Source organism: Triticum urartu, chromosome 6A, assembly GCF_056163025.1.
Source record: "Triticum urartu cultivar PI428250 chromosome 6A, HENAU_Tu73, whole genome shotgun sequence".
Taxonomy (NCBI): domain Eukaryota; kingdom Viridiplantae; phylum Streptophyta; class Magnoliopsida; order Poales; family Poaceae; genus Triticum; species Triticum urartu.
In genome coordinates this window covers 563,244,429-563,387,845 of record NC_141878.1, presented here as the reverse complement: position 1 = coordinate 563,387,845, position 143,417 = coordinate 563,244,429, and the positions used below count along the sequence as shown (strand labels likewise).

Genomic DNA, 143,417 nt, shown 5'->3' with positions numbered 1-143,417 from the left:
TACGAGTTATTATTGGCGAATCTACAGGCAGAACAGGTGGATCTGTGTCCGCCGGAGACATGCGTGCGTGCAGACATCGGCGTGCCGCGACCGGCGCCGTTGGAAAATCTGAGCCGGTGAGCTTTGCCCACGTGTTACGTGTAGCTAGTGAGATCACGGGCATGCGCAGTCCCTCCAATTATGAGCGCGCCGGCCGACGCCGTTCGGTGGCCGCACGCATGTGAGTACTGGCCAAGGTACAACACTCGATCAATTAGTTAGATTAGTAGTACTTCTTTTTGCAATTATATCCTCTCTCAGTAGAGGTGACTGAGGCATGTTACTGGTAACCAAGTGCATGCCATGCATAATTCGCTTTTCATTTGCCGGTAGGAGTACTAAACGAGAAAAAGGTTGGAGGTTGCCGAAAAGGAGAAAGGTACTATGTAGCGAGAGGGCTAGCGATCACTTTTTGATCGAGTAGTAGTACGAGTGCACGGCCGACGCCGATGCAAGATCTCGGAAACTTCCGCTTGGTTGGTGCGCATGTGGTGTGTTTTTTGGTTTGTCCGGGCGGACGGACGTACAGTGCCGGTCTGCCGGAAATGAAAACCTTAATGCATCTAAAGCCACGCGCCTCCAACCGCCTCCGAGCGGTCATCGATGAGTCAAAATAACCGGCCAATCCGGGCTTTTCAAACCGGCCTTGGCGCATTTGTCATTTCAGTCCGGCCCATCATCAATCCTATCTCGCCCCCACGAAAACCCCAGTTCAGGACCTTAGCTCACTTCATTTTCCGCTCTTGCTCCATCCCCTCTTCTCCTTTCCTTCGATTTCTTCGATTTGTATCAAATCTGATGACTCCGGCAAGCATGTCAAGCTGCGGCAGCCGCTCCGACTCCGATCTCGATGTCGACGAGGAGTTGGCCCTCCGCATTGCACTGGAGCGGTCCAAGGTGGCTATGGGGCCAATTTCGGATCTGCCATGTCGCTGTCTCCACTGGCGCATCGCGGATGCCGGAGCTGGCCCCTCTCGGCCAACGCACAGCTTCGCAAGGGCTGCTCAGTCCGTGCCGACTTTCCGTCGTCACCTTTCCGCACCGGTCGCTACTCCGCAGGGGCAACCGTGGGTGCAAGTGCCTGCACACCGCCAGCCCCGTGGGCGCGCGTGCCGTAATCGGAGGCATGCGCCACCTGCCATGAGAGGCAGTAGGCAAGGGAGAAGGACGCGGCAGAGCAATCCGTTCGCTGCCTCCGCAGGTTGCTGATGGAGTCTGACGAGGACGAGTGGCTCCTCACTTGGGTCTACCGTCATTCGCTTACGGCGGCGGAGACGAACCTTCGCTGGCTTCGGAGAAAGAACGCCAAGACGCTCCAGCTAGCCATTGACTAGTCGGAGTGTGAGGTGGCGAAGGCGGCGAGGGTGGCTAAGCTCAAGCAGCAGTAGGATCAGGACGTTTGGCAGATGAAGGGCCTCATCGTCGTCTTTGATTCCTCTTCGGATGACAATGATGACCACGGCTCCGATTCCAATGACTCAGACGATCCACCACCTGACGTGGACGCCTACCGCTACACCGGCGGCAGGAAGGGCAAAGGCCCGGTGAGGAAATGGTGAATCTCTGTTGTCTCCGTCGTTAATTTGTTGTTAGTACTATAGAACCTGTCTGTTGTTAGCCTTTGGGGATCTTTTGGTGATCGGAATATGCATATCTATGTCAGTTTAATAGTCTGTGTGATGATCTACGCACTTTTTATTCCCCTTCATGCTTAGTATGAATATAGAGGGATATGAAATACACGGATGTGAAGGACAGAAATTGAGGAGTGCCCTGTCAGTGTATGCGGACACGCGTTTGAGGAGCCGCGCCTGCGGATGCTCTTAGGGGCCAGAAGGGCATCTCCAACACTAACCCCAAAACCTAGCGACGCACACTGATGCAGAAGCCAACCATCTAACCATAATCGCATACATTTCAACATTTCAACTAACTCAATAAATTACATGTAAACCAGATGATTTTCATATAAACCAGAGCACATCCATTATATTTTACACATTTTTAATGGTATTTGCCGAATCGGACATACCAAATGTTCACCACATCGATTTTAGAATAATTCAAGATGTGTAGTTGACATCCGAAGAGTAAGAAATTGCACGAGACAATACACTGAGGCTTGTTAACAAGGTTTATCAATATGGTTATATCCCTCCTTGGGCTCCTCCTCGTTGATACCGCTACAATACCACACACTGGTCACCCAGACGTTGCACACACCGTGAAATTTTGTGTGCTTGTGCTATTTTTTTGACATAGATTATATTGTGTGTCTATCCTCATACCCCATCTGTTTCATGATGTAGTGAATATAGATTCTTTGAAAAGTCGAAGACCACAAACCTTGACCAAGATTGTGGAGAAAAACATTTACATCTAAAATGCCAAACATACACCATTAGAATCATCACACTAGTAGAAAACAGGGCTATGGTCCAGGCCGGCTCAGCCCATTAGTCCCGGTTCAGTCTAGAACCGGGACCAATGCCCACATTGGTCCCGGTTCGTGAGCCCAGGGGGCCGGTCGGGCCACGTGGGCCATTGGTCCCGGTTCGTTTGGACCTTTTGGTCCCGGTTGGTGGGACGAACCAGGACCAATGGGCCTCGCTCCTGGCCCACCACCATTGGTCCCGATTGGTGGCTTGAACCGGGACCAAAGGCTTCCCTTTAGTCCCGGTTCATGTCATCAACTGGGACCAATGAGGTGCCTATATATACCCCCTCGCGCAAGAATATAATTTTTGTGACCTAAAATTAAACTATAAGTATTTAATTGTAAGTATAAATAAAAAATAAATAGCAAAGAAGAAAAAAAATACTATTTTTATAGTAAAGTTATTCATAAACTAGTGATTCACACAAATTTTATAAAATTCAAATTTAAACTATTCAAAATTTTAAAACTAATGGCACTAACAGAAAGTTTATAATTTTTGTGACCTAAAATCAAAAAGAAATCACTAAAAAACTATAAGTATTTAGTTGTAAGTATAAATAAAAAATAAATAGAAAAAAATTCTATTTTTATAGTAAAGTTATTCATAAACTAGTGATTCACACAAATTTTTAAAAATTCAAATTTAAACTATTCAAAATTTAAAACTAATGGCACTAACAGAAAGTTTATAATTTTTGTGACCTAAAAGCAAAAAGAAATCACTAAAAAACTGTAAGTATTTAGTTTTAAGTAGAAATAAAAAAAATAAAAAACCAAAAATGTAGAAATAAAAAAGAAAAAACCAAAAAAAAATGCCACCTACTGGGCCTCCACGGCCTGAATACGACTAGAAACCCTACATGGGCCAGGATTCAGGCCCGCAGAGGCCCAATAGGCCCACAGGCAGTAACAAGTTTAGACCCGAAAGCCTGCATTAGAGAGGAGCTCGAATGGGGAGGTACAGCAGCGCTTATAAACAAGTGCCGGCGCCCTTCAGCTAGCGATGTGGGACTAAACTTCAGCTAGCGCTGCAGCACAAGGCCATTGGTCCCGATTGGTGGCACCAACCGGGACTAAAGGGGGGCAATGGTCACGGTTCAACCGTGACCATTGCCCCCCTTTAGTCCCGGTTGGTGCCACCAACCGGGACCAATGGCCTTCGCTTCCCGCCCTTTCGGCTGCCGAAAATTGGCCTTTGGTCCCGGTTCGTCGCACCAACCGGGACTAAAGGGAGCATTAGTCCCGGGTCGTAGCATGAACTGGGACCATTGCTCTAGCTATATAAGCCACCACTTGTGAAATTTTGGCCAACCGCTCCCATTCGCCCCGATGCCCCCAGGCCGTTCATCGTCGTCGTCGCCGCCCCGAGCCCGTCGTCGCCCCGCGCCGTTGCCCCGCGCCCGCCGCCGTCGCCCCACCCCGCTGTCGCCCTGCCCCGCCCCGTCGCCGCCCCGAGCCCGTACGTCGTCGCCCCGCGCCGTCGCCCCGAGCCCATCGTCGCCCCGCGCCCGCCGCCGTCGCCCCGCCCCGTCGCCGCCCCGAGCCCGCCGCCGTCGCCCCGCCCCGTCGCCGCCCCGCGCCGGCGCCCTTTAGGTTGATGATATGATGATGTTGATGATATGATGATGTTTTTTTTTCTGTCGATGATATGATGATGTTTTTTTCTGTTGATGATATGATGTTTTTTTTCTGTTGATGATATGATGATGTTTTTTTTTCGTATATGCATTTTTTCATATATGTATTAATTTTTTAAGTTGTTAGTAGATATTGATTTTAGGTTAGTGCATTTTATCACTGATTTTAGGTTAGTTGAGCCTCTTTAGTGCATTTTATGTTTGTTGCATTTTAGGTTAGTGCATTTTATGTTAGTGGAGAGGAAAAAGTAAAATAAGGAAAAGGAAAATAAGTAGAGAAAGAAGGAGAAGAAGAAGGAGAAGACGAGGAGAGGAAGAAAAGGAAGAGGAGAAGAAGAAAGGAATAGAGGAGAAGAAGAAGAAATAGAATTTTTTTTCTATTTTTTCTTCTTCTCCTCTATTCCTTTCTTCTTCTCCTCTTTTTTTTCTTCTTTTTTTTCTTCGATCTTCTCCCCCTCCCGATAGGAAAGTTTTATATAGAAAGTTACAATTTTAGAAAAGTTTTATATATGCAAAAATTACAATTTTAGAAAAAGAAGGATAGGAAAGAAGAAAATAAGAAGAGGAAAGAAAGAAGAAGAGGAGAGAAAAAGAAGAGGAGAAATACATATATTCTATTTTCTCTTCTTCTCCACTATTCCTTTCTTCCTTCTCCTTTTCTTTTTCTTCTTTTTTCCTCTTCTTATTTATTTCTCCTCTTCGAGGGGTCGAGGGTCGGGAACTAGGGTAGAGGGTCGAGGGTCGTTAGGGGGTCAAGGGTCGAGGGTTTCAGGGTCAAGGGTTCGAGGGTTCTATAGGTTCGAGGGTCAAGGGTTCCAGCAGGGTCGTCTAGGGGTCGAGGGTTCCAGGGTCGTCGAGGGTTCGAGGGGTCGAGGATCGCCGAGGGGTCGAGAGAGGTTTCCTAGTGTCAAAGTATTGAAGAAATCCATGCCTTCATCATTAGCCGGAAGTAACCAGGGCATGTTGGTATGAAGTTCTGCAAAGTTGTTCTGGAATGGAGTTCCGGATAGAATAATCCGCCTTTTGGTACGAATTCAGCAAAGGCCTTCCAAATAGCGATATTCGGAAGGCTCTTTCTGAACTTTGTACCCAAAAAGCGAATTATCCTATCTGGGACTCCGTTCCAGAACAACTTTGAAGAGCTTCGTACCATCATGCACATGTTACTTTCGCCTAATGATGAAGACATGGTTTTGTTGAATCCTTTGACACTAGGCAACCTCCCGACCCCTCGGAGATCCTCTCGAACATGAGAGGAAGAAGAGGGTCGTCTAGGGGTCGAGGGTTTCAGGGTCGTCGATGGTTCGAGGGTTCTTCTCCTCTATTCATTCTTCTCTTTTTTTTTCTTCTTCCTCTTTTTTTTATCGGGAACGAGGGTCGTCGATATCACTTCTCTCTGTATGCATATATGTTCATGACAATCTTTTGTTTCCTTCGTTTGCTTACTAGCTAGCCAGCGTGTTTAGTCCTCTCTATACGTATGTATAGTACGTAGCGTCGACCAAGCACGGACATAAGAGAGGACACTTCTCTCTATTAATTATAGCTAGCTAACACAATATATGAAATACCTAAATTAACCCCCCAAAACCCCCAACCCCCCCCCCTCCTTTCAAAAAAAAAACCCCAGCCACAGAAATGCTGACGCGTGGATGCCTATTGGTCCCGGTTGGTGCCACCAACCGAGACCAAAGGGTCTCCTGACTGGGCTCTGCGCACTGCCCACGTGGAGGCCCATCAGTCCCGGTTCAATCCAGAACCGGGACTATAGGCCCTTTTTCTACCGGTGTCATAAGATGTAGCTTCATATTTTTATATTGGTACTGCAGATATAAATAAGTATTTTCTATAAACTACTAGGTCAAAGTTAGGCGCCGATGAACCAGCAATGGCCTGTGCAACCGATAATCTAATAACTCTGTGTTATCTACTACAGTAATATTATTGTGACCTCCTGAACCCGAGTATCTAATCTATTCGTCGGCGATATGTGATTGTTTCTGATGTTATGAGCACACGAACAACTAGTAGAAATACATAGGTATAGATACATGGTTGGTAGTAGTAGATAGCATAGCATTGGTGAACTGCACACAAGAGCAATGATCTCAGCTTCTCACACCACAAGAGACCCATCAGCATCAGCATCAGCATCCGCCACCCTGCCCTTGCCCACCAACCAAGGGTGGCGAGCGTTGCAGGCCTCCATGCGGCTCTCGAACCACGCCTTGCACTTGGCGTAGCGCGCATCCGGGCCTTCGTCCGAGTCGTCCGCCATGCACGCCTTGTAGAACTCGTCCTCCGAGTCATCCTCGCCATTAAATTGTATCATCACGTCAACTGCCGGCGGTGCCTCCTCGTGGTCCTCCTCCGCCTTCCTCTTGGGGCCGCACTCCTTCCCCGCCTTGGCCTTGAGGGACGCCTGCTCCTGGTCCGCCTCCGCCTCCTCCTTGGCCTTGAGGATCGCCGCTTCCTTCTCCGGCTCCGCCCTGGTGGCCCTGACGAACGCCTCCGCCTGCTCCTCCTCCGCCTGGAACGGGGTGAAGAGAAAACCCTCGTAGCCCATCGCTGGATCTCTCTCGCCGATCTCTCCTCGTGGGTTAGGGTTTGGAGTCGGACTCGGGTCCCCTCCCGTCTCCGGACCGGCCTCTTCCATCATCATACTCGTTCACTGGGCTGCTCTAGGCTTGGCTGGGCCCCCATCTCAGTACTCTCGAAAGAAAAAAAAATCTACAACATAGCGTTTTGCCAGCGGCTTTCACGGCTGTATTTTGTTATTTTCAAATGATTCTATTAAAATACATTGCAAAACAGATAAGTTTAGCGGGTTTCAATCTTTTTATGAAATTGGGGAAATAAATCCCTGATTTTTAAAAAATTTAAAGCTACAATTTCTTATTTAAAAAAGTTTGTGACTTAAAAATATTTAAGATTTAGTTTTTCATGAATTTCAACACAGTTTATGAAATTTTAAAAAGTAATCATAAATTTTTTGAAGCGTTAACGAATTTAAGAAAGTCACAAATTTATAATATGTTCATGGGTTCCAAAAATCTAGGAGATGAAAAATGTTTGCGAATTCAAAATAATGTTCCGAATTTTACTAAATATGCTCGAGTTAAAAGCATGATTTAAAAAATAATAGTTCTGAATAGTATTCGTGAATCCAAAAAGGTGTTCACATATTAAAACATTGTTCATGGAATTTAATAAATATTAATGATTTTTAAAATAGAAAATAAAGGAAAATAAAGGGCAATTTAAAAAAATCAGGAGAAAGCTTGTAAAATTAGTAAAGAAAAAATAAAAAAGAAATTTTTGTAAGAGGGAAGGTTCTGGAATCAAACCTTCCCAAAACCGATTGGAAAAAGAACAATGAGCCGGCCTACGAAAGCCTAGGAGGGTACGCGTGTGGTCGCTATCCGGCTACCCATGCTTACAATAGGAAATCCCACTAGTGAGTGTACATGAACAACAGCTTCTCCGAGTGGAGCCAAGGATGGGCTTAGTATTACCGACTGCCACAATGATCAAGATGTGGTGATATTTATTATTAAGTTGCAATGAGGTTGTAGTTCAGCGTCAAACACTTGTGTTCATTCTTTCTAACACTTTATTTTTATTTGGTTTGTTTTTCATTTTTCTTTTCGCAGTTGAAATTTCTTTCAAAATCCCAAAATACAATAAGTTTTCCTTTGCTCTTTTCTTTTGCTCTTGGATTTTGTTTGCATGCTTGTTTATATTTTCTGAGGAGTTGATCTACGCCGGACAACGAGGAATGCAACCTAAAGGAAGAGAAGCATGGAATTAATGATCGTGAAGGTATGTTCGACTCCTGTCTTTTGCACCTGAATTACTTAGAATATTATGGTCTCTCCGAAACGCTTTAATCTGATTTTTCTTCGAAACACTTATGGTCTCTCTAAAACGCTTTCGGTTCTCCTTCGTAATTATTGCCATCATCTCCAAGACTTTTCGGTGATCTTCATTGAAGATTCGTGTCATCTAATACTCAACAGATCAATGACTCTTAGGCGTGTAAGCCTACAAGTTCGGTGAAATATAGACATGACCGAAACATCTTTCGTCCAATAGTCAACCACGGAACCGTGGAAATCCATATTAACCCCTACACCCACACGGACGATATTCGAGTAACCTTTAGCTACTGTATGTTATTCCTTTTGCTCCGCGATACTTTACAAAACCCCAGGTAAGATATATCGACATCCCCGTGAATGAAACACATTGTCACTATGACAGTCTTCTAGTTACCGGTTTTATTTTCTTTTCTTGTTCTCGGGTTCTAGCATCCCCGTGATCAAGTCACGTAGACATGATGGATACCATCGAGAGCCCTAAGTGAAGGAAATATTTCCTAGAGGCAATAATAAAGTAATTATTTATTTCCTTATATCATGATAAATATTTATTATTCATGCTAGAATTGTATTAACCGGAAACATAATACATGTGTGAATACATAGACAAACAGAGTGTCACTAGTATGCCTCTACTTGACTAGCTCGTTGATCAAAGATGGTTATGTTTCCTAACCATAGACATGAGTTGTCATTTGATTAACGGGATCACATCATTAGGAGAATGGTGTGATTGACTTGACCCATTCCGTTAGCTTAGCACACGATCATTTAGTTTGTTGCTATTGCTTTCTTCATGACTTATACATGTTCCTATGACTATGAGATTATGCAACTCCCGTTTACCGGAGGAACACTTTGTGTGCCACCAAACGTCACAACGTAACTGGGTGATTATAAAGGTGCTCTACAGGTGTCTCCGAAGGTACTTGTTGGGTTGACATATTTCGAGATTAGGATTTGTCACTCCGATTGTCGGAGAGGTATCTTTGGGGCCCACTCGGTAATGCACATCACTATAAGCCTTGCAAGCATTGCAACTAATGAGTTAGTTGCGGGATGATGTATTACGGAACGAGTAAAAAGACTTGCCGGTAACGAGATTGAACTAGGTATTGAGATACCGACGACCGAATCTCGGGCAAGTAACATACCGATGACAAAGGGAGCAATGTATGTTGTTATGCGGTTTGACCGATAAAGATCTTCGTAGAATATGTAGGAGCCAATATGAGCATCCATGTTCCGCTATTTGTTATTGGCCGGAGACGTGTCTTGGTCATGTCTACATAGTTCTCGAACCCGCAGGGTCCGCACGCTTAAAGTTCGGTGACGATCGTAATTAGGGTTTTTGTGTTTTGATGTACCGAAGGTTGTTCGGAGTCCCGGATGTGATCACGGACATGATGAGGAGTCTCGAAATGGTCGAGACATAAAGATTGATATATTGGAAGCCTATATTTGGATATCGGAAACGTTCCGGGTGAAATCGGGATTTTACCGGAGTACCGAGGGGTTACCGGAACCCCCCCGGGGGGTTATTGGGCCTACATGGGCCATAAGGGAGAAGAGGAGGGCCGGCCAGGGCAGGCCGCGCCCCCCCTCCCCCCTAGTCCGAATAGGACAAGGAAGGGGGGGGCGCCCCCCTTTCCTCTTTCTCCCTTCCTCCTTCCTTTTCCAACAAGGCAAGAAGTGAGAGTCGTACTCCCGGTAGGAGTAGGACTCCTCCAGGCGCACCTCTAGGGCCGGCCGCACCTCCCCCTCTCCCTCCTTTATACACGGAGGCAAGGGGGCACCCCATGACACACAAGTTGATCTTCGTGATCGTTCCTTAGCCGTGTGCGGTGCCCCTTCCACCATATTCCACCTCGGTCATATCGTAGCGGTGCTTAGGCGAAGCCCTGCGTCGGTAGAACATCATCACCGTCATCACGCCGTCATGCTGACAAAACTCTCCCTCAATGTTTTGCTGGATCGGAGCTCGAGGGACGTCACCGATTTGAACGTGTGCAGAACTCGGAGCTGTTGGAAATATGCCCTAGAGGCAATAATAAAAGCATTATTATTATATTTCCTTGTTCGTGATAATTGTCTTTATTCATGCTATAATTGTGTTATCTGGAAATCGTAATAGATGTGTGAATAATAGACACCAACATGTCCCTAGTAATCCTCTAGTTGACTAGCTCGTTGATCAACAGATAGTCATGGTTTCCTGACTATGGACATTGGATGTCATTGATAACGGGATCACATCATTAGGAGAATGATGTGATGGACAAGACCCAATCCTAAACATAGCATAAGATCGTATAGTTCGTTTGCTAGAGTTTTCCAATGTCAAGTATCTTTTCCTTAGACCATGAGATCGTGTAACTCCCGGATACCGTAGGAGTGCTTTGGGTGTACCAAACGTCACAGCGTAACTGGGTGACTATAAAGGTATACTACGGGTATCTCCGAAAGTGTCTGTTGGGTTGACACGGATCAAGACTAGGATTTGTCACTCCGTATGACGGAGAGGTATCATTGGGCCCACTCGGTAATGCATCATCATAATGAGCTCAAAGTGACCAAGTGTCTGGTCACGGGATCATGCATTACGGTACGAGTAAAGTGACTTGCCGGTAACGAGATTGAACGAGGTATTGGGATACCGACGATCGAATCTCGGGCAAGTAACATATCGATTGACGAAGGGAATTGTATACGGGGTTGCTTGAATCCTCGACATCGTGGTTCATTCGATGAGATCATAGAGGAGCATGTGGGAGCCAACATGGGTATCCAGATCCCGCTGTTGGTTATTGACCGGAGAGCGATCTCGGTCATGTCTACATGTCTCCCGAACCCGTAGGGTCTACACACTTAAGGTTCGGTGACGCTAGGGTTGTAGGGATATGTATATGCAGTAACCCGAATGTTGTTCGGAGTCCCGGATGAGATCCCGGACGTCACGAGGAGTTCCGGAATGGTCCGGAGGTAAAGAATTATATATAGGAAGTACTATTTCGGGCATCAGGACAAGTTTCGGGGTCACCGGTATTGTACCGGGACCACCGGAAGGGTCCCGGGGGTCCACCGGGTGGGGCCACCTGCCCCGGGGGGCACATGGGCTGTAGGGGGTGCGCCTTGGCCTATATGGGCCAAGGGCACCAGCCCCAAGAGGCCCATGCGCCTAGGGTTCAAGAAGGGAAGAGTCCTAAAGGGGGAAGGCACCTCCTAGGTGCCTTGGGGAGGAGGGATTCCTCCCCTTGGCCGCACCCCCCTAGGAGATTGGATCTCCTAGGGCCGGCGCCCCCCCTTGGCCCTCCAATATATAGTGGGGAGATGGAGGACTTCTTACCCCACGCCTTTGGTGCCTCCCTCTCCCTCTCCAACACCTCCTCCTCCATAGAGCTTGGCGAAGCCCTGCCGGAGTACTGCAGCTCCATCACCACCACACCGTCATGCTGCTGCTGGAGCCATCTCCCTCAACCTCTCCTTCCCCCTTGCTGGATCAAGAAGGAGGAGACGTTACGCAAACCGTACGTGTGTTGAACGCGGAGGTGCCGTCCGTTCGGCGCTAGGATCTCCGGTGATTTGGATCACGTCGAGTACGCCTTCCTCATCCCCGTTCTTTGAACGCTTCCGCGCGTGATCTACAAAGGTATGTAGATGCAATCCAATCACTCGTTGCTAGATGAACTCCTAGATGGATCTTGGTGAAATCGTAGGAAAATTTTTGTTTTCTGCAACGTTCCCCAACAGTGGCATCATGAGCTAGGTCTATGCGTAGTTCTCTTGCACGAGTAGAACACAATTTGTTGTGGGCGTTGATGTTGTCAACTTTCTTGCCGCTACTAGTCTTATCTTGCTTCAACGGTATTGTGGGATGAAGCGGCCCGGACCAACCTTACACGTACGCTTACGTGAGACCGGTTCCACCGACTAACATGCACTAGTTGCATAAGGTGGCTGGCGGGTGTCTGTCTCTCCCACTTTAGTTGGAGCGCATTCGATGAAAAGGGTCCTTATGAAGGGTAAATAGAAGTTGACAAATCACGTTGTGGCTTTCACATAGGTAAGAAAACGTTCTTGCTAGAACCCTACTTCAGCCACGTAAAACTTGCAACAACAGTTAGAGGAAGTCTAACTTGTTTTTGCAGCAAGTGCTTTGTGATATGATATGGCCAAAGTTGTGATGAATGATGAATGATATATATGTGATGTATGAGATGTTCATGCTATTGTAATAGGAATCACGACTTGCATGTCGATGAGTATGACAACCGGCAGGAGCCATAGGAGTTGTCTTTATTTTTTGTATGAGCTGCGTGTCATTGAGAAACGCCATGTAAATTACTTTACTTTATTGCTAAACGCGTTAGCCATAGTAGTAGAAGTAATAGTTGGCGAGCAACTTCATGGAGACACGATGATGGAGATCATGGTGTCATGCCGGTGACAAGATGATCATGGAGCCCCAAGATGGAGATCAAAGGAGCTATGTGATATTGGTCATATCATGTCACTTTTATTATTTGATTGCATGTGATGTTTATCATATTTATGCATCTTGTTTACTTAGAACGACGGTAGTAAATAAGATGATCCCTCATAATAATTTCAAGAAAGTGTTCCCCCTAACTGTGCACCGTTGCGACAGTTTGTTGTTTCGAAGCACCACGTGATGATCGGGTGTTAGATTCTAACGTTCACATACAACGGGTGTAAGCCAGATTTACACATGCAAACACTTAGGTTGACTTGACGAGCCTAGCATGTACAAACATGGCCTCGGAACACAGAAGACCGAAAGGTCGAGCATGAGTCGTATAGAAGATACGATCAACATGAAGATGTTCACCGATGTTGACTAGTCCGTCTCACGTGATGATCGGACACGGCCTAGTTAACTCGGATCATGTTATACTTAGATTACAGGAGGGATGTTTATCTAAGTGGGAGTTCATTGAATAATTTGATTAGATGAACTTAATTATCATGAACTTAGTCTGAAATTTTACAAATATGTCTTGTAGATCAAATGGCCAACGTAGTCCTCAACTTCAACGCGTTCCTAGAGAAAACCAAGCTGAAAGACGATGGCAGCAACTACACGGACTGGGTCCGGAACCTGAGGATCATCCTCATAGCTGCCAAGAAAGATTATGTCCTACAAGCACCGCTAGGTGACGCACCTATTCTCCCTGCAGAACAAGACGTTATGAACGCTTGGCAGGCACGTACCGATGACTACTCCCTCGTTCAGTGTGGCATGCTTTACAGCTTAGAGCCGGGGCTCCAAAAGCGTTTTGAGAGACACGAAGCATATGAGATGTTCAAAGAGCTGAAAATGGTTTTCCAAGCTCATCCCCGGGTCGAGAGATATCAAGTCTCCGACAAGTTCTTCAACTGTAAGATGGAGGAAAACAGTTCTGTCAGTGAGCACATACTCACTATGTCTGGGTTGCATAACCGCTTGACTCAGCTGGGAGTTAATCTCCCGGATGACGCGGTCATTGACAGAATCCTTCAGTCGCTTCCACCGAGCTACAAGAGCTTTGTGATGAACTTCAATATGCAGGGGATGGAAAAGACCATTCCTGAAGTATTTGCAATGCTGAAATCAGCAGAGGTAGAAGTCAAAAAGGAACATCAAGTGTTGATGGTGAATAAAACCACTAAGTTCAAGAAGGGCAAGGGAAAGAAAGCTTTCAAGAAGGACGGCAAGGGAGTTGCCGCGCCCGGCAAGCAAGCTGCCGGGAAGAAGCCAAAGAATGGACCCAAGCCCGAGACTGAGTGCTTTTATTGCAAGGAGAGTGGTCACTGGAAACGGAACTGCCCCAAATACTTAGCGGACAAGAAGGCCGGCAAAACAAAAGGTATATGTGATATACATGTAATTGATGTGTACCTTACCAGTACTCGTAGTAGCTCCTGGGTATTTGATACCGGTGCAGTTGCTCACATTTGTAACTCAAAACAGGAGCTGCGGAATAAGCGGAGACTGGCAAAGGACGAGGTGACGATGCGCGTCGGGAATGGTTCCAAGGTCAATGTGATCGCCGTCGGCACGCTACCTCTACATTTACCTTCGGGATTAGTTTTAAACCTTAATAATTGTTATTTAGTGCCAGCTTTGAGCATGAACATTGTATCAGGATCTCGTTTAATTCGAGATGGCTACTCATTTAAATCCGAGAATAATGGTTGTTCTATTTATATGAGAGATATGTTTTATGGTCATGCTCTGATGGTGAATGGTTTATTCTTGATGAATCTCGAGCGTAATGCTACACATGTTCATAGTGTGAGTACCAAAAGATGTAAGATTGATAATGATAGTCCCACATACTTGTGGCACTGCCGCCTTGGTCACATAGGTGTCAAACGCATGAAGAAGCTCCATGCTGATGGACTTTTAGAGTCTCTTGATTACGAATCATTTGACACATGCGAACCATGCCTCATGGGTAAAATGACCAAGACTCCGTTCTCAGGAACAATGGAGCGAGCAACCAACTTATTGGAAATCATACATACTGATGTGTGCGGTCCAATGAGTGTTGAGGCTCGCGGTGGCTATCGTTATGTTCTCACCCTCAATGATGACTTGAGTAGATATGGGTATGTCTACTTAATGAAACACAAGTCTGAGACCTTTGAAAAGTTCAAGGAATTTCATAGTGAGGTTGAGAATCAACGTGACAGGAAAATCAAGTTCCTGCGATCAGATCGTGGAGGAGAATACTTGAGTCACAAGTTTGGCACACACGTAAGAAAATGTGGAATAGTTTCACAACTCACGCCGCCTGGAACACCTCAGCATAATGGTGTGTCCGAACGTCGTAATCGCACTCTATTAGATAGGGTGCGATCTATGATGTCTCTTACCGATTTACCGCTATCTTTTTGGGGCTATGCTTTAGAGACTGCCGCATTCACTTTAAATAGGGCTCCGTCGAAATCCGTTGAGACGACACCATATGAATTATGGTTTGGGAAGAAACCTAAGCTGTCGTTTCTAAAAGTTTGGGGATGCGATGCTTATGTCAAGAAACTTCAACCTGAAAAGCTCGAACCCAAGTCGGAAAAATGTGTCTTCATAGGATACCCTAAAGAAACTATTGGGTATACCTTCTACCTCAGATCCGAAGGCAAGATCTTTGTTGACAAGAATGGATCCTTTCTAGAGAAAGAGTTTCTCTCGAAAGAAGTAAGTGGGAGGAAAGTAGAACTTGATGAAGTATTACCTCTTGAACCAGAAAATGGTGCAACTCAAGAAAATGTTCCTGAGGTGCCTGCACCGACTAGACAGGAAGTTAATGATGATGATCAAGATACTTCTAATCAAGCTCCTACTGAAATTCGAAGGTCCACAAGGACATGTTCCGCACCAGAGTGGTACGGCAACCCTGTCTTGGAAATCATGTTGTTAGACAACGGTGAACCTTCGAACTATGAAGAAGCGATGGCGGGCCCGGATTCCGACAAATGGCTAGAAGCCATGAAATCTGAGATAGGATCCATGTATGAAAACGAAGTATGGACTTTGACTGACTTGCCCATGGAGCGGCGAGCCATAGAAAATAAATGGATCTTTAAGAAGAAGAGAGACGCGGATGGTAATGTGACCATCTATAAAGCTCGGCTTGTCGCTAAGGGTTATCGACAAGTTCAAGGGGTTGACTACGATAGACTTTCTCACCGGTAGCGAAGCTGAAGTCCGTCCGAATCATGTTAGCAATTGCCGCATTCTATGATTATGAAATATGGCAAATGGATGTCAAAACGGCATTCCTTAATGGTTTCCTTAAGGAATAATTGTATATGATGCAGCCGGAAGGTTTTGTCGATCCTAAGAATGCTAACAAGGTGTGCAAGCTCCAACGCTCAATTTATGGGCTGGTGTAAGCATCTTGGAGTTGGACATTCGCTTTGATGAGATGATCAAAGCGTTTGGGTTTACGTAGACTTATGGAGAAGCCTGCGTTTACAAGAAAGTGAGTGGGAGTTCTGTAGCATTTCTCATATTATATGTAGATGACATACTTTTGATGGGAAATGATATAGAACTCTTGGACAGCATTAAGGCCTACTTGAATAAGAGTTTTTCAATGAAGGACCTTGGAGAAGCTGCTTATATATTAGGCATCAAGATCTATAGAGACAGATCAAGACGCCTCATAGGTCTTTCACAGAGCACATACCTTGATAAGATATTGAAGAAGTTCAATATGGATCAGTCTAAGAAGGGGTTCTTGCCTGTGTTGCAAGGTGTGAAATTGAGCTCAGCTCAATGTCCGACCACAGCAGAAGATATAGAAGAGATGAGTGTCATCCCCTATGCCTCAGCCATAGGTTCTATTATGTATGCCATGCTGTGTACCAGACCAGATGTAAACCTTGCCGTAAGTTTGGTAGGTAGGTACCAAAGTAATCCCGGCAAGGAACACTGGACAGCGGTCAAGAATATCCTGAAGTACCTGAAAAGGACTAAGGAAATGTTTCTCGTTTATGGAGGTGACGAAGAGCTCGTCGTAAAAGGTTACGTCGACGCTAGCTTCGACACAGATCTGGATGACTCTAAGTCACAAACCGGATACGTGTATATGTTGAATGGTGGGGCAGTAAGCTGGTGCAGTTGCAAGCAGAGCGTCGTGGCGGGATCTACATGTGAAGCGGAGTACATGGCAGCCTCGGAGGCAGCACATGAAGCAATTTTGGTGAAGGAGTTCATCACCGACCTAGTTGTCATACCCAATGCGTCGGGGCCAATCAAACTCTTCTGTGACAACACTGGAGCTATTGCACTTGCCAAGGAGCCCAGGTTTCACAAGAAGACGAGGCACATCAAGCGTCGCTTCAACTCCATTCGTGAAAATGTTCAAGATGGAGACATAGATATTTGTAAAGTACATACGGACCTAAATGTAGCAGATCCGTTGACTAAACCTCTCCCTAGAGCAAAACATGATGAACACCAGAATTCCATGGGTGTTCAATTCATCACAATGTAATTAGATTATTGACTCTAGTGCAAGTGGGAGACTGTTGGAAATATTCCCTAGAGGCAATAATAAAAGCATTATTATTATATTTCCTTGTTCATGATAATTGTCTTTATTCATGCTATAATTGTGTTATCCGGAAATCGTAATACATGTGTGAATAATAGACACCAACATGTCCCTAGTAATCCTCTAGTTGACTAGCTCGTTGATCAACAGATAGTCATGGTTTCCTGACTATGGACATTGGATGTCATTGATAACGGGATCACATCATTAGGAGAATGATGTGATGGACAAGACCCAATCCTAAACATAGCATAAGATCGTATAGTTCGTTTGCTAGAGTTTTCCAATGTCAAGTATCTTTTCCTTAGACCATGAGATCGTGTAACTCCCGGATACCGTAGGAGTGCTTTGGGTGTACCAAACGTCACAACGTAACTGGGTGACTATAAAGGTATACTACGGGTATCTCCGAAAGTGTCTGTTGGGTTGACACGGATCAAGACTGGGATTTGTCACTCCGTATGACGGAGAGGTATCACTGGGCCCACTCGGTAATGCATCATCATAATGAGCTCAAAGTGACCAAGTGTCTGGTCACGGGATCATGCATTACGGTACGAGTAAAGTGACTTGCCGGTAACGAGATTGAACGAGGTATTGGGATACCGACGATCGAATCTCGGGCAAGTAACATATCGATTGACGAAGGGAATTGTATACGGGGTTGCTTGAATCCTCGACATCATGGTTCATTCGATGAGATCATCGAGGAGCATGTGGGAGCCAACATGGGTATCCAGATCCCGCTGTTGGTTATTGACCGGAGAGCGATCTCGGTCATGTCTACATGTCTCCCGAACCCGTAGGGTCTACACACTTAAGGTTCGATGACGCTAGGGTTGTAGGGATATGTATATGCAGTAACCCGAATGTTGTTCGAAGTCCCGGATGAGATCCCGGACGTCACGAGGAGTTCCGGAATGGTCCGGAGGTAAAGAATTATATATAGGAAGTACTATTTCGGGCATCGGGACAAGTTTCGGGGTCACCGGTATTGTACCGGGACCACCGGAAGGGTCCCGGGGGTCCACCGGGTGGGGTCACCTGCCCCAGGGGGGCACATGGGCTGTAGGGGGTGCGCCTTGGCCTATATGGGCCAAGGGCACCAGCCCCAAGAGGCCCATGCGCCTAGGGTTCAAGAAGGGAAGAGTCCCAAAGGGGGAAGGCACCTCCTAGGTGCCTTGGGGAGGAGGGATTCCTCCCCTTGGCCGCACCCCCCTAGGAGATTGGATCTCCTAGGGCCGGCGCCCCCCCCCTTAGCCCTCCTATATATAGTGGGGAGATGGAGGACTTCTTACCCCACGCCTTTGGTGCCTCCCTCTCCCTCTCCAACACCTCCTCCTCCTCCATAGAGCTTGGCGAAGCCCTGCTGGAGTACTGCAGCTCCATCACCACCACGCCATCGTGCTGCTGCTGGAGCCATCACCCTCAACCTCTCCTTCCCCCTTGCTGGATCAAGAAGGAGGAGACGTTACGCAAACCGTACGTGTGTTGAACGCGAAGGTGCCGTCCGTTCGGCGCTAGGATCTCCGGTGATTTGGATCACGTCGAGTACGCCTTCCTCATCCCCGTTCTTTGAACGCTTCCGCGCGTGATCTACAAAGGTATGTAGATGCAATCCAATCACTCGTTGCTAGATGAACTCCTAGATGGATCTTGGTGAAATCGTAGGAAAATTTTTGTTTTCTGCAACGTTCCCCAACAGTGGCATCATGAGCTAGGTCTATGCGTAGTTCTCTTGCACGAGTAGAACACAATTTGTTGTGGGCATTGATGTTGTCAACTTTCTTGCCGCTACTAGTCTTATCTTGCTTCAACGGTATTGCGGGATGAAGCGGCCCGGACCAACCTTACACGTACGCTTACGTGAGACCGGTTCCACCGATTAACATGCACTAGTTGCATAAGGTGGCTCGCGGGTGTCTGTCTCTCCCACTTTAGTTGGAGCGGATTCGATGAAAAGGGTCCTTATGAAGGGTAAATAGAAGTTGACAAATCACGTTGTGGCTTTCACGTAGGTAAGAAAACGTTCTTGCTAGAACCCTACTTCAACCACGTAAAACTTGCAACAACAGTTAGAGGACGTCTAACTTGTTTTTGCAGCAAGTGCTTTGTGATATGTGTTGGAAATATGCCCTAGAGGCAATAATAAAAGTATTATTATTATATTTCTTTGTTCATGATAATTGTCTTTATTCATGCTATAACTGTATTATCCGGAAATCGTAATACACGTGTGAATACATAGACCATAATATGTCCCTAGTAAGCCTCTAGTTGACTAGCTCGTTGATCAACAGATAGTCATGATTTCCTGGCTATGGACATTGGATGTCATTGATAACGGGGTCACATCATTAGGAGAATGATGTGATGGACAAGACCCAATCCTAAGCATAGTACAAAGATCGTGTAGTTCGTTTGCTAGAGCTTTTCCAATGTCAAGTATCTTTTCCTTTGACCATGAGATCGTGTAACTCCCGGATACCGTAGGAGTGCTTTGGGTGTATCAAACGTCACAACGTAACTGGGTGACTATAAAGGTGCATTACAGGTATCTCCGAAAGTGTCTGTTGGGTTGACACGGATCAAGACTGGGATTTGTCACTCTAGATAACGGAGAGGTATCACTGGGCCCACTCGGTAATGCATCATCATTATGAGCTCAAGGTGACCAAGTGGTTGATCACGGGATCATGCATTACGGTACGAGTAAAGTGACTTGCCGGTAACGAGATTGAACAAGGTATTGGGATACCAACGATCGAGTCTCGGGCAAGTAACATACCGATTGACAAAGGGAATTGTATACGGGGTTGATTAATCCTCGACATCGTGGTTCATCCGATGAGATCATCGTGGAGCATGTGGGAGCCATCATGGGTATCCAGATCCCGCTGTTGGTTATTGACCGGAGAGTCGTCTCGGTCATGTCTGCTTGTCTCCCGAACCCGTAGGGTCTACACACTTAAGGTTCGGTGACGCTAGGGTTATGAAGATATGTGTATGCAGTAACCCGAATGTTGTTCGGAGTCCCGGATGAGATCACGGACGTCACGAGGAGTTCCGGAATGGTCCGGAGGTAAAGAATTATATATAGGAAGTGCTGTTTCGGCCATCGGGACAAGTTTCGGGGTTATCGGTATTGTACCGGGACCACCGGAGGGGTCCCGGGGGTCCACCGGGTGGGGCCACCTATCCCGGAGGGCCCCATGGGCTGAAATAGGAGGGAACCCAGCCCATAGTGGGCTGGGGCGCCACCCCCTATAGGCCCATGCGCCTAGGGTTTCACCAAGGAAGAGTCCAAGTGGTGGAAGGCACCCCTAGGTGCCTTGGGGGGGAGGGAAACCTCCCCTTGGCAGCCGCACCTAGGAGATTGGATCTCCTAGGCTGCGCACCACCCCCCCTTGGCCCTCCTATATATAGTTGAGGAGAGGGAGGATTTCATACCTCAGCCTTTGGTGCTTCCCTCTCTCCCCGTTACGTCTCTCTCTCGTAGTATAGGCAAAGCCCTGCTACTGTGACGCCCTGCATCCACCACCACGCCGTCGTGCTGCTGGATCTTCATCAACCTCTCCTTCCCCCTTGCTGGATCAAGAAAAAGGAGGAGACGTCATCCGTTCCGTACGTGTGTTAAACACGGAGGCACCGTCCGTTCGGTGCTAAGATCATCGGTGATTTGAATCACGTCGTGTTCGACTACATCATCCCCGTTCTTTGAACGCTTCCGCTCGCGATCTACAAGGTACGTAGATGCATCTAATCACTCGTTGCTAGATGAACTCCTAGATGGATCCTGGTGAAACCGTAGGAAAATTTTGTTTTCTGCAACGTTCCCCAACAGTGGCATCATGAGCTAGGTCTATGCGTAGTTCTCTTGCACGAGTAGAACACAAAGTAGTTGTGGGCGTTGATTTTGTTCAATATGCTTGCCGTTACTAGTCTTATCTTGATTCGGCGGCATCGTGGGATGAAGCAGCCCGGACCGACCTTACACGTACTCTTACGTGAGACAGGTTCCACCGACTGACATGCACTAGTTGCATAAGGTGGCCAGCGGGTGCCTGTCTCTCCTACTTTAGTCGGATCGGATTCGATGAAAAGGGTCCTTATGAAGGGTAAATAGCAATTGGCATATCACGTTGTGGTCTTTGCGTAGGTAAGAAACGTTCTTGCTAGAAACCCATAGCAGCCACGTAAAACATGCAAACAACAATTAGAGGACGTCTAACTTGTTTTTGCAGGGTATGCTATGTGATGTGATATGGCCAAAAGGATGTGATGAATGATATATGTGATGTATGAGAATGATCATGTTCTTGTAATAGGAATCACGACTTACATGTCGATGAGTATGACGATCTACAAGGATGATCATGGAGCCCCAAGATGGAGATCAAAGGAGCTATGTGATATTGGCCATATCATGTCACTATTATTATTTGATTGCATGTGATGTTTATCATGTTTTGCATCTTGTTTACTTAGTACGACGGTAGTAAATAAGATGATCCCTTACAACAATTTCAAGAAGTGTTCCCCCCTAACTGTGCACCGTTGCTACAGTTCGTCGCTTCGAAGCATCACGTGTTAATCGGGTGTGATAGATCCTTTCGTTCACATACAACGGGTGTAAGCAAGATTTACACATGCGAAAACACTTAGGGTTAACTTGACGAGCCTAGCATGTGAAGACATGGCCTCGGAACACAGAGACCGAAAGGTCGAACATGAGTCGTATGGAAGATACGATCAACATGGAGATGTTCACCGACGATGACTAGTCCGTCTCACGTGTTAATCGGACACGGCTTAGTCGACTTGGATCGTGTAACACTTAGATGACTAGAGGGATGTCTAATCTGAGTGGGAGTTCATTAATAATTTGATTAGATGAACTTAATTATCATGAACTTAGTCTAAAATCTTTACAATATGTCCTGTAGATCAAATGGCCAATGTTGTATTCAATTTCAACGCGTTCCTAGAGAAAACCAAGCTGAAAGACGATGGCAGCAACTATACGGACTGGGTCCGGAACCTGAGGATCATCCACATAGCTGCCAAGAAAGATTATGTCCTACAAGCACCGCTAGGTGATCCACCCGTCCCACAGAACCAAGACGCTATGAACGCTTGGCAGACACGTACTGATGACTACTCCCTCGTTGAGTGCGGCATGCTTTACAGCTTAGAACCGGGGCTCCAAAAGCGTTTTGAGAGACATGGAGCATATGAGATGTTCGAAGAGCTAAAAATGGTTTTTCAAGCTCATGCCCGGATCGAGAGATATGAAGTCTCCGATAAGTTCTTCAGCTGTAAGATGGAGGAAAATAGTTCTGTCAGTGAGCACATACTCACTATGTCTGGGTTACATAACCGCTTGACTCAGCTGGGAGTTAATCTCCCGGATGACGCGGTCATTGACAGAATCCTCCAGTCACTTCCACCAAGCTACAAGAGCTTTGTGATGAACTTCAATATGCAGGGGATGGTAAAGACCATTCCTGAAATATTTGCTATGCTGAAATCAGCAAAGGTAGAAGTCAAGAAGGAACATCAAGTGTTGATGATGAATAAAACCACTAAGTTCAAGAAGGGCAAGGGTAAAAAGAACTTCAAGAAGGACGGCAAGGAAGTTGCTGCGCCCGGCAAGCAAGCTGTCGGGAAGAAGTCAAAGAATGGACCCAAGCCTGAGACAGAGTGCTTTTATTGCAAAGGGAAGGGTCACTGGAAGCGGAACTGCCCCAAATACTTAGCGGACAAGAAGGCCGGCAACACCAAAGGTATATTTGATATACATGTAATTGATGTGTACCTTACCAGTACTCGTAGTAACTCCTGGGTATTTGATACCGGTGCCGTTGCTCATATTTGTAACTCACCACAGGAGCTACGGAATAAACGAAAACTGGAAAAGGACGAGGTGACGATGCGCGTCGGGAATGGTTCCAAGGTCGATGTGATCGCCGTCGGCACGCTACCTCTACATTTACCTACGGGATTAGTGATAAACCTCAATAATTGTTATTTAGTGCCATGTTTGAGCATGAACATTGTATCAGGATCTCGTTTAATACGAGATGGCTACTCATTTAAATCCGAGAATAATGGTTGTTCTATTTATATGAGAGATATGTTTTATGGTCATGCTCCGATAGTCAATGGTTTATTCTTAATGAATCTCGAGCGTATTACTACACATATTCATAGTGTGAATACCAAAAGATGTAAAGTTGATAATGATAGTCCCACATACTTGTGGCACTGCCGCCTTGGTCACATAGGTGTCAAACGCATGAAGAAGCTCCATGCAGATGGACTTTTAGAGTCTCTTGATTATGAATCATTTGACACGTGCGAACCATGCCTCATGGGTAAAATGACCAAGACTCCGTTCTCAGGAACAATGGAGCGAGCAACCAACTTGTTGGAAATCATACATACTGATGTGTGCGGTCCAATGAGTGTTGAGGCTCGCGGTGGCTATCGTTATGTTCTCACCCTCACTGATGACTTAAGTAGATATGGGTATGTCTACTTAATGAAACACAAGTCTGAAACCTTTGAAAAGTTCAAGGAATTTCAGAGTGAAGTTGAGAATCAACGTGACAGGAAAATCAAGTTTCTACGATCAGATCGTGGAGGAGAATACTTGAGTCACGAATTTGGCACACACTTAAGAAAATGTGGAATAGTTTCACAACTCACGCCGCCTGGAACACCTCAGCGTAATGGTGTGTCCGAACGTCGTAATCGCACTTTATTAGATATGGTGCGATCTATGATGTCTCTTGCCGATTTACCGCTATCTTTTTGGGGCTATGCTTTAGAGACTGCCGCATTCACTTTAAATAGGGCACCGTCGAAATCCGTTGAGACGACACCGTATGAATTATGGTTTGGGAAGAAACCTAAGCTGTCGTTTCTAAAAGTTTGGGGATGTGATGCTTATGTCAAGAAACTTCAACCTGAAAAGCTCGAACCCAAGTCGGAAAAATGCGTCTTCATAGGATACCCTAAAGAAACTTATGGGTATACCTTCTACCTCAGATCCGAAGGCAAGATCTTTGTTGCCAGGAATGGATCCTTTCTAGAGAAAGAGTTTCTCTCGAAAGAAGTAAGTGGGAGGAAAGTAGAACTTGATGAAGTATTGCCTCTTGAACCGGTAAATGGCGCAACTCAAGAAAATGTTCCTGAGGTGCCTGCACCGACTAGAGAGGAAGTTATTCATGATGATCAAGATACTTCTGATCAAGCTCCTACTGAAATTTGAAGGTCCACAAGGACACGTTCCGCACCAGAGTGGTACGACAACCCTGTCTTGGAAATCATGTTGTTAGACAACAGTGAACCTACGAACTATGAAGAAGCGATGGCGGGTCCGGATTCCAACAAATGGCTAGAAGCCATGAAATCCGAGATAGGATCCATGTATGAAAACGAAGTATGGACTTTGACTGACTTGGCCGTTGAACGGCGAGCCATAGAAAATAAATGGATCTTTAAGAAGAAGACAGACGCGGATGGTAATGTGACCATCTATAAAGCTCGACTTGTCGCTAAGGGTTATCGACAAGTTCAAGGAGTTGACTACGATGAGACTTTCTCACCGGTAGCAAAGCTAAAGTCCGTCCGAATCATGTTAGCAATTGCCGCATTTTATGATTATGAAATTTGGCAAATGGACGTCAAAACGGCATTCCTTAATGGTTTCCTTAAGGAATAATTGTATATGATGCAGCCGGAAGGTTTTGTCGATCCTAAGAATGCTGACAAGGTGTGCAAGCTCCAACGCTCGATTTATGGGCTGGTGCAAGCATCTCGGAGTTCGAACATTCGCTTTGATGAGATGATCAAAGCGTTTGGGTTTACGCAGACTTATGGAGAAGCCTGCGTTTACAAGAAAGTGAGTGGGAGCTCTGTAGCATTTCTCATACTATATGTAGATGACATACTTTTGATGGGAAATGATATAGAACTCTTGGACAGCATCAAGGCCTACTTGAATAAAAGTTTTTCAATGAAGGACCTTGGAGAAGCTGCTTATATATTAGGCATCAAGATCTACAGAGATAGATCAAGATGCCTCATAGGTCTTTCAAAAAGCACATACCTTGATAAGATTTTGAAGAAGTTCAAAATGGATCAGTCCAAGAAAGGGTTCTTGCCTATTTTGCAAGGTATGAAATTGAGCTCAGCTCAATGTCCGACCACGGCAGAAGAGATAGAAGAGATGAGTGTCATCCCCTATGCCTCAGCCATAGGTTCTATTATGTATGCCATGCTGTGTACCAGACCTGATGTAAACCTTGCCGTAAGTTTGGTAGGAAGGTACCAAAGTAATCCCGGCAAGGAACACTGGACAGCGGTCAAGAATATCCTGAAGTACCTGAAAAGGACTAAGGAAATGTTTCTCGTTTATGGAGGTGACGAAGAGCTCGTCGTAAAGGGTTACGTCGACGCTAGCTTCGACACAGATCTGGATGACTCTAAGTCACAAACCGGATACGTGTATATGTTGAATGGTGGAGCAGTGAGCTGGTGCAGCTGCAAACAGAGCGTCGTGCCGGGATCTACATGTGAAGCGGAATACATGGCAGCCTCGGAGGCAGCACATGAAGCAATATGGGTGAAGGAGTTCATCACCGACCTAGGAGTCATACCCAATGCGTCGGGGCCAATCAAACTCTTTTGTGACAACACTGGAGCTATTGCACTTGCCAAGGAGCCCAGGTTTCACAAGAAGACTAGGCACATCAAGCGTCGCTTCAACTCCATTCGTGAAAATGTTCAAGATGGAGACATAGAGATTTGTAAAGTACATACGGACCTGAATATAGCAGATCCGTTGACTAAACCTCTCCCTAGGGCAAAACATGATCAACACCAGAATTCCATGGGTGTTCGATTCATCACAATGTAACTAGATTATTGACTCTAGTGCAAGTGGGAGACTGTTGGAAATATGCCCTAGAGGCAATAATAAAAGTATTATTATTATATTTCTTTGTTCATGATAATTGTCTTTATTCATGCTATAACTGTATTATCCGGAAATCGTAATACACGTGTGAATACATAGACCATAATATGTCCCTAGTAAGCCTCTAGTTGACTAGCTCGTTGATCAACAGATAGTCATGATTTCCTGGCTATGGACATTGGATGTCATTGATAACGGGGTCACATCATTAGGAGAATGATGTGATGGACAAGACCCAATCCTAAGCATAGTACAAAGATCGTGTAGTTCGTTTGCTAGAGCTTTTCCAATGTCAAGTATCTTTTCCTTTGACCATGAGATCGTGTAACTCCCGGATACCGTAGGAGTGCTTTGGGTGTATCAAACGTCACAACGTAACTGGGTGACTATAAAGGTGCATTACAGGTATCTCCGAAAGTGTCTGTTGGGTTGACACGGATCGAGACTGGGATTTGTCACTCTGGATAACGGAGAGGTATCACTGGGCCCACTCGGTAATGCATCATCATTATGAGCTCAAGGTGACCAAGTGGTTGATCACGGGATCATGCATTACGGTACGAGTAAAGTGACTTGCCGGTAACGAGATTGAACAAGGTATTGGGATACCAACGATCGAGTCTCGGGCAAGTAACATACCGATTGACAAAGGGAATTGTATACGGGGTTGATTAATCCTCGACATCGTGGTTCATGCGATGAGATCATCGTGGAGCATGTGGGAGCCATCATGGGTATCCAGATCCCGCTGTTGGTTATTGACCGGAGAGTCGTCTCGGTCATGTCTGCTTGTCTCCCGAACCTGTAGGGTCTACACACTTAAGGTTCGGTGACGCTAGGGTTATGAAGATATGTGTATGCAGTAACCCGAATGTTGTTCGGAGTCCCGGATGAGATCCCGGACGTCGCGAGGAGTTCCGGAATGGTCCGGAGGTAAAGAATTATATATAGGAAGTGCTGTTTCGGCCATCGGGACAAGTTTCGGGGTTATCGGTATTGTACCGGGACCACCGGAGGGGTCCCGGGGGTCCACCGGGTGGGGCCACCTATCCCGGAGGGCCCCATGGGCTGAAATAGGAGGGAACCCAGCCCATAGTGGGCTGGGGCGCCACCCCCTATAGGCCCATGCGCCTAGGGTTTCACCAAGGAAGAGTCCAAGTGGTGGAAGGCACCCCTAGGTGCCTTGGGGGGGGAGGGAAACCTCCCCTTGGCAGCCGCACCTAGGAGATTGGATCTCCTAGGCTGCGCACCACCCCCCTTGGCCCTCCTATATATAGTTGAGGAGAGGGAGGATTTCATACCTCAGCCTTTGGTGCTTCCCTCTCTCCCCGTTACGTCTCTCTCTCGTAGTATAGGCGAAGCCCTGCTACTGTGACGCCCTGCATCCACCACCACGCCGTCGTGCTGCTGGATCTTCATCAACCTCTCCTTCCCCCTTGCTGGATCAAGAAAGGAGGAGACATCATCCGTTCCGTACGTGTGTTGAACACGGAGGCACCGTCCGTTCGGTGCTAAGATCATCGGTGATTTGAATCACGTCGTGTTCGACTACATCATCCCCGTTCTTTGAACGCTTCCGCTCGCGATCTACAAGGTACGTAGATGCATCTAATCACTCGTTGCTAGATGAACTCCTAGATGGATCCTGGTGAAACCGTAGGAAAATTTTGTTTTCTGCAACGTTCCCCAACAATATGATATGGCCAAAGTTGTGATGAATGATGAATGATATATATGTGATGTATGAGATGTTCATGCTATTGTAATAGGAATCACGACTTGCATGTCGATGAGTATGACAACCGGCAGGAGCCATAGGAGTTGTCTTTATTTTTTGTATGACCTGCATGTCATTGAGAAACGCCATGTAAATTACTTTACTTTATTGCTAAACGCGTTAGCCATAGTAGTAGAAGTAATAGTTGGCGAGCAACTTCATGGAGACACGATGATGGAGATGTGATGATGGAGATCATGGTGTCATGCCGGTGACAAGATGATCATGGAGCCCCAAGATGGAGATCAAAGGAGCTATGTGATATTGGCCATATCATGTCACTTTTATTATTTGATTGCATGTGATGTTTATCATATTTATGCATCTTGTTTACTTAGAACGACGGTAGTAAATAAGATGATCCCTCATAATAATTTCAAGAAAGTGTTCCCCCTAACTGTGCACCGTTGCGACAGTTCGTTGTTTCGAAGCACCACGTGATGATCGGGTGTTAGATTCTAACGTTCACATACAACGGGTGTAAGCCAGATTTGCACATGCAAACACTTAGGTTCACTTGACGAGCCTAGCATGTACAGACATGGCCTCGGAACATAGAAGACCGAAAGGTCGAGCATGAGTCGTATAGAAGATACGATCAACATGAAGATGTTCACCGATGTTGACTAGTCCGTCTCACGTGATGATCGGACACGGCCTAGTTAACTCGGATCATGTTATACTTAGATTACAGGAGGGATGTCTAATCTGAGTGGGAGTTCATTAATAATTTGATTAGATGAACTTAATTATCATGAACTTAGTCTGAAATTTTACAAATATGTCTTGTAGATCAAATGGCCAACGTAGTCCTCAACTTCAACGCGTTCCTAGAGAAAACCAAGCTGAAAGACGATGGCAGCAACTACACGGACTGGGTACGGAACCTGAGGATCATCCTCATAGCTGCCAAGAAAGATTATGTCCTACAAGCACCGCTAGGTGACGCACCTATTCTCCCTGCAGAACAAGACGTTATGAACGCTTGGCAGGCACGTACCGATGACTACTCCCTCGTTCAGTGCGGCATGCTTTACAGCTTAGAGCCGGGGCTCCAAAAGCGTTTTGAGAGACACGAAGCATATGAGATGTTCAAAGAGCTGAAAATGGTTTTCCAAGCTCATCCCCGGGTCGAGAGATATCAAGTCTCCGACAAGTTCTTCAGCTGTAAGATGGAGGAAAACAGTTCTGTCAGTGAGCACATACTCACTATGTCTGGGTTGCATAACCGCTTGACTCAGCTGGGAGTTAATCTCCCGGATGACGCGGTCATTGACAGAATCCTTCAGTCGCTTCCACCGAGCTACAAGAGCTTTGTGATGAACTTCAATATGCAGGGGATGGAAAAGACCATTCCTGAAGTATTTGCAATGCTGAAATCAGCAGAGGTAGAAGTCAAAAAGGAACATCAAGTGTTGATGGTGAATAAAACCACTAAGTTCAAGAAGGGCAAGGGAAAGAAAGCTTTCAAGAAGGACGGCAAGGGAGTTGCCGCGCCCGGCAAGCAAGCTGCCGGGAAGAAGCCAAAGAATGGACCCAAGCCCGAGACTGAGTGCTTTTATTGCAAGGAGAGTGGTCACTGGAAACGGAACTGCCCCAAATACTTAGCGGACAAGAAGGCCGGCAAAACAAAAGGTATATGTGATATACATGTAATTGATGTGTACCTTACCAGTACTCGTAGTAGCTCCTGGGTATTTGATACCGGTGCAGTTGCTCACATTTGTAACTCAAAACAGGAGCTGCGGAATAAGCGGAGACTGGCAAAGGACGAGGTGACGATGCGCGTCGGGAATGGTTCCAAGGTCAATGTGATCGCCGTCGGCACGCTACCTCTACATTTACCTTCGGGATTAGTTTTAAACCTTAATAATTGTTATTTAGTGCCAGCTTTAAACATGAACATTGTATCAGGATCTCGTTTAATTCGAGATGGCTACTCATTTAAATCCGAGAATAATGGTTGTTCTATTTATATGAGAGATATGTTTTATGGTCATGCTCCGATGGTGAATGGTTTATTCTTGATGAATCTCGAGCGTAATGCTACACATGTTCATAGTGTGAGTACCAAAAGATGTAAGATTGATAATGATAGTCCCACATACTTGTGGCACTGCCGCCTTGGTCACATAGGTGTCAAACGCATGAAGAAGCTCCATGCTGATGGACTTTTAGAGTCTCTTGATTACGAATCATTTGACACGTGCGAACCATGCCTCATGGGTAAAATGACCAAGACTCCGTTCTCAGGAACAATGGAGCGAGCAACCAACTTATTGGAAATCATACATACTGATGTGTGCGGTCCAATGAGTGTTGAGGCTCGCGGTGGCTATCGTTATGTTCTCACCCTCAATGATGACTTGAGTAGATATGGGTATGTCTACTTAATGAAACACAAGTCTGAGACCTTTGAAAAGTTCAAGGAATTTCATAGTGAGGTTGAGAATCAACGTGACAGGAAAATCAAGTTCCTGCGATCAGATCGTGGAGGAGAATACTTGAGTCACGAGTTTGGCACACACGTAAGAAAATGTGGAATAGTTTCACAACTCACGCCGCCTGGAACACCTCAGCATAATGGTGTGTCCGAACGTCGTAATCGCACTCTATTAGATAGGGTGCGATCTATGATGTCTCTTACCGATTTACCGCTATCTTTTTGGGGCTATGCTTTAGAGACTGCCGCATTCACTTTAAATAGGGCTCCGTCGAAATCCGTTGAGACGACACCATATGAATTATGGTTTGGGAAGAAACCTAAGCTGTCGTTTCTAAAAGTTTGGGGATGCGATGCTTATGTCAAGAAACTTCAACCTGAAAAGCTCGAACCCAAGTCGGAAAAATGTGTCTTCATAGGATACCCTAAAGAAACTATTGGGTATACCTTCTACCTCAGATCCGAAGGCAAGATCTTTGTTGACAAGAATGGATCCTTTCTAGAGAAAGAGTTTCTCTCGAAAGAAGTAAGTGGGAGGAAAGTAGAACTTGATGAAGTATTACCTCTTGAACCAGAAAATGGTGCAACTCAAGAAAATGTTCCTGAGGTGCCTGCACCGACTAGACAGGAAGTTAATGATGATGATCAAGATACTTCTGATCAAGCTCCTACTGAAATTCGAAGGTCCACAAGGACATGTTCCGCACCAGAGTGGTACGGCAACCCTGTCTTGGAAATCATGTTGTTAGACAACGGTGAACCTTCGAACTATGAAGAAGCGATGGCAGGCCCGGATTCCGACAAATGGCTAGAAGCCATGAAATCTGAGATAGGATCCATGTATGAAAACGAAGTATGGACTTTGACTGACTTGCCCATGGAGCGGCGAGCCATAGAAAATAAATGGATCTTTAAGAAGAAGACAGACGCGGATGGTAATGTGACCATCTATAAAGCTCGGCTTGTCGCTAAGGGTTATCGACAAGTTCAAGGGGTTGACTACGATAGACTTTCTCACCGGTAGCGAAGCTGAAGTCCGTCCGAATCATGTTAGCAATTGCCGCATTCTATGATTATGAAATATGGCAAATGGATGTCAAAACGGAATTCCTTAATTGTTTCCTTAAGGAATAATTGTATATGATGCAGCCGGAAGGTTTTGTCGATCCTAAGAATGCTAACAAGGTGTGCAAGCTCCAACGCTCGATTTATGGGCTGGTGCAAGCATCTCGGAGTTGGAACATTCGCTTTGATGAGATGATCAAAGCGTTTGGGTTTACGCAGACTTATGGAGAAGCCTGCGTTTACAAGAAAGTGAGTGGGAGCTCTGTAGCATTTCTCATATTATATGTAGATGACATACTTTTGATGGGAAATGATATAGAACTCTTGGACAACATTAAGGCCTACTTGAATAAGAGTTTTTCAATGAAGGACCTTGGAGAAGCTGCTTATATATTAGGCATCAAGATCTATAGAGACAGATCAAGACGCCTCATAGGTCTTTCACAGAGCACATACCTTGATAAGATATTGAAGAAGTTCAATATGGATCAGTCTAAGAAGGGGTTCTTGCCTGTGTTGCAAGGTGTGAAATTGAGCTCAGCTCAATGTCCGACCACAGCAGAAGATATAGAAGAGATGAGTGTCATCCCCTATGCCTCAGCCATAGGTTCTATTATGTATGCCATGCTGTGTACCAGACCAGATGTAAACCTTGCCGTAAGTTTGGTAGGTAGGTACCAAAGTAATCCCGGCAAGGAACACTGGACAGCGGTCAATAATATCCTGAAGTACCTGAAAAGGACTAAGGAAATGTTTCTCGTTTATGGAGGTGACGAAGAGCTCGTCGTAAAAGGTTACGTCGACGCTAGCTTCGACACAGATCTGGATGACTCTAAGTCACAAACCGGATACGTGTATATTTTGAATGGTGGGGCAGTAAGCTGGTGCAGTTGCAAGCAGAGCGTCGTGGCGGGATCTACATGTGAAGCGGAGTACACGGCAGCCTCGGAGGCAGCACATGAAGCAATTTTGGTGAAGGAGTTCATCACCGACCTAGGAGTCATACCCAATGCGTCGGGGCCAATCAAACTCTTCTGTGACAACACTGGAGCTATTGCACTTGCCAAGGAGCCCAGGTTTCACAAGAAGATGAGGAACATCTAGCGTCGCTTCAACTCCATTCGTGAAAATGTTCAAGATGGAGACATAGATATTTGTAAAGTACATACGGACCTAAATGTAGCAGGTCCGTTGACTAAACCTCTCCCTAGAGCAAAACATGATCAACACCAGAATTCTATGGGTGTTCGATTCATCACAATGTAACTAGATTATTGACTCTAGTGCAGGTGGGAGACTGTTGGAAATATGACCTAGAGGCAATAATAAAAGCATTATTACTATATTTCCTTGTTCATGATAATTGTCTTTATTCATGCTATAATTGTGTTATCCGGAAATCGTAATACATGTGTGAATAATAGACACCAACATGTCCCTAGTAATCCTCTAGTTGACTAGCTCGTTGATCAATAGATAGTCATGGTTTCCTGACTATGGACATTGGATGTCATTGATAACGGGATCACATCATTAGGAGAATGATGTGATGGACAAGACCCAATCCTAAACATATCATAAGATCGTATAGTTCGTTTGCTAGAGTTTTCCAATGTCAAGTATCTTTTCCTTAGACCATGAGATCGTGTAACTCCCGGATACACTAGGAGTGCTTTGGGTGTACCAAACGTCACAACGTAACTGGGTGACTATAAAGGTATACTACGGGTATCTCCGAAAGTGTCTGTTGGGTTGACACGGATCAAGACTGGGATTTGTCACTCCGCATGACGGAGAGGTATCACTGGGCCCACTCGGTAATGCATCATCATAATGAGCTCAAAGTGACCAAGTGTCTGGTCACGGGATCATGCATTACGGTACGAGTAAAGTGACTGGCCAGTAACGAGATTGAATGAGGTATTGGGATACCGACGATCGAATCTCGGGCAAGTAACATATCGATTGACGAAGGGAATTGTATACGGGGTTGCTTGAATCCTCGACATCGTGGTTCATTCGATGAGATCATCGAGGAGCATGTGGGAGCCAACATGGGTATCCAGATCCCGCTGTTGGTTATTGACCGGAGAGCGATCTCGGTCATGTCTACATGTCTCCCGAACCCGTAGGGTCTACACACTTAAGGTTCGGTGACGCTAGGGTTGTAGGGATATGTATATGCAGTAACCCGAATGTTGTTCGGAGTCCCGGATGAGATCCCGGACGTCACGAGGAGTTCCGGAATGGTCCGGAGGTAAAGAATTATATATAGGAAGTACTATTTCGGGCATCGGGACAAGTTTCGGGGTCACCGGTATTGTACCGGGACCACCGGAAGGGTCCCGGGGGTCCACCGGGTGGGGCCACCTGCCCCGGGGGGGCACATGGGCTGTAGGGGGTGCGCCTTGGCCTATATGGGCCAAGGGCACCAGCCCCAAGAGGCCCATGCGCCTAGGGTTCAAGAAGGGAAGAGTCCCAAAGGGGGAAGGCACCTCCTAGGTGCCTTGGGGAGGAGGGATTCCTCCCCTTGGCCGCACCCCCCTAGGAGATTGGATCTCCTAGGGCCGGCGCCCCCCCTTGGCCCTCCTATATATAGTGGGGAGATGGAGGACTTCTTACCCCACGCCTTTGGTGCCTCCCTCTCCCTCTCCAACACCTCCTCCTCCTCCATAGAGCTTGGCGAAGCCCTGCCGGAGTACTGCAGCTCCATCACCACCACGCCGTCGTGCTGCTGCTGGAGCCATCTCCCTCAACCTCTCCTTCCCCCTTGCTGGATCAAGAAGGAGGAGACGTTACGCTAACCGTACGTGTGTTGAACGCGGAGGTGCCGTCCATTCGGCGCTAGGATCTCCGGTGATTTGGATCACGTCGAGTACGCCTTCCTCATCCCCGTTCTTTGAACGCTGGCGCGCGTGATCTACAAAGGTATGTAGATGCAATCCAATCACTCGTTGCTAGATGAACTCCTAGATGGATCTTGGTGAAATCGTAGGAAAATTTTTGTTTTCTGCAACGTTCCCCAACAGGAGGTGCCGTACGTTCGGTACTTGGATCGGTCGGATCGGGAAGACGTACGACTACTTCCTATACGTTGTGTCAACGCTTCCGTTACCGGTCTACGAGGGTACGTAGACAACACTCTCCCCTCTCGTTGCTATGCATCAACATGATCTTGCGTGTGCGTAGGAATTTTTTTGAAATTACTACGTTCCCCAACACTAAGAATATCTCTCCGTAGCTGGAGGAGCAAATCCCACTCTCGAACTATCTACTCCCTCATTACGTTTCTGAAGAACCTGTAAGTTGTTGTTGTGATCACCCTATTACGATTGACGATAGATCAAACCCGAAAGTGCATCTTCCAGTATTGAGTGATTCCATACTCTCACTGATTAACAACCCATTGAAGATGTCGAACTACATGATATTCTATACTTTAGAAACCAAAGTAGAAGCCAAATCATTATACCTCGATCGCGGTCACAACATCAATCAAGCAAAAAAACAAGAGGCGTGTGGTGTTTATATGTTAATTGTAAAGTAAAAGAGTATCTCGTAAAATAAGCCATAACAAACTGAGCAATTGCCAGGGCCAACTTTACACAACACATGAAGAAGAGGTTGTGACATCAAGTGAAATGAGTGAAAGGAGAAAAGGGAACTATGTGGCTAAAACATTCCAACCAGCAGGCAGACATTACATCAGAGACAATCACATATAGTAGACGAATAGCATACTTGGGTTCAGGAGATCACTGTTGGGGAACGTAGTAATTTCAAAAAAAAATCCTATGCACACACAAGATCATGGTGATGCATAGCAACGAGAGGGGAGAGTGTTGTCTACGTACCCTCGTAGACCGTAAGCAGAAGCGTTATATCAACGCGGTTGATGTAGTTGTACGTCTTCACGATCCGACCGATCCAAGCACCGAAAGCACGGCACCTCCGAGTTCTGCACATGTTCTGCTCGGTGACGTCCTTGCCTTCTCGATCCAGCAAGAGGGGCGAAGTAGTAGATGAGTTCCAGCAGCACGACGGCGTGGTGACGGTGTTGGTGAAGAACAATCTTCACAGGGCTTCGCCTAAGCACTAAGAAAACTATGACGGAGGATAAACTAGAGGAGATGGGGTTGCCGGCACACGGCTTGGTGTTTCTTGATGTCTCTTGGGTGCTAGCCCTACCCCTCTATTTATATGTTGGGCCTTGGGGTCGAAACTTGGAGTAAAAGCCTCCACAAAGTCGGTTTCACCCGAAAGGCAAGAGTCCTTCTCGGACTCCAGGGCCAGACGCCAGGGTTCCCGGCGTCTGGACCCAGACGCCAGGGACCCTGGCGTCTGGCCCCTGGACTCCACAAAACTTCCTTTTGCGCTTTCCAAAAACCTCGTGGGCTTTCCCCTTTGGCCCAGATAAAGTGTTCTCGTGCCCAAACATTTCCGGAACCCCTTCTGATGGATTCTGGAACCTTTCCGGAGATCAAACACTACTATCCACATATCAATCTTTACTTCCGGACCATTCCGGAGTTCCTCGTCATATCCATGATCTCATCCAAAACTCTGAACAACATTCGGTCACCAACATACATAACTCATAGTACTATATCGTCAACGAACGTTAAGCGTGCGGACCCTACGGGTTCGAGAACTATGTAGACATGACCGAGACACCTCTTTCGTCAATAACCAATAGCAGGACCTGGATGCCCATATTGGCTCCCTACATATTCTACGAAGATCTTTATCGGTCAGACCGCATAACAACATACGTTGTTCCCTTTGTCATCGGTATGTTACTTGCTTGAGATTCGATCGTCGGTATCTCAATACCTAGTTCAATCTCGTTTTCGGCAAGTCTCTTTACTCGTTCCGTAATACATCATCTCGCAACTAACTCATTAGTTGCAATGCTTGCAAGGCTTAAGTGATGTGCATTACCGAGAGGGCCCAGAGATACCTCTCCGACAATCGGAGTGACAAATCCTAATCTGGAAATATGCCAACCCAACAAGTACCTTCGGAGACACCTGTAGATCACCTTTATAATCACCCAGTTACGTTGTGACGTTTGGTAGCACACAAAGTGTTCCTCCGGTAAACGGGAGTTGCATAATCTCATAGTCATAGGAACATGTATAAGTCATGAAGAAAGCAATAGCAACACACTAAATGATCGAGTGCTAAGCTAACGGAATGGGTCAAGTCAATCACATCATTCTCCTAATGATGTGATCCCATTAATCAAATGACAACTCATGTCTATGGCTAGGAAACATAACCATCTTTGATTAACGAGCTAGTCAAGTAGAGGCATACTAGTGACACTCTGTTTGTCTATGTATTCACACATGTATTATGTTTCCGGTTAATACAATTTTAGCATGAATAATAAACATTTATCATGATATAAGGAAATAAATAATAACTTTATTATTGCCTCTAGGGCATATTTTCTTCAGTCTCCCACTTGCACTAGTGTCAATAATCTACATCACATCGCCATGTGATTTAACATCAATAGTTCACATCATCTGTGATTAACACCCATAGTTCACATCGTCATGTGACCAACACCCAAAGGGTTTACTAGAGTCAATAGTCTAGTTCACATTGCTATGTGATTAACACCCAAAGAGTACTAAAGTGTGAACATATTTTGCTTCTGAGAGAAGTTTAGTCAACGGGTCTGCCATATTCAGATCCGTACGTATTTTGCAAATTTCTATGTCTACAATGCTCTGCACGGAGCTACTTTAGCTAATTGCTCCTACTTTCAATATGTATCCAGATGAAGACTTAGAGTCATCTGGATCAGTGTCAAAACTTGCATCGACGTAACCCTTTACGACGAACCTTTTGTCACCTCCATAATCGAGAAAGATATCCTTATTCCACTAAGGATAATTTTGACCGTTGTCCAGTGATCTACTCCTAGATCACTATTGTACTTCCTTGCCAAACTCAGTGGTAGGGTATACAATAGATCTGGTACACAGCATGTCATACTTTATAGAATCTATGGCTGAGGCATAGGGAATGACTTTCATTTTTTTTATCTTCTGCCGTGGTCGGGCTTTGAGTCTTACTCAATTTCACACTTGTAACACAGGCAAGAACTCTTTCTTTGACTGTTCCATTTTGAACTACTTCAAAATCTTGTCAAGGTATGTACTCATTGAAAAAACTTATCAAGCGTCTTGATCTATCTCTATAGATCTTGATGCTCAATATATAAGCAGCTTCACCGAGGTCTTTCTTTGAAAAACTCCTTTCAAACACTCCTTTATGCTTTGCAGAATAATTCTACATCATTTCCGATCAACAATATGTCATTCACATATACTTATCAGAAATGTTGCAGTGCTCCCACTCACTTTGTTGTAAATATAGGCTTCACCGTAAGTCTGTATAAAACTTATATGCTTTGATCAACTTATCAAAGCGTATATTCCAACTCCGAGATGCTTGCACCAGTCCATGGATGGATCGCTGGAGCTTGCATATTTTGTTAGCACCTTTAGGATTGACAAAACCTTCTGGTTGCATCATATACAACTCTTCTTTAATAACTCCATTAAGGAATGCAATTTTGTTTATCCAGTTGCCAGATTTCATACAATGCGGCAATTGCTAACATGATTCGGACAAACTTAATCATAGATACGAGTGAGAAACTCTCATCGTAGTCAACACCTTGAATTTGTCGAAAACCTTTTTGCGAGAATTCTAGCTTTGTAGAAAGTAACACTACTATCAGCGTCCGTCTTCCTCTTGAAGATCCATTTAATCTCAATGGCTCGCCGATCATTTGGGCAAGTCAATCAAAGTCCATACTTTGTTCTCATACATGGATCCCATCTCAGATTTCATGGCCTCAAACCATTTCGCGGAATCTGGGCTCATCATCGCTTCCCTATAGTTCGTAGGTTCGTCATGGTCAAGTAACATGACCTCCAGAATAGGATTACCATACCACTCTGGTGCGGATCTCACTCTGGTTGACCTACGAGGTTCGGTAGTAGCTTGATCTGAAGTTACATGATCATCATCATTAGCTTCCTCACTAATTGGTGGAGTCACAGGAACAGATTTCTGTGATGAACTACTTTCCAATAAGGGAGCAGGTACAGTTACCTCATCAAGTTCTACTTTCCTCCCACTCACTTCTTTCGAGAGAAACTCCTTCTCTACAAAGGATCCATTCTTAGTAACGAATATCTTGCCTTCGGATATGTGATAGAAGGTGTACCCAACAGTAACTTTTGGGTATCCTATGAAGACGCACTTCTCCGATTTGGGTTCAAGCTTATCATGTTGAAAATTTTCACATAAGCATCGCAAGCCCAAACTTTAAGAAATGACAACTTTGGTTTCTTGCCAAACCACAGTTCATAAGGTGTCATCTCAACGGATTTAGATGGTGCCCTTTTTAACGTGAATGCAACTGTCTCTAATGCATAACCCCAAAACGATAGTGGTAGATTGGTAAGAAACATCATAGATCGCACCATATCTAATAAAGTACGGTTATGACGTCCGGACACACCATTACGCTGTGGTGTTCCATGTGGCGTGAGTTGCGAAACTATTCCACATTGTTTCAAATGAAGACCAAACTCGTAACTCAAATATTCTCCTCCACGATCAGATCATAGAAACTTTATTTTCTTGTTACGATGATTTTCTACTTCACTCTGAAATTATATGAACTTTTCAAATGTTTCAGACTTTATTTTTCATTCAAGTAGATATACCCATATCTGCTCAAATGATCTGTGAAGGTCTGAAAATAACGATACCTGCCGCGAGCCTCAATATTCATCGGACCACATACATCAGTATGTATGCTTTCCAACAAATTTGTTGCTCGCTCCATTGTTCTGGAGAACGGCGTTTTAGTCATCTTGCCCAAGAGGCATGGTTCGCAAGCATCAAGTGATTCGTAATCATGTGATTACAAAAGCCCATCAGCACGAAGTTTCTTCATGCACTTTACACCAATATGACCTAAACAACAGTGCCACAAATAAGTTGCACTATCATTATTAACTTTGGATCTTTTGGCTTCAATATTATGAATATGTGTATCACTACGATCGAGATCCAACAAACCATTTTCATTGGGTGTGTAACCATATAAGGTTTTATTCATGTAAACAGAACAACAATTATTCTCTAACTTAAATGAATAACCATATTGTAATAAACATGATCAAATCATATTCATGCTCAACGCAAACACCAAATAACACTTATTTAGGTTCAACACTAATCCCGAAAGTACAGGGAGTGTGCGATGATGATCATATCAATCTTGGAACTATTTCCAACACACGTCGTCACTTCACCCTTAACTAGTTTCTGTTCATTCTGCAACTCCCATTTCGAGTTACTACTCTTAGAAACTGAACCAGTATCAAATTCCGAGGGGTTGCTACGAACACTAGTAAAATACACATCAATAGTTGATACGTCTCCAACGTATCTATATTTTTTGATTGCTCCATGTTACATTATCTACTGTTTTGGACTATATTGGGATTTATTTTCCACTTCTATATTATTTTTGGGACTAACCTATTAACCGGAGGCGCAGCCCAGAATTGCTGTTTTTTGCCTATTTCAGTGTTTCGAAGAAACGGAATATCAAACGGAGTCCAAACGGAATAAAATCTTTGGGAACGTGATTTTCTCGCCGAACGTGATCCAGGAGACTTGGACCCTGCTCCAAGGAACAAAAGAGGCGGTCACGAGGGTGGGGGGCGCCCCCCCTAGGGCGCGGCCCCTACCTCGTGGGCCCCTCGGTGCTCCTCCGGCGTACTTCTTCCTCCTATATATACACACGTACCCCAAAACGATCAAAAGAGGAGCCAAAAACCTAATTCCACCGCCGCAACTTTCTGTATCCATGAGATCCCATCTTAGGGCCTGTTACGAAGCTCCGCCGGAAGAGGGCCGTCATCACAGAGGGCTTCTACATCATCATAGCCTCTCCGATGAAGTGTGAGTAGTTTACCTCAGACCTTCGGGTCCATAGTTAGTAGCTAGATGGCTTCATCTCTCTCTTTGAATCTCAATACAAAGTTCTCCCCCTCTCTTCACTACTAGGGAAAAGCCTAGCAGCAGCGCGGGTTTTGGGCCTATTAGCAGCGCGGGGGCGGCGCTACAGCTAACGTATAGCAGCAGCGCGGGTGCCACCCGCGCTACTACTACGTCCGTTAGTAGTAGCGTGGGTAAAAACCCGCGCTACTACTAACCCGCGGAATTTTTTTTCGAATTTTTTGCGTGAATTTTCAAATTTCTGAATTATTTTAACCTCTAATCTCTAATCACCCTCATCACTGCTCAATTTAATCTCTAATCACCCCTCATCATTCCAAATCATCTAACTTCCCGGACGGTCACCCATCCTCTCACTACTCCAGCCTGAGCACGCTTAACTTCCAGGTTCTATTCTCCCTTGATTCCAAGTCTGCACTTGTTGTTTTCCTGACAATAGTAAGATGTCAATCCTATTAACCCTCGGGAGTTTAGCTTGAGTATGAAGTCACACATTTCGTTGTTTGAGTTTAAAACTATTGTTCTAAAAACAGTAATTATTTAATAACACTAATATTTCTTGAATAAGGAGTTTGACCACATTTTGACCAAAGTTTGACCACAGTTTGACCAGATTTGACCAAAATTCCAAAAAACTGAAATAATTATTTAGTAACACTAATATTCTTGAATAATTATTTAGTAACACTAATACTTCTTGAATAAGAAGTTTGACCACAGTTTGACCAGATTTGACCAAAATAAAAAAAACTAAAATTTGAGCATAACTTTTTTCCTTTTAGAATTTAAGGATTCTAAAAATTTGCAAACAGGCCATAGGCCGTCTCCATCGTATGCGGATTTTCGTGCTGAACATTTTGATATATTATACGTTTTTTTCTGACATCGTATGCAAAAGTTATAGCCGTTTTACATTTTCCCTACACTTTTTGCAAAACATGTCCAAATTTAAGTTTTTAAATTTTCCTAACTAGTAGATGTAGTAACATAACTACATCTCGAAGGATTTTAATTTTTGAAACATTTTGATATATTATACGTTTTTTTCTAACATCGTATGCAAAAGTTATAGCCGTTTTACATTTTCCCCACACTTTTTGCAAAACATGTCCAAATTTAAGTTTTTAAATTTTCCTAACTAGTAGATGTAGTAACATAACTACATCCCGAAGGATTTTAATTTTTGAAACATTTTGATATATTATACGTTTTTTCTAACATCGTATGCAAAAGTTATAGCCGTTTTACATTTTCCCTACACTTTTTGCAAAACATGTCCAAATTTAAGTTTTAAAATCTTCCTAACTAGTAGATGTAGTAACATAACTACATCTCGAAGGATTTTAATTTTTGAAGTTTTTATCATTTTCTTTTGCTTTTTACAAAACCGAAAAGGCGATCCACGGGGGGGGGGTGTAGAGTTTCAAAATGGGACCTTTAGTAGTAGCGAGGGATTTTACCCCTCGCTACTACTATGGCATGTCCCGGAGGGGCACGGTTGAGACCTCTTAGTAGTAGCGAGGGGTAAAAACTTAGTAGTAGCGCGGGTTTATAACCCTCACTACTACTATGGCATGGCCCAGGGGCACGGTAGAGACCGTTTAGTAGTAGCGAGGGGTAAAAACCAGCGCTACTGCTATCAACTTAGTAGTAGCGAGGGTTATTTTCCACTTTTATATTATTTTTGGAACTAATCTATTAACCGGAGGCCCAGCCCAGAATTGCTGTTTTTTGCTTATTTCAGTGTTTCGAAGAAACGGAATATCAAACAGAGTCCAAACGGAATAAAATCTTTGGGAACGTGATTTTCTCACCGAACGTGATCTAGGAGACTTGGACCCTGCTCCAAGGAACAAAAGAGGCGGTCACGAGGGTGGGGGGCGCGCCCCCTGCCTCGTGGGCCCCTCGTTGCTCCTTCGGCGTACTTCTTCCTCCTATATATACACACGTACCACCAAACGATCAGAACAGGAGTCAAAAATCTAATTCCACCGCCGCAACTTTCTGTATCCATGAGATCCCATCTTGGGGCCTGTTCCGGAGCTCCGCCAGAAGAGGGCCGTCATCACGGAGGGCTTCTACATCATCCTAGCCTCTCCGATGAAGTGTGAGTAGTTTACCTCAGACCTTCGGGTCCATAGTTAGTAGCTAGATGACTTCTTCTCTCTCTTTGAATCTCAATACAAAGTTCTCCCCCTCTCTTGTGGAGATCTATTCGATGTAATCTTCTTTTTGCGGTGTGTTTGTTGAGACCGATGAATTGTGGGTTTATGATCAAGTCTATCTATGAATAATATTTGAATCTTCTCTGAATTCTTTTATGTATGATTGGTTATCTTTGCAAGTCTCTTCGAATTATCTGTTTGGTTTGGCCAACTAGATTGGTAGTTCTTGCCATGGGAGAAGTGCTTAGCTTTGGGTTCGATCTTGCAGTGTCCTTACCCAGTGACAGAAGGGGCAACAAGACACGTATTGTATCGTTGCCATCGAGGATAACAAGATGGGGTTTATTTCATATTGCATGAATTTATCTCTCTACATCATGTCATCTTGCTTAAGGCGTTACTCTGTTTTTAACTTAATACTCTAGATGCATGCTGGATAGCGGTCGATGAGTGAGTAATAGTAGTAGATGCAGAATCGTTTCAATATACTTGTCACGGACGTGATGCCTATATACATGATCATGCCTAGATATTCTCGTAACTATGCTCAATTCTGTCAATTGCTCAATAGTAATTTGTTCACCCACCGTAGAATAATTATGGGAATTCCTACAACGGACGTGATGCCTATATGGAAGCCACTAGTGAAACCTTCTGTCAATTGTTGGTAGGAATAATTTTGGTAACAACGCTTATAGAGGGAATTTTAATCCTAGGCCATATCCTAGTAATCCTTCTAATAATTATGGGAATTCCTACAACAACTCTTATGGAAATTATAATAAGATACCCTCTGAATTTGAGAATAGTGTTAAAGAGTTTATGAATTCACAAAAGAATTTTAATGCTTTGCTTGAAGAGAAATTGCTTAAAGTTGATGATTTGGCTAGGAACGTTGATAGAATTTCTCTTGAGATTGATTCTTTAAAGCTTAGATCTATTCCTCCTAAGCATGATATCAATGAGTCTCTCAAAGCCATGAGAATTTCCATTTATGAGTGCAAGAAAAGAACCGCTAGGATGCGTGCTTCCAAAGATGCATTTATTAAAGCGTGTTCTTCCAATTCCTATGAAAATCAAGATGAAGATCTAAAAGTTATTGATGTGTAACCTATTAAATCTTTGTTTTGCAATATGAATCTTGATGAAACTGAATATGATCTTCCTTTACCTAGAAGGCGTTCTAAAAATCTGGAGTATTTAGATCTTTATGATGAAATTGATGAAAGTGGGATTGAAAGAAATAGAAATCTAGATGTTGCTAAACCCACTATATTGGATTTCAAGGAACTTAATTATGAAATTTGCTCTTTAATTGATTTTATTTCCTTGTTGCAATCCGTGCTAAATTCTCCACATGCTTATAGTCAAAAGAAAGCCTTCACCGAACATATTGTTGATGCCTTGATGCAATCTTATGAAGAAAAACTTGAGTTGAAAGTTTCTATCCCTAGAAAACTCTATGATGAGTGGGAAACAACTATTAAAATTAAAATTAAAGATCATGAGTTTTATGCTTTGTGTGATTTGGTGCTAGTGTCTCCACTATTCCCAAGACTTTGTGTGATTTGCTAGATTTCCATAATTTTGATGATTACTCTCTAAACTTGCATCTTGCGGATTCCACTGTAAAGAAACCTATGGGAAGGATTAATGATGTTCTTATTTTTGAAAATAGGAATTATGTGCCCGTAGATTTCATTGTTCTTGATATAGATTGCAATCCTTCTTGCCCTATTATTCTTGGTAGACCTTTCCTTAGAACGGTTGGTGCGATTATTGATATGAAGGAAGGGAATATTAGATTTCAATTTCCACTAAAAAAGGGCATGGAACACTTTCCTAGAAAGAAAATAAAATTGCCATATGAAACTATCATGAGAGCCACTTATGGATTGCCTACCAAAGATGGCAATACCTAGATCTATGCTCTCTTTTATGCCTAGCTAGGGGCATTAAACGATAGCGCTTGTTGGGAGGCAACCCGATTTTATTTTTATTCCTTGGTTTTTGCTCCTGTTTAGTAATAAGTAAATTATTTATCCTCTGTTTTGGTTGTGTTTTTTGTGTTTAATTAGTGTTTGTGCCAAGTAGAACCGTTGGGAAGACTTGCGGAAAGTCTTGTTGAACTTGCTGTAAAAAAACAGAAACTTTAGCGCTCACGAGAACTGATTTCATTCTTATTTGGAGAGTGCTATTTAGTTAATTCTTTTTGAAGATGATTAATAGATAAATTCCTCACGTCCAGCAATTTATTTTAGAATTTTTGGGGTTCCAGATCTTGCGCTAGCTACAGATTACTACAGACTGTTCTGTTTTTGACAGATTCTGTTTTTCGTGTGTTGTTTGCTTATTTTGATGAATCTATGGCTAGTAAAATAGTTTATAATACATAGATAAGTTGGAATACAGTAGGTTTAACACCAATATAAATCAAGAATGAGTTCATTACAGTACCATAAAGTGGTCTTTTGTTTTCTTTCGCTAACGGAGCTCACGAGTTTTCTATTTTGAGTTTTGTGTTGTGAAGTTTTCAAGTTTTGGGTGAATTCTTTTGATGGATCATGGAACAAGGAGTGGCAAGAGCCTAAGCTTGGGGATGCCCATGGCACCTCCAAGATAATCCAAGGACACCAAAAAGTCAAACCTTGGGGATGCCCCGGAAGGCATCCTCTCTTTCGTCCACTTCCATCGGTAATTTACTTGGAGCTATATTTTTATTCACCAACATGATATGTGTTTTGCTTGGAGCGTCTTGTATTATTTGTGTCTTTGTGTCTTAGTATGCCACAATTATCCTTGTTGTACACACCTTTTGAGAGAGCCATACATGAATTAAAATTTGATAGAATACTCTATGTGCTTCACTTATATCTTTTGAGCTAGATAATTTTGCTCTATGTGCTTCACTTATATCTTTTGAGCGTTATAATTTTGCTCTATGTGCTTCACTTAAATATTTTAGAGCACGGTGGTGAATTTGTTTTAAAGAAACTATTGATCTCTCATGCTTCACTTAAATTATTTTGAGAGTCTCTTAATAGCATGGTAATTTGCTTAATAATAATATGCTTGGTATTCAAGATTTGTGAAACTTTCTTTTGAGTGTGTTGAATACTAAGAAAAGATTGAAGCATGATAATTGTTTTGAGATATTGAGGTGATAATATTAAAGTCATGCTAGTTGAGTAGTTGTGAATTTAAAGAATACTTGTGTTAAAGTTTGTGATTCCCGTAGCATGCACGTATGGTGAACCGTTATGTGATGAAGTCGGAGCATGATTTATTTATTGATTGTCTTCCTTATGAGTGGCGGTCGGGGACGAGCGATGGTCTTTTCCTACCAATCTATCCCCCTAGGAGCATGTGCGTAATACTTTGCTTTGATAACTTCTAGATTTTTGCAATAAGTATATGAGTTCTTTATGACTAATGTTGAGTCCATGGATCATACGCGCTCTCACCCTTCCACCTTTGCTAGCCTCTCTAATACCGCGCACCTTTCGCCGGTATCATACACCTACCATATACCTTCCTCAAAACAGCCACCATACCTACCTATTATGGCATTTCCATAGCCATTCTGAGATATATTGCCATGCAACTTTCCACCATCTAGTTCATCATGACACATTCATCAGTGTCATATTGCATATCCCGGTACACCGCCGGATGCATTCATATAGAGTCATATTTTGTTCTAAGTATTGAGTTGTAAGAAAAATAAAAGTGTGATGATCATCATTATTAGAGCATTGTCCCAGTGAGGAAAGGGTGATGGAGACTATGATTCCCCCATAAGTCGGGATGAGACTCCGGACGAAAAATAAATAAAAGAGGCCAAAGAAGCCCAAATAAAAAAAAGAAAAGAGGCCATAAAAAAGAGAAAAGGCCCAAATAAAAAAATGAGAGAAAAAGAGAGAGGGGACAATGTTACTATCCTTTTACCACACTTGTGCTTCAAAGTAGCACCATGATCTTCATAGTAGAGAGTCTCTCATGTTATCACTTTCATATACTAGTGGGAATTTTACATTATAGAACTTGGCTTGTATAATCCAATGATGGGCTTCCTCAAATTGCCCTAGGTCTTCATGAGCAAGCAAGTTGGATGCACACCCACTTAGTTTCTTTTTGAGCTTTCATATACTTATAGCTCTAGTGCATCCGTTGCATGGCAATCCCTACTCACTCACATTGATATCTATTGATGGGCATCTCCATAGCCCGTTGATACGCCTAGTTGATGTGAGACTATCTTCTCCTTTTTGTCTTCTCCACAACCACCATTCTATTCCACCTATAGTGCTATATCCATGGCTCACGCTCATGTATTGCGTGAAGATTGGAAAAGTTTTGAAAAAGTTAGAGTATTAAACAATTGCTTGGCTTGTCATCGGGGTTGTGCATGATTTAAATATTTTGTGTGGTGAAGATAGAGCATAGCCAGACTATATGATTTTGTAGGGATAACTTTCTTTGGCCATGTTATTTTGAGAAGACATAATTGCTTTTTAGTATGCTTGAAGTATTATTATTTTTATGTCAATATAAACTTTTGTCTTGAATCTTTCTAATCTGAATATTCATACCACAATTAAGAAGATTTGCATTGAAATTATGCCAAGTAGCACTCCGGATCAAAGATTCTCTTTTTATCATTTACCTACTCGAGGACGAGCAGGAATTAAGCTTGGGGATGCCTGATACGTCTCCAACGTATCTGTAATTTTTGATTGCTCCATGCTATATTATCTACTGTTTTGGACTATATTGGGCTTTATTTTCCACTTTTATATTATTTTTGGGACTAACCTATTAATCGGAGGCCTAGCCCAGAATTGTTGTTTTTTTGCCTATTTCAGTGTTTTGAACAAACGGAATATCAAACGGAGTCCAAACGGAATAAAATCTTCGGGAACGTGATTTTCTCACCGAACGTGATCCAGGAGACTTGGACCCTGCTCCAAGGAACAAAAGAGGCGGTCACGAGGGTGGGGGGCGCCCCCCCTAGGGCGCGCCCCCTGCCTCATGGGCCCCTCGGTGCTCCTCCGGCGTACTTCTTCCTCCTATATATACACACATACCCCCAAACGATCAGAAGAGGAGCCAAAAACCTAATTCCACCACCGCAAATTTCTATATCCACGAGATCCCATCTTGGGGCCTGTTCCGGAGCTCCGCCGGAAGAGGTCCGTCATCACGGAGGGCTTCTACATCATCATAGCCTCTCCGATGAAGTGTGAGTAGTTTACCTCAGACCTTCGGGTCCATAGTTAGTAGCTAGATGGCTTCTTCTCTCTCTTTGAATCTCAATACAAAGTTCGCCCCTCTCTTGTGGAGATCTATTCGATGTAATCTTCTTTTTGCGGTGTGTTTGTTGAGACTGATGAATTGTGGGTTTATGATCAAGTCTATCTATGAATAATATTTGAATCTTCTCTGAATTCTTTTATGTATGATTGGTTATCTTTGCAAGTCTCTTCGAATTATCCGTTTGGTTTGTCCAACTAGATTGGTAGTTCTTGCCATGGGAGAAGTGCTTAGCTTTGGGTTCGATCTTGCAGTGTCCTTACCCAGTGACAGAAGGGGCAGCAAGGCACATATTGTATCATTGCCATCGAGGATAACAAGATGGGGTTTATTTCATATTGCATGAATTTATCTCTCTACATCATGTCATCTTGCTTAAGGCGTTACTCTGTTTTTAACTTAATACTCTAGATGCATGCTGGATAGTGGTCGATGAGTGGAGTAATAGTAGTAGATGCAGAATCGTTTCGATCTACTTGTCACGGACGTGATGCCTATATACATGATCATGCCTAGATATTCTCATAACTATGCTCAATTCTGTCAATTGCTCAACAGTAATTTGTTCACCCACCGTAGAATACTTATGCTCTTGAGAGAAGCCACTAGTGAAACCTATGGCCCCCGGGTCTATTCTCATCATATCAATCTCCATTACTTTAATCTTGCTTTGCTTTTTTACTTTGCCTTTACTTTTTACTTTGCATCTTTATACCAAAAATACCAAAAAATAGTATATCTAGACCGTGAAGGGATTCACAACCCCTAATCGCGTTGGTTGCGAGTAGCTATCGTTTTGTGCACGACGGCATGGTGGTGGAAGTAGCGGGATTCCAACAGGGCTTCGCCAAGCGCTGCGGGAGAAGGGAGATGTGTCATGGGAGGGAGAGGGAGGCGCCAGGGCTTAGGTGTTGCTGCCCTCCCTTTCCCCCACTATATATAGGTCCAAGGGAGAGGGGGGCGCAGCCTTTGGCCCTTCCTCCAAGGAAGGGTGCGGCCAGGGAGGAGTCCCTCCTCCCCAAGGCACCTCGGAGGTGCCTTCCCCCTTTAGGACTCTTCCTTTCCCTCTTCTCTTGGCGCATGGGCCTCTTGGGGCTGGTGCCCTTGGCCCATATAGGCCAAGGCGCACCCCCTACAGCCCATGTGGCCCCCCGGGGCAGGTGGCCCCACCCGGTGGACCCCCGGGACCCTTCCGGTGGTCCCGGTACAATACCGGTGACCCCGAAACTTGTCCCGATGGCCGAAATAGCACTTCCTATATATAATTCTTTACCTCCGGACCATTCCGGAACTCCTCGTGATGTCCGGGATCTCATCCGGGACTCCGAACAACATTCGGTAACCACATACAAACTTCCTTTATAACCCTAGCGTCATCGAACCTTAAGTGTGTAGACCCTACGGGTTCGGGAGACATGCAGACATGACCGAGACGTTCTCCGGTCAATAACCAGCAGCGGGATCTGGATACCCATGTTGGCTCCCACATGTTCCACGATGATCTCATCGGATGAACCACGATGTCGAGGACTTACTCAATCCCGTATACAATTCCCTTTGTCTATCGGTACGATACTTGCCCGAGATTCGATCGTCGGTATCCCGATACCTTGTTCAATCTCGTTACCGGCAAGTCTCTTTACTCGTTCCGTAACACATCATCCCGTGATCAACTCTTTGATCACATTGTGCACATTATGATGATGTCCTACCGAGTGGGCCCAGAGATACCTCTCCGTCACACGGAGTGACAAATCCCAGTCTCGATTCGTGCCAACCCAACAGACACTTTCGGAGATACCTGTAGTGCACCTTTATAGTCACCCAGTTACGTTGTGACGTTTGGTACACCCAAAGCATTCCTACGGTATCCGGGAGTTGCACAATCTCATGGTCTAAGGAAATGATACTTGACATTAGAAAAGCTTTAGCATACGAACTACACGATCTTTGTGCTAGGCTTAGGATTGGGTCTTGTCCATCACATCATTCTCCTAATGATGTGATCCCGTTATCAACGACATCCAATGTCCATGGTTAGGAAACCGTAACCATGTATTGATCAACGAGCTAGTCAACTAGAGGCTTACTAGGGACATGGTGTTGTCTATGTATCCACACATGTATCTGAGTTTCCTATCAATACAATTATAGCATGGATAATAAACGATTATCATGAACAAGGAAATATAATAATAATAATCAATTTATTATTGCCTCTAGGGCATATTTCCAACAGCTAGACCTACCCCTCTATTTATATGTTGAGCCTTGGGGTCGAAACTTGGAGTAAAAGCCTTCACAAAGTCGGTTTCACCTGAAAGGCAAGAGTCCTTCTCGGACTCCAGGGCCAGACGCCAGGGTTCCCAGCGTCTGGACCCAGACGCCAGGGACCCTGGCGTCTGGCCCTTGGACTCCGCAAAACTTCCTTTTGCGCTTTCCAAAAACCTCATGTGCTTTCCCCTTTGGCCCAGATAAACTGTTCTCGTGCCCAAACATTTCGGGAAACATCCGGAACCCCTTCCGATGGATTCCAGAACCTTTCCGTAGATCAAAAACTACTATCCACATATCAATCTTTACTTCCGGACCATTCCGGAGTTCCTCGTCATATCCGTGATCTCATCCCAAAACTCCGAACAACATTCAGTCACCAACATACATAACTCATAGAACTATATCGTCAAAGAACGTTAAGCGTGCGGACCCTACGGGTTCGAAAACTATGTAGACATGACCGAGACACCTCTCTTGTTAATAACCAATAGCGGGACCTGGATGCCCATATTGGCTCCTACATATTCTACGAAGATCTTTATCGGTCAGACTGCATAACAACATACGTTGTTCCCTTTGTCATCGGTATGTTACTTGCCCGAGATTCGATCGTCGGTATCTCAATACCTAGTTCAATCTCGTTACTGGCAAGTCTCTTTACTCGTTCCGTAATACATCATCTCGCAACTAACTCATTAGTTGCACTGCTTGCAATGCTTAAGTGATGTGCATTACCGAGAGGGCCTAGAGATACCTCTCCGACAATCGGAGTGACAAATCCTAATCTCGAAATACGCCAACCCAACAAGTACCTTCAGAGACACCTGTAGAGCACCTTTATAATCATCCAGTTACGTTGTGATGTTTGGTAGCACACAAAGTGTTCCTCCGGTAAACGGGAGTTGCATAATCTCATAGTCATAGGAACATGTATAAGTCATGAAGAAAACAATAGCAACATACTAAATGATCAAGTGCTAAGCTAACGGAATGGGTCAAGTCAATCACATCATTCTCCTAATGATGTGATCCCGTTAATCAAATGACAACTCATGTCTATGGCTAGGAAACATAACCATCTTTAATTAACGAGCTAGTCAAGTAGAGGCATACTAGTGACACTCTGTTTGTCTATGTATTCACACATGTATTATGTTTCTGGTTAATATAATTCTAGCATGAATAATAAACATTTATCATGATATAAGGAAATAAATAATAACTTTATTATTGCCTCTAGGGCATATTTCCTTCAATCACAATAATATTAGTAGATATAACACAGAGTTAATAGATTATCAGTTACACAGGCCACTGGTTTATCGGCCGCTAACTTGGTAATGATAACATGAGGTGGATCAATAACACACACGATGATCATCCAAACAAGAACAACTAGTAGAAACATAAGTAGATACATGGTTGGTAGATAGCATAGCATTCCTGAACTGAACCTCCTTCGTCTATCCCGATCGAATTTCCATGCGGGATGTGTTGCAAACTGAAAGTAGAGTCCATACACGAGTCATGCAGTCCTGAGGACCACAATAGTAACTTACAAAATTCAGCATTGATTGACAACATGATCAGAAGAAACATAGTGTCTAATTAAGTGGTTAGGTAACTTCAAAATTCATTGATTGACAACATTATCAGAAGAAACAGAGTGTGCAAATTAAGTGGTTACTCCATCATGAGGCCATACAAGTTTTGTTTCGAACAGTTGGATATACTCCTGTTTCCTAGAGATTGTATCAAAAAGCCAACATGGCATTATGCAAATGCTAATAGATTTTGATTTACAACATGCCAGTATATTCATCATTCAGATTCATGCAGGCGTCGCTCTGTCGTAGATGTTAACAAATTTCTCATAACATGATGTTCTTTAGTACTCCCAGAACTATTGGCTTTGCTTGGGAAGTAATTGTTATTCCATCACAAGAAACTGTACGATTCTATTGTTATTATTGTTCAAGGTATGACTATAATATTCTCCAATCTTGGAAATGTCCGACGAAATAATATAGTTTTGGATGGTACTTTTTCTATCAGTGCTAACTTATAAACTAGGTTGTTACTTATTATAACCATAATATTTCTGGCTGCTGAATGTTTATGTTTCTTTTTGTAGTGATGAGAGTTTGTCATGAACTGGAATCCGAGGGTTTTAAGAAATGTGAGTGTCATTCAGTAGATTTCACTTCTACCATTTCAAATAATGATGTATGGACAGCTACATCTTTTCTGCAAGGATAAGCTTACACTGAGGACTTCTCACCAATCAGGATGACACACGTTTGAAGCCAAGAAAACATAGTCTCTATTCCTAATGTCTCAGTTGGTAGTCTGTGTTCCAAATTTATTTTCGTCCCACCTACTATGGTCTTTTTTGGTACCTGCTCCCACCTCCCACTCAGCCGCGAGGAACAAAAAAAAACCCTCAGGGCCGAGTTCCTCACCCGCCCCCACTCGCCTAACCTCCCATCGCACCCATCTGATACGAACAAATCGGCGACAATTAACCAGCGAAAATTAACCAGCGAAAAAAATCCGAGAACGAATCGCACGAGCGAGGCCTTCTGCCCTCGAGCGAGCAGTCGCACGCACCAGTCGCACACCAGATCCCTGCGCCGCCGCCCTCCATCCTTCGCCATCGCAGATCCATCCCGCCGCCGCCGCTCCATCCCTCTCTTCCCTCCAAGCTTGTCGCCGGCGGTGAAGCGTACGGCGCTCCATCCCTTCGCCTCCAGAAACCTATCACACGCGCCGAGGCGAGGGCCTCGTGGACGGACCCCGCCGCCGGGCAGGAGGAGTGTTCCGCGCCGTGAGGAACCCGCCACGCGCGTCAAGGCGAGGCGCCTCCTGGGTTCCGTCCGTTTTCAGAGCGAGCGCCCGCGAATACCTAGCTAGCTGCCGCCGTCGTGACCGTTCCAGCCACCGCCAAGGTAAGGTGCTTTCTCCATCTCAATTTCCTTCCTTCCCCATCAAGGTTAATTTGGATGCGTACTTAAGTGATTTTGGTGTTGCTCATCGGATTTGTATATGTATGTACGTGTGTCTTCGATCTGCTTCGTTTGGATACGTTGTTAAGTAATTCACATCTTCCCCGTTACAATACATGCATGATCTTGTCTTGTGCTCTCGGGTTTATATATTTGCTTGCTTAACATCTATCCTACTGCCTGAAATCAGCAGTCAATTTGTTCAGGAAAAGAAATCCACTTATTAGGAAGTAAAGTGAAGCAACCATATCGATCCATCAATTTGTTCATTTTATTTTGTTTGATGTGTGATGTGCTTGTGTGGTGAGAGGCGAGGAGTGGCTTCAGGTCCCTCTCCTTTTTGCCTGACTGAGCAAGAAGAGAAGAGAAACAGTAGGAGGAATTCAGAACTGTATTTCCTCAATTCAGATTTACCTTTGTTCAGTGACAAGTTCAGACCAAGTACATTACCCAGCCGGCACACAGGCCCCACTCACACATGATTAACTCACACGCACACCTGTACCCGGCGCCACCGAACACCACATATGGAGGAGGTGGCGCCAGTGTACAGCTAAGGCACGGCGTCATGCATGACATGGTTCTGTATTCTGTATACAGTGTGATACAAATAGTTCAAACATGCTCTGAGTGTTGAAAAATTCAAATTTGGTACCGCAATTTCTCTTGAACGATTCACTTTTGTGTTTTTATTTGTCCTGTATTTATTTTTCGATGCTGATATTGCAGGGTTTAACGACTGCTTCAATATTGTAGGAAGAGGTGTGGAACTAGAAGCATCGGTAGAAATAGTAATGAAGGCAAGACCGACTTAGAAAAGCTTTTGTTTTTTGTTTACTGTGGTCTTCTTACATAATTTAAGTTTTAGATCCAATGCATGAGCAGAAAATGCTAGGTTCTTAATACCCGTGAGACGATATGCAGGACAGTATATTTATTTATTTACTTAGGGAAGGAGAGAATATAATTTAGGTATAATGTACATGGTCATTTTACTTTTACTTTGACATATGCTTATGTTCCTTTTTTTGTAGCCAGATCAAACTCGGCACAGATGCACATGCACCGCGCGCCTCACTGATGTGAGGATGCATTTCCTCAATCCCCTCTTAATCTCCAACATCTCCCCTTTCCAATGTTGGCGTACTTGACCGGAAGTGAGTGCGCGGCGGAGCAAAGCTCAGCCTGGGTCTTCATCAACGCAAAACGGGGCAGGAGGGAGCGGGAAGTTTTTCAACCGCATGAATGTGGAAGGCGCTTGACAAATCAGAGATGTATGAAGCTTCTGCCGAGGTAATTGATGAGAGAAGCTCTCATGTTTTGTTCTTGATCCTCAAACAAAGCGACTGGTCAGCGTGTTTCTGTACTATGCCCAAATGCCTTTACATGTTTCATCTTTCGTTTTTGTAGTCTTAATATATGGGTCTCATCTATTTTTGGCTGCAGATGTTTGAGAGGGGCAGCATAGACATAAGAGGGGTTCAATATTGTTAACTCACATCATCCAGACCAGGTTAGCACACATGCCATGCAGATTCTACTACTTGATGTAGCCTTTCTCTTAGATGTAAGTAGTATTTTTACTGTGCTACTCTTTGATCTCGAGTAGTTTGTTCATGTATTGTTTAAGATGCCAAATAGAATTAAATGGAATATAAGTTTCAAAGTTTCATTATGACAGATGAAATGTACACGAAGGTAAACTAATATGTCTCCTGCCACTCGTATAGTCGAGCGGTTGTCCTTGACTATAGTGTACTTAGGAGGAGGAGATGAACATGAAGAATGAGTTCGTAATGTGGTTGTCGTTGATTAATGGCACCCCCAGCAGCGGTGATAACGACCATGGGGAGGAGAGCACGAACATCAACAACCTCTTGGCCTTGTTGGCTTCTCCGACATCAATAACGACGACCAGCTCACCATACAGTTGCTAGAGTGCTAAAGAATGGTTGAGAAGAACAATTGATTGTTGATGGAGCCAATCAACAAGGACGATAAGGACGGCCACAACAGTGAGAATAAGAAGGCGGAGCTCATCGCCGTCGGCCGCCAGCTCTGCAGGGAGAAGAAGAACGACAATACGTTAATTATAAAGAAGTCAACAATGCCACCTGGTGTGGAAAGGGTCCTCAAGGTATATGTTATCCACCATTGGTATTGACCCATTAGAATATGTAAGCCCTCGATGCAACATACGGGCAATTTATATACATCGTAGCCCATAGCAACGTTGCCTGCAGCATTGGAGTTGTATATATTAGAATTGAGTTATGATGGCATAATTTTTTCCGTCACAAGTTAAATGAGCATTGTGTAAAAGTCTAACTAAGTTTTCTTCCGCATTCTTCTATAAATTGGAAGTCCAATATAGATTTCTCAATGTATCATTTTGGGATTATTTGACCATCGGACAATATTGCCATGCTGACCATTTCTCTTGTCTTTGCAATATCTATAGGATCTAATGTAAAAGTATAATGTGCTTCACAGATTTTTTATTTCTTTTGATTTTGCCTTGCTTGTTATTTATGCTTATAGCTTTATATGCGAGATTCTATTTAGCGACACCTTTTTCAATTGTTAGTTGACGTGCTTCTGAGTTTATCAATCAGGTGAGGCATGTGGTGCCCTTTCGGAATGTCGTTTTCTTCTTCCTTGCATCTCAAATGCAAGCAACCATGCTTCTACCAAGGCTTAGAAGAAATGAAGATGTATGTTCCAGAACCTCTTTTATATTATTTCATCACAAAAATTTACTGCAATATTTGCTCTTTTTCGTAAATACACATGATAGACTTGAACAATCTTCTGTTATATTGCATGATGCCCAATTGATATGGTACGAGAAAGAAAATTCTGATTGTAAGGTTTATCTTCATATAGCAACTTCCATGAAATATGTTGCAACTTCAGAAATCTAAAATGATGGTTTTAATATTAATGTCCGGGATGAGGCCATAGGTTTTCTTGATCCGTATCTAATTTTCCAAAGGTTGAAGATGAATGTACTGTCAAGTTTATAGTCATCAAATGGTCCTTCATTACCTGATTGCAGGCTGTTGTCAAGAATTTCACCCCACCCATTGCATTGGATGTCACCTATGGCTGCAGCAATAGTGTGTCAATCAAGCTCACGTGAATTGAGCTACGCAATGTCCTATTATTACTCTGTTACTCAAAGAGTTGGTATCCCTAAATAGTAAGAACAGAGAAGATTCTTAGTGAGTTATTACACGTATTTTATTCCGATCTCCTATAAAAAACTTTTGTGGTTTAAGCACAACCCATATTATGGTTCTTTTATACCAATTAAGTTCACTATTCAACGAAATTCCTTTTCACTGAAATAAGAACCACGTAATGTTTACAATTGATCTGGTCAGCTAGATAACTAAATGAGTTAAAATTATGCATGCTATCTTTTGACATATGTTGTAACACCCTCGATGCGACTATAGCTCCCACGTGTCGAGGCACGACTTAGAGACATAATCGCATTGAAGGCATATGTCGCAAGTTAGGCAATCTTCACAACATCCCATGTAATATGAATAATAAAGGGGAGAACATAGTTGGCTTACACTCGCCACGTCACATCAAAGTACATAAATAACATCCATCATACAAACACTCATGGCCCGACTACGGCGCCAAAATAGAAGAAAACCTAACATGCGACAAGGCCCCAAATCAAACCCCAACTGGGCACCACTACTGATCATCAGGAAAAGACACGTAGTAATGCTGAGAGTCCTCGTCGAACTCCCACTTGAGCTCGGACTCGTCACCTGGAGTGGAATCACCTTGACCTGCATCTGGAATTATAGTATCTGTGAGCCATAGGGACTCAGCAATCTCGCACCCTCACGATCAAGACTATTTAAGCTTATAGGAAGGGTAAGGCAAAATATGTGGAGCTGCAGCAAGCGACTAGCAAGTATGGTGGCTAACTTATTCGCAAAAGAGAGCGAGAAGAGGAGGCAAAGCACGAACGAGAAGCTAGAGAGCAACCTGCGCAAGCATAACTCCAACACCACGTCCACTTCCCGGACTTCGCCGAGAAGAGGCCATCACGGCAACACACTCAGTTGATTCATTTTAATTAATTAAGGTTTAAGTTATCTACAACCGGACATTAACAAATTCCCATCTGCCCATAACCACGGGCACGGCTTTCGAAAGTTCAATCCCTGCAGGGGAGTCCCAACTTAGCCCATGACAAGCTCTCACGGTCAACGAAGGAATAGACCTCCTCCCAAGACGTTTCGATCAGACTCGGTATCTCGGTAACTCAAGACACTTCGACAGGTTAAAACAAGACCAGCAACACTGCCCGAATGTGCCGACAAATCCCGATAGGAGCTGAACATATCTCTTTCTCAGGGCACACTCAGATGAGCCAGACGTCGGGTAAGCCAGCCTAGAGTTGCCCCTGGTAGCCTCGGACATCGCTCGGTGGGACCAACACTCAGAGGAGCACTGGCCCGGGGGGTAAAATAAGATGACCCTTGAGTCTGCAGAACCCAAGGGAAAGAAAAGGGGCTAGGTGGCGAAAGGTAAAACCAATGTTGGGCATTGCTGGAAAAGCTTTAATCAAGGCGAAATATTAAGGGGTTCCCATTATAACCCAACCGCGTAAGGAACGCAAAATCCGGGAACATAACACCAATATGACGGAAACTAGGGCGGCAAGAGTGGAACAAAACACTAGGCGAGAGGCCGAGCCTTCCACCCTTTACCAAGTATATAGATGCATTAAGATAACATGGCAATATAATGATATCCCAACAAGTAAATAAATGATGTTCCAACAAGGAACGGCCTCCAATCTTCACCTGCAACTAGCAACGCTATAAGAGGGGCTGAGCAAAGCGGTAACATAGCGAATCAACGGTTTGCTAGGATATGGTGGGTTAGAGTTTCAACATGGCAATTGGGAGGCTGACAAGCAAAAGGTAGGCATCGTAGCATTGGCATAGCAAGAGCGAGCAAACTAGCATACCAAAGATAGTAGTGATTTCGAGGGTATGATCATCTTGCCTGCACAGTTGTCAGAGTTGACTGGATCCTCACAAGCAAACTCAACGGGCTCCTCGGTAGCGAACTCGTCTCCCGTCTTTACCCAAATAAGACAAACAAGCAACAAGGATACAATCAACTACGTGCAAGACCAAGCAATATGATGAAATGAAGATATGCTATGCGGGATGCAAAATGCAAGATATGACAGGAAATGCATGAACCTGGCCTCAACTTGGAATTCCAAGGGTGCCACTGGAAAGATGAGATGAAATCGCTTGAAAACGATATAAAGAACGCCGGAATCGGAGTTACGGTTTGGAAATGGCAAGCGATTTAAGATATGACACCGGTCTGCGATTTACAGCAAGTAGGCATCTAAACGCAATGAAATGGACATGCTACAGCCACCAAACGTGACAACAAAATACATGGAAGGGATGCACACAAGATGCTTAACAAAAGACTAGCACTGAGCCACGGCCAATTCATCCATTATGAGGTTCAAACAAGCATGGCAAAAACGCAAATGCAAAACAGATTCCAGACTTAGTGAAATTAACACTTGTCTGAAATTTCAGATCACGAAGCCCTATTCGGAGCAGCAAAACAACATGATACATGACCTTATTGTGACAAGTAAGAGCATGACATGGAGCTACTCAACAAGCTTAACAAAAGTCACAAAGTGACCTGGGCCAAAAGGGATCACAAAATATACTAACGGGCACACGAACATAGCTAAAACATAATCAGTTTTCAGACTTAGTGAAAACTGAGACATGCTGAAATATAACTCACGAAGGCATGTAAACGAGCTCGATGCACTCACCACGGTGCAAGTCATGGCAAGACAGGCATACATCCATTAAGAAGGTTCAAAATGCTAGCTAGACATGGCAAGAACAATGGCATAGCATGCACGGATCAACTACAATAGCATCGGCAAAATCGCAAACGAGTTGACGATCTGCCCAGATTCACCATGAAGCAAAAGTAGAGCTCGATTTACTCAAGCTAAGGTGCTCCATAATTGCAAACAAAGACATGGATGGATAGAGCATAACATGATTAACAAAACTCCTTTACTGATCATCCTCAAAAGAGGCACGGATCACTAGGAAACAAGCTGAACATATGGCATCATGAACTAAATAATCCCAGACTTAGTGAAATTAACTAAGTCTCTGAAAACAGATTTCCCGGGTGCCTCTCTTTGCAAGTTTGCACAAGTCACCACATACATCCTAAAAATGCATGGGTTGCACCTCTGGAAAGAAGACAAAATGCTTAACAAAACATATGAAGGACTCACAGGCATAGCATGCACACAATAATCATGGCAAAAATGATAAAAGTCTAAGATGAACTAGCAGATCGGACAATTAACTCACGGCGATGGCTCGGGCACCGGGCGGCGGGGCGCGTGGAGGAAGAAGGAGGCGGCGGCGGCGGCTCCTCTGGCCCGGTGTGGCTAGGCGCGGGCGCGCCGTGGGCCCGGCGGGCCGCGGCGGCGGCGGGTGGCGGGATGCCACGTGGCGGCCTGCGGTAGGCTGAGGGGAGCGGGGCGGACACGTCCGGCTCGCGCGGACGTTGTCCGGCGGCGGCGGAGAGGTTTTTTAGGGTTTCGGGGAGAGGGAGAGATCCGAAAACGGAGGGGTGTATATATAGGCATAAGTGGAGCTAGGAGAGTCCAAATGAGGTGCGGTTTTCGGCCACGCCATCGTGATCGAACGCTCTAGGACATGGAGCAGAGTTTGGTGGGTTTTGGGCCAAATTGGAGGGGTGTTGGGCTGCAACACACACAAGGCCTTTTCGGTCCCTCGGTTAACCGTTGGAGTATCAAACGAAGTCCAAATGCTACGAAACTTGACAGGCGGTCTACCGGTAGTAAACCAAGGCCGCTTGGCAAGTCTCGGCCCAATCCGGAAATGTTTAATCCCCACACACGAAAGAAAGCTAGAAATGACCATCGGAGGAGAACGAAGCGCCGGAATGCAAAATGGACAACGGGGAAAATGCTCGGATGCATGAGATGAACACGTATGCAAATGCAATGCACATGATGACATGATATGAGATGCATGAAAACGAAAACAACACACGGAGACAAAAACCCGAACCCGAGAAAATAAATATAACTTAACGCCGGAAACGGTAAGAGTTGGAGTACAAATTGGGAAAGTTACATCCGGGGTGTTACAACACTCCACCACTACGAAAAGATCTCGTCCCGAGATCTAGGACTGAAAGAACTCCGGGTACTCAGAACGGAGGTGATCCTCACGTTCCCAGGTAGCTTCACGGTCGGAATGGTGTGACCACTTGACTTTGAGAAATTTGATTGACTTGTTGCGAGTCTTGCGTTCAGTCTCTTCAAGAATAGCAACTGGGTGCTCACGATAAGAGAGATCTTCTTGGAGCTCAATGTCCTCGAAGTTGACTGTGCGGTCAGGAGTCTTGAAGCACTTTCGAAGCTGAGAGACATGGAACACGTCATGAACATTTGCAAAGTTTGAAGGAAGCTCGAGTTGATAGGCGAGGTCGCCTCTCTTGCTGACGATCTTGAAAGGTCCCACGTATCTAGGGGCAAGCTTCCCTTTGGTACCGAAGCGACGATTCATTTGTTCATTCATTTAATCCTTCCTTATTTCACTCAATTTAGATTCATTAACTTTTGCACTTGCTCATGATTGATGGATTGAGAAATTTAGTGACATTAATTGCAATGAGGACTATCATATATCCATAAAACTCAGATTTTTTTCACTAGAACATGATCATGATGAGCCAGTAAGATTTTTGATTTTTTTTAAATGCCCGTGGCAACGCGGTGGGGATAAGGGATGTGTGATGTGCTTGTGTGGTGAGAGGCGAGGAGTGGCTTTTCCTTTTTGTGGGAGGCTGTTCATATTTGTCTATTCTATTTTTAAATTCAAGATACATACAATTATTTATCATCATTATAATCAAGATAATAAATATTTATTTATTCCAGTGTGTGTTGAGTTATTTTGTTTTTGATTTTAATATGCTCTCATGGAATGGTAAAAAATTGGTTCATCCAATTTAAAAGTGGAGTACTCTATGTTTGCATGTTCTTACATTTTTCATGTGAAATCTTCATGCTAACTGTATGAAGTACTCATGCAGGATGGTTACAAGTCAATGAAGATTTTTTTACTATAATTGCTCAAGTACTGTGTGAAGGAAGCTGAAGACAATATTCCTGATATTTTAGGAGATGCAAGTGAAGTGGAATAATGAAAATACATTACACCAAGTACATTTGTCGATTGTTACTGTAATTTTTTTTCTATACATGTGAAATTGGAAGTGCATTATGCTTATGTATGCAATCCGAAAAAAATTTAAAAGGCCCATGGCAACGCACGGGCATGGTACTAGTTATACTAGTATTGATGCCCATTGTACTGTATCAAGACTTGATGGTCTGTTTTCTCACCTTGTTTTCATGCCTCTCGGCGTTGGCATGATCTTTACTTCATATATATGTACTCCCTCCGTCCGAAAAAACTTGTCATCAAAATGGACAAAAATGGGTGTATCTAGAAATGATGACAAAAAGGGGTTTTGTCCATTTTGATGACAAGTATTTCCGGACAGATGGAGTATGCATTATGATGCCTCCAAAAAGGATCTAATTTTATATTCCATCTAAATATGGCTTTTGTCGTCCAACAATTCTGAAAAGAAAAATCATGTGTTACCTTCTGCAATTTGAATAAGAATATTTCCTTACAGTCTGCAATTTAAGTGTCACTATTTATGTCTAACATTGAACGATGAAACTACTTTAATACTTATAAAAAATTTGGATGACGTGGTTAATAAAAACAACACTTCTTTTCTTGGAACAGCTACTACTACATTGATATTTCTTGTCACAAAATTGTCACTTCTTGAGTGTGTACGTAGAGACAAATGCACAGGGCACGCCGTCCCATCTAGTATAGGTAGATACATGGTTGGTAGATAGCATAGCAGCATTGGTGAAGTGAACCTCCTTCGTCTCTATGCTGGTAGAATCACAAGAGCAATGATCTCAGCTTCTCACACCACAAGAGACCCATGGGCATCAGCATTTGGCACCTTGCCCTTCCCACCAACCGAGGGTAGGGTGCGAGCGTAGCAGGCCTCCATGAAGCGCTCGAACGACGCCTCGCACTTGGCGGCGCACACATCCAGGCTATCGTCCGAGTCATCGTCGAACGAGTCGTCCGCCATGCACGCCTTGTAGAACTCGGCCTCCGAGTCATCCTCGCTGTTCCGTGGCACCATCACGCCAACAGCCTCCTCACGGTCCTCCTCCGCCTTCCTCTTGGAGCCGCACGCCGCCTTGACGATGAAATCCGCCTCCTTCTCCGCCTTGGCCTGGTCCTTCTCGCTGGCGGCCATCGGGATGGCAAACTGCACCTTCTCGCCGGCCATCGCTGGATCTCTCTCCCTGTGGGTTAGGGTTAGGATTTGGTGGATTGGCGATTTCGCTGTCTCTCTCTCTCGCTGGATCTGAAACGAAGGTGGGGAAGAGGTGGCGGCGGCTGGCGTATATATCTGCGAACCCTAACCAAGCCCAAGAGCCACCTCGGGTCGGACTCGGGTCCCGTCTCCGGACCGGCCTCTTCCGTTGTGGTCTAGGCTGGGCTGGGCTGGGCCCCATCTCTTCTTTCTTTCTTTCCACTAGCTTGTTGGCAGTATCCTCGAAAGAAAACAAATCTACTACGTAGCGTTTTGCGGGAGCAACTAGTTAATGAGCGCTCCTTCGGAAGCCTCGCAACGATCAGCGCCATTTGGCGTGCTCTCAGTCATTCGCCACATGTCGCGCTTTGGACGCTTTCTTCAGATTTTATTTTTTATTTTATTTTTTCGCACGTGTTTTCGGCTTTTAAACGGGTTTTTTTGACGTTTTGGTTTTCCCCCGGTCCTCCTTAGCTTTTCGACAAAAAAGTTTGCACGAAAAAACGTGTTTTTTTTGTGAAAATTCACGGTTTTCTTCCGCGAGAGGCATGATTGGGCTTTAGCGAGAGTCACGGCCGTGCCTTTCGGAAACGAAAAAAAACGTGTTTTCTATTTTTTTTTCTTTCTTGAGAGTCACGGTTTTACTTTCGCGAAAGGCACGGTTGTGCTTTCGCGAGAGTCACGGGACGGGCGTGCCTCTTTCGGAAAAGAAAAAAATGCGTTTTCTGTTTTTTTCCTTCCGCAAGAGTTACGGTTTTGCTTCTGCGAGAGGCACGGGTGTGCCTCTTTCGGAAAGGAAAAAAAAATCATGCTTCCGGTTTGGTTTTTTCATCCGGTTTTTTCGTCGGGTTTTTTTCATGAAAAAAAGTTCGTCAAAACCTATCAACATGGGATCTAATTTTGAAGATCTCGACGCAAGGAATCCAATGATGAAAATGGTTTGAGATTTGGACGCACGATTTAAGAGATAAAATGTTTTGAATAAATGGATCTACGAAAAAAGGGAAATCTTCCAAGTTGCGACAAGCAGGGCCGTCTCTAGAAATTCGGGGCCCCAGTGCGAAAAGCAAAATGGGGCCCTAATTTTTATAGAAAATGACTCAAGCATTATCTCACTTAATTATAAATTTTAATTATTTTTAATTTCATAGAATACTTAGAAATTTGTCAAATATCGACGCAAAAACAAAAGATATAACTAAAGCAATAAAACTGATCTCATTGTGCGGAAAAGTGTCATCCGTCTTGTGTTCCTTGAAATCTCCAATTATATCTTCATAATTACTCTTCTCCAAGACATTATTTTCAATTGCTATTGTCCCCAATTCATTGCGACTTTTATGTGTCATAGTACAAGCAAGTAGAAATTCAACAATATTAGTATTTGGAGTTTGATTTTCAAAATTAGTGTGTGATCCTTTCACAACAAATGTATCAAGAGCACGCCTTTGAGATTGAGCTTCTGCTTCTAGTCTTCGTCTCTTCCTATGCTTTTGGTAGTAGGATAATACTCCTTCCGTCCGAAAATACTTGTCCTTGAAATGATTGTATCTAGACTTATTTTAGTTATAGATACATCCATTTACAACCATTTTGAGGACAGGTATTTCCGGACAGAGGGAGTACTTCTTATTTCTAGAATGCATGATGATTCTTATTTATAAACCAAAAATAATAATATTGACCCATTAGAACTCATGATTATAGGCTTATACGGAATAAAAAAAGAATAAAGATTGATTTTGAACGAGCAACTATTAAAAATCTTTGATGCGTGACACTATATTCCCCCAAACAATTCAACTGCAGAGCAATTTGCCGAGAAATAATAATAAAATGATACGGGAGCAGTAGGGCTTTGCAGTTTGTATCAATCAAAATTCTAAAAAAAAAGAGCTTGTAGGGCACCGATTACTTAAACGCCGCTGGTCACCTGTGTTCTAAACGGCGTGGTGGTGTCGGCTGGCGCAGCGGTGTCAACCGGCGCCTGATATTTCCGTGCGGTTTCGGCGCTGCCGGCCACCTGTAGCCTGCTAATTTCCGATCTACAGAGAGAGCCAGATAGCAGATTTCAATCGGGTAGAAAGACAGGCAAGAAATCTATATATACGTGATGCCTTTTCGTCTCGCGATCGATCAATCAGATTCAGATCGGGACAGGGAGATTGCCTGCAATGAGGCCCAAAAGGAGAGATTCAGGCGAATAGGCAACATGGGCCCAAAACTGAAACGTACACACTTGACCAATACATACATTTGGACCCAAATTGGGGGCCCCTGAATTTTGGGGGCCCTGTGCGAGCGCACAACTCGCACAGGCCCCTCATGTGCGCCATTTGTCGTGACCTGAAAAGATGAAGTGTTCTTTGCAACGAGTACTCCTTAATTAGTGATTTCGGTGTTTTGCCAGCGTTTTTTTGGCTGGATTTTTCTTGAGACAATTTCTTGACCGGATTTGGTTATTTCCAAAGGTTTCTGTTAAAATACGTTGCAAAAAAAAGATATTTTTGTGGGTTTCAAAAAAATCATGAATTCTGAAAAATAATATTTGACTTTTTTTCCAATTTTTTGTGATTTTTAAATATGTTTAAAGCCCAAAAAATTAGATTTTTAGATTTTTTTTGTGATTTAAAAATATTTAGGATTAGTTGTATTCTAAACTTCAAAAAAATCCATGTGTTTCCAATAAATGTTCATAAAATTTTCAAGGCGTTCATGAATTTAAAATATGTTCATGTATACAAAAAAACTAGGATATGAAAAAATGTTCAGGAATTCAAAATAATGTTCCCAAATTTAAAAAATATTCGCAAATTAATAAAACATGATTTAAAAACAACATTTTGAAAAATATCGCAAATTAAAAAATGTTCATGAATGATTTTCAAAAATTATTCATTATTTTTAAAATAAAAAGGAAGGAAAATAAAAAATGGAGATAACTTGTAAAATCATCAAAGAAAAATCAGAAAAATAAATTTTCACCCGCCGGATTCTAGAATCAAACTTTCCCAAAACTGATGGCAGAAAGAATAGTGGGCCGGTCTACAAACGCCCAGGAGGGTATGTGTGTGGTCGCTATCCAGCGACCCATGCATAGAATAGGAAATCCCACCGACTCCCTACCAGGATTGTCCAATAAAAAATAAAGAAAAAACACTACAACTTGTAAACTTAGGTTGTCAAGTGTAAAAAAAACACTTGTTTACACTACTGAGTGCAACAGTCGACTTCGTTCTAATGCCACCTTCTCCTCCACACGCTAGGCCTTAGGAGTGATACAGTGCTACACACCATGGAGGCATGCAGGACGTTCCAGGCTATTGCTGATGCGGAGCTCACTCAAGATATGAGCATGAGCTCAGAAACCGATACAAGACAACAAATTCATGTGATGATAGAGCACACTAAGATTAGAGAAGTTCATAAACGCTTCATGGGGCGATCTGGATGGTGCAAGGACATCTTCGAGGGGGCTCTTCAAAGTTCTTTACCGATGCATTACTTCGTAACCAATTTTTGGATGAGCTAAAAGGACATTAAGCAGGTAGAGATGGGACATGAGGGTAGTTTCAAAGTAGGTGTGGTGTCATGAAGACCAATGTGCATGGTGTTATATCTGAGATGGGAGCTCCCGGGTAACTTGGATCCGGTGACACTCTTAGCCCTAGCGCGTTGCAAGGCATTGGCATTAGCAGATGGTCTCTATATCAAAATTGTGCTTTCGCGAGAGGCACAACTTGTGCTTCCCGAAAAGGGAACAACACAATTATGCTTTTCAGAAGGAAAAAAAACATAGCTGTGCTTCTCGAAAATGGGACAAGTACAACATGCACCGCCAAAAGAACGAGGAAAAAAAGTATTCTCAAAAAACTATGATGATCACTAAACGTTGACGAAGAACATAAAGGTCTCGAAGATCCGAGGTCTCCAATCTCTCAGCGCCAAGATGGCAGCTGGTGGCGAGGGGACATAAAATTCTCAGACGAGGACGGCGACGGCGGCACTAGAGCCTTCCCGGCCATGGCGAATAATCAGCTAACGAAGCGTTTTTCTTTTTTTTGAGAAATGCTAGCGAGGCGGTTGAGCGAGGACGGCGAGCGAACGAAATCAATAGCTGTTGGGCCACGGCCCGCTCAACACGCCTGCGAGAGCTGTAGCTCCCATCGGCGGTCGGCGCTCCCGTCGCCCTCCACGCCGCCGTCCGTCTCTCGAAGCTTGTTTTTGCTTCTTTATATCTGCACTCCCCGACCTCTCGTGCGCCGGAGTGAACTGGGACCGGCTGGAGATAGGATCGAGGGGGCCGATGGTGGCCGGCGAGCACCGGCGCCGGCAACGGGAGTGATGGAGGAGGCGGAGGGACAGGCGCCGTGGTGGAAAACGCGCGCGGGGGGGAGCGGGCTGGGGCAGGCGCGGCCGGCCTCTCGGGCTAGGGTAAGAACGATCTGGACTGTACAACCTATACGACACTGAGATATATTCAGTCCCACATCGCCGATTTCAGCGATTTCCACTGCTGTATAAAAATTTGCCACCATACTGGTATCATCACCAAGTAACAGTAGAGGATACCTGGAATGCTAGTGTTCCACAGTAGGGGATCGTTTTCTTCATGCATCGGTGCTCCTGATTTTTGAAACTTGGAGTATATGTCCCTCTGTGCTAGCGTCTGGTGTGACGCAATGGATGATAATGGTAGCTTCTCACAGAGGATTTGAGACCACACATCAGTATTCTCATGGCGCTATCCGTGAGTTGCATGCCGACCTTTCGTTGTTTTATCATCGACCCAGTGCCTTCTCCAGATATCAGAACTATTTAGGATCCTTGGAATTGTTCTGACCACGTATGTTGCCATATTATTGGATCCTTCTCCAGCTGAAAACTTTTTAGGATCCTTCTCCAGTTATTGGAACTTTTTAGGACCTCTTTGATGATTTTTCAATTGGAGTCTTCCGTTATTAACTCTCATGCTCTTCATAGAGTTACAAGTAAAATATTGCAATACTGGTGGATTGGATCCCAGAAAACTCTGTTTCACATACCGAGTTTCCTCTGGACATTTCGTTACTGATTGTGTAAAGAACAATCTTACTAATGTCGCTACGGTATATCATAACTGTCGCAGACTGCACTGTAGTTTCTATCTACAATCCCACCCAGTGTGTAAATGGGTTGGTTAAATCTGTAGATGATATGTGGCAGCACCTCATTAGCTATTTGGTTGATTGACATGGCCTTTTCTGTGTATATGTTTGCTTTTACAAAATTACTCCCTCTGTAAAGAAAAATAAGAGCGTTATAGTGATCCAAACGCTCTTATATTTCTTTAAAGAGGGAGTATAACCTTTAAACTCATGAAACCCTATGTTTTCAGCTCAGATAATTGCACGTGATTGGTGTAATGTCGTGGATAAACCAAAGGCATATGTATGCGTCCTCAGAACTTTGTTATTGGTGAACATATTCTTACACCATCTTCAGGCATCGAGTCTCCAACTAAGGTAATGCTTGTTTTTGTAATTTGGATGTATTGAATTCCTTTGTGGGCCATAGATCAGAACAACCTTTCTTGGGACTCAGAGGTTAACTGCCTAAGGATTTTTTTTTTCTTTTTTGACAGGATGTGCTATAAGTGCGAATTGATAGTTTTACTGTTTTGAGCACTGAAGCTGGTTGAATCGAAAAAATTAATCTTCAATGTGGTATGAGACGTGGCAGGGGAAGCCATCAGATTAGCTTGTGATGCTACAAATGACTCCCTGATTAGTGCTGGATACAGTTGTGATATAAAGGTTTGATGATGCTGTTGCACTTCAGTTCAATTACAGTTTATTTCATTTTCACAAGAAAGATTACAATATGTTCCAATGCCTGTTAAGTAAATGCATCTCCTTTATGGAATGCCAATGTACATTTCATCTTCCATTCTCTTATCACTGGTTAAATGTTGTTCCTCTTCTAATCCACCACCAATAATAGCCACTGTTGAGCTTTTGTTTGCTACTATGGATTAACTTTGCTGCGCGCGAGCATAGCATGCACTCCTAGGCCAAGTAGGAAAAGAAAGGAGGTCGATAGAAGAGGGAGGTGGTGCAAGTGTTGTTCCCGGGACAAGGAGAGGTATCTTGTCGACGGCGTGGAGCTGCTCCCGATCCCTTAACCATTCCTAAGCTAGGACGGAGCTGATGTCCACAGAAGGAAGAAGATACAAGTGTCATTGGATTTGTATCTAGTGGTCTAGAAGCACGGATGCGCTGCGGACAAACTCCTATAAAAAGCACAAGCAATTGGAAAGGCCGTTCGTCTCACTGAAGCACACTTCCAACCCCGGCCATGGCCACCAGTAGTGGAAAAGCCCTTCCCAAATTTTGACAAATCAATTTCAATCTGTCTACATATCACCAGGTAATAGAGGATATCACAAACAAATGCAAGAAGATATGCATGAGAAACAAATGAATAAATATTCAGATTCACAAAGAAAAATAATCACAAAACGTTTTATGAAGAAACCACAGAACTATATTACAGACTTTATAGCTCTGCAGCTAAGATGAGCCTCCTATTATAAACTCTTTATTCAAATGGCACTTATCATTCTACCAGACCTATCAATCTTGTTCATGAAGCAACAAATCTAGCTATCGAAGGTAAGAACGTACGTGCATGCCTCATTACATGTGCAATATAAGTAAGCACTCTGAGCACCATCAAACATAGTGCTCATCTTCCTCCTGAAATGCTTGACATTGTGCCAACACTCTTTGATGAAGGATATGACATGATGTATGAATCGAATCCTTCATTTTGCATCAAGGCCAGTGCTTGGAAGCTCTGGTGTGCTGGTAGCTCTGGTGGTTCAATATGCCCATCTAGGTATTGGATCACTTGCCGCATGCTAGGCCTTGCACACACAAATGGGTGTGAGCACAGTAGTCCTAGCTTCAGTGCCAGATGTGCCTCGCTGACATTGTACTGCCCTTTAAGTCTTATATCTATTGCATCATCTAGTGACCCTTGTTGCACATGCTCAAGCGCCCAATCAACCAACATGACCAGCTCATCTTGTGTGCTCTGCATGATAGGTCTTTGTCCACAAGTGACCTCCAGAATAAATACACCAAAGGCAAATACGTCGGTAAGAGGAGTACCCTTGCCCGTGCGTGCTAGCTCCGGAGCAATGTATCCAATGGTGCCAGCAACACGAGTAGTTTCTTGCTCAACGCCATGATCATACAACCTTGCTAGACCGAAATCACCCAACCGTGCATTCAACTCATCATCGAGGAGCACATTGCTTGCCTTGATGTCTCGGTGGACAACTACCTTCTCCCACTCGTGGAGATAAATCAGTGCAGATGCGATGCCCCTAATGATCCAAATCCTTTGGTCCCAACTTAATGTGGAGTTGTCCACTTCACCATACAAGTACTTATCGAGGCTTCCTTTGGGCATGTACTCATACACTAACAGGAGCTCACCTTGACGTCTGCAATAGCCAAGCAAGTGCACAAGATTTGGATTCTGAAGGCGGCCAATGCTGACAATTTCTGCAATGAATTCCTTCATGCCTTGCCTGGAGTTGTGCAACACCCTCTTCACAGCTATCCTTAGTTTGGAGCTTGGCAGCTCTCCTCTGTATACTCTTCCAAATCCTCCGGCCCCTAGGAGGTTTTTGTTGTCAAATCCTTCTGTTGCACGGAACAAATCCTTGTACGAGAAGCGGTGTGGGCCGAATTCGACCTCCCAGTCGTCACGTACTTCTGCATACCTGAAATGCCTCCGCACAAGCAGGGAAATAACGGCAGCCACAGACAGGATGAGTGCTGCTGTTGCAAGTGGTAGAATGATCTGCAATACTGGTAGACGACGTCGATCCTTGGTATGAGGATCAAGAGGTAGTTTTGGCAGCATGGTGAGATTGATAGCTGGAGCAGGACTGTTCATGCCAAAACTCCAACCGAGCACATAGTGCTTCGTTATCTTGCCTTCTGCAGATGAGAAGCCGATGTATGCCACATCTGTGAGCACGCTTGAGAGGTTGTAGTTGGCTGATACTATTGGTCTTGTAGGCTTGGCCATGCCGAGAGGAGCCATGGTGGCATCAATCTGCATCTTCTCTCCATGGTAGTCCACCCACACCTGCATCACCTCTTGGCTATCGAGACTCAAACTCTGGAAGGTGCCATTCTTGTCATGGTAGAAACCGGCATCATGGGATTGTATGGAGCGGAGACTGTTGACGTCAATACCAACATGGTTGTCATTCATGTCTTGGAGCTCCCAGTTCTGGAAGGTGTCTAGCTCGATTGCGAAGATGTGGTTTGTCTGATTGCCATCATTCTGATTGCTGAGAAGTCCCAAGTACTGCATCCGCATCGCCGTGGACAAATTCTTGCTCGGCGCAATGAACATGGCGATTCCATTGCTGCTCAAGTCCTTGTAGATGGAGACCATGGCGAAGATGAACGAAACGGAGAAGGATTGTACAGCCTCGTTGGATGAATTGCGGAAGCGCAGCGGGTCAGGATAGAATGCGCGGCCCATGCTCCGGGACGTGCCGTTGGTAAGCATAAGTAACCTGTTGGGCGTGACCGAGGCCGCGCCGTCGAGGGTGAGGCTAGTGTTGGAAAAGCCGGAGTAGCTGAACTGGTGCTCATCGCCGGCAATGAAGGGTGGTGCCACGCTAAGGCCAAGAGAGAGTAGTAGCTTGAGTAGCAACAAGGAGATACGCTTCATGCCGGACATGGTCATGAGCATGGGCATGAAAAATGGCTGGCATAAGCAGGTGCATGTATGGATGTTATTATAGCTGGGAAATGCCGGACCTCTTACTCTACTCGGCCGTGTATCAGTCAAATCAGAGGACTCTCAACATTGCATTGCATGCAGTCTTTTCACCAACGGTAGGACTTCCTTTTTGTTAACTTAGCTCTAGAACACTGCTTTGATCCAACTTTATGTGTCTAAGCTACTGCGTCCTAGTTTTGCTTGCGTCAAAGACCAAAGACATTGATTTAGATTAGCTTGAACATCGATGTGCGAGCGACCTTTTTGTAGTCTTTTGTCATGTAAATCTGGTCAACCGGACCGGAAGTATACCGTTGAATTTAAAGATGGACAAGAACTGAAAAGGAAGCGTAGATATAATTCCATGTGTGGATGCAGTGCATGATCTAAGACGGTGTGTATTAATACTCTCTGGCTGTGACTTTTGGCGACTAACTTGGGATGATGGGAAACTACCAGCTCACACTTCAGAGTGCCAGGTCCAGACTATCTCCACCAACCTTCCTAATCCTCTGTTGTTCATCTTGAAATTTGTTATGCCGTCACAGCAACGGCGGAGGATCTCAATCAACCTTTTCTAAGTACTCCCTCCATCCGGAAATACTTGTCCTGGGAATGGATGTATCTAGATGTATTTTAGTTCTAGATACATCCATTTGTATCCAGTTCTAGATATATCTTGGAAATTTGTTGTTGAAAAATCCCACAGAACAGTATTGCGTCAAACAGATTTTCCCCAACATCCAAATTACTACACATAATACTCGAAAAAGGTTGATTGAGATCCTCTGCCGTTGCTGTAACGGCATAATAAATTTCAGCATCAGAATATTAGAAAGGTTGATGGAACTCTGAAGTGTGAGCTGCCAATTTCATGTCATCCCAAGGCAATCGTCAGAAGTCACATTTAGAGCGCACTGTTCATCCACGCGTGGAATTATGCATCAAGTTGATATTCTAGTTCTTGTCCATCTTTAAAATTCAACAGTATACTTTCAGTTGTTTTTCAGTTCTTATCCATCGTTAAGATTCATCTTTAAAACTATTAACACATTTGACGTACTAATAGATGACGCCCTCGCATTTGTGAGGGCACCTTGCTAATTACTAGTGTTGAGTGTCTATCTTCCTTTGTACAACAACAAATGACTAAATTTAGATAACACTGACATATTTACTCAATGTACATGTACAATTTTTTTTCATTTTTGATAAATACTTTCTTTGTAATTGGGATCACATACAACCATGATTACCCATGTATTTTCCGAAAGGATGGATTCCTCTCAAATTCCTCAAAAAGTGCTAGTTTTTCTCAATAACCCATCCAATAGATTGAAATTTATTTCTAGCTATACGAGTTATGAGCATAATGAAGAGATGTGAACATCTAATTGATCATCATACTCATATGTCAAGCTAGAATATCATCCGTGCTCTTTTTTTTATTTTTTTTCATTCCTAAAAAATATGACCTAGAAAAAGGTGACAAGATTCAAATGAATAGTGTTCTGTACATCTGTTTAATGACATGTACATGATATAAATTTGTCTTTTTTTTGTAAAGGTTACAAGATGTATATTTTGTTATGAGTTCTAGCAGAAGCGAATTATATAATATAACTTACATCCATGAATTATTTCACAATTTCTGAGAACTTGAAAGTCCAAAAATAGAGAAAAGGAAACATGGGGTGCACAGGCAACTAGTTGCCAGAATTACTAACACCATGGAGATCATCGTCCTCCCGAGAGGTCGGACACTGTGCCGAAGCTTGACATCAGCTGGGGATAAGACATTACAGAAGTGTTGAACCCGCTGTCCTGCATCAACCCCTGCATGTCCACGCTCAGCTGCGTCGGCTTCAGCTCAGGCAGCGGGGTCTCACCGTCGAGGTATTGCATGACTTCTCGCATGCTAGGCCTCGAACCAGGAAACGGGTGCAGGCACAAAAGTCCTATCTTCAGCACGAGGGATGCTTCGTCAACGCTGTAGTCGCCTTGGAGCCTTGTGTCCACTGTTCTGCTAAGCAGTCGATTGTTCCAGTGCTCTAGGACCCAGTCCACCAGGAAAACCTGATTTCCCTCTGCATCTTGCTTCATAGGCTTTTGCCCACATGTAACTTCGAGAAGAAACATGCCGAAGGCGTACACATCGGTAAGAGGAGATGCCTTGCCTGTGCGTACTAGCTCGGGGGCAAGGTATCCCATTGTGCCGACCATGTGTGTGCTTTGTGGATCGGTGCCATGATCATATAGCCGTGCAAGACCAAAGTCACCGAGTCGCCCATTCATTTCATGGTCGAGGAGGACATTGCTTGCCTTGATGTCTCGGTGGACCACAACTTTCTCCCACTTCTCATGGAGGTAGAGCAAGCCGGTAGCGATACCTTTGATGACTTGAAACCTCTGAGCCCAATTTAAGGTGGGCTTGTCATCCCCTTGACAGTGTATATATTTGTCAAGGCTGCCATTTGACATGTAATCGTACACCAGCATCAGCTCACCTTTCCGCCTGCAATAGCCAAGTAGCTGGACTAGGTTGCGATGCCGCAACCGGCCAATGCTAACAACCTCGGTGATGAACTCCTTCATCCCTTGTCTTGACTCATGGGACATCCTCTTCACGGCAATCTCCTTCTTGGACAGTTTAAGCACCCCTCTGTATACCTCCCCAAACCCTCCAGCTCCAACTAGGTTCTTGCTCTTAAATCCCTGAGTAGCCTTGAACAAATCCTTGTACGAGAACCGGTGTGGACCAAACTTGCTCTCCCAATCCTCGCGCACCTCCCTATACCTCCTTTTTCTTCGCACCATCAGAGTGACAATGGTGCCGATAGAGATTATCAGTGCCGCGGTGGCTATTGGGAGGATGATCGCCAAGAGCATGGACTGGCCCTTTTGTCGTAGACGAGGAACCTTTGGAAGCTTGGAGATGTCAATGGACGGAGCTGCTTGCCCGTTCATGCCAAAGCTCCATCCAAGAACATAATGACGGGTGTCCATAATTTCAGCCGTGGATGAGAAACCAATATAAGCCGTCTCCGTGAGCACGGTTGAGAGGTCATAGGTCGCGGACAACAGTGGCTTGGAGGGTTTTCCCACATGAAGTGGAGCCAAGGTCACATTGATCCTTGTTTCCTCCTCCTCATAGTCCACCCACAACTGCAGTTCTATCTGGGTGTTCAGCGTCAAGTTCCTGAAGGCGCCACTAGAGTCTTCATAGAAGCCAGCCGCGTGAGATGGCAAGGAGAAAACGCTGTTGATGTCGATGCCGATGTGGTTGTCGTTGATGTCTTGCATGTCAGGGTTCTGGAAGGTGTCAATCTCGATAACAAAGAGGTTGGCACTGTTTTGCTGCTTCAGGATACCAAAGTACTGCGTCGGCAGTGCGTCCGAGAGGTTCCTGCTTGGGGCGATGAAGAAGGCCAAGCCATTGGCACTCACGCCAGGGAATGCGCCGACGATGCAGAAAACGATGGCGGCCGAGAATGATTGCACTTTACCACCGGTGGATGAATTGCGGAAGCGCAGTGGAGTGGGGTAAAGCGCATGGCTCTTGACATTGTTTGTGCCGTTGGACATGTCGAGGAGGCCGCCTTGTGTGACCACGGCACCGCCGTCGAGGGCTAGGCTGGATTGTGTGAAGCCGGAGAAGATGAATTGATCATCGCCCGCGGCAAAGGCTGCGATGGTGAGACCAAATAAGAGGAGGAGGAGGAGGGACGGAAGGAACGACGCACGCTTCCTACTTGTCATCGCCGGAAGCTGTTTGTGGCTCCGAAGTTGCAACTACTCAATGAGGTATGCTCGATCGAATGAGATTTTCGTTGCCCATTGCAACTCTGCAAGTTCGTTTAAGATTATACACAGCAGCATGCTTTATAATTACACCAAGCTCCCTTCAAAGTCCATGCTGCTAATTTTCAACATCCTGCGCCCATTCTATGCACTATTTTTCAACATGCATAAGGTAGTCATTATCTATGGATGCTTTTGTGGAGGAACATCATGGAATTTTATTTTAAAAAACACCAGAGCAGAGATTTGGTCCAGATTTACCAGTGTAAGGCAAGAGCGTGTGTGGTAGTTTGCTTGCGTCACAGACAAAAATATTGATTTGGATTAACTTGGATATTAGCGTGTGGAAAGACAACCGCAACACAAGGCCCTGTGCCGCTCCCATGAGAGCGACTCGGCGGGAAGCGGCGATGCCGACGGGATGCCCATCGACAGCGGCTGCGACTCTCCTAGTTCTGCAAGATGGAGAGTGATCGTTGGGCAAGCGGGTGACAATTTCTCTTCGTTTTTCTGGACATATCGGGATATCTTTTGATGAGTGATCCAACATCACATATTCCTGCCTCCCGGGTTGTTCCCATGTTGCTGGGCGCTGAGTATAAGGCTTGTTGTATTTGCTTACTAGCTGCCTTTAAAAATTAGTGTGCTAATGCAGTAACAGCGGGGCATCTCTGACAAACTTTTATAGTCATTTGTCATGTAAACTGGGACAACTGAACCGAGAGTATACCGTTGAATTTTGAGTGAATTCCAGTTTTTACCTCTAAGTTTGACATTTTTGACACTAATTACTCCATTCAAGAGAATTTCATCCGGCATACCCAATTTAACAAAAGTGTTGCCAGGGTTTACCCTCTTCTATTTTTTGTGAGCATTCTGATTCATGGGTCCCGATTGCAAAGTCCACGTGTCATGCCACGTCGTCGGTTTTTCTGGGTTTTTTCCTCATGTGAAACCAGTCCGCGCCGCTGAGCCCGACCGGATCGCTGAACCGCACGCACTGTCAGTCGTGGCGATCGACGCTCGACCCGGGCCGCACCGCGTTCGCGTCTAGCCTAGCACATGCACCGGTCGCCCGGCTTCTTACCGCACGCACCACTCTCGCTCGCGCCTAGGGTTAGGGATTCGCTTACGGCGGCGACGGCGACGGCGACGGCGGGTGCTGAAGGGAAACGACGGCAGCTGCAGGTGCTGAATGACATCGACGGCAACTGCGGGTGCTGAATGGCGGCAACGGAGACGGCGGGTGCCTAAGGGCCGCAACGGTGGCGGAGGGTGTTGAAGGGCGGCGACGACAATGGCGTGCGGCTGCCGTGCCTCGAGCGTGTAGTCCCATGCTGGCGCGTTATCCCGCCCCGCCCGTCACTGTCAGCAAGTTCAGGTATTTCTTTCTTCCTCTGAATTGTTTCTCCATGGAACTAGTACATACATCGTTGGCCTACTGTATGTGTGAATAGTTCTCGCTTGATACAGGGTGCAGTTAACTCCTCTAGTGATTCTGTGATGGTTGGTTTGATGATGCTCCGGTGATCCATGGGCAAAGTCCAGGGTTTACCCTCTCCTCTAGTGATCCATGCGTGGTGCAACAGACTCCAGCGAGATATGCGTGGCGGGATTGGATGGGATCGTGGTGCATCAGACTCAAGCGACCTGTAAATCGGTGAGGACATGCGTCTGCGTGTGCTTGCCATCGGCCCAGTCCGGTCGGCAGAAGCTGGCGAATCGGTTCAGTGTGTAGAAAAGTCGCCAAGGAAAAAAAACCGACGACGTGGCACGCCACGTGGACCTGGTAATCGGGGCCCATAGATCAGAACACTCACAAAAAATAGAAGAGGGTAATTTGTGGCAACATTTTTGTTAAATGGGATATGCCGGATGAAATTCTCTTAAATAGGGTAATTAGCGTCAAAAATGTTAAACTTAGGGGTAAAAACTGGAATTCACTCTTGAATTTTAAAGATAGACAAGAACTGAAAGGGGAACTTGATGCATAATTACACGCATGTATGCATAATGCACTCTAAGTGTGACTTCTGACGATTACCATGTGATGACAGGAAATTGGCAGTTCACACTTTATGGTTCCAAGTCCAGAGGATCGCCACCAACCTTCCTATCTTCTGATCTGTGTTGAATTGTTATGCCGTTACAACAACGACAGGGGTTTGTCGATTTTTTTTTCTTTTGTTGAAAAGCAATGGCAGAGGATCTTAATCAACGCCATTCTAACAGAGATCGTATCCACCCGTTTCCACCGCAGTTTCGTGGCAGCAACCACTGAGGATCTTAATAAACTTTGTAGTCTTCAGTCAAGTAATTTTGAATTGTCGGACTAGAGGTAAACAGCGGCATCATGATATGGACAAGAACTAAGAAGGATTTCTTATGAATTTCAAATTTGAATCCGTCGTATAATCTCGATGTTATTCGTAGTACTGCTCTCTGGCTTGCACTTGTGGAAGATTACACAGGGATGTAGGAAACGTGGCAATTCACAATTTCACACTTCAGGGTGCCAAAGTCATCCTAGCCACACTTTTCTTCCTTTAGTTAGTGTGTATAGAAATGCTATCAGTAAGAAGATGAGATGCAAGTTTCGGCATTGGACCTTATTTGTTTACTTTTCATAAAGTCGTGTTTACAATTTTTCCTAATGGAAATTACTTCCTCCATTTCTAAATATAAGTCTTTTTAGAGATTTCAACGCGGACTACATATGGATGTATATAGACATACTTTAGAGTGTAGATCACTCATTTTGCTCCGTATGTAGTCCGTAGTGGAATCTCTAGAGAGATTTATACTCCCTCCGTCCGAAAAAGCTTGTCCTTCAAATTGATGTATCTAGCATCAAGTTAGTGCTAGATACATCTATTTGAAAGACAAGTTTGGGACAAGCTTTTTTGGACAGAGGGGATATTTAGGAACGGAGGGAGTACAACAAATGGACCTTGAGAAAAACCGTCAGTTTGACCGTTTCTTACAAGATGGTGTGGAAAATGTGACTTCAGGTAATACATAAGAACGTTGAAAACTGTGCGTCGAACGGTCCATCATTGGGTGTATCTGTTTACTTTTAAGTCGGGCGATCCAGACTTACCGGGCAGAATAGTAGAAAAGGTTGACTGAGATCACGCGCCGTTGCTGTAACGGCACAATAAATTTAACACAAGCATCAGAGGACTAGGAAAGGTTGGTGGAGATTGTGTCAATTCTGAAGACTTGGCACTCTGAAGGCTCAAAGTGTGAGCTGCCAGTTTCCCATCGTCCCAACTTATTAGTGGCTAAAAGTCAGTCAGAGATCGAGTATTATTACAAACCGTCACGGATCATATACACTACATCCAGGCATGGGATTTTGCATCAAGTTTCTCTGTAACGCAATGCCCAAGTAAAATTACATCCATACACCCACAGCCATTTTTCTTGCATGCCTACACCCATGCCCAGCATGAAGCTTCTGCTGCTCGAGCTACTACTCTCTCTTGGCCTTGCCGTGGCACCACCCTTCGTCGCCGGTGATGAGCACCAGTTCAGCTTCTCCGGCTTTTCCAACGCCAACCTCACCCTTGATGGTATGGCGTCGGTCACGCCCGCCGGGTTACTTGTGCTCACTAATGGCACGGCCCTGAGCACGGGCCACGCCTTCTACCCGACTCCGCTGCGCTTCCACAATTCGTCCGACGGGACTGTGCAGTCCTTCTCCGTCTCATTCGTCTTCGCCATCGCCTCCATCTACAACGACTACTTGAGCAGCAACGGCATGGCCGTGTTCATCGCACCGAGCAAGAATTTATCAGCGGCGATGCCGATACAGTTCTTGGGCCTTCTCAACCACCAGAACAATGGCAACGAAACAAACCACATCTTTGCAGTCGAGCTCGACACCTTCCGGAACTGGGAGTTCCAAGACATCAACGACAACCATATCGGAATCGACATCAACAGCCTCCAGTCCATACAGTCCCATGATGCTGGCTTCTACCACGACGAGAATGGCACCTTCCAGAGCTTGGGTCTCGATGACCAAAAGCCGATGCAGGTGTGGGTGGACTACCATAGAGAGAATATACAGATCAACGCCACCATGGCTCCTCTCGGCATGGCCAAACCTACAAGGCCAACAGTATCAGCCAACTACAACCTCTCAACTGTGCTCACAGATGTGGCTCACATCGGCTTCTCAGCTGCACTAGGCAAGATAAACACGAAGCACTATGTGCTCGGTTGGAGTTTTGGCATGAACAGTCCTGCTCCAGCCATCGATCTCACCATGCTGCCTAAATTACCTCCTGGTCCCCATACCAAGGATCGACGTCGTCTGCAGGTATTGCAGATCATTCTACCACTCGCAACGGCAGCACTCATCCTGTCTGTGGCTGCCGTTGTTTCCCTACTTGTGCGGAGGCATTTCAGGTATGCAGAGTTACATGACGACTGGGAGGTCGAATTTGGCCCACACCGGTTCTCGTATAAGGACTTGTTCCGTGCAACAGAAGGATTTGACAACAAAAACCTCCTAGGGACCGGAGGATTTGGAAGAGTATACAGAGGAGAGTTGCCAAGGTCCAAATTAAGGATAGCTGTGAAGATGGTGTCACATGACTCCAAGCAAGGAATGAAGGAATTCATCGCAGAAATTGTTAGCATTGGCCGCCTTCAGAATCAAAATCTCGTACACTTACTTGGCTATTGCAGGCGTCATGGTGAGCTCCTGTTAGTGTATGAGTACATGCCCAAAGGAAGCCTCGATAAGTACTTGTATGGTGAAGTGGACAACAACTCCACATTAAGTTGGGATCAAAGGTTTTGGATCATCAGGGGCATCGCATCCGCATTGATTTATCTCCACGAGGAGTGGGAGAAAGTAGTTGTCCACCGAGACATCAAGGCAAGCAATGTGCTCCTTGATGATGAGTTGAATGCCCGGTTGGGTGATTTCGGTCTAGCAAGGTTGTATGATCGTGGTGTTGAGCAAGAAACTACTCGTGTTGTTGGCACCATTGGCTACCTTGCTCCAGAGCTAGCACGCACGGGCAAGGGTACTCCTCTTACCGATGTATTTGCATTTGGTATATTTGTTCTAGAGGTCACTTGTGGCCAAAGACCTATCATGCAAAGCACACAAGATAAGCAGGTCATGTTGGTTGATTGGGTGCTTGAGCACGCGCAACACGGATCACTTGCTGATGCAATAGATGTGAGGCTTAAAGGGGACTACAATGTCGAAGAGGCATATCTGGCGCTGAAGCTAGGACTACTGTGCTCACACCCATTTGCATGTGCAAGGCCTAGCATGCGGCAAGTGATCCAATACCTAGATGGGCATATCGAACCACCAGAGCTACCAGCACACCAGAGCTTCCAAGCACTGGCCTTGATGCAAAATGAAGGGTTCGATTCATACATCATGTCATATCCTTCATCAACGAGTGCAGGCACAATATCAAGCAGTTCAGGAGGAAGATGAGCACTATGTTTGATGGTGCTCAGAGTGCTTACTTATCTATGATGTACGCTAATGAGGCATTGATATGAAAGCCTGTATGTACGTTATTACCGTCAATAGCTAGATTTGTTGCCTCATGAACAAGATTGATAGATCTGGTACAATGATAAGTACCATCTGCATAAAGAGTTTACGATAGGAGGATCACCTCAGCTGCTAAGCTATCAACTCTGTAATTACTCATTTGTTTCTCATGCACATCTTGCATTTGTTTGGGAACATCCTCTATTACCTGGTGATATGTACACATATTGAGATTGAGGTGTCAGAATTTGGGAATGGCCTTTCCATTACTGGCGCTGTAGAACAGGTGTGGCTACGGCCACAGCTTGTAAGTTGTAAGTGTGCTTCGGCGAGATGACCTTGCATGAGATGAGCTCTTCCTCTTCCTCCTAACCCCAGGATAAGCAAGCACCAGGAACGGCCGAACCGGCTATTCATCAGCTTAAAGGTTATATTATTGTACAAGCAAATATGTAAACAGAAAAGGGCATGCCAATCTGTCAAAATACTATAGATATTGGGTAACAGATGTAGTGCTATCAGATATCATCTACAAATTCAACAAACTCATTTACGCACTGGTTGGGATTGTGGTGTGAAACTGCAATGCAGGCCGTGACATCTATGGTATACAATAGCCACATTAGTAAGATTTTTCTTTACACAATCAATAAGCAAATGGCCGGAGAAAAACTTGGTGTCTGAATCAGAGTTTACTGGGATGCACCGCAATGCGCTAAGCATTGCAACATTCTACTTGTATGTCTATGGACAGCATAATAGTACAGACTTATATCTGAGTGTGGTACAGAGTACAGGCTTACTATTGTATCTCTGGGTAGTACAGACTGTAAGACAGTTCAGGTTGCTCTTACCCAAGCCCGAGAGCGAGAGGCCGCCGCCGCCTGCCCCCGCCCGCTCCGCCGCTCGCGCTCTGTTCACCACCGGCGCCGCCGACGCTGCCCATGTTCCTCCTCCTCCGCCACCACCACGCCGGTTGCCGCCGGTGGTGCTCAACGGTCACCGGTCTCCTCGGCCCGATCTCGAGCTGGTCCCCTGTCCGCTTCGGCGCACGAGAGGTTGGGGAGTGCAGAGAAAGCAAATACGAGATTGGGGAGATGGAGGGAGTACGGCGGCGGAGGTGCCGAGCTGGGATGGCCGTCGGCGTTGTGTGTGGCTGTGTTCTCCCAGTGATGGGCTCACTCGGCCTTCTTTTTACATGAACTCACTCGGCCTTTGGTTTGATGCCGCCCATGTCGTGTCATCATGCACGTGCGTTGCCGAGATATAAATATTGTACTCCTAGTAAGTTAGCTTGCGATTTATCTGTCTATATTAATATAATTGTATAAATAAATGTTTATTAAATGCTGCTCGTGATTTATCTTATTGTTTGATCAGAAGTTTGATAAGTAAATTAAAGTAAAATTGATTCAGGAAGTAAATAAATTAAAGTGGTTGATTATCATACAGAATAGGTTGGAGGAAAAGCTGGTGGGAAAAAATGAAACATGAAATCTTAAATTCTTTTTAAGTAGTGGAGATAGAGATAAAGATGTTTTCAAAAAGAGGATGGACATGGATTTTTATTTGAGCACTACATACTCGGAATTGCCTAATGGAGCTCGAGCTCCGTGGAGCCCTCTATTTGAAAACTTCAAAATTCAAATTTTAAAGTTTTCCAAAAAATTCTGAAAAAAATATACATATACATATACATATCGATATATATGTTGTCTGTGAAGTTTGATGATTAAATATCTTTCTAGGCGAGCTACACAGAAATTTAAAAAATCAGGTATTTCTAGCAAATGTACTATTCACTTTAAATCACATGATGTTTTTATAGACCACGTAAAAACGTATTTCGTGATGAAATTTCACACACATTTAATATACATCTATAATTACTTGTGTATCTTTTTCAGATTTTTTTATATTTAAATAGTTGATTTTTTAATGTTTGAAAATATAAGTCTCCATGGAGCCCAAGAGCAAAAGACCCACTCCCAGTACATAATATCACAGTACTTTCAAGAAAAGTAAACATTTCGACAGGCTGAAAACTACGTCAGTCGTGTGCCCACATCACGCACACACGTCTCACATGAGGCTCACACACCGCCCTCCCTCTCCTTTATCTCTTTGTAACAGCGCGAGCCACTCATATTCCTCGGATCCTCTTCTCTCTTTTCTCTCCCTTATCTCATCCATGCAGCCAAATCTCTCCTCCACACGCTCACCTTCTCCTCTTCTCCCCAGCAGTTGTCGTGGCCACTACCGCTACGGTGCCGACCGGCCATGGCCTCCGCCCACCTTTGCACGTCTTTCCTTTGGGTGCCGGTGGCTGTCGCCCACCTCACCCTTTCCCTCTGACGAAGAAACACGATTGCAAGAAGCTGCAACCATGGCCGTAGAAAGTTGGAACCGCGACCGCGGATGCTGCAACGACGACAGTAGTGAGTTGGAACTGGTGACCACTCGCACTAGAACTGTCACCTCGGGATGCTACAACGATGACTACGGCGAGCTGGAACCATGCCACGAGATGTTGCGTAGGTGGCCCACGCGACCACCAATGTTGCAACCGGCGAGGTGAGTTGCTGGGACCAGCTACACGTTTTCCTGAATCGGTACTTGGTCTTGATGCATAGGCATTACATGTGATGTTGATGCTACAACCGGTGGCGGAGTTGCTAGGATCGACAACATGATTTTTTGTGTTGGTGACCACTGGTGCTATTGATGTGGGCGACGACAAGGACAGCATGGACCGAGGCGAGACGACGACAACAACAGGGACCAGCGGCGGCGGTGCGAGGGCAGCGAGATGGCGATGCTTCAAGGGCAGTCGCCTCGCCTGTCCATGGCGGCAACCGGCGGTATTCCCTGGCGCTCTCTCCTCATGCGCATCTGGTGTGATTTTTTGGGGTCGGGGAAGGACGAAGTGATCTGACCATTAGAAGGCATCATATTGAACAGGTGTGATGCGAGAGGGGTGCTGGTGTCGGTCGACCAGTGCCTAGCACTGCCCTTTAAGAAAAGACACAGATCATCGGAAGTACAAAGCACTTCAAACATAATATTAACTACATTGAGGTCTGCCCTAAGATGAATGCATCATATGAAATTAAATTAGGGGGCAATATGGCGACGATTGGGCGTTGGTGATGTCCCACCAGTAATTGGCGCAAGGAGGAAACGGTTCCAGAGACACTAGTGCTATTGTAAAAAAAATTGTGGTTGGCCAGTTAACATTTTTGTTATTTTACATGAAAACCAGAATGGTGTTTTATTTGTCTATTGTAAAAGTCTTAGTACATATTCATTTGGATAAAGACAAAATTAGCAAAGCTCTTTATCAGATGAAATGATTAAGCATTATATTTTCTGGACTACATAATGAAATATTCATATCGTAACTTCATCAAGTATATAGCAATTAATTTCCGCGACAAAGTGCGGGGTGTCATCTTTTCTTTTCTGAGCAAAGTGCGGGTTTTTTTTTTGAGTAATAGCAAAGTGCGGGGTGTCATCAGTAAAACGAAGTTTCTATGGCAGGAAATGGGCCGCATCAAGCTAAGCCCAAGTGAGCGCCTCACCGAGGGTCCGGGGCCCAAGCCATGCGTCGTCGTCTTCCACGCCGCCGTCCTTCCTCCGCTTCTTCCGCAGTGACCTCTCGCGCGCCGGAGCGAGTGGAGTGGATCAGCTCTAGATAGGTCAAGCAGATCGATGGTGGCCGGCGAGCACCGGCGCCGGCGGACGGCGTTGTGGAGCAGGAGGACCCAGCGCAGCGTCGGCGGCGTGGTGGTGGACAGCGCGCGCGGCGGGGACAGGGCGGCAGGCGGCCGTGGCCGCTCGGGCTCGGGTAAGAACAGCCTCTACTGTACAATATGTACTAGACTGAGAATATTTAGTCCCACATCACTGGGGGTGAAGGGGGGGAATATAAATGTTGCTGCGCAGCAGCAGCCCAAGTACTGTTCTTGGTAGAACCACAGTTTACTCTTTAAACTTAGAATTACCAACAAAATTTTGCTCTTTAAACTTAGAATTACCAACAACATCTTGACCTGCAGGTTCTTTTGTTAACAATTTGTAGAATTTGAGATGACCACCGTTACTCTGCTTGGAATGATATTGTTCCACAGTAGGACATCGTTTACTTCTGTCTATACATAGGTGCTCTTGATTTTTTTTAACATGGAGTAGATGTTCCTTGTAGAATTTTGTTTGATGCAATGAATGACTCTGGTAGCGTCTCGGACATGATTTGAGATCACAGATCAGGATTCTCATGGCGCTGTCCGTGACTTGCATGACCCAGTACTTTTGTTTTGTCATCGACCCGGTACCTTCTCATGGATGTCAGAAATTATTAGGTCCCTTTGAATTGTTCTGATCATGTATGTTGCCACATCCAGGACCTCTGATGATTTTTCAATTGGAGCCTTCCGGTGTTACCTATTGTGCTGTTCATAGACTTGGAAGTTGAATATTGCAATGCTGGTACATTGCAGTGCATGCAAGAAAACTCTGTTTCACATACCAAGTTTTTATCTTGTCATTTTCTTACCGATTGAATCTTACTAATGTGGCTATTGTCTATCATAATTGCAGCAGCCCTCACTGCAGTTTCGCACCAAATTACCAACTAGTGCCTAAATGGGTTGGTAGAATTGTAGATGATAGGTGTGGTAGCACTGTATCTGTTACTCATTTGCTATTTGGCAGATTGGCATTCCTTTTTCTATTTACATGTTTACCTTTACAAAAGTATGACCTTTAAGTTGATGAAATCCTATGTTTTCAGCTGAGATGCGTGCACGTGATTGGTATAATATTATTACATGCCATATACAGCATGTATGGCTTCTTCAGAACTTTGTTATTGGTTAACATGTTCAGATACCATCTTCAGGCACTGAGTCAATAAGGTAACGCTTGTTTTTCTAATCTGGATGTATTGAGTTCCTTTGTAGGCTCCAGATCAGACCAACCTTTCTTGGGACTACCAAGACTCAGAGGTTAAAATTCTTAATGATTCATTTTCTTTTCTGACAGTCTTGTGCAATAAACAGGGCGTGGTAATTTTACTGTTTTAGGCACTGAAGGTGGCTGGCTTGAAAATTTTAATCTTCAGTCTGGGATTAGTCGTGGCAGTTACATTGATAGCTCACTGGCAATGCACTGTACACGTGAAAGAAGAAGTTGGATTATGTTGTGATGCTACAAATGGCTCTCTGGTTAGTGCTGGATACAGTGGTGACATTAAGGTTTGATGATACTGTTGCACTGTAGTTCAATTACAGCTTATTTTATTTTTTCAAAAAATATTGCAGTTTGTTTTAGTGCCTGTTTAGTAAGTGCATATACTTTATGGAATGCTAATGTCACTTCATTTCATCTTCCATGCTCTTATCCATTGGTAAAAATTATGTTCCTCTTCTGATGCTGCAACCAATAATACATGGAGTATTGCACACCCAGCTGTTTCCTTAAATTAGTTACTATTGAACTTTTCTTTGCTAGTATGGGTTACTTTTGCTGCGGGCGACCTTAGCGTGCGCGTCAAGGGCCGGGGAGGAAAAGAAAGGGGCCGGATAGAAGTAGGTGGTGCGAGTGTTGTTCCCAGTACAAGGAGAGTTACCTTGTCGACAACGTGGAGCTGCTCCCATTCCCCTTAACCATTCCTAGGCTTGGACTGAGCTAATGTCCAGAGGAGGAAGAAGATACAGGTGCCATTGTATTTGGATCTGATGATCTAGAAGTATCTGACTGCAGTGTAGACAAACTCTTATAAAAATCACAAGCAATTGGAAGAAGCTTCTTCTGCTGGCCATTGGGTGGTGACTCGAGTTTAGGTTGGACTAGCGTAAAAGAGAATTCTCTGTCCTTGGCAACGCCCCACCAGCCTTCTGGTTCCGGTTCAGCCGTTCCTGGCGCTTGCCAGTTCTGGGGGTAGGAGGACGAGCTAACAAGGTCATTTTGCTGAAGCACACTGACAAATCACCAGGTGATACAGAATCCCCCCGCCAGAAATAAAGATGTGCATGAGAAACAAATGAGTAAATATTAAAATTCACAAAGAATAGGCAATCACAAAACATTTTTATGAAGAAATCAGAAAACTATGAAATTTATATTACAGAGTTGATAGCTGGGCACCTGAGGTTGAGCCTCCTATTACAAACTGTTTATTTAGATGGTACTTATCATTCTACCAGACCTATCAATCTTGTTGATGACGCAACAAACCTTACATACTGTCATTAGCCTTATTACAGACACTGTATGTTCTATAGGGTACATCATTGATGAGTAAGCACTATCAATGCCATCAAACATAGTGCTCATCTTCCTCCTGAAATGCTTGATATTGTGCCAACATTCGTTGATGAAGGATATGACATGATGTATGGATCAAACCCTTCATTTTGCATCAAGGCCAGCGCTTGGAAGCTCTGGTGTGCTGGTAGCTCTGGTGGTTCAATATGCCCATCTAGGTATTGGATCACTTGCCGCATGCTAGGCCTTGCACACACAAATGGATGTGAGCACAGTAGTCCTAGCTTCAGCGCCAAATATGCCTCACCGACATTGTAGTGCCCTTTAAGCCTCACATCTATTGCATCTTCGAGTGATCCTTGTTGCACATGCTCAAGCACCCAATCAACCAACATGACCAGCTCATCTTGTGTGCTTTGCATGATAGGTCTTTGTCCACAAGTGACCTCTAGAATAAATACACCAAAGGCAAATACATCGGTAAGAGGAGTACCCTTGGCCGTCCGTGCTAGCTCTGGAGCAAGGTATCCGATGGTGCCGACAACACGAGTAGTTTCTTGCTCAACACCATGATCATACAGCCTTGCTAGACCGAAATCACCCAACCGTGCGTTCAACTCATCATCAAGGAGCACATTGCTTGCCTTGATGTCTCGGTGGACAACTACTTTCTCCCACTCCTCGTGGAGATAAATCAGTGCAGACGCGATGCCCCTGATGATCCAAAACCTCTGATCCCAACTTAATGTGGAGTTGTTCACTTCACCATACAAGTACTTATCGAGGCTTCCTTTGGGCATGTACTCATACACTAACAGGAGCTCACCTTGACGCCTGCAATAGCCAAGTAAGTGTACGAGATTTGGATTTTGAAGGCGGCCAATGCTAACAATTTCGGCGATGAATTCCTTCATGCCTTGCTTCGAGTCATGCGACACCCTCTTCACAGCCACCCTTAGTTTGGACCTTGGCAGCTCCCCTCTGTATACTCTTCCAAATCCTCCGGCCCCTAGGAGGTTTTTGTCGTCAAATCCCTCTGTTGCATGGAACAAATCCTTGTACGAGAAGCGGTGTGGACCGAATTCGACCTCCCAGTCATCACGTAACTCTGCATACCTGAAATGCCTCCGCACAAGTAGGGAAACAACGGCAGCCACAGACAGGATGAGTGCTGCCGTTGCTAGTGGTAGAATGATCTCCAATAGCCAGAGACGGTGTCGATACTTGGTATGAGGATCAGAAGGTAGTGTTGGCAGGATGGTGAGATTGATAGCTGGAGCAGGACTGTTCATGCCAAAACTCCAACCCAGCACATAGTGCTTCGTGTTTATCTTGCCTTGTGCAGATGAGAAGCCAATGTATGCCACATCTGTGAGCACACTTGAGAGGTTGTAGTTGGCCGAAACCGTTGGTCTTGTAGGTTTGACCATGCCGAGAGGAGCCATGGTGGCATCGATCTGTGTCTTCTCTCTGTGGTAGTCCACCCACACTTGCATGGCCTCTTGGCTATCGAGACCCAAGCTCTGGAAGGTGCCACTCTCGTCGTGGTAGAAGCCAGCATTGTGGGATTTTATGGAATAGAGACTGTTGATGTCAATACCGATATGGTTGTCGTTGATGTCCTCGAACTCCAAGTTCTGAAAGGTGTCTAGCTCGATTGCGAAGATGTGGTTTGTTTCATTGCCATTATTCTGGTCGTTGAGAAGACCCAAGAACTGTATTGGCATCGCTGCTGGCAAATTCTTGCTCGGTGCAATGAACATGGTGAGGCCATTGCTGCTCAAGTCCTTGTAGGTGGGGACGATGGCGAAGACAAACGAGATGCAGAAGGTCTGTACAGTCCCATCGGACAAATTGTGGAAGTGCAGCGGACTCGGATAGAAGGCATGGCCCATGCTCAGGGCCGAGCCATTGGTGAGCATAAGTAATCCATTGGGCGTGACCGAGGCCGCACCGTCAAGGGTGAGGTTGGTGTTGGAAAAGCCGGAGAAGCTGAACTGATGCTCATCGCCGGCAATGAAGGGTGCCACACTAAGGCCAAGAAAGAGTAGTTTGATGAGTAGCAAAAAGGAGACAGGCTTCATGCTGGTCATGGGCATGAAAAGTGGCATAAGCAGGTGTATCCAGAACAGAGCTTTGATCCAGCTTTATCTATCTACCACTAGCAGGGTATATTTTTTAGGGTGCCACTAGCAACGTACTATTTACTTACATTACAGCCATTAATTTCAAAATTGACGTGCCGTTGCAGCAACGGCACAGCATCTCGGTGAACCTTCCTGTAGTCTTCAGACGTATAAACTGGGTCAGCTGGAAATAAAGTATACCGTCGAATTTAAAGATGAACAAGAACTGGAAAAGAAACTTGATGCATAGTGTCATGCTTGAATGCACCGACTGTGACTTTTGGTGACTACATTGGGATGATGGGAACGGGGCAGCTCACACCATAGAGTGGCAGGTCCAGAGGATCTCCTTTTACCTTCATAATCTTCTTCTTTTCGGTTGAAATTTCTTATGCCGTTACAGCAATGGTAGATGATCTTAATCAACTTTTCTACCCTCATTTATAGTAAAAAAAAAGGGGGAACAGCTACACCTAAAGATGGACTGTCTGACAGCAATTTAACATTCTACACCTATGGTTGTCTAGAAGTATTGGTAGTTATGCATAAGGTGATCATTATCTATCTGTGCTTTTGTAAGAAAATACATCTTGGAAATGTGTTATCGAAAGCCCTACAGAACAGTATTGCCTCCACACAAATTTTCCACGTCATCTTGTTAGAAACTGGCAATATCTTACGGTTGAATTTTAATATTTCCATTACAAAACGAGAAAAAAAATACTTCTTAAAATATAAAATATTATCCTCCATAAAGTCATTAGTCTAATTCAAAGCGTATCATCCATCTTTCGTCCATTCAAACATTAAAAAAAGCAGCCTACTCTAATCGTTGAATATAAATTCACGTATGCCTAACATATTTCCTTCAATCATGGCAGTATAACGAATACCAGAATTAGTAAACATTGCATTCAGATCTCTAGACCATCTAGTGACAACTATAAGTACTGAACTGAGCCGAACGCGGGCCGCTGTCATCGCCCCTCCCTTGCCGGAGTCGGAAAAAACTTGTTGTAGTAGACAGCCGAGAAGTCATCGTGATAAGGCCCCATAGGACCAGCGCACCAGAACAGCAACCGCCACCGATGAAGAGATGCATAGATCAGGAGGATCCAACCTGAAGACACACGAACCTAGACGAATGAAGACCGGATCTGAGTAGATCCACCAAAGACAACCATCGACCGAATCCTCCGTGATCCGTCAGACACACCTTCACACGCCCTCTGACGGTGCTAGACGCACCATTAGGGCGGGGGCTAGGCGGGAAGAACATGATTCCATCTTTAGAGAGCCGCCGCCATCTCTTTTCCTGAGTAGGACACAAACCCTAAAAAACTCAAAAAAAACATCTAAAAACTGAGATCTCCCACCAGCAAGCAAGGGAAGACATCTACCACCCCCTGGCCCTAAGGCCACTGGAGATGAGGTGGACTGGCACCGGCGCCGTCAGGAGGTAGAGAAATCCTAAACTTTTTTTGAGAGAAGGTGACGGCTGCATATGCTAACAGATTTCCTCAACTGTACTTTGTATTGTAAGTAGAATGTGATTGGGCTTAACCTTAATAAAACTCAAGGAAACGTCTAAAAACAAAGCCTTCCCATCGGTAAGGGCCGAGATCCACCACACCCTATGGTCCTAAGACCACCGAACATGAGGCAGACTAGCGGTGGCGCCGGCCCGAGGAAGAGGAACCCTTAACTCTTTTTTTTAAAACAAAGCCCTTAACTTTTTTGGAGTGGAGGCAGAGGTTGCGTATGCTAACATATTTCCTCAACTGTACGTTGTGTTCTAAGTAGAATGCTATTGGGCCTACCCATCGTTAATACCGTGGGTTACGGATCTGCGTCACCTCAAACGTTGTACTAGTACTTGTCTATAGTTTCTCCGCTACTAATAGAGTAATAAAAATATTAGTAAGTCCACTAAAATATACTCTATATGATTCTTTTTGGAATTTTTTTATGTATTCATTGTCAATCATGGTAGTATAAAGAACATCAGAAATAATAAAAATTACATTTAGATCAGTAGATCGCCTAGCGACGACTACAAGCAGTAAAGCGAGCTGAAGGCGCCGCCATCATCACCCCTTCCTTGCTAAAGCCGGACAAATTTTTTTGTAATAGTTAGTCGGGAAGTCATCATCCTAAGGGCATCTCCAGCCGCGCCCCCAACAGGCCCCTCCAGGCCACTTTTTCGGCGCTGGCGCCGGAAAAACGGCCCAGTCGCGCCCCCAGGACGCCGAAAATCGCCGGTTCGGACCTTTTTTCCGCCCGGCGGTCACAGGCCGAACCCGGCGCGCTGGGGAGCCGTTGGGGGCTCCGGCGCTAGGGAAAAGCACGCCTGGCCCACACCGCCAGAGGAAAAGTCAAGGTTTTCTTCCCCGACTCGCCTCGCACCCCCCGCGCCCTTGGCCACCACTAGCTGTATCCCGGCGACGGCCGCCGCCCGACTCCGGTAGATAGCCATTCCCCGCCGGAAAATAGCAGCGCTTCGCCGCGGCAGCCCCTCCCGCAACAGCTGGGCGTTTCCGGTCGCAGTTTCCGGCCGCGGAGGCGCGGTTTAACGGCGGGTTCACGGCCACCGAGCGCAAGGTGTTCGGCGATTTGCCTGTCTCGGCGATGGACTCGGATGAGGAGGAAGAGCTCGCCGCGCTGCTGGAGGAGGAAGCCGCGGCCGACGTCCAGGAAGAAGAGCATCTGATGGTGCTCGCCGCCCTCGCCCAGCTGCTGGCGAGCAGTGAAAAGCCGCGGCGAGGTGGCTCGGCGCCGGGGCGGGTGAAAGCAAAGAACCGACATCGTCTGCAAGGCTACTGCATGCTCTACTCCGACTACTTCGCCGATGCTCCACTTCATGGCGAGAGAACATTTCGGCGCCGTTATCGGATGAGCCGAAAGCTCTTCCTCAGGATTGTGAATTCCATCCGGGAGTTCGACAACTACTTCAAGTGCAAGATGGATTGCACTGGCGCTCTTGGATTCACCTCCATCCAGAAGTGCACGACAGCGATGAGGATGCTTGCATATGGAGCTCCCAGTGATTCACTCGACGACTATGGGCGCATGGCCGAGTCCACCAGCATAGAGTGTTTCTACAAGTTCTGTCGGGCAGTGGTGGCAGTGTTTGGGCCACAATACTAGAGAACACCCAATGCGGAAGACACTGCTCGGATCCTAGCCCAGAATGCAGCAAGAGGATTTCCTGGGATGCTTGGAAGCATCGACTGCATGCATTGGAAATGGAAGAACTGCCCATTTGGTTGGCAGGGGATGTACAAAGGCGCCAAAGGCGGTTGCAGTGTGGTGCTTGAGGCGGTAGCCACACAGGACCTCTGGATTTGGCACTCCTTCTTTGGTATGCCAGGAACTCACAATGACATCAACGTGCTGCAGTGCTTTCCTGTTTTTGCCAAGATCGTTGAGGGCCATTCTCCTCCGGTGAACTTCGAGATCAATGGGCACCAATACAACAAGGGGTACTATCTAGCTGACGGCATCTATCCGAGATGGTCGACATTTGTGAAGACGATCTCAAACCCTGTGGCAGGAGGCAAGAACGCCTGGTTTGCGAAGGTTCAGGAGGCTTGCAGGAAGGATGTCGAGCGGGCATTTGGTGTGCTCCAATCTCGATTCGCTATTGTTCGGTACCCCGCTCAGACCTGGTCGAAAGATCAAATGTGGGAGATCATGACTTGCTGTGTCATCTTGCACAACATGATCATCGAGAGCGAGCAAGAAGACCCAGTGTTTGACACTGAACCATACTACAGGCAGGGTCCTCTAGCCGAAGTTGATCACCAGCTACCGGCAACTTGGACTGCCTATCTCAGTATGCGTCAGGAGATCCGAGACCCACAGGTGCATCATCAACTGCAGAAAGATCTGATTGATCACCTATGGAGGCTCAAGGGGGACGCCTCGTGATGAAATACGAGTTTTTATTTGTTGAATAATATAATTTGTATTGAACTATTTGTTGTTGTAGTATTTTGTTGAAGTATTTGATTTTTCTGTGATGAAATATGTGATAAGAAATAATTGTGTTGATAATTGAACGCCGAGACACGGCGAAACCACGCCGAATATGGGCCTATTCTCGCCCATATGGGCCGTTTATTCGCCGAAATTGGGCTGCAAAGTGGGCCAATTTCGGCGCCTGGGGGCGACGACTGGGCGCAAAACTGCCCCCAGCGCCGAGTACATCGCCGGCTCGCCCCCAGGGGGCGATTTTTATGCGTCCTGGGGGGCCAACGGCTAGAGATGCCCTAAGACCTTGTAGGACCAGCTGACCAGAACAACAACCGTCGCCGATAAAGATGCGTAGAATTTGAGGACACACTGACGTAGGCGAATGAAGACTGGATCCGGGTGGATCCACCAAAGATGACCACCGACCGAATCATGCGAGATCCGCCAGAGACATATCTTCACACGCTCTCCAACAATGCTAGATCCACCACCGGAACGGGGGCTAGATGAGGAAACCCTTATTCCTTCTTTCATCGTCGTTGTCTTGTCTTTCAGAACAAAAAATAAATCCTAGCAAAACTCAAATAAACAAATAAAAACGGAGGCCTCTCATCGGCAAGAGTCAGGATCCATCATGTCTCCATGGCCCTAAGGGCATCTCCAGCCGTTGGCCCCCCCAGGACGCATAAAAATCGCCTCCTGGGGGCGAGCCGGCGATACAATCGGCGCTGGGGACGGTTTTGCGCCCAGTCGTCGCCCCCAGCTCGCCCCCAGGCACCGAAATTGGCCCACTTTGCAGCCCAATTTCGAGAATAAACGGCCCATATGGGCGAGAATAGGCCCATATTCGGCATGGTTTCGCCGTGTCTCGGTGTTCAATTATCAACATAATTATTTCTTATCACATATTTCATCACAGAAAAATCAAATACTTCAACAAAATACTACAACAACAAATAGTTCAATACAAATTATATAGTTCAACAAATAAAAACTCGTATTTCATCACACGGCGTCCCCCTTGAGCCTCCATAGGTGCTCAATCAGATCTTTCTGCAGTTGATGATGCACCTGTGGGTCTCGGATCTCCTGACGCATACTGAGATAGGCAGTCCAAGTTGCCGGTAGCTGGTGATCAACTTCGGCTAGAGGACCCTGCCTGTAGTATGGTTCAGTGTCAAACACTGGGTCTTCTTGCTCGCTCTCGATGATCATGTTGTGCAAGATGACACAGCAAGTCATGATCTCCCACATTTGATCTTTCGACCAGGTCTGAGCAGGCTACCGAACAACAGCGAATCGAGATTGGAGCACACCAAATGCCCGCTCGACATCCTTCCTGCAAGCCTCCTGAACCTTCGCAAACCAGGCGTTCTTGCCTCCTGCCACAGGGTTTGAGATCGTCTTCACAAATGTCGACCATCTCGGATAGATGCCGTCAGCTAGATAGTACCCCTTGTTGTATTGGTGCCCATTGATCTCGAAGTTCACCGGAGGAGAATGGCCCTCAACGATCTTGGCAAAAACAGGAAAGCACTGCAGCACGTTGATGTCATTGTGAGTTCCTGGCATACCAAAGGAGTGCCAAATCCAGAGGTCCTGTGTGGCTACCGCCTCAAGCACCACACTGCAACCGCCTTTGGCGCCTTTGTACATCCCCTGCCAACCAAATGGGCAGTTCTTCCATTTCCAATGCATGCAGTCGATGCTTCCAAGCATCCCAGGAAATCCTCTTGCTGCATTCTGGGCTAGGATCCGAGCAGTGTCTTCCGCATTGGGTGTTCTCTAGTATTGTGGCCCAAACACTGCCACCACTGCCCGACAGAACTTGTAGAAACACTCTATGCTGGTGGACTCGGCCATGCGCCCATAGTCGTCGAGTGAATCACTGGGAGCTCCATATGCAAGCATCCTCATCGCTGTCGTGCACTTCTGGATGGAGGTGAATCCAAGAGCGCCAGTGCAATCCATCTTGCACTTGAAGTAGTTGTCGAACTCCCGGATGGAATTCACAATCCTGAGGAAGAGATTTCGGCTCATCCGATAACGGCGCCGAAATGTTCTCTCGCCATGAAGTGGAGCATCGGCGAAGTAGTCGGAGTAGAGCATGCAGTAGCCTTGCAGACGATGCCGGTTCTTTGCTTTCACCCGCCCCGGCGCCGAGCCACCTCGCCGCGGCTTTTCACTGCTCGCCAGCAGCTGGGCGAGGGCGGCGAGCACCATCAGATGCTCTTCTTCCTGGACGTCGGCCGCGGCTTCCTCCTCCAGCAGCGCGGCGAGCTCTTCCTCCTCATCCGAGTCCATCGCCGAGACGGGCAAATCGCCGAACACCTTGCGCTCGGTGGCCGTGAACCCGCCGTTAAACCGCGCCTCCGCGGCCGGAAACTGTGACCGGAAACGCCCAGCTGTTGCGGGAGGGGCTGCCGCGGCGAAGCGCTGCTATTTTCCGGCGGGGAATGGCTATCTACCGGAGTCGGGCGGCGGCCGTCGCCGGGATACAGCTAGTGGTGGCCGAGGGCGCGGGGGGTGCGAGGCGAGTCGGGGAAGAAAACCTTGACTTTTCCCCTGGCGGTGTGGGCCAGGTGTGCTTTTCCCTAGCGCCGGAGCCCCCAACGGCTCCCCAGCGCGCCGGGTTCGGCCTGTGACCGCCGGGCGGAAAAAAGGTCCGAACCGGCGATTTTCGGCGTTCTGGGGGCGCGACTGGGCCGTTTTTGGCCTGGGGGGCCCTGTTGGGGACGCGGCTGGAGATGCCCTAAGGCCACAGAAGACGAGGTGGATTGGCGGCGTCGCCGACGGGAGGCAAAACCCTAGACGCATGTTCACTGTTGTTGGCTAGGAGGAGGAGCGAAGGGGTAAATATAAGTATCATGTGATGTGTAAGACATTTAATTCGGTTGTCACTGCAGTTGCTTTCCAGAATTCTGATGTCCTCTTTATTTTTGAATTAGTTGTTATCTCACATGAAGTAATATAAACTGTCCCGCAAAAAAAAGTAATATATACTGAATCAACACTCGAGTGAATATTAGCCAGCTGAATTTCATCTCGCAGCTACTGTTCTGAACAGTTTGTACTAAGAATGTTTGTGAGCAACTTAGATGCGACGTAGCATGACTCGTAACTCCTTAATCCCAAACCCAATGCTGCTGGCATGGAAAAACAAACAGCAAAATATATTTTCTTCGCAGAAAGTTCCCAAATAATTCATACCTACAAACGCTATTTACCATTTATGACCTGGTACTTTTTGGTGAATTATTACATTTTTAAATGCAAAAGAAGAAGTGCCCAGGAGGAAGGGGAAAACATTAGAGTAGAACTTTATAACAAACAAATACTAAGAAATAATGTCTGTGTGTGTAGAACCAAGACTGATAACAGTGTGGCAACTATAAAACTGTCATTACGAAACTAGGAAGTGCAGGTGATAGCTCTCCGAGGTCTTCCCCTTGAAGAGAAAATTAACCATAAAAAAATACTGTATGTAGCAAGATTGCTTCTCCACCCCAGCCGTAGCTTCCCGGTTTCTCTTTCGGTTTGAAATTCTACGAATGGCATTTAGAGGTGCGGTAAAATTACAGTGATATTTGTCCAAAGAGGAAAATCATAGTGATATTTCTCTGAATCAGCATAAGGGGCATCTTCAAGGCGGACCCACAAACCTCCCGCAACCGTCCGGCCCGCGTTGTCCAGACCACGGAAGCCATCTAACGCGGTCCGGAGGCAGCACGGAGCGGAAGCAGCGGACGGCAGCTAGGGTTGGATCGGTTAGGCTGATACCATGTTAGAATGAAGAGAGAGGGGTTGGTGGAATCGATAGATGTTCTTTGCTTGAGCCTCATCGGCATATATATAGGAGTACATAATCTACTCGAAGTACAAGACAAGTCGGAATACATCCTAGTCTATCCTATGTTTCCAATCTAATCATTATACTCAGCAGTCCGGACGTACTTTCTTCCGCAAAACGGAGACAAACATGAAGAGTTTTGCGGGAGTCCAGACATCCTCATGACAAACCAAAAGACACCACGTACCCCACCTCTTTGTCCGGATGGCGGAAGGCCGCTGATTAGTGGAAGGCTAGCATGTTTAGGTGATTAGTGTTTGGGCATTTGACGAAAGCTTTGCAAATATAGTTGAGTATTTGACAGAAGGTTACTTCTTGCTATATAATTGTTATATGATTAGCATTTGGCAAGGTGATTAGTATATGAGCATTTGTGGAAAGCTTTGCAAATATATTTTGGCATTTGACGGAAGGTTATTTTTTGCCATATGATTAGAATTTGACAAGGTGATTAGTATATGAGCATTTGGCGAAAGCTTTGCAAATATATTTAGGCATTTGGGGAAAGGTTACTTCTTGTCATATGATTAGCATTTGGCAAGATGATTTGTTTTCTATTAAGATTCTTTATCACACGTTGACGAAATGGCAGAAGCTTTGTAAATAGATTTGGCCTTTTGTGGAAGGTTTGAAAATGACCAAGCTCATTTGGCAAAAGGAAGCTAGCTCAGTGGCGGAAGCAGCTAGCTTTGGCGGAAACTACTGGCACGTAGATTAATAGCCTTCTGCCAAACAAAAAGCTACTAATCACAGATTTTTAAAGGAAATCACGTAGTAATTTGGCGATTAAATTTTAACAGAGAAGGACATTTACGGCTATGGTTGAATGCCGGCCTCCCCGCGTCCGTGTCTGTGGACGGATGCGGGAGAAAATTTGTGAATTGCCATTGGAGATGCCCTAAAGGCATCTCAAACACGAAATCCGAGTCGGACATGTCCACGGACGGGATTTGTCCTCCCCTAACTTTCATCAAGGAAAAAAATAGCATGCTATATAAAATAGCGCCGCACCTTAAAATATGCTATCAGCATGATATAGCATGCTATATCGTGCTATTAGCGAGATATTATACACTCATTAATTTAACAAAATAATTCTCTACACGCTATAACGTGCTATTAGTGGCATTATTATTTTTTCTAAAATACACACGAGTATATGTATCATCTTAATAAGAGAGAGAGAGAGAGGAGGGGGGTAATTAAAGAGCACAAGTAGTGTTACAAGTTAGTTATATGTTACATGCAAGCACTACTCCACCACAAGCGGCCTGAAAACTAGCTACTCTCACCCACCTAGCTAGGCTGCCCAAGAAGGCGCCGAGGTCGCCCTTTATCAGATCCGCGTGGCACCAACTTCTGCTCTCCTTCTCAATAGCAGCGATAATGAGGTCTAAGACTAGCCATAATGGAGAGTAACGTATACTAGTAACATACACATATTTTTATACTATGTTACTCTCTCTATTTTTAGTTACTCTGCATATTAGAGTTGACTGAAGTCAAACTTCGTAAAGTTGACCAAGTTTATAGAAAATAATATAGACATTTGTCATAATAAATCTATACGATGTGAAAGTACATTTAATAATAAATCTAATGTTGTTGATTTGTTATTGTATATCTTAATATTTTTGTATATAAACTTGGTCAAAGTTTGTAAAGCTTGACTTTGACCAAAACTAATATGCGAACTAAATAAAAACAGAGGGAGTACTACCTTCATAGTGGATAGTAATATAAGTGTAGTGTCATGCAAAGGTTCATTTATTAGGTTATCGACTCATATTGCATTGGGACACGTGATGTTACAGTAACTAGCTAAGTTACTCTAACTACCTCTCTCGTCATTAACTCATTGCCACATAAGTAAATTTGCTGAGTTGGACTCGATGTTACTGCTAAGTTACTCCCACTGTGGCCAGTCTAAGGATGGCGTTGCTCCGTCAACCACGATGGTGTTCCAATGTTTCCACAAAATCCATATACCTAGTACTCCCTTCGTTCGGAAATACTTGTCATTGAAATGGATGTATCTAAATGTATTTTAGTTATAGATACATCCATTTTCATTCATTTTGATGACAAGTAATTCCGGACGAAAAGAGTATAATGATCGTCCTGATGTCTTTTACTTTTTGTTGTCTGTATGCCTTGTTGATGCACCAGTCTGCGAGTACACCCTCATTTGTGGGCGTCCAATCCAACGAGTCAAGAGCCGCGCCAATGACCGCCCGAACCTGCCTCCCAAAAACGCACCAAAGGAGGATGTGGTTAATCGTTTCTTCCTATTGGTCACATAACGGACATTTATCTTGGTGCGGCAGCCCCCTTCTAGCTAGACAGTCGGACGTCCGACACCTATCCTTGATAGCCAGCCAGGTGAAGAACTTGCATTGAAGTGGCGCTTTTGATTTCCATATGAAATTGGCCGTCGAGAGACTTCTCTGCCATAGAACTTGGCGGCATACACTGACCTTGTCGAGAACCACCCGTTCTTCTCCCAAGTCCACGTACCGTATCCATGGCGCCCCCCTTTAGCTCCACCTCGGCCATTCGATCCCATAGGGTCAGGAACTCCAACAATTGGTCCTCACTCGGCTCCAAACCAAAGTTACGCGCTGTAACGCCCCAAGACCGGAGTTGTAGATGCCTTCCAGGGTTTTCGGGTTTCGTTGGGTGTTTTGTTTCGTCTGTTGCATTCATCTTTGCATCGTGTGCATTGCATCATGTCATCATGTCATAAATCTTTTGCATCTCAACTAAATAAATTGCATGGATCTTCGGTCCATTTAAACCGAGGGAATTCACGTGGTGATTCTCTTTACAACATATATCCCAATATTAGGGAGCTATGATAAATTATTCCATTTATTTGGAATTAACCATAACACACTTGCAAATATCCCATGCCTTTTCCTTCTCAACTCTTGGTCTCTAACCTTGTCATATATCTTTTCTTCGTTTTCCGGAGTTCCACCAAAAACCTTAACATTTTTAGACACTTCTATAACCAAGTCCTAGTTCAAACCCATTTGAATTAAATTCAAATGAGTTTGAATTTGTATCTTTCAATCTTGCCGTTTCTATTTTTCTTGGGTCAAACTCATTTTTGTGAGTCCGGGAAATTTATCCGCGAGTCCAACTCCATTCCCTAACCTCCCTCTTTCTTTCTTTTTTTTCTTCTCTTGTTTTCTGTTAAAGAAAATAAGATGGAGAGAAGAGAGCCAGCCCAACTGGGCCTCTCTGACCCGACCCAGGCCGGCCTCCTCTAAGTTCTCCCGCAGCCGCCTAGGCCCAGTCTCCAGTGGCCTCTAAGGCCCGGCAGCGCCAGCCCACCTACAACTAACCCTAGGCGCCCGAGCCACCTCTCCCGATCCCCTCTCCCTCCGCCGCCAGAGAGCATCGCCTCGTCCCCGTTTTCCTCTCCCTCCGATCGATCCTCATCCTCTCGCAGTCTCTCTCTCCCGCCTCTCGCAGCCTCCCGCGCGCCTCCCTCTGTAGCACAAGACGTCGCCCGTCGCCGGCGCCTCCTCCTCGCAAAGTCCCCGTCACCGAGTGCTCGAGGAGAGGAGCTCCTCGAGCACCCGCGCCTGCAGCCGTCGTCCTCTGCACCCGCAGACGTCGCCGTCGCCGGCGCCCCAAGTCCGCGTCGCCGAGTCCCTCGTCCTGCCGGAGCTGCTCCTCCCGCCGCCCAAGTACCTCCCCGCCTCCGGCCATGGTGCCCGCACCAGGACCGCCCTCCACCGCCGGCTCTATCTCCGGCGAGCGTCGCGCCGTCTCCCTGCCTCGTCCGCGGTGCCGGCATCAGCAACAGCAGTGGACCGGAGCCCCTACCTTGCTCCACCACGTCGCCGACCTCCTGTCGTGGCCTCCTCCTCGCTTCAAGTCCATGCTGTCAAGCCTCACGTCGCCGCCCTGCTACATTCGTCACCGGAGATCGCCAGATCCGGTCGCGTTGGGTCGGATCCTCCCGTCCCTGCCTTGCTGCTGCCCACCAGAGGCCTTCCGTCTCGCGTTTGTTTTGGATCAGCAAGGATGAGACACCAAGAACCGTACCCGGACCGTCAAGCACCTTCTCCGAGGATTTTGCCCAAGTACCATGACATGAACGACCCTCGAACGCGTCAAGTACCACTACCGTCAAGTACCTCTTCGCAAGACCAAGTTCCTCTACGATATGTGTACGGCTACCGACGCCGAAGACCCATGAACCAATAACTTCAAGTTCAATTATTGTCGCAAGAACGAGACTGGCGGGTCCGAAGACGCCAAGTACCACGACAACCCCGAAGGGAGTCGAGTTCGTCAAGTTCACCTTCGAAACGTGTACCACTACCGACGACTGAGACCCTGGATTCGACAAGTCCCTCGCCGTGATCCCGAACATCTACGGAAAATTGTGCAACTAAGAACGTGAACAACTACCGCCGCCAAGATCACGAGTACCTCTACCGTCGTCATGTACCCCTACTTCCTCTACCGTCGCGAGAACGCCTACTTCCACTACGTCCGCATCGAACCTGAACCCCTCCGATAACGCACGCTTCAAAGGTATAACCGCCGAGACGACCTTCCGAGAATGAATGCATGTGTGATGTATGAGATGCTCGTGCTTGCTTCGTGCTCGAATTTTCGGTGCACGTTGACCCTCTTTTGCCTTGTCACCATCGTCGACTCATGGGACACCCGGTATCTGGGAGTGCCCCACCATCTTTTGCACGCATCCGCACACTTCTCCTTTGCATCGGTATCTCAATCGAATTACCAGAACCGGAATGTTGCCATGGTAACATTTCCATTTCGCCGCTGTGGCACCCCTTTTTCCTTCCGCCATGGCGACAAATGCTTCATAATGCTCATGTCAACATTGCCTTAAAACTTGCATAAACTTGCATATGTCATTCGCATCATGATAATAACATTTAAATGTTTAGATTGTTGTTGCAATAAATTACTAAGACATATGGGGATTTACCGGATTCGTTATTTGTTATATCCGGCCCCATTTAAATTGTTTAGATAGTATAGTTTTGTTATGCTTCACCTCTTGCCATGTTAACCAACATTTAATATGCAACTCGTTGCATGTTGAACTTCACTTAATTTGTAGGATTGTTTGTGCATTTTGCCATGCCATGCCTCTTTAAACCGGACATGCATCATGCTTGTTTGCGCATCGTGCCATGCTTATGTGATGATTGTTTACTATGTTGTTTGCTTTCTTTCTAGTGTACTTCTTCTCGGTATTCCGGTAACGTTGCGTTTGTGAGGATCCGTTGGCTACGTCCGTTTATCTTTTTCATAGACTCGTTCTTCTTCCTTGCGGGATTTCAGGCAAGATGACCATACCCTCGAAATCACTTCTACCTTTGCTTGCTAGATGCTCGCTCTATTGCTATGCCTATGCTACGATACCTACCACTTGCTTATCATGCCTCCCATATTGTTAAGCCAAGCCTCTAACCCACCTTGTCCTAGCAAACCATTATTTGGCTATGTTACCGCTTTGCTCAGCCCCTCTTATAGCGTTGTTAGTTGCAGGTGAAGATTGGAGTTTGTTCCTTGTTGGAACATGGATATTTTGTTGGGATATCGCAATATCTTTTATTTAATTAATGCATCTATATACTTGGTAAAGGGTGGAAGGCTCGGCCTTATGCCTGGTGTTTTGTTCCACTCTTGCCGCCCTAGTTTCCGTCATATCGGTGTTATGTTCCCGGATTTTGCGTTCCTTACACGGTTGGGTTATAATGGGAACCCCTTGACAGTTCACCTTGAATAAAACTCCTCCAGCAATGCCCAACATTGGTTTTACCATTTGCCACCTAGCCTTTTTCTTTCCCTTGGGTTCTGCAAACTCAAGGGTCATCTTTATTTAACACCCCCCCCCGGGTCAGTGCTCCTCTGAGTGTTGGTCCGAAATGGGCAGCCTGCGGGGCCACCTCGGGGCAACTCAAGGGCTGGTTTTACTCATAGCTTGACCTATCCGGTGTGCCCTGAGAACGAGATATGTGCAGCTCCTATCGGGATTTGTCGGCACATTCGAGTGGCTTTGCTGGACTTTTTTTACCATTGTCGAGGATGTCTTGTAACCGGGATGCCGAGTCTGATCGGATTGTCTTGGGAGAAGGAATATCCTTCGTTGACCGTGAGAGCTTGTGATGGGCTAAGTTGGGACACCCCTGCAGGGATTTGAACTTTCAAAAGCCGTGCCCGCGGTTGTGGGCAGATGGGAATTTGTTAATGTCCGGTTGTAGAAAACCTGAAGTGGACCTTAATTAAAATACATCAACCGCGTGTGTAACCGTGATGGTCTCTTTCCGGCGGAGTCCGGTAAGTGAACACGGTGTTGGAGTAATGCTTGACGTAGGTTGTTCTAGGATCACTTCTTGATCATAGTTTCTCGACCGTGCTTTGCCTTCTCTTCTCGCTCTCATTTGCGTATGTTAGCCACCATATATGCTAGTCGTTTGCTGCAGCTCCACATCATACCTTTTACCCTACCTATAAGCTTAAATAGTCTTGATCGCGAGGGTGTGAGATTGCTGAGTCCCCGTGACTCACAGATACTTCCAAAACCAGTTTGCAGGTGCCGATGTTACTGAGCAGGTGACGCAACCAAGCTCAAGGAGGAGCTCGATAAGATCTTGTCCTTTGTGTTGTTTCATTCTAGTTGATCAGTAGTGGAGCCCAGTTGGGGTCGATCGAGGATCTGTGTAGCATTTGGGATAGTCTTCTTTTATTTTGGTTCCGTAGTCGGACCTTGATTGTATCTGGTTGATGTAATGTTTTATTCATGTAATTGTGTGAAGTGGCGATTGTAAGCCAAGTATGTATCTCTTTCCCTTATGTATTACATGGGTTGTGTGAAGATTACCTCACTTGCGACATTGCTTTCAATGCGGTTATGCCTCTAAGTCGTGCTTCGACACGTGGGAGATATAACCGCATCGAGGGCGTTACACGCGCCCAAAAGTCCTCCCTAATTGCGTAGTGCATTGTCCTATCCTTCTTAACCCTGCCCGGCACCGCATCATAGATCATTGGTGTGATATCTTGTAGCCGGTAGCCGTTCAGCCATCGGTCCTCCCAAAACAGGGAGGATCTCCCATCTCCAATCGTAGTTCTCGCTGCCGCTCAAAAGAGAGCCAAGGATTCCTTAGGTACCTTTATCTGAAACTCGCACCAGGATCTTGTAGGGTCGGCTCGCTGTAACCATGTCCATCTCGCCTGCATTGCACAGTTTAACCATCCAAGGTTGGGAATATCAAGACCTCCAGCCCATTTAGGGATGCAAACTGTTTCCCACGCCATTGCACAATTTCCACCGTTAGCTTGGGCCTTGCCGCACCACAAGAAACCCCTACAGAATTTTGTCATTGCCTTGATCGTTTTTGGCGGGACATCCAGAGCCATCATTGCGTGAATTGGGATTGCACAAAGAACCGATTGTACCAGGAGGAGGTGACCACTCTTCGGCAGAAAGGTGGCCCGTCAGGTGGGAAGATGAGAAGCTAGTTGGTCCACCAGTCCTTGGAGCTGCGATGCGGATTGCTTCCGGATTGTGAGCGGTAGCCCTAGGTACTTGCATGGGAAGGATCCCGCCGGGCTGCCCAGTGTGGTACTCACCACCTCCATATCCACATTAGAGCAGCGGATTGGGATTGTCGCGTTCTTCAGTAAATTTACCTTGAGACCTGATGCTTCTCCAAACAGGTGCAATACTCTCGAACAGGTCCGCAATTCAATGTCTTTTGTCTTGATAAAAATCATCACGTCGTCCGCAAACATGGACACCCTTTGCTTCATTCCTCTCCTCGTAAGTGGAGAGAGGAGACATCTTGCATGGGCATCAGAGAGAGATCTACAACATACATAATATACATCCATCACACGAACGACATAGTTCATACAAAAACACACCCTAGGACATAGTTCATACAAAACACAGCTAGAACATAGTACATACTACCTTCGTACCAAAATATAATTCGCTTATGCATTTCAATTGAACTGTAGAATGTATTATATTTTGATACGGAGGGAATAGTTTATACACATCGTCCATGACATACTTTCTCCGTTTTTAAATATAAGTCCCTTTAGAGATTTGACTGAGGGGGTAGATCATACAGACATACATACTAGGATAGCACTAGGATATTTATTAAAACCTAGAAACATCACCGGCGTCCCCCAAAGTGGACGTGTATGTTAAAGGCTCAAAGTCATGCCGGACTCGTCGTCTTCCTCCTGCTATTCGGCGAGGGCTTTTGCTTGGGCGGCGGTGGCAACTTCAATCCCTTCGGGAGTGCCTTCCCGTTCTTCTGGTGGCGATGGAGGGCGCCTGACTCTTGGGTAGTCAACAACAACCATTGGAGGATACCGCAGACCACTTTGTCGTCCTTAGACCGTTAGACGCGCCACGTACGCCGGAGTGCTAGACGCAACGCCACGGACGAGTTGGATGCGACACTGCTGCCCCACCAGCACCAGGGTGGCAGGGACGTCATGCGGCGGGTGACGGCATCTCCAGCGGCGCCTTTAGAAAGGTCTTTTCAGACGATTTTTTCGGGCCGGCGTAAAAAAAACGGCTCAGTCGCGTCCCAGGAGTCCGATTTTCGCCGACTTGAACCGAAAACAGCGCCGGCGGACCCAGACCGAACCCGGCGCGCTGGGGGCGCCCGCCGGGGCGAACTGTTTTGGCGCGAAATAGCCGCGGGCCCGTCGCGTCAGCAACACGGCGCCTCGTCTTTCCCCAACGGCCTCGGTTCCCGCGAGGAATCAATGGCAAGGCTGCCGCCGGTCAGCCTTGCCATTGATTCCTCACGGGCGGCGCGTCACGGGACGACGCGCCGACGCCTCCCCTCCCTCGCACGCGTACACACAGATGCGGCGCGGCTATATAGCCGGTGGTCTGCACTCGCCTGTGCCCACACCAGCCCCGCCCCTCGCCGCCGCCCAGCTCCTCCATCTCCCTACCTCTCCCGAGCGCCGCCGCCCAGCCCCTCCCTCTATCTCTCTACCTCTCCCGAGCCCGTCGCCATGGCGGAACGCTACCCCGGAGACGAGGCGGCGGCCAACGGCTTCGGTCGCCGTTCGCTCCGCGAGCAGGAGTCCTGACTCCTGTTCCAGGCGAACATCCCGGCGCCGTCGGACATGCGCGCCGGGCCGACGGGGTGGAGGCTCAGCGCCGGGGGAGTGCCCATTCCCCCGTTGCCCGACGCCGTGGCGAAGCCGAAGTACTTCGCCGAGAAAGTCGAGGTCGTGCGCGCCTCCCTCACCGACGCCCAACTCTTCCTCCCCCAGTACGCCGCCGACAACCACGCGGCTTGGGCGGCGTATTTCGAGCGCCGCCAGCAGCAGCGCTTGGCGTCCACCAACGGCGCGCCGGTGGCCGGCGGCCGGCAGAACAGCGAGGGGCGCCACCTGTGGTGGGGCGTCCCCGGCCGCACACTTGAGGGCGTGCTGACGTACCTCGAGGGAGGCAACGACCCGCCGTTGGCGTACCCGGCGAGGGCGGCCGCCCCGGCGCAGCACCGACGCGCCGGGCCATGGGCGCCAAGGAGGTTCGGGTCCTCCTCCTCTTCTTCCTCCTCCCGATCTTCATCGCACTCCTCCGACACTCCGGCCCTGCTCGGCGTCAAGGCCGAGCCCGCGGCAGAGACGCCGCTCGGCCGGCGCACTCGCAGCGCCGGCATCGTCATCAACGAGGGCGGCCGGCGCGCCTACTCATCGGCTCCTCCTCCGCGCTTCGTCAAGCCAAAGACGGAGCCGGGGCTCGCGCCGGTGAAGACGTAGCCGGGGCTCGCGCCGGTGAAGAAGGAGCCGGCCGCGCCGGTGACGACGGAGCTCGACGACGACGACGCGGCCCTGGAATGGGCGCGCAGGGACTCCATAGCGATGGAGAAGGAGCGCTTGGAGAAGGCGAAGGAGCGCCAGCGCGCCGCCTGCTTCGCTTCACGGAGCGTCGACGCGGCCGCGACGAAGGCGGAGTCGTCATCATCTGCGACAGCGACGACGACGACGACGATGCGCCGCCACCAGTCCACCATGGCGACGCCGGGCAGGGGTCCAGCAGGGGCGCCGGCGTCAAGGAGGAGAAGGCCGACGACGACGATGGCGGCGACGGCGGCGACTTCAGCCAGTTTTTCCTTTAGATTAGTTTATATATATGTGCTATGTAATGAAAATCCGCGAACTTCGCCGAAATGTGCCGAAATTTATCGTGTTTGGCCGAAATTTATCGTGTTTGGCCGAATTTTATCGTGTTTAAGCCGAACTTCGCCGAACTTCTTTTATTTTAAAATGTGTCTGGGGGCGGCCCTGGGGCCGGCGGCTGGGGACCAACTCGCCCCAGGCCCAATTTTTGCGCCGGCTCACCCCCAGGCGGCGATTTTAGGCGCCCCCTAGGGGGCCAACGGCTGGAGATGCCCTGAGCACCCAGCGTCAGGACGGCACGCGCGGGGATGGCGCGCAGCTGCTCAGCCCGCACACGCGGCCTCCGGTGTCCACCATTGACAGGTGGAGGGCGAGCTCCGTTCTTCGCCGCCTGGAGCTTCCAATCGACGCTCTCCAATTCCTCCGACCCCACCAGCGATGGAAGACACTTCTGTTGGTTGCGATGCGAGGTAATATCAAACTTGTCATGGATGTTCACTTTAGTGCTTAAATTTGAAAAATATGCTGAGCTAATTCTAAAAGTTGGCACAAATGTACAAATACGATGCTAAATCCAGTGCAGCCACATTCCTTCCATCCAACGCCAAATCTGCGATGGGTGAGGTCCTAATTCTGCTTCCAAAAATGATCTGTTTGGATAATATACAGCTTTTACCAATCTTGCACTGAGAGTAATTGGACCTTGGGGAAGTCTCCAGGCCTGTCGTGCCAGTAGAGATAAGTTGAACATCTCCATGTCTCGAAACCCTAACCCTCCAAAAAAATTTGGTCTTATGCACACATCCCAAACACCCAGCTAGATTTCCTTCGACCCCTCTTACTGTCCCACCAGAATTGCCTAATCATTGAAGAGTAAGTGGCATAAGCTGGCCAGACCACCCAGCAATTCTTCGTGCAAAATCTGGCCCCTCGTCCTTAATATCTGTAAGGGGAAAAAAGCTTGTACTAGTTAAATGGGTTGCGGTCAGTGCAACCCATTTAGCACATGTTCAAATTTTTACAAAAATCTGTAAATTATAATCACACTAATACATATACTACTAATCTAAATTTTGCACATAATTATTTTTAAAATAAAATGTGAAATTTCTGTAGATTATAATCAAAATAAACGGATGTAATTTTACAAAAACTCTATAAACCATGACATGCCATGTTGTGGGTTATAAATATTTGTGGTACACAAATATTCATGTGCACACAAAATAAATACATAGATGTATGCGCATACTATTTAGAAAATATTATTTAAATAAAATCCATGAGTGTTTAAAAATTTCAGTAACTACAAACATTTCAAATATACAGTCATGGATTATATTAAAAATAATATAAATGTATGGTGAATACAAATATTTGTATACATGCATGGTTATATTTAATTTATAGAAATTTATGGATAATAACATTTACTAAATATTTACACATATTCACAGTTTATGGATAACAACATTTATGAATTATATTCATAGTTTTCATATAATGTAAATATAGCCCTCAAAAAATACAATGTAAATATAATCCAGGAGTGAATATTCATATATATAAATTAAATTTAAATTATGAATAATTTTTAATTATACAAAAAATATTAAACAGCATACTTATGAATTATAAAAATGTGCTTGTAATTACTCAAGTGTTGGAATAATTAAAATATTATTTATGAACTGTAATTTATAATTACAATTTTAGAACGAGTCCAGCGTATTTTTCAATTTTAGGCACTAAAGTGAGCATCCATGTCAAGTTTATGCACCACTGATGATATTATTTCTTTCTTGATCTTGGAAGTCGGTTTACTTGGCAGTGGAGGCTAATAAATCAGACGGGCATCAAATAGCTGCCACAAATAATAATTCGAATTGTTTGATTACTAGGTTATTTTTTTCATTTTCCAGTTATGAACTCAAAGTTTACTACTACAGTGTACTCCTATGATCCAAACTTACTTGACTGAAGACAATTTTCAAGTGAAGTACATCAATATAATCTTCAAGCTCTAAAACATCATGCTAGCTGCTGGGGCTTCTGATGTTACAACAGGTGACCAGCAACTGCCGGTGCAAGTCAGGAGGGCGAGGGCGATGGTGCGGCTCGGTGAGGATAGTGCATGACAACTGAAGATCAGGACGAAGCTCCACATGTACGCAGGATTTCGACTGGTGGACTTGGCACTCCAATGTCTGAAATTGCCAAGTTCCCTCCATCGTAGTGTTTCTCCACATGTCTCACGGTCAGGGAGAAATACCTTTTGGGCAAGCTATCTAGGTCATACAGTCATTCAAAAGCTTGAAAATTTGCGTAGTCCATCTTTAGGTGTAGCTGTTTACTCGTTAAGACTAGAAAGGAGACCACAAAAGTTGATCAAGATCCTCTGCCGTTGCTGTAGGGGCATAATAAATTTCCACACAGGTATAATAAGACTAGGAAGGTTGATAGTGACCATCTAGACTTGCCACTCTCAAGTCTGAGCTGCCGATTTCCCGTCATCCCAGGGCAGTTGCCAAGAGCCACATTATTCAGTGCATCCAAGTGCATCAAGATTCTTTTCCAGTTCTTGTCCATCTTAAAATCCGATGGTATATACTTTGTTCCAGTTGACCCAGTTTACATGACAGAAGACTACAAAAAGGTTCACAGAGATGCTCTGCCGTTGCTGCAACGGCATATCATTTCTAAAATTTGTCTGGACCAAAGCTCTGTTCTATTGGTTTTTAATAAATTTCCAGGAAGCACCGATAGATAATGATCACCTTATATGCATTAACTACTAAACAAAGATGGGCCGCATTAACTACTAGACAAAGATGGGCCGTTGTAGAATGTTGAAAAACGGTAGAGTAGACTTGGAAGGGAGCTTGATGTATGTGTGAATATATAAGCATGCTGTTATGTGTGACCTTAAACGAACTTTGCATTGGCAACGAAACACCTCATTCGGTCGAGCATGTGTATTGAGGAGTTGCAACTTTTGAGCCACAAACAGCTTCCGGCGATGATCGAAATGAATTGTGCGCCGTTCCTTCCATCCCTTCTCCTCCTCAGCCTTACCTTGGCAACCATTGCCACCTGCAATGACCAATTCTTCTTCTCTGGCTTTACACAATCTAACCTAACCCTGGATGGTAGTGCCGTGGTCACACAAGACGGCCTCCTCGATATGTCCAACGGCACGAACAATGTCAAAGGTCATGCTCTTTACCCCACTCCTTTGCGCTTCCGCGATTCATCTACCGGGAAAGTGCAATCATTCTCGGTCACCATCATTTTTTGTATCGTCAATACATACCCTGGCGTGGCTGCTAATGGGGTGGCCTTCTTCATTGCCCCAAGCAAGAATTTCTCAGATGCACTGCCCGCGCAATACTTTGGGATCCTGAAACAGAAGAGCAATGACAGCCTCTTGGTAATTGAGGTTGACACCTTCCAGGACCCCGAGCTGCAAGACATCAATGACAACCACATCGGCATCGACATCAATAGTATTTTCTCCTTTCAATCTCATACGGCTGGCTTCTATGAAGACTCTAGTGGTGCCTTCAAGAACCTGACGCTGAATGCCCAGATGGAACTACAATTGTGGGTGGACTATGACGAGGAGGAAACAAGGATCAATGTGACCTTGGCTCCACTCCATGTCGGAAAACCCTTGAAGCCACTATTGTCTGCAACCTATGACCTCTCAACTGTGCTCACGGAGACAGCATATATTGGTTTCTCATCTACTGCTGAACTTACAAACACTAGTCATTATGTTCTTGGATGGAGCTTCGGTATGAACATGCAAGCTCCGTCCATTGACATCTCCAAGCTTCCTAAGTTGCCTAGTGTTGGCGAAAAGGCCCAGCCAAAGCTCTTGGCGATCATCCTCCCAATAGCCACTGCAGCATTGATCATGTCTATCGGCACTCTCGTCATTCTGATGGTGCGAAGAAGAAGAAGAAGGTATAGTGAGGTGCGCGAGGATTGGGAGAGCGAGTTCGGCCCACACCGATTCTCGTACAAGGATTTGTTCAATGCTACTCAAGGATTTAAGAGCAAGAACCTGGTTGGAGCAGGAGGGTTCGGGGAGGTATACAAAGGGCTGCTTCAGTTTTCCAAGAAGGAGATCGCCGTGAAGAGGATGTCCCACGAGTCAAGACAAGGGATGAAGGAGTTCATCACCGAGGTTGTTAGCATTGGCCGGTTGCGACATCGCAACCTAGTGCAGCTACTTGGTTATTGCAGGCGGAAAGGTGAACTGATGTTGGTGTACGACTACATGTCAAATGGCAGCCTCGACAAGTACATACACTATCAACAGGACGACAAGCCCACCTTAAATTGGGCTCAGAGGTTTCAGGTCATCAAGGGTATCGCTACCGGCTTGCTCTACCTGCACGAGAAGTGGGAGAAAGTCGTGGTGCACCGGGACATCAAGGCAAGCAACGTCCTCCTCGACGATGAAATGAATGGGCGGCTCGGCGACTTCGGCCTCGCCCGGTTATATGATCACGGCACCGATCCACAGAGCACACACATGGTCGGCACGATGGGGTACCTTGCCCCCGAGCTAGTGCGCACGGGCAAGGCGTCCCCTCTTACCGATGTGTATGCCTTCGGCATGTTTCTTCTTGAAGTTACATGTGGGCAAAAGCCTGTCAGGCAAGGTCCTACAGTGGAAAACCAGGTTTTCTTGGTGGACTGGGTCCTGGAGCACTGGAACAACCGACTGCTTAGCAGGACGGTGGACGCACGGCTCCAGGGTGACTACGGCGTTGACGAAGCGTGCCTCGTGCTGAAGATAGGACTTTTGTGCCTGCACCCCTTTCCTGGTTCGAGGCCTAGCATGCGACAAGTCATGCAGTACCTCGACGGCGAGACCCCTCTGCCAGAGATGACGACGACGCAGCTGAGCGTGGAGATGCAGGGGTTGATGCAGGACAGCGGGTTCAGCACATCCGTCATGTCTTACCCCCAGCTGATGTCCAGCTTTGGGGCAGTGTCCGACCTCTCTGGAGGACGATGATATTCATGGTGTTTGTGATTGTTCTCGTCTTGGATGTTCTAGCTTGGCATATGAGTATGATCAATTAGATGCTCACGTATCTCTGCACTCATGCTCATAATTCGCATCTATTTTCCGCTAGAGATGAATTTACTATTGCTTGATGTTTGTTTTAGAGGAACTGTCTTGTTTTGAGGAATTTGGGAGGAATCCATTCTTATGGAAAATGCATGGGTCGGTGCATGTGATCCTATTAAAAAAAACATATTTATCAGAAATTGAAGATATTTGTGTGTGTACATTTGGTAATTATGTGAGCAGTATTTGTTTTTTGCGGGTAAGTGGTATTAAATTTCCGTGCCCACTTCTACTCATTTATTTTTTGCGGGTAAGTGGTATTAATGTTAGTGGAAAAATCAAACAAATAGAATATGAAAAGAAAATTGTCTTATGACATTTCTAATGATATTTATTTTGTATTCTAAATTTAGGAAAAAATCTATAAATTTAGTCAAAGTTTATGAAATTTGACTTTGCAAAAAATCTATACGCAATACATTGTGAGACGGTGGGAGTACTATTTTACTACATTGTTCTAAAATTACTATAGTTTGTACACTTACTAAAAATGTGAACTTTTTATTACGAGTGTAGACGTTTAGAGAAAATGTGAACTATAGTGTGTGCATGCACCCGAGTGATGAAATCTTTTAGAGAAATTGTGATGATATGCTTAATAAGGGGATATTATTCCTTAACTTTTTTTATTTTCATGATAAAATTATTATGGAATTCTATGTCATATTTTCATGCTAATATTTATTATGAATTCCGAAATAAAAATTATTCCGGAATCTTTACATTGTTTGCTGAAATCACTACCAGGTGCGGCTAAGGGGGAAATCATCTTCTCAATCGTAATGACGGTCAGCTAACGGAAGTGGCAACTTTGGACATAGCGCAGAATTTCAGAGTGAAGCGTTTCGGTGCCCAGGCTCATCTGCACCCGGTCTAGAAAAAAATCTGAACAAATATTGAAAAAATTCAAAAAAATCCAAAAAAAAATATGTGGTAGATAATTTGATGCGTGAGGTTCGATTCAATTTTTAGATCATCTGGACATCTGAGCAGCTCTCAACAAAAAAGACAAATCAGGTCAGAACAGTGTGTGAACAGTAAAAATGCTCCGGATTTGTCTTTTTTGCCGAGAGCTGCTCAGATGTCCAAATGATTTGAAAATTGAAGAGAACCTCAAACATCAAAATATCTACCACACACAAAAAATTTGGAATTGTTTGAATTTTTCTAGTATTTGTTTTGATTTTTTTCGTCGGGATGGGTGCAGCTAAGCCCGGGTGGATTACCGAGAATTTCAGTGCTATATTTGAGGGAAATGTTGAGTGACATCTGAACATACGCCAATATTTTAGTCTCACAGTTATGACACGATAGAAAATAAATTGACGGCGCATGCATATGTCCATCCACAGTTGTGAATCTTCGCCACCACTGCAGCTGCTCAGTCTCCTTGCTTCCTTTTGCAGATAGATTCATGAGCTACAACCACACCTGTCCATAATAACCTGCTGGAAATCTCTAGAGTAGGCTATGTTGTCTCCGGAGTACCGATTAACGTGTGCCAGATTACCGATTACCTGGAGCAAGCCAACCCCTGTGGCCGCCGCTCCTGCCATGCTTTACACAACCGTAATTGTCATTTGCCACCGTGACCGCCGGCCGTGCCACTCATTTTCCTCGCCGTGATCTTCAAACCAAAGCACAAAGAAAAGCTGCCTTGCTGTGTTTAGCAGCCTTAAAACCAAGCGTTTGACTTTGCGAAAAGCAAACCTTCATTAGCAAGCACACCATGGAGACGGCGACCCCTTCCTGGCCCTATATAAACTGGTCTTCCTCCGCCGTGCCGTTGCACCAAGAGAGTCAGACCAGAGGTGAAATCACAGTTAAGACCATAAGCAAAAATCACAGGAGAGTGCGACGGGAGGCGAAAGCAGAAGAAAGCGAAGGCGAAATCCATGGAGGCCACCACCTCGCCGACCCATCTCCTGCAGCACTGCTCTGGCAGCGATGAGCTGGGACGGTCTATGAGGGTGTACTCCGCGGCAACCGGGAAGGTACCGTTTGGGTGGGAGGACGAGCCAGGGAAGCCCAAGAGCCCGCCAAGGGAGGGCGCCCTCCCGCCGCTGTGCCCGTCGCCGGCGATGCAGAGCGCGCGACTCACTGATGATAAAGACAGGCGGCGACGACGGAGTCTCAAGCGCCGGGCAGATCAAGGTGGGTTTGAAGGGTGCCTGCCTGTGAAGTTCCAGCTGGGGAGAGCCATGAGGAGGTGGGACATCGTTTGCTACTTCAGAGGAGAATGATTCTCCAGGGGCAAACATTTACCTAGTGAAAATCTAACTATTCCTGTATATTAACCAGCTGTAAGGAATAACGACTTCTTTTCCCCCCTGTTGCATTGATGATTCACCGACATAGATCAATCCAATTTAGCACAAAGAAACAGGTAAAATGACACAGTTGTCCGGTGAAAACAATGATACCACAGATACATAGAACAGCATATTATGATCTTCATAACTGTAATAATGCTGCAGCCACATATGCAATCATCACAAGAAGTTCCATTCCATGTGGTGCATGCCTGAAAAACATACTAAGATAGAAACAGAAATGTTAAGCACAGGCAATTAAGAAACGGTTGAGATACACAAACATTGCTCTTGATGCTCACCAAATTATGTGCAGAAACATCATGTAAATTTCTAAACCACATTTCCAAAAACACGCCACCAATATCTTTTCCTGGATTGTCGACAGAGCAAATGATGAAAACGAGAACTACATGTCTTTAGTCTTCAAAGTTTGGCAAAGTAACTAGCCATCAAGTTATACATGCTTGGTAGACAGTAGAAGCTCAACCCTTGCTATGGCCGGCGAAGAAGTCAAATAGTCCACTGCAAGTTTGCAATCCGGCAACGAGGTATACTGCATTGATACATGATCCTGCAAAAGGCCATACGTTTCCATTAGCTAAGCAGAAAATGAACAGTACTCGTTAACAATGTGGGCGCAGTTGTGGTACATATCCATGAGTTGAACAATTTCCTGAGAGTGAGCTAACTTGAAGGAGTGCAACTAATAAATAGTCCACATATTACTAAGGAGATCCAAAAAATCTGAAACAAGCTTATCCCCATGACAAAAGCATCAGAGCAAAATCCATTAACAACATCAATCAGTTCTAATACCATAAATGTATAATCAACAAAGCAACTTAAAAAAAAAATCTACTTACAGACATTACATTCAATTGAACAAGATCCGTACGATGAAGATGTGGATGTGGATGGGGCAGTGGCACCAGCCCTTGAGGCGCCATGAGGCTAATCGCTTGGAACTGCTGGGGCTTGGATAGGGATCTCGGCAGTAAAAAATTGGGAATATCTTGCCAATCTTATGTGCTCCACTAATGCTCAGGTAACCTACGTTTCAGAAATCAAATCTTCTAATGTTAATACGGCTAATCTAATTAACTGTTTCGATGTTGTCGAATGTTGATAGTGTAGTAGTTCCATCAGGGGGGCTCAGGAAGTCTATGGCCCATGTGGAATGATGATGTCCAAGTTAATGTTCATACTTCTAGCTTTCGTGAAGTATTAGCCTCGGTTGTAAGAATGGCCACTAGGGTAGAGTTTGCACTAGTTTGCGTCTACGGTGCTCCCCCACCGTCAAACTAGTCAGATCTGGGATCAAATTGCCTCTTTTGTGTATGATAACTTAGGCAAGCCTATCTTATCTATGGGAGATCTCAACAACACTCTCTATGATGTAGACAAAAGCTCTCCTATTGCTGCTGAGCTGGAGTCTTGCTATCACTTATTTTTTGGGTGTGTTATTGCAGCTGAATTCTGGAAAGCTATTTCTAGACTAACTGGATATGGAGGGGATATCAATATGATGTCTTTCTCTTCCTGTTGGTCTAGAGGAGATGGATTTGCTGCAATTAATATTATTCATGCAGCTGGTCTGTGGGCTATCTGGAAAACTCACAATGACACAGTTTTCAATCCTGTTGCTTGGCCTGGGATGCAGGTTATATGGCGAAAAACTGCGCTGAATCTATCTACGTGGGAATGCCTATCCTCAGGCCATGTCAAGGGCAGGCTGGAGTGGTGTTCGAAAGAACTGGAGCTGCTGGCAAGAAGCCCCCCTCTTCTGATGTGGCCAGATCCTGGCTGAAGTGGGAAGACGGGAAAAGGCTTCGATGTGAGTAGATGCTGGCCGTGTGTTTGTCGTTTGCTACTATAGCTGTGGGTGCTATCTGAATATTTAGGCTGTGTGAGCCATGTGGGCGTTTCCTTTTATGTTGTCTTCAGGACTAGTTTCTGTTTTCTGTAGCGCCTGGTGTGGTGCTTTTGGCTGAAGCAGTGAGCTGCTGGCTTCCGCGTGCTACCCTTGTAATAAACTGAGACCTGTGCTTCGTTCTGAGTAATGGAGCAGGGGCTGTGGCCCTTTTCCTCTAAAAAACCAAAAGCTCTCCTAATGTTAATATATACCATATGCGTGCATTTTGTGACCTTGTTAAGCAGTGTGGCCTAATTGATTTAGTTTTTAGTGGTCCTGCTTATACTTGGACTAACAAGCAGAACCTATTTAGGGCATGTACAATGCATAGCCTCAAGGTGATGCCTCACATGCCATGTAGGATCGGATATGACGTAAAGTAGGTTCGGATAGGGAAGCGGGATCCTCTTCAGGAGGCGGGTGCTTGAAGAGAAAAAGTGTGGTCCGGTGACAAAAGCTGAAAATGCTGGAGTAAAAAGTAGAGATGCATGTGTACTAAAGCTTTTATTTTCTATTTCTTAATGAGACCCACTAATGGTAGCTTGCATTGGGGAGAAAAAATAGATGTAGGTGCTTCAAATTACTTTTTGTCATGGGGCATATGTAACCATATGCCACCATTGTACATGCCCTTATGAAAATCTAGAGAGGTGCTTGGTTAATGCTGAATGCTGTGGCTTCTTCCCTAACACTGATGTTTATAAGGTTCTATCATCATCAGTGATCATACACCTATTTTGGTGTCTACTGATAATAATTTCACAAGCCCAAAAGGAGATTTAAGTTCGAAAACTGATGGCTTATAGAAAATTATTTTCAGTCTCATGCTAAATCTGTCTGGAGAGGTATTGCTCACAAGCCTTGGGGTTTCCTCTTATCGGACTTTTTTTACACGTTTTATATCTGAAATCATATTGTACGATCTCAACAGAATATGAAAAACTCAATCAATGTAATAACAGGCTAGAAGTACAGAGCCCTGTACAGCAAACACTGAGTTGTGTCAAGGAACAAATATAAAAAGAAAAGAGTTTTGTTCAAGAATAGATTTATGATAATAAGCTTCAAGGCAAGTGAAGGGTTTACAAATATCAGATATGCTGTCACGCTATTGCTCGGAACTAGATAAAACTTAAAACATATCATTTCCTATAGTCAGTAATCCTATATAGCAATTAAGCATAACCTTGTCAGTGACAAATAGGTGAAAGGAGCACCATCATCCCCAGGATCTGAAGGACTTTACTTGAATAGATTTACCAACAACATACCTGATTAGTAGGATTTCGACTACAGAGAAATAACAAAATGGTTTTGAAGTTGAATTTTGGAAAGCAGACATGTTCCGTAAATTTTTGACAGGTGAAGCAGACAGTAGGTCAGACCAATAAGCAATACCGTAATGAAGATAGCCTACAAACAGAAAATGATGAACTACTAGAAACGTGGGGATTCAATCAAATAGATGAACAAGAAAGAACTATGATGTTAACTTCAAAGTATATGCCCAAGATGTTTCCTTCTATGGCTCTACAATTTCTAACCCCACTATCCGCATTTGTATGTACCCGAAAGAGAAGACAGCAAACAGACATTTAACATACGAGTCAGAAAGTTTAGCATTTAAACGGTGCACCCCATTCAGTAAAGAGTCAGAATTAACATGATTATATGCTCGTCGCTACAATTTGAGCTGTGCCCTTGTTCTACATCAGTTCAACATGATGCTCTGTAACTTTTTTTCAGGATATAAAGAGTTCTTTGCACAATAGTATAATTCAAAATTCACAAATAGCGGAACAGGTTTAGCATAGTTACACTCCACGCATATTCAAGAGATCTACAGTACATGCTTTTCGCTATCATTCACATTGGGCCGTAAGCTACAGGCAAGCAAATGCAGAACTGAAATCAATTACAGTTGAAACGAAAAAGGGCAAGGAAAATCAGGAAGCCTACCTCCTCAGCGGTTGACCTCGGGCGGCAGGGGACGGTTGAACCCGCCCCTGCGGTTCATGTACTGCCGCGGCTGGCGCTTGGTGACGGCGCGCACGCCGCTGACGTCGGCGCCGGGGACGTACTTACCCTTGGTGGAGTCGAACCCGACGGGGATCCCCATCATCTTCATCATCTCCAGCTCCTCGGCGTCCACGTCCCCGTCACCAACCGGGGCCGGCTCCTCGGCGGCCTTGAGGGCGGAGGGGGGGTCCGGCTTCCTGTCCTCCTTCGGGTCGGCGACGGGCGACACCTCGCGGCGGCGCTTGTGGCGGCCGGCGTCGGGGGAGCGGGACCGGTGGGGGTGGGAGTGGGAGTGGGAGCGGCGGCGGCGGGAGCGGTCCCTGTCGGCCGAGGGGGAGGGGGAGCGGGAGCGCTTGCGGGCGCGGCGGTAGTCCCGGTCGCGGTCGCGGTCCCGCTCCTTGTCCTGGCCGCGGTCCCGGTCGCGGTGGCGGTCGACGTCGCGGTCCCGGTCCCGGTCCCGGTCGCGGTGGCGGTCGGCGTCATGGTCGCGCTCCCGCGGCTGGTCGTAGCCGCCGCGCTCGCGGGGCCTCTCCTTGTCGCGGCGGCGGTCGGACATTTGTTCGGCGAGGAGGGGGGGATTCGGACCAGCTAGGGCTTGCTCCTTCGGCCTCTCGTCGGGGTTCCAAAGAGAAAGAAAAAAAAAGGGCGGTGTCGCGTGCGGCCGACTTTGGGGAAATTCATTTTGGGACCGTGCCGGGCCGCACTCCCCGGTCCAGGCACGGCAAAATAAGCAAACAGGCCGGCCCACCAGCCCCTCTGAGTTTGGGCTGTTTAAAAAAAAATAGCACGGTGCATGCTGGCGAACAAGCCAACGGCAAAACCTATTCGGCGCTGAAGCCATCCGTTATTGGCGTTTTCGTAAATGGGCACATACCCCCCCCCCCCCCCCCCCGCGGGGTGACCCATCTACTCTTTTCTGTTTTCCAAAACGGAAAAAAAAGTGTGGGTGTGTGTTACCGATAATGCTAAACATACAAAGAGTTACACGCAATTACATGCTGACTATAATTTTTTCTTTCTAACTAACCACTCCCTCCCTGATTTTCACAGGGTGGGCACCTCCTTCCCCTTAACCTCCAATCACAACCCATCTGTTTGTGAAACCCATGTAAACTTATGTATGTGTAGCATTACTCGTGTGTTACGGCTCAAACCGGCGACCTCATGCTTCAAACTAGGATGCAATAACCACCCCGCCACCAAATCTCACGTGATTACTTCCATATCTTTATTCTTCCTTTTTTTCATTTTTTTCTTTTTTCTTTTTCCTTTTTTCTATTTTCTTTTTACTGGTTCGGTAAACTTTTTTCATATTCGTAAAAAAAATCAAAAAAATCAATGATTTTTTAACCAACTAAGTTGAACGATACCCAAGAGACTTTTCAACCTACATAAACTTATCCTACTGAATTTTTCTCACAATTCCTCTGTTGATGCACTACCCATTGATGCTTCACATCTAAAGCAAACATATCGAATGGACCTTTCTTCCAACTTTTTGGTAGGAAGTATCCCAGAAACATTTGGAGAAATCAATATGCTAGCCTACCTAAATCTATCTCATAACTCCTTCAAAGGCTCAATTCCAGGACATCTCGAAAAACTAAAAGGCTTAACATCATTAGACCTCTCATTTAAAAATCTCTCGGGCACCGTCCCCATGTTTCTTGCCAACTTTACTTACTTGACTACCTTGAACCTCTCATTCAATAGGCTAGAAGGGCAAATACCTGCGGGTGGTGTTTTCTCATATCTCACATTGCAATCTTTGATTCGGAATTCCGAGTTATGTGGTGCTCCACGCCTAGGATTTCCGCCATGCCTTGATATACCACGCTCAAGTAATAGACACTTGCTATAGTTTTCACTCCCAACACTTACACTAACTGTTGGCGCCATTGCTATTTGTTTCTACCTATGGTTCATGAAGAAACTTAAGAAGGGAGATAACAACGGCTCTATTGATCCAATTGATGTCATAGGACATCAGATAGTCTCCTACCATGAGCTCATGCTTGCCACCAATAATTTCAGTGAAGACAACATCTTGGGATCGGGAAACTTTGGAAAAGTCTTCAAGGGGCAACTGAGTAGTCGCTTGATGGTCGCAGTAAAAGTTCTCGACATGTAACTGGAGCAGGCCAGCCGAAGTTTTGACTCCGAGTGTCAAGTGCTTCACATGGTGCGAAACCGCAACCTGATAAAGATACTCAGCACGTGTTCCAACCTTGACTTTAGAGCACTAGTGCTTCGGTACATGCCAAATGGTAGCTTGGAGATGCTCCTACACCAGTCTCAGAGTTCATGCCGCCTAGGGTTCCTTGAGAGACTAGGCATCATGCTCAACGTGTCCATGGCAATGGAGTACCTCCATCACGATCACAATGAGTTGATCTTGCACCGTGACTTGAAGCCTAGCAACATGCTATTTGACGAGGAGATGGGGGCGCACGTAGCGGACTTTGGCATTGCAAGGTTAATTCTAGAGGACAACTGCACGACATGTGCGAGCATGCCTGAAACAGTTGGGTACATGGCACCAAGTACCTAATCAGCCACCTCTTGTTATCATGCTCAATCAACCACTTATAGATTATGTATCCACCTAAATCAATATGGTTGAGTGACTAATTTCCATTTACGGTTTTATTGCGCAGAGTACGGGTCTCTCGAAAAAGCATCGCGGAAGCGTGTTCAGCTACGGAATCATGCTTCTTGAAGTCTTCACCGGGAGGAGACCCACGGACGCCATGTTCGGCGCACAGTTGACCCTCCGGCAGTGGGTCCCTTAGGCATTCCCCGCGGAGCTTCTTCGGGTCGTGGGCGGCCAACTACTGCAAGGATCCTGCCTTTCTGGCGGAAGCTTGGACGATGACCTTCTCGCACCTGTGTTGGAGCTAGGTTTGCTTTGATCCAGCGACTCGGCTGACCAGAGGATGACGATGTGCGATGTGGTCGTGGCGCTGAAGAAGATCAAAGCCGAGCACGCCAAACGGACGGCAACGATTCCGTGTAGTGTTGTACGGTGATTGATCTCCGGTCACTCATTCACAGCCTCGCAGCCCGGCCGTTATGCCTGGACGTGCACGCGGCTCTTAAAATACGCAAAAGTGACTTGAGAAATATAAAATCTGTGGAGAAGTTCCTGCAGCCAGGTTTCCATCATGCGAACCACCTCGGCCAAATCAGTTCATCGGGGCAACGCCATCATTCTTCTACACCTGTAATGTCGGAGGACCAGCAGTGTACTATTCTAATCATAATCACAAAGGAAAGATCGGAATTGTACCAGTATCTCCAATGAACTCTTCTTGATGACAGCAGCAACAGGAAAGCATGGCAACAATCATAAACAAGTGCTCCGGCAGTACGTGCAGCGCAGCACATGGAGATGGAGAGGACGACGGACAGTTACCGGAGCCACCAAAAGCACAGCAACATAAAACATGCAGGGCTGTACCAACGGCGACCAGCGCCGCCCGCCCCTCCCTTTGCGCCGGCCACTCACAGCCCTTCAACCACCGGTTCAAACAAAAGCAATGCCACTGCATCCCAATCGCTCGCCCAAAAAGCACAAGGTTATTTACAAACCCATGTAGGTAGGAATAGTTCCATTTCCATATGTTGCTACAAATCTACTCATGATATGATAGACACCAACAGAGGAGGGATTTCGACCGCCCCGCCGCGGTAAAAATAGATAGGAGGGGGGCAGCCAGCCAAACTAACAGGCAAAATGTGACACCCTTTCGAAAAAAGCCGCAAAAACTGGCAGAAACCGGATGATGTTCATCAGCTGCTGGTGGCGACGATGGGGCTGAATGTCACGGGCCACGCCCCTCGCCGGTTGGTCTCGCCGTGGGACGCCGACCGGCCCAGGCTCGACCCGAACCGCGAGCACCGGATGAGGCACGGGTTGGTGTCCATGGCGCCCATGCAGAACGACGGGTTCAGCTTCATCGCCTGGCAGCTCAGGGACCGGAACGACGACGACCCCATCGGCGGCATGCGCATGCCCCCGCCGCAGTGGAGCTCGCTGCTGGCCCGGTACGGATGGCCTCCACCAGGGGCCGCCGAGTCGGAGCTCACCGCCGGGCACGTCGCGCAGAACGACAGTGAAAGGCTGTTCCGAGGGAGCTGCTCCCTTATCGGGCTCGTGCCGGGGAGCGCCACGAAGGAGGTGATCGGGTGCCGGCAGAGCGGGCACGGTATCGCGCCTGCGGGGTTGGCAGACGTGTAGCTGGTCGAGCAGAGGTACAGAGCGCATCTGGTGCAGAACTCATGTTTGCATCCTGCACAGGTGAAAAGGCTCGCAGTCATTAACCGAAAGCAAGACAACATGCTTACTTTTGTACTCCCTGCGGTTGTTGAGTTACCAAGTGGATATGTGCCAGAACATAAAGTGTGAGCTGATTGATGAACTTCATATGACACTCATGCTACAAGTACTTTGATGTCCTTTTGTGTAAGATGAAATCATTTCCCGTAATCTGACAGTTTGCTTAAACTATAATAGCATGTGAGTAAGATGTACGACTATATTTCACTGCATACCTTCTGCAGCAACAGAGCAGCTCCCATCTAAGCAGACGGCACATGGGTCAATACATACAGGTGACTTGTTTAGGTACCTCCAACCACACTCCCTACAAAGCAAATAGACACCTAACCATCAGATGTTACCACTAACCACAATAAAACACTGGACAGTAGTTTAATATGGGAGTGTTAAAAAATAGAAGCCACAATCTTCATGTTTCCAGGGTTAGGGACAACATAGCAGCCTGATCATACTATAAGAGACCAATAATTATGCAAGTCAATAATACATATATGAACAGCAACAGATGACAACTTATAGGAAATAATGTTCATTTCTCTATTACATTTTTTCAAACGCAGACTACAGAAAAGGGAAGATAACCTATTTAGCAGCAGACTTTCTTGTTTTCGATAATGGAGATATTGTGCCCGGCCTTCTCAATCAAAGATACGGACAGCCTCAAAAACTTACTGCATACTTCTTCTAGAGCTAAACAAACTCAATTTGCACATGAGCAGGCCAACTGGAAAGCAGAAAGTTCAGCTTTTTGCAAGATTTAGTACGCACTGACCTGGCAATGTTCATGATACTCATAAGTGGGAGGCACAAATATGGAGAAGGAAGAGTACGTATTTGACCCCCTGGCTCATTACTCAAAATTTCCTCAATAGAGTTTCTATGCCATGACTGAGCTACCATTAATGGTGTTGAGCTGCATAGGGCAAATGAACAACCAAATCATAATGAGTTCAAAAGGACTGACAATTCTTTGTATGTAGAATAAATTCAAAATCATACCCACTAGCATTTTTGGCAGCAAGGTTGGCTCCTCGAGCAATAAGAAGCTGCATTCAACAGTGCATGGTTAGCGGATATTGAGAAAATCATCATACATCTAAACAGCAAAGTTGCCTTCAGATTAGCAGAACATACTTGACAACATACAGCATTTCCACCACACGCAGCATAATGAAGTGGGGTGCTACCTGATCCTGTCAGATGAAAGCAAAGGAATTTAGAAGTTCTAACACCATCATATATGCATTGAAGTATAAAGCTGAAAAATACCTATTGAGTTGAACAGAAAAACAGTTGTGAAATACCTATAAGGTCGATAGTTGTTCCATCTTCAATGGTGACCTCAGAAACAGATGCTCCCAGGTCCAATAACAACTGTACACACTCTACATGGCCATTTAACGCTGCCATATGAAGCGGGGTTAGGCCTCCATCTGCCTTCCAGTTTACCATCTTGACCAAACCACTGCCAAGACAGGTATGTCACTGCATGATTCATTTAAGAAATAAATGAGAAACAAGGAATGGACCCAACATACTCATCATCAAAATCAGCATCTGAAACTTCCTCAGACGATCTGTGATTCGTCTGGTTTAAGAAGTTTGGGATGCTTGGCACATAATCTGCAAGCACGAGACGAAGGCACCGGGCATGACCATGCAGTGCAGCAAAATGGATAGCAGTCCCGCCATTCAAATAATCTGTCCTGTGGATCTGAAAGACATTTCGCCGCCTCAGGACTACATATCCAAGCAGTAAAATGAATAGCAGTGAAACAGCAAGAAAAATGCTCACATTTGCATTGAAGAGCATCAGTGTCTGAACAACCTCCCAGTGGCCATATTGGCAGGCTTGCATCAGAGCAGTCTACACATAATCAGAAACATACAGGATTCAGTACAGGTTACTGACCAACTTCATCTCCGATGTCGAACTGAATGAAAATTACAAAAATGCACTAGCAGAGATTGAGTTTACCTGCCCCCTATAATTCCTGAGGTTGATCTCCACGCCGGATTCGAGCAACAGAGAAACAATCTAGACATGGGAACAGCAACAGACAAATGTGAGTGTGGTTCCTTTGCCCAATCAGCACAAATTGTCAACAAGTTCTTTTGAATGCATAAGTGTCAACATTTTAGCCAGTCTGGAAGACAAAATGACATTACCTCATGGTGACCCTGCGCCGCGGCGTAGTGCAGCGGCGAGTTGCGGCCGCCGAATGTGGAGTAGCGGGCCAGCCGGGGGTTGTACTCGAGGAGCGCGCGCGCCTCCTGCAGGTCGCCGTCCCGGGCAGCGGAGACGAGGCGCTCGCCGGAGGCCGAGCACCCGAAGGAGTTGCCCACGAGGCTGAGGAACCCCATGGATGCCCAAAGACGCGGTCTTCACGGCCAGAGCACCTTTCCTTTGGCGCACGGGAAGGCCTCGTATCAAATGCTCCCCGAATTCCTCAAAAATCAGGGGGGCGCCGTTGGGGAAAGATGGCAAGAACCCGCCGTCCCCAAGAACCGCCGGGGTGGCTCGCTGGTCCCGATCGAGGCGAGCGGGACCGAGACCGGCAATTCCCCTCCGAATCAGCCCCAAATCCCGGCAAGAAAAGCAGGAGACCGGAGGGGGAATCACTGGCGGACGCCGCCTCGATCCTCAGAGCGCCCGCCCGCCCGCGATTCCAGCGATGGGGGGATGGATGTGGGGGGCGATTTGCACGAACGCGGGCTTGCAATTCGGCGAGGGCGAGGCAGGTGGACGGAATAAATGATCTGATGGAGACGGCGACGTCGACGAGATGCAGTGCGGAGGGTGGTGGTGGCAGGGAAATCTCCACGGCACGTCCCTCTCCGGCGTACACAGTGGTGCTTCCAAAAACTTTATATCGGCTTAGAAAAATAGAACAGCAACTAATCAACGAACGATAATGACTTGGATTTAAATTTGAATTAAATCACCACGGCGATGTGCGATGGCGACTCTGATCTCAACAAACAAGATAAGACATGGCTTGCTTTACCTTTTCCAACCTGCAAGATAGATAGTTGTGGGTGACAAAGCTCACATTTGGAGTCCCCCTCCCTATTGTTTACCTCTGTTTATCCATCATGGAGTTTGCTTTTTCTTTGGTTTTTGAGATAGATAGATGTGTTTGCTATTAGATAATCGCCCCTTGTGATTTACGGACGTGGTCGGCGACAGCCTCCCGCGCTATTTATTGATTGCAAATGAAAGGTACCGATAACGCTAGGGCGATAGAAGACCGAGGGAGAAGACCACGTCGGACCGATTATTATTTGTTGCTTGGTATATCTCATTGTATTTTAGAATGCAATCAATGTCAACCTCGCGCGCAATTGATTGCAAATAAGGCGTAGCGGTAACGCTACATCGAGCGAAGACTGAGAGAGAACACCTCGTCCCCGTGGTTATTTGCTACTGCATATACCCCAACCGAATTTTAGAATACAATCAATGCCAACGTCACACATGACGCATCGATGAGTCACGGCGCAGAGTGTCATCGACGCGGCAAGACTCGCAAAGGTGATCTCAACAGAGTGGTTACGATTATGGAGCATAGTCGCCTCCAACACAGGAGCGATGTCACTGCTTTAAAACATGGTTCACGTAACCTCTACACGCTATTGAATTGCAAAGTAAAAGTGTCACCGATGCTACATCAGCTAGAACCTGAGAGAGAAGAACTCTGCAACAAAGGTGGATGTGAGAGCCATTCTACTTCCTAGAGGCATCGTAGAGGAACTCCACTCATATCCTTGTTGTGCTTCGCTGTCCTCAATGACGGTGTTGATGGGGGGATGGGCGCTGCCGCCGCTCGGGGTCGTAGAGCTGTCATTTGCTACGCCTCGTTGTTCTTATGTGGACTTTGGCATTGGCTCTTTGTTTTGCCACCCAAGCTCATATGTGTCTGGTGGTGATGGTTGATGGCAATGTAGTGAGTTTCGTGCTCTTGGTGGAGTCTCGGTTGATCGACACTCTCTGAAGACATGGATTTCCAAACCCTAGTTTGTAAAGTGCTCAACGTTTTTTTTTGCAGGAAGTAGATTACCTCAATGTTCATGTTGTTATTGGTGGAATTTGCAAGACCCTTCAATGGTATTAGTAGATTACCACGCAGTGATGGCATGAGATTGGCCGATGAGAGATGTGTTTGAACTATTGTCTCGATGGAGTAAGGCATGTTTACATTGCCGATAACACTCGTTGTCTTGCATCTCCTCCTCACAGACTCCTAATGGATTCGGCTAAGCAAGCTGGTGATGTTGTAATTTGCAACATCACGACTCGTGATGCCCTCCAACGGCGCCAATGACACTTCTGATTGCACTTATTGTGACAATCTCCTTGGCGATAGTCATAGTGTACTCTTGCCCTATAGAGCTTCGTTCCATGTTTTCTTTGTTCTTTTCATCTTTTTTGGCTTTTCATTTTTGTTGTAAGCTTGTGATGTTCAAAGCACTTCATATATTACGACCAATAACCTTCCACAAGAAAGGTTAGGAGCCTAGTATTGGAATACTTTTGCGCAATTTTATTTAGGTGCTGATACCCCCTCCTCGCGCCATAGTGATTCTTCAAACAAAATTGGTGAATATACCCTCACACAACAGTCAAACTACAGCGTGGGCACCGGATATGTGGTGACTATACTTGGGCATGGGAAGCCCGGCCCAGCCAGCCCGGCCCGAAAAAGCCCGACCCGGCCCGGCCCGACGCTGCTCCCGGGCCGGGCTCGGGCCTAGATTTTGAGCCCGATGGGTCGTTTTTGCACTTTTCTGAAGGTCGGGCCGGGCTTGGGCCCAGAAAACAGGCCCGATGACCGGGGCGGGCCGGGCCCGGGCCTGGGTTTTTTGCGTCGGGCTTGGCCCGGCCCGGCCCGAGGTATGGCTAGGTATAGTGGTGACAAGGGCATGGCTGAGAGAAGATTGCAAAGCATAGTCAGTGACGACATGGGAGCGGCTGTGGCTCAGCGTGCATAGGAAAGAATGCATTTCAAAGTTGAGGGTTAGGAGAGTACTCTTCTGGTCCACAAAATTATCTAGAAATTCCATTCGATCCAACATGGGATCGGGTTCCATTACCAGTGGATAACAGACCAAAAAGGTAAAACCGCGTCCAAATTCGCAAGTGTCTTGCAAAGGAAATGATAAACGATAACAAACAGTGAAAGAGGTTGAAACTGCCGCATACACCGCTACCAGTTCCCTACACAGACCAAAAGCTAGGCCCATCATAACCTCCAACTAGCCTATTACAGTAGTCCTGCATTCTAGCAAACTGCCAAAAAGGAAACACATAGACATAGGCATCAAGCAATCAGCAATACTGATCTTCACTGGTGTGCGTCAGATTTCTCATCATCATCTTGATCTTGGTCCTCTGGCATTCCTCCTCTGATCCTTCTCCCCCCTCCTCCATTGGCATGCATATCAAGGGCTTCAGACTGCAAGGCAGCTGAACCTTGCCCCGGTGATCCTTCTCCCTCCTCATTCTGAAGACCTGTCCAATACCGCGCAAAGGAGCGAGCATAACAGACGAATTCAGCAGGAGGCCGAAATTATCTAGAAAAAAATTGGCAATTAGTACTTGCATAAGACCACACTTTTTGTTTATACAGTGATTTTTACAAATCTATGATTGCAAATTTCTGATGATGGCTGACCAAGCTCGCCGCTTGGTGTGATTTTTACAAATCTATCTACGCTTGTAAAACTGCAAGGCCTCCGCTACTAGTACCGTCAGACAGACTGCCTACACTGCAGCAGCCTCACTCCACCGGATCCATCGACCTCCTCCATACCAATCATCGATAAACTGCACTGCAGATCATTGGCTTCTGCCTGCACACTGTCACTGTGGCAGCCTGCCCGGAAGATCACCTTGTTTAACACCATGGCTACAGCCATTGTGTGCGTCTGTGGGGGAGACAAGTACGTACAGGCCGTTTTCTCTCTTGATAATTACTGATGGACTGACTCGATACAACAACTCGCCAGGGAAAAAATACCGACCTGGGCTTTGATGGGTTCACAGGACGGCCACTACCGGGCCGAGGCAGACAGAAGCACTGCGTGTGGAGTGTGGACCACAACGCCGGGCCGTCGTCGGCCCTGCTCCAACAAGAAGAAGCCAGTACCGTCCATGGCGCTGGCGCCATCAGCCACGCACACTTCTCTACAATCCTATTGTTTCTTGTCCCTTGCTTTTGCTGCAGTTTGCACGTAGCAGCATCCGTCCTCGAGAAAACGAATGATGATGATGATGATGATCCGTCGATCTGCTGGTTATGGTTATACTGTCCCCTTGGACTGGCATGGCGTGGCTGCAACTCCTTGGAGCTGTTCCTGTGAGGAGGAGCACGTAGACGGTAGACGTAGTAGCAAACCACTCGGTCCCTGTGCTCTGCAGAACAGCTGCTGCTGGGGGTTCAGGTCCGTTATTAAAACAAACACACTGAGGTAGCACCAACTGCTAATTAGTTCGGGGATCCACTCTCACTAACCACCGTCTTGTTGCTTCTTGCTTGTGATACCCGCTCAAGTAGTACTATGGGAGCACATGTGAGCCAGGACGTACGCATCGGATTTGTCCGGGTGCCAATGGTGGTTGTGTGTGTGTGTGTCTGCGTTTGGCCACTTTTGTCAGGCGTGTGGTGTGGTTGATCATGGATCCAGTATCACGCACGTACATTTTCAAGAACAAGCGATAGTTTTCATCAAGGTAGAATAGAATAGAGAATATCATTTACAAGGCACTAGGTGCAGCGAACCGACTCTGGCAAGAACAAGAAGCTACGTTCCCTCTCTAGTTCGTCTAGCTAGTCTCCAACTCCATTGCTTGTGCTCCGCAATCGCCATGGACATGCAGGAGCAGTAAGCTCTAGTTTAGCCACGAATATGACAGCTCAGAAGCTTGGAAAGACGGAGCCGGCTGAGAATCCCGATGGAGACCATTAAACAAGCAAGTTTCTCGTGTCACGGAGGAGAAGAACAATTAACGTTGACCGATCGAGCGGAACACGGCTCCCGTCCCCCGAGGCCGCATGGGTGGCGGCAGAGGAGCCGATCGAGGCCGGGTAGGTAGGAGAAGACTTTGGAAGGAAGGGCCCGCCATGCACCCACCGGTCGCCGTCGCCTCGGGTCTCCCTCTTCCATGTCAAACCCCTCCGCCGGCCAAGGCCAACCGATCCGTGCGCGCGCGCGTGGGGGAGCTCGCGCCGGCCGGAGTTTAGCCCGAAGTGCAACCCGCACTTGCACCGACCGCACGACCGCCGTCGGAGAAGTATATACTGTACGTACTAGGAGTAGCGCTCGTGCGTACGTATTGCTTTGGTGCTAGTACTGCCAGCCCGTCGGCGTACGTGGCTTTGGGCCATGCCACCTCGCTATCAGGGCGGGGGCCTGATAGCCGGCCATGCGTCACCGTCAGTCGCAACGGTACAAAGAAGGTAGCAGGACGACCAGAGCCGACGTCGCTCGGGTCTCCGCGCGCCCACTTTCTTCCACGCTCTACTCCCGACTTGACCGTGCGTTTGACTCGCCGACCACAGCGACTGTGAGACTAGTGAGCAGAGGAGTACAGATTCAAGGGACTATTTTTAGTACTAAAAATAGTTTTTTTAAAAGCTAAAGTTTCAAGCACCCCTGACTAAGAGCAAGTACAATAAGACCTAGTCAGCAGGCTATAAGGTCTGCCATGTCACTAAATCTTATGTGGAGGAGAGAGAAAGGAAGAGAGAGAGTGAAGCGGGCGCTTCGTGAGCAGCCCGGCTACAGCACAAGCCCCGAGAATTTACAGCCCGCATGCAGCTATGCATGCTAGCGCTAGGACGACGCTTGGATGTTTGCTCCAATCCCGTGTATCCTCTGCATGCATGATTCGTAATTAAATTTGTAATGAATCCAACCTAGCAGCCAGTGTATAGCTAGCTTATTGTATGCCTTGCCTGTAAGATCAGCTTTTGGTGACATGGATTTGCTTTAGAGCCAGCAGCGGGCGGTGCTATTAACCATGCTTTAAAGAGAGGTTAGGACTAGTCTTGAGGCTAAATTTTTTTAATCATAAGAAACCTACTAAAATATGTATTAGCCCTCTCTCTCCTCATTTAATTCCTCTCCTTTAACGCATGCGAATTCTGGATTGGATGGTTTGGAGGATAATAAATGCTCAATAACTTGATTTTAGTCTCTTTAGTATTTGAATCCAAGCATGGGTGAGGCTAGCAAGTTTTAGTCCCACTACTTTTAGTCATAGGACTAAAACGTATCCAAACACCCTCATAGTACTCACGGGATACGGTGATGGCCACGCGGTGCACCGCATTCGCATGCACGGGTAGGGAATTCAATGGCGCTTCTGGTGCCAAAATGGACAAAATTGGCCCTTATTTGAAACTTCAACATAAAATGGTCTCAATCTAAAATTATTTCATGAAATGGCCCCTTTTGCATGACGCCTGGGGCTAAGTTGCCATGCTAGATAGCATTACGTCCCGGGATAGGGCGTCATGCTATTTGGCATGACGCCTTATGCCGGGGCGCAATGCTACGTGTCGCTACCATGGCACCCTAACCCGGGGCGTCATGCAAAAAAAGGACTATTTCGTGAAATATTTTCGGATTGGGATCATTTTATATTGAAGTTTCAAATAAAGGCCGGTTCTGTTCATTTTCACGCTTCTGGATGGGTCTCCTGCCGCCTTGTGGAGAGGAAAAAATATGCCTGGCAAAGTCAACCATAAGGCCTACTCCACCGCGCGACCCCAAACGGACATCCGTTTTGTCCTGTTTTTGTCCCTTTGGGTAGGGATTTGGGGTCGTGTCCGGGCCTGTCCTGGGATGCGGTGGCCGTCCGCCCACCGCGCGGACGCATCCCGGCCGCATCTTGTCCGCGTATTATTTCTTTGCAAGTCCTTAACTTTATTCCATCATTCATTCCTGGTACATGGAAAATGCATCATCACATTTTGACTAGTAAAGTAAGGCCAAAGAAAACAAGAACCACAAGAATACATTTTAGAAGATACCCAATTTTCATAACTGCTCCCTTGAGTTGGGTTAGGGCCTTCTCGATGCACTCGTTGTTGATCTGTGGAGGAGGGTCGATCTGGCATCCTCCTTTTTTCTTCAAGCCAGAAGGCTCGATCTGGCATCCTCCTTTCTTCTTCAAGTCGGAAGTCGATGTTGCTTCCTCCTCACACCTAGTCTCGTGTCTAGCCTCTAATCTAGCATCAAATGCATTTGTCCCATTTACAACCTCTATGCTAGCTAAAAGTGCACGAACATGTACTAAATTTCGCTCTATCAATATATCGATGTACTCTTCTTCCCAATACCAAAATTTGCATCCGTTCTACACAACAAAATTTGAAATTAGTACAACTAGTTAAATCTAGAGCACAAACCGAAGCTAAAAAAAGCGCATACCCCATCGTTTAAGCACTTGATGAACACCCATCCGGGATGTTCCGGCGTTGTAGACACGCGGCGCACGACCATCCTTGGGCAGTGGTCGCACTTAATGAGTGGCAACGGTGCGCCGGCGAGCTTGTGGGCAAGCACCGAGCCCGGCCGACCGCCATTCGTGTATCTGCTGGCGGACAGCCGACGGTGCAGATCCGAGCGGCTAGAAGAGGAGCCACTGCCTGCATGTGGCCTTGCGGCCCTGCCAGGGCCTTCCGGCGAGGTGCCCGGCTAGTCCATGGCGCGGCCCGGCCTCCCACAGCCGGCCGAGCTCAAGACCGACCGGATCCGCCCCAAAACCGGCTGGCGGGTGCGCAAACCAGGTGGCCATGGTTGGGTAGCTCGGCGGCGCCGAGGGGAAGGGGTTGGGCTAGCTCACGCCCGAACTGCACGGCTGCAATGGCAGCGGCGGCGGCGACGGGAAGAGTGGGGAAGAGTGGAGGGGGTGCGGCCGGAGGGAGGGAGGGGGGCGGATAAAAAAAGGCCCGTCTTGTGCCACTGACGGGGGGGCCAAGGGAGGACAGGCGCTGACGACCCGCGTGTCCGCGTGGTGTCCGTTTTACCCCAAAAGCGGCACAAACTTGGGCCGCGGATGAGTCGAAAGCGGACACAAAGCGGACAAAAATCGGTTTGCTCCCGCGCGCTGGGGGCCGTCTTTTTTGTTCCTTTTACCCCGAACGGACGGGGCCGGACAGGATAGGGTTGCGCGGTGGAGTTGGCCTAAACCCGACGCGTCACCGTCAGTACCACCATGGCAGCCGTATCACAGCACAGCAAAGCATCTGGATTTCAAAATTCACCTCGGGATTCAAGTGCGGCTGTTTGTTTCTCTTCCTCATTGGTTCTTCTTTTCTTCCTTCTTTGCCGGGTTGCCACGGTGTCGATCGAAGAGGGAGAAACGCCGTCGCGAATCACAGGCCTGTGCTGCTACACCATGATAACGTTTTGTCTGAACCGGACCCCGGCAGCGGCAGGTTCAGGCAGGTGGCGTCGTCGTCTGCTACTGTGATAACGCAAGAAAGGAGGTCTACAGCGCCATGCTGCGGCGGCAATGATGGATCATGGATACACAGCTCGACGCGACGCGTGCCCTTTTTATTCCCGGCATGGCTGGCCGTGGTGCGGAGACGCCAGCGTCGTATCATTACATCATCAAAATTTAAATACATTCCCAGCTTCTGACTTTCGCTGAAGCAAAAAAGAACTGAAACTGTAGCGACCAAGTGGAAAAAAATTAAGAGACGAGTAATGCCCGGTCTGCAGGTCAAGCAGAGCCTCCTCTGCCTAGGCCACCCAACAAAACACCGTGTCGTATCCTGCACAAAAAACTACTCTACCGCTAAGCAGAGTACTCTGCTGCCCTCTGCTTTTGTCTAAGAGAAAAGCACACTACCTCTTGGTAGGCAGGGCACGCATAGCAAACGTCATTTACTACTTAAATAACAAATCCTGCAAAATGTATTAAAGTCAAATATCATAAAATTTGACCAAGTTTGTGGACAAAAACATTTACATCTAGAATGCCAAACATATAGTATCATTAGATTCATTACAAGATTTAGTTTCATATTTTATACATTTTTGATATTGTGGATATAAATGGTTTTCTTTATAAACATGGTCCAAGTTTATATACATTTTTGATATTTTAAAATATCTATATGCATTACATTATGGAACGGAGGGGGTACTACTCTATTCTATTTCAAATGAGGCAGTCATGCCTTTGGCATGTATATGCTATACATATAGAGAAGGAACCATTGTATATTTTGGTGGGAAATTAATCTATTTCAATGTATTTTGTTTTTTAGATTTAAAAACATGCTTTAGCTAATGCATAAAATGGTAAGAAAAATAATGATACGTGAAAATTTTACCACGTTGTGCGCACTCCAGTATGTATCACCTCATTTTACACCATACATTATATATGTTTAAATATTTCTAGTATTTTTTTGAAATAGTTATAGATAAGTAAAAAATATTTTTCTAACAATAATCCATATCCAATATTAATTGGACAAATGTTCTTTTTAAGTTGATAAAAATAAAATAAAATAAATATTGTTTAAGCCAAGACTTGAACGGAAAACTTTTATATAAAAGACTATATATGATAACCACCACACCTCCAGAATGGTTGGATAGTGGATTGTCGAACCCCGATGCGGAGGAGAAGCTCCTCACGGTTGTTGTCCGCCACTCTCTAACGACGGCAGAGACTGGCGCTCGCTAGCTCGGTCGGAAGAACGCTAAGGCAATCCGGCTCCGTACCGAGTGATCGGGGCGTGAATCTGCAGAGAAGGCGGTGGTTGCAGCGAAGCAGTGGAACATCGCCCAGAAGATGGTCGACTACATCAACTCCTTGTTCGATGACTCCGACGTCACCCATGGCTCCGATGACCCCCTCCCACCGCCGATGCCACACGGATGGCTACAACCGCTCTAGTGGCCGAAAGGGCAAAGGATTGGCAAAAAGGTAGTGAAGATGCTCGGTCATCTCCGTCTCTTTTTGCATTTTAAGATTTTTGTTCGTTCATACAACTGAGTTGTGTTGTTTAAACCTCTGTCGACTTTTGGTCTGGATAATTTTCATATGTGGGTTGTTCTATGTTTCGGAATTTTGTTAATCACCTACATAGTTTTCTTTCGATTTGCATGCACGACATGGGTTAATACACAACTGTGAACACGTCATTTTGACTATTGACCAGTCACTGTACACGACCGCACTTGGGCGTGTCCGCGAACATATAGGGTGCCGGATTTAATATATCCAGCTGTAGATGTTGTTAGGTGTGTCAAATTGCTCCAGCTGGGCAAATGGTCCAAGTAGGCATTTTTGTTGAGTTGGCACACAATTAAATATAAAAAGGAGGATTGAGGCCCCGTTTGGTTCATAAGTCTTAGGACTTTTTCTAGTCCCAACTAAAAAGTCTCTAGTCCCTAAAAAGTCCCTCCCTTCCTAGAGGATATTAAATGACCATGTTGCCCCTAGTATATAGAAAAAATAACAATCAAACAACACCATGGGGTGGCGGGTCATTGAATGCATGGAGGGGCATTGTTGGAAAAGTCCCAAAAAAGACTCTTCTTGAGAGTCTTCTTCATTTAGTCCCAAATGTCTAATTTAGTCTCTAAAAAATCCCCCCCCCCCCCCCCCGTTTGGTAAAAAAGTCTCTAAGAGGAACTTTTTCTAGTCCCTACACAAAAAAGTCCCTGGAAACAAACACCCCCTGAGTATCATGATGTACCAGTATGTGGCATGCATGACAATTACTACGATACCAGACAATGATACTATGCACTGTAGAGGTAGTATCATATGCAGACTAGTATATGATATTTTCCATTATGACCGGCTAACTATTGTACATGCTGGCTACAAGGTTGGCTATAGATAACCGGACAACAGCGTATAGCCGGCGGCAGTGTATACTATTAACCATGCTCTTATTGTACTTGCTCTTAGATTGGATGAATATTAAAAAAAATAAAAAATAAAACTTTTTTGCGATAAATTTTGATAAATATTTTGTGTGGTTGAAATTTTGTACCACGTAAGGACATCCGTGGAGGTCGTGTGGAGTGTTGATTTTGTTTTTTTTTGCCATGATTTTCACTAATGTCATTTAGTGATAAAAAATTGCTAAGCATACAAAAATATTTGTCAATGTTTGCCACAACAAACATTTAGTATTTTCTTCGATTTTAGTGTTCATCTCGGGAGGAGAATAGGACTCTTATCAGTTTTGCTAAAGTACAGCTAGATGTGCCATAAGTATTGCACATCTAAGTCCTATGTCATTGATCTTACATTGAGATTCGTGTGGATATTTTCTTCTTTTTTTCTGCTTGATTCAGCCACTTAGATGTGCAATAGCTAGAGCACGTCTAGATGACTAGATGTGCCCTGGACACACCCGACTTTTAGGCTAGTCATAGTGGGAGTAACTTAGCTAGTAACATAGCATACTTCAAGAATTTGTTGCTTATGTGACAAGTAATTAATGAGAGGTGGTAACATAATATGTTACTGTAACATAGCGCTTTTCAAGATAAAATGAGTCTACAAGCTAATAAATGAAACCATCTAACATACTACTATTATGTTACTTCGCATTATGAAAGTAGTAACTTAGGCTAGTGTCATATGCATGACACTAGTCTAAGTTACTCCCCACTATGACCAGCCTTATATGTAGGTGTACGAATATGACAGCTCGAGCGAAGCTTCGAAGGACAGAGCAGGTAGAAATCCCGATGGAGACTATCTAAAAAAACAAGGCTTATGTCTCACGGAGGAGAAGAACAATTAACGTTGACCGATGGAGCGGAACACGGCTCCCGTTTCCCGAGACCGCATGGGTGGTGGGGGCATGCAGAGGAGCCGAGGCCGGTCGGCCCGGCAGCAGAACAGAAGACTTTGGACGGGCCCGGCATGCACGGACGCACGCACCGATCGCCATCGCCTCGGTCTGGGATGTCAAACCCTTCCGCCCATCGATCCGTGCGCGCGCGGGCGGCCCGGGGTGGCTCACCAGCTGATACAACTCGAGGTGGCAATCGCACTTGCGCACGCAGCACCGACCGCGTGCATGAACCGCGCGCCATCGAAGGCAGGCGACGCGCGCTAGCTCCCGTGTGCGCCGACAGAAGAGCTGCCGGCCCGTCCGGCAGTGCTGGCCGTGGCCGACCGGCGCCTGGCCTGGGCTCTGTTAATCAGCCCTGCAGTACGTGGTTACACGGCGGGTTAGAGCAGTTTTTTCGCACGGGCTGTACGTATGCGAGCAGGTGCACATAATTCGTGCCGCCGGCCGCTACCCCGTCGGCGTACGTGGATTCGGCCTCGGTTCGCCATCCGGACGGGGACTGCTGCTGCCGGCCTTGCTTCACCGTCGGTCGCTACGGCCGGGAGTAGAGAGAAGGTGGTAGGACCAAAGCCTACGTCGCTCCGCTCTCGTCTCCGCGCGCCCGCTTTCCTCCGTAGTGAATTGACGCTGCGTTTGACTCCGCGAGCCGCTTGCCGACTCTGCGAGACTAGCAGAGAGTGTCAGCTGTCACGGGACGTGCCGCGGGCGTTTCATGGCCAAGGACACGCGGCGCATTGCATTGCGTGCACGGGCGAGGAGAGTTCAATGGTCCTGTTTGAATACTCTAATTTAATTAGAGGTTAGAGTTAGATTTTAATCTTGAACTAACACTAGACTAACTTTAACCAAAGAGCTGTTTGGATGGTAGGGTTAGATTGATAATAAATATTCTTTCTCGATCATTTGACTATTTTGAACCATGTTCGAATGGGAGGGATAACTTTTTTTACTATTTTTTCTAGTGGACCTAGAAAAACTAACCCAAATAAGCTCCTCTAGTGTGGGCTAGTTTTTTGGGGTGAGTTAGATCCAACTACCCAAATAAGCTCCTCTAGTGTGGGCTAATTTTTTGGAGTGAGTTAGATCCAACTAACCTAAACTAACCCATCATATTTGGATACTTTTCGATTACTTGAGCCCAACTAACTAAAACTAACTCTAACTTAGGATCCAAACAGGGCCGATGGCGCTGGGCAGGCTAGCTTCTGGGTCGGTCTTGCCGCGCCATAAAAGGCCGTGTGGAGAAGAATAAATAAAACCTGGCATGCAGAGTCAACCAAAACCCCGACCCGTCACCGTCAGTACGTACCGCCATGGCCACCGTCTCACATCGCAGCAAGAAAGCAAGCGTCTGGATTTGAAAATCCGCCTCGGGATTCACGTGCTCATGCTTGTTTTTTGTCTTCCTCCCTCATCGGTGCTACACTGCTTCCTTCCTTCATTGCCAACTTGCCAGGGTGGTCGAAGAGGAAGAGAGCGCCACAGTAGCGACCGAATCAGAATCACAGGCCTGTGCTGATGCAGCTACACCATGATTGTTTTTTGTCCGAGCCGGACCCGGAAGGAAGCTGGTTCCATACTCTCTCTCTCTTTTTTTTTTTTGAAAAGGAGCTGGTTCCAACCGTTTCGTCCCTCACAACAGTGCCATGCTGGGCGGCAATGATGGACACACGGCTCCACGCGTGCCGAGCATTGTACAATGTAGTAGTAGCAACCAAGTGGAAGAGATTCAGAATGCAGGTCAACGGAGCCTCCTCTCCGCCTAGATGGCCCAACGGACAACACACCGTATCGTATCCAAAGCATACTACAGTACTCTGCATTTGTTTAAGAGAATACAGAGTACGTTACTTGGCAGGCAGAGCACGCATCGCGCACGTCATTAACTATCCGCTAAACTAGACCTGCAAAAGTCAATACTCAATTCCATGGCCACGCCACTCTATTCCAGGTCCTCTGCAGCACGGTCCAAAGCGACACACCGAACCTGCTCAGGAACGGCCAAAAACAAGCGCACCCGACACCGACGGAACCAGCAAAAACAATGGCAGATGCAGATGAGCCTGCCTGCGTGCCACAGTCGGTCAAATCAGATCGACCGCACACACCCTTTCGCAGGCAGATCAACGACCCACAACCTCTCGGTTTTCCCCTCTGCATGCATAATTCTACTACTAGTGGTAGGTACCAGTGGCCGCCGTCTCCAACGGTGAGCTCACCCGCAACAGTGACCCGCACCTGCATGTCCTAACCCGCACCTAATGCCGCTTTAATTCCACGACTAATTTACACCCCCACACGCTAACCTCGGTCGCTCTCTGCCCCAATTTATCCCCCCCGCGACCCCCCACGCAAAGCTTCCCTCCCCCTAATCCCGCAAGTACCACCATGGCTGCCATGCCGAGGCTCCACCATCCTTCCGGATCGTAAGGCCGAGCTCGGGCTCTCATCCGTAGCTGCTCGCTTGCTTGGAGTCATAGTAGGTTGGTGCGGAGTACAAGGACCATGAGCAACTCGTCGTGGGCGGCGCCGGCGGGGTCGTCGGCGCTGGAGACGGTGGAGACAAAGATCAGCCCCAGCATCCTCTTCATCGTCGCCGTGCTGGCCATCGTCTTCTTCGTCTGCGGCCTGCTGCACCTGCTCGCGCGCCACCTGCTGCGGCTGCGCCGCCGCCGCCGGGCCGCCCGCGACGACGCCGAGAGCGTCACCGCCTTCCAGGGCCAGCTGCAGCAGCTCTTCCACCTCCACGACGCCGGCGTCGACCAGGCCTTCATCGACGCCCTCCCCGTCTTCCTCTACCGCAACGTCGTCGTCGGCGGGGACGGAGAGGGCGGCAAGGACCCGTTCGACTGCGCCGTGTGCCTGTGCGAGTTCGCGCCTGACGACCAGCTCCGGCTGCTCCCCAAGTGCAGCCACGCGTTCCACCTCGAGTGCATCGACACCTGGCTGCTCTCGCACTCCACCTGCCCGCTCTGCCGCCGCAGCCTCCTCGCCGCCGGCGACCTCGAACCCACCTGCAGCCCGGTGCTCATGGTGCTCGACTCCGCCGACAGCTCCCGCGACCTGGCCGCCTCGGCCAGGCGCGCCGATGCCGAGCCGAGCGGCGCGGCCGTGCGCGTCCCGGGGCGCGACGGGGCCGAGGAGGTGGTCGAGGTGAAGCTGGGCAAGTTCATGTGCGTGGATGGCAACGCCTTTGCCGTCGCCGACGCCAGCGGAGCGGACGGAGCGGGCACCAGCAGCAACGCCAATGCCGACGCCGACGCAGGGCTCGGGCAGAGGCGGTGCCACTCCATGGGCTCCTACGAGTACGTCATGGAGGAGCAGGCGTCGCTCCGCGTGGCCATCGCCAAGCCGCCGCCCAAGAAGAAGCGGCCGGCGTTCTCCCGGGCGCGCCGCGGCGGGGGCGCCATGTCGGAGTGCGAGTTCGGCGCGTCCAAGCGCCGCGGGGAATCCTCCTCGCTCCGCTACCCGGTGATCCCCGCCACGACGGCGCGGAAGCAGCAGCCTCCCCCCGGCCTGCCCGCCGCGGCGAAGCTCGCCAAGGACAGCTTCTCCGAGTCCAAGATCTGGATGGTGCCGCCGGCGTCGTCCCGGAAAGGGGACCCCTACGCGGGCGGGCGGCGCACGGTGTCGTTCCGGTGGCCGATGCGGAGCGGCAAGGAGGGCGAGGAGGAAGGAGGGGGCGAGCGGAAGAGCGGGAGCGAGGCGGACTGGGGCGACGTGGAGACGGGCAGCGGCGGCGGCAACAGCGTGGTGTCGTCGCTCGCGGAGGAGCGGCCGTCGTTCGCGCGCCGCACCCTGCTCTGGGTCGTCGGCGGCCGGCAGCAATCCAACCGGGTCGGAGACTGCTCGTGACCACCATCACCATTGTCGATCATCACCCCAACAAAAGAGAAAAAGGAAACAAATTCTTTCTTTTGTTCAGTTAGTCATAAGGATTTCGTCTTCTTTCTCCGTCCTTGTAGATCGCCATTGATTGCAAATTCGCACCGGCGAGAAACCTGTAAATCCCACGAGATCGCTCTCAGATCAGCTCGATCAGCAGCCACTCATTTGACAGTTGCTCCGGGGTTTTCAACCGATCGAGAACCACCGACGAACACCCGGCGACTTTTGCATGGGAGCGGCAGATCGGAGCTGCATGCATCATCAATCATGGATTCTTTCCGGTGAAGAGCGATCGCCAATCAATCATGGCGATGCGGAGGCGGGCCAAGGGAGGCGCTGCGCAGTTGGAAAGCGGGATTTGTTTGGTCTGTCGGCGCGTGATCGCACATGTGAGCAAGTGCCACCACAGTCCTCTCCTCCGTCGGTCGGTAGCTTCCGGGAATTCGGCGGCGTCGCTTTCGCTCCTCCGAGGCCAGCCACGCGCGCATATGCTGTCCAGTTCGGCAACGCATCTGATCTGAATCTCTTGGCCCCGGCTGTGAAAAGATGCAGATCAACGCGGATTTTTCTCCTGTCATCACCTCCAGGAAGACCCAGGAGCTTGCTGGCTGTGGCACTGAACGACGGAACCGGGCCAGAGCTGAACCAGAGGAGCTCTTGCTTGCAGTTTTGGACTGGTGTTCATGTCACCAAAGATTCAAAATTTTCATGGACCCGGCGATTCAGAAGTTTACCAGCATACTCCACTGCTGCATTTACTCCTGGGCCTGGCGATCTGTACACTGTACTCTGCTCTTTTTAATAGTTTGAGTCAGAAATTTTAATGCAACCACGCCATTACTGCGAGGTCAAACGGCATCTGGGCTGTCGGTTAACATTTTGATTTTTCAGTTCATCTGGAGCGGCGGCGGTGGAGCCGGAGCTGGGTTGGCATTTTGCCGGTGCAGTTAAGCCGCCCATCAATGCTCCCGTCCCGACCAGGCAAATTTTGCTGCCATCCACGCGAGCCGCACGGAAACCTGCGCTAATCCATTTACTCGTACATACTACCCCCGTCTAGGTGAATAAATCATTCGCGTAGTTCTAGATCATCGATTTGAGGAATTAAATATGTGTTATATGTCATGAAAAGTATATCAATAGATTTCTACACGGATGTAGTTTCTAAATATATATTTTTTGTCTCATATAATACATATTTAGATAGTTAAATTGTCGACCTAGAACTACGTGAATGACTTATTCACCTAGTACTCGCTTTGCCGCTGTAATTAGCTGGGTACTTTTGCACTGCTCGGTGAAAAGGCGCTTTACGCTGGCCACCAATGGCAGTGCGGTTAGTGGAACGGCAGGGGCATAATTTCCTTTTTTCTTCGATTGAGGAGGAGAACACGATTTCCTTGGTGGATCACAAGCATTTTTTGTTCTCAGGGAGAATCCGATGAATTCCATGCGGAAAATTTCACAAGACGACAGTTGAAGCACAAGCATTTTAGTAGATTGCAGTGACTTCCCATAGACCAAACAAAACTACGGTGTAGAGTCGATCATGCGGAACAGGAGTATTTGACAAAAGAAAAGAAAAAACTATCGCAATTGTTGCGAAAAACTACCGAAATGGATTAATGGCCGTTGTATAGGATTTAAACACGTTTATGACAAGCGGGCCCCACCCGCCAGGGTTGACATGGCAGAAAACTCAAGGGTGTGTCTATGGCATATCTAGATGTGCTCTAGTTATTGCACATCTAAATGAGTGAGTTAAGCATATAGAGAAAGAGAAAAAAGAAAAAGAAAATATCTACACGAATCTCAACATAAGATCAATGACATAGGACTTAGATGTGCAATACTTATAGCACATCTAGATGTGCTTTAGCAAAACTGAAAACTCAACACCATTTTTTTGACTGTTAAGTAGACCGTTATCACAGCTGGGCCATGTCACCATCAACCTTCTTCTTTCTCCTCCTGTTCCTGTCTCTTTGGCATTTCAACAAGCTCCTTCTCTGCATTGGGCAGCACCCGTCCGAATTGGAGCGCGCTGCCACCGGGGCAAGGACCGTGGGTTCCGGCTCGCGTGCCATGACGCACGCCAGCCACCCGCCTATCAGGCCACGAGGTCGTCGCCATCTCGCTTGGGCTGGAGGACCATGGCACAAGGAAATATGGCCAGCATGCGCGATTGACGTACGTGTTGACCCCAATTGTGATGTTTTTTGTCAAATACTCACGGAATTGCCTAACAAATGTTGCTGGCTTCCTGCATGTCTTTGTTGCAGGATTTCATGCCGTCACGTGCCCTATATGCAAGCTTCCTCATCGGCGGTCTCCTATTCTCCACGCGGGAAGCCTATGCCCTCGCCATGGGAAAGATGTCAACACCCATGCTACATGCATTTGGTCCTCTTGTGTGCCGGGCCAGGGTCAACATCTTCGCGTGTTTGCGGTTCCATGGTCGCCTCTTCTCAAAGGCAAACTTGCTTCACAAGCATATCTTCCTTGACGTGCTCGCCCTAGATCTACCTTTGATGGGGGGGGGGAGGGGGGATATCGGGCACATCTTCATCTGGTGCCCCCTAGCGTGCAGAATTTGGCAAAAGAATTGACATCATACCAACAAGCGACACCGAGTACCTTTGGGACTGCCCAATACCCTCCGCCCTAAATGGTGAAATATGTAACACCGCCCTACTCATCATTCTATGAAAAAACTGGAATGCAATGACCTTCCGGCAATAGGACCTTCACAACATCACCTCTCTCGCGCTCATCA

General features: G+C 46.2%; 6 protein-coding genes, 1 long non-coding RNA gene and 5 pseudogenes across 23 annotated transcripts; 6 read left to right on the top strand and 6 right to left on the bottom strand.

Annotated features, from left to right (window-relative positions):
- Positions 1 to 6,120: 6,120 nt before the first annotated feature.
- LOC147966354 (uncharacterized) lies at positions 6,121 to 6,682 on the bottom strand. The gene has a single exon (XM_087530799.1). The coding sequence runs from the start codon at positions 6,680 to 6,682 to the stop codon at positions 6,233 to 6,235; it is 450 nt and encodes a 149-aa protein (XP_087386925.1). The 3' UTR covers positions 6,121 to 6,232.
- A 45,931-nt stretch (positions 6,683 to 52,613) lies between these two features.
- Positions 52,614 to 61,585, top strand: LOC125515068 (uncharacterized). 5 transcript variants are annotated; one of them, XM_087528830.1, is made up of 7 exons: positions 52,614 to 53,099; positions 53,886 to 53,956; positions 54,195 to 54,449; positions 54,603 to 54,669; positions 54,887 to 55,293; positions 55,772 to 55,870; positions 56,152 to 56,444. In XM_087528830.1, the coding sequence occupies exons 5-7, from the start codon at positions 55,132 to 55,134 to the stop codon at positions 56,206 to 56,208; spliced, it is 318 nt and encodes a 105-aa protein (XP_087384956.1). In that variant the 5' UTR covers positions 52,614 to 53,099; positions 53,886 to 53,956; positions 54,195 to 54,449; positions 54,603 to 54,669; positions 54,887 to 55,131; the 3' UTR covers positions 56,209 to 56,444. The 5 variants fall into 5 exon arrangements, 3 of the variants coding, with proteins under 3 accessions (XP_087384956.1, XP_087384958.1, XP_087384955.1); XM_087528832.1 differs by lacking the exon at positions 56,152 to 56,444 and adding an exon at positions 61,332 to 61,585 and having other exon boundaries at positions 52,615 to 53,099; XM_087528829.1 differs by having other exon boundaries at positions 52,615 to 53,099; positions 56,215 to 56,444.
- Positions 61,586 to 69,383: 7,798 nt separating this feature from the next.
- Positions 69,384 to 71,426, bottom strand: LOC125512776 (L-type lectin-domain containing receptor kinase SIT2-like). 2 transcript variants are annotated; one of them, XM_087527233.1, is made up of 2 exons: positions 69,812 to 71,306; positions 69,384 to 69,724 (listed from the first exon to the last, which is right to left on the bottom strand). In XM_087527233.1, exons 1-2 carry the CDS (start codon positions 71,232 to 71,234, stop codon positions 69,384 to 69,386), a joined length of 1,764 nt encoding a protein of 587 aa, XP_087383359.1. In that variant the 5' UTR covers positions 71,235 to 71,306. The 2 variants fall into 2 exon arrangements, with proteins under 2 accessions (XP_087383359.1, XP_048533816.2); XM_048677859.2 differs by having other exon boundaries at positions 69,384 to 71,426.
- Positions 71,427 to 73,155: 1,729 nt separating this feature from the next.
- Positions 73,156 to 75,280, bottom strand: LOC125512775 (L-type lectin-domain containing receptor kinase SIT2 pseudogene; annotated as a pseudogene).
- Positions 75,281 to 78,642: 3,362 nt separating this feature from the next.
- LOC125515066 (L-type lectin-domain containing receptor kinase SIT2 pseudogene) lies at positions 78,643 to 81,039 on the top strand (annotated as a pseudogene).
- Positions 81,040 to 82,934: 1,895 nt separating this feature from the next.
- Positions 82,935 to 103,857, top strand: LOC125515064 (uncharacterized). 10 transcript variants are annotated; one of them, XR_015608850.1, is made up of 5 exons: positions 82,935 to 83,358; positions 83,464 to 83,645; positions 84,325 to 85,700; positions 85,845 to 86,039; positions 103,588 to 103,857. It is a non-coding gene; the product is annotated as an uncharacterized LOC125515064 (long non-coding RNA). The 10 variants fall into 10 exon arrangements; XR_015608849.1 differs by lacking the exon at positions 103,588 to 103,857 and adding an exon at positions 102,235 to 103,579; XR_015608853.1 differs by lacking the exon at positions 103,588 to 103,857 and having other exon boundaries at positions 84,325 to 85,455; positions 85,577 to 85,700; positions 85,845 to 86,210.
- Positions 86,858 to 91,530, bottom strand: LOC125515063 (L-type lectin-domain containing receptor kinase SIT2 pseudogene; annotated as a pseudogene).
- A 6,318-nt stretch (positions 103,858 to 110,175) lies between the features above and the next one.
- On the top strand, positions 110,176 to 112,352 carry LOC125530920 (L-type lectin-domain containing receptor kinase SIT2 pseudogene; annotated as a pseudogene).
- Positions 112,353 to 114,608: 2,256 nt separating this feature from the next.
- Positions 114,609 to 119,206, bottom strand: LOC125530921 (U4/U6.U5 small nuclear ribonucleoprotein). 3 transcript variants are annotated; one of them, XR_007293016.2, is made up of 4 exons: positions 118,502 to 119,206; positions 115,091 to 115,201; positions 114,930 to 115,000; positions 114,609 to 114,851 (listed from the first exon to the last, which is right to left on the bottom strand). XR_007293016.2 is itself a non-coding variant. In XM_048695335.2 (2 exons), the coding sequence occupies exon 1, from the start codon at positions 119,115 to 119,117 to the stop codon at positions 118,506 to 118,508; it is 612 nt and encodes a 203-aa protein (XP_048551292.1). In that variant the 5' UTR covers positions 119,118 to 119,206; the 3' UTR covers positions 114,903 to 115,201; positions 118,502 to 118,505. The 3 variants fall into 3 exon arrangements, 1 of the variants encoding a protein (XP_048551292.1); XR_015608847.1 differs by having other exon boundaries at positions 114,930 to 115,201; XM_048695335.2 differs by lacking the exon at positions 114,609 to 114,851 and having other exon boundaries at positions 114,903 to 115,201.
- Positions 119,207 to 120,050: 844 nt separating this feature from the next.
- LOC147966353 (putative LRR receptor-like serine/threonine-protein kinase At3g47570 pseudogene) lies at positions 120,051 to 121,170 on the top strand (annotated as a pseudogene).
- Positions 121,171 to 122,086: 916 nt separating this feature from the next.
- On the bottom strand, positions 122,087 to 125,774 carry LOC147966352 (putative E3 ubiquitin-protein ligase XBOS32). The gene is made up of 10 exons (XM_087528827.1): positions 125,073 to 125,774; positions 124,882 to 124,941; positions 124,699 to 124,770; positions 124,442 to 124,617; positions 124,208 to 124,368; positions 124,038 to 124,096; positions 123,903 to 123,949; positions 123,676 to 123,816; positions 123,116 to 123,207; positions 122,087 to 122,853 (listed from the first exon to the last, which is right to left on the bottom strand). The coding sequence occupies exons 1-10, from the start codon at positions 125,265 to 125,267 to the stop codon at positions 122,354 to 122,356; spliced, it is 1,503 nt and encodes a 500-aa protein (XP_087384953.1). The 5' UTR covers positions 125,268 to 125,774; the 3' UTR covers positions 122,087 to 122,353.
- Positions 125,775 to 139,059: 13,285 nt separating this feature from the next.
- LOC147966351 (putative RING-H2 finger protein ATL49) lies at positions 139,060 to 140,780 on the top strand. Its single transcript, XM_087528826.1, has one exon. The coding sequence runs from the start codon at positions 139,259 to 139,261 to the stop codon at positions 140,606 to 140,608; it is 1,350 nt and encodes a 449-aa protein (XP_087384952.1). The 5' UTR covers positions 139,060 to 139,258; the 3' UTR covers positions 140,609 to 140,780.
- Positions 140,781 to 143,417: the final 2,637 nt, after the last annotated feature.

What these genes read in the sequence shown, in the direction of transcription:
- LOC147966354 (XM_087530799.1), bottom strand. Translation starts at nt 6,682, where the DNA reads ATGGGCTACGAGGGTTTTCTCTTCACCCCGTTCCAGGCGGAGGAGGAG.
- LOC125515068 (XM_087528829.1), top strand. Translation starts at nt 55,132, where the DNA reads ATGGAGCCAATCAACAAGGACGATAAGGACGGCCACAACAGTGAGAAT. An exon ending in GTGTGGAAAGGGTCCTCAAG is followed by an intron (nt 55,294 to 55,771) that starts GTATATGTTATC and finishes TTTATCAATCAG; the next exon opens with GTGAGGCATGTGGTGCCCTT. An exon ending in GGCTTAGAAGAAATGAAGAT is followed by an intron (nt 55,871 to 56,214) that starts GTATGTTCCAGA and finishes ACCTGATTGCAG; the next exon opens with GCTGTTGTCAAGAATTTCAC.
- LOC125512776 (XM_048677859.2), bottom strand. Translation starts at nt 71,426, where the DNA reads ATGCCCATGCTCATGACCATGTCCGGCATGAAGCGTATCTCCTTGTTG.
- LOC125530921 (XM_048695335.2), bottom strand. Translation starts at nt 119,117, where the DNA reads ATGTCCGACCGCCGCCGCGACAAGGAGAGGCCCCGCGAGCGCGGCGGC.
- LOC147966352 (XM_087528827.1), bottom strand. Translation starts at nt 125,267, where the DNA reads ATGGGGTTCCTCAGCCTCGTGGGCAACTCCTTCGGGTGCTCGGCCTCC. An exon ending in TCAGGAATTATAGGGGGCAG is followed by an intron (nt 124,771 to 124,881) that starts GTAAACTCAATC and finishes GATTATGTGTAG; the next exon opens with ACTGCTCTGATGCAAGCCTG. An exon ending in AACAACTATCGACCTTATAG is followed by an intron (nt 124,097 to 124,207) that starts GTATTTCACAAC and finishes TTCATCTGACAG; the next exon opens with GATCAGGTAGCACCCCACTT.
- LOC147966351 (XM_087528826.1), top strand. Translation starts at nt 139,259, where the DNA reads ATGAGCAACTCGTCGTGGGCGGCGCCGGCGGGGTCGTCGGCGCTGGAG.